The sequence below is a fragment of the Colossoma macropomum genome, unplaced genomic scaffold, assembly GCF_904425465.1.
Source record: "Colossoma macropomum unplaced genomic scaffold, Colossoma_macropomum, whole genome shotgun sequence".
Taxonomy (NCBI): Eukaryota; Metazoa; Chordata; class Actinopteri; order Characiformes; family Serrasalmidae; genus Colossoma; species Colossoma macropomum.
Window position 1 is genome coordinate 2,897,428 of NW_023494798.1, and position 144,179 is coordinate 3,041,606.

The 144,179-nt window shown below is 40.2% G+C and overlaps 2 protein-coding genes across 2 annotated transcripts; both read right to left on the reverse strand.

Moving 5' to 3' along the window:
- Window positions 1-7,694: 7,694 nt before the first annotated feature.
- Window positions 7,695-98,163, reverse strand: LOC118818109 (AT-rich interactive domain-containing protein 3B-like). The gene is made up of 9 exons (XM_036585244.1): window positions 97,778-98,163; window positions 94,715-95,341; window positions 54,701-54,775; window positions 53,196-53,268; window positions 21,633-21,816; window positions 17,838-18,112; window positions 15,267-15,536; window positions 14,882-14,971; window positions 7,695-13,576 (listed from the first exon to the last, which is right to left on the reverse strand). Exons 1-9 carry the CDS (start codon window positions 97,814-97,816, stop codon window positions 13,404-13,406), a joined length of 1,806 nt encoding a protein of 601 aa, XP_036441137.1. The 5' UTR covers window positions 97,817-98,163; the 3' UTR covers window positions 7,695-13,403.
- An 11,923-nt stretch (window positions 98,164-110,086) lies between these two features.
- fam219b (family with sequence similarity 219 member B) lies at window positions 110,087-116,809 on the reverse strand. The gene is made up of 6 exons (XM_036585492.1): window positions 116,605-116,809; window positions 115,210-115,324; window positions 114,887-114,980; window positions 114,123-114,197; window positions 112,894-112,942; window positions 110,087-111,521 (listed from the first exon to the last, which is right to left on the reverse strand). Exons 1-6 carry the CDS (start codon window positions 116,701-116,703, stop codon window positions 111,372-111,374), a joined length of 582 nt encoding a protein of 193 aa, XP_036441385.1. The 5' UTR covers window positions 116,704-116,809; the 3' UTR covers window positions 110,087-111,371.
- Between the last annotated feature and the right edge of the window lie 27,370 nt (window positions 116,810-144,179).

A 144,179-nucleotide genomic window follows, 5' to 3' on the forward strand; every position in this document is an offset into this window, starting at 1 on the left:
TGTGTAACACCAGTGAGGATCAGTAACACCAGTGACCCTCTAGGGAGAGATAAAAAAGTGGACGTTTCTGTAGAATGACCCAACTCTGTTATGTTCATTATTTAAAGTCAACTATATTTCAATATAATTATAAAACACCCGTAATAACTCCATTTCTAAGATGTCGTAATTCATTTTTGGGTGAATATTCTCCCTTACATATCTGCATAATTCAGTGGTCGAAATATAAACCAAGTCATTCAGAGTGGTTTGATGTGAAATCACTATGTCACCATGACTACAACACAAATATGGCCATTTTATTTACTATCAAAACCAGCAGTGAACCCACACGAGTCTTCTGAGCTTCTATGTTTAATGCTGCTGGTAAAATAGTAAAAGGTTTTCTTTAGCGACTGTTTAGCCATTAAACAGCCTGCAACACATTCACTGGCAGCCACCATAGCAAAAACATTAGGCCAAAAGTGAATTCTTTTTTCTCCAGAAAAACCCCTTCAGTTGGCCAACATCCCAAAATACCCTCAAGAACATCCGTAGGAAGCAGACACATCAGAGTCAAAGTCAACAGTCAAGAGACGATTTAATCAGAGGGTTTAACACACAGTGTAAAACATCATTAAGCCTCAAAAACAGAAAGACTAGATGAGTTGATGCCAAAGAACATCTTAAAAAGCCTCTACAGTTCTGGAAAAACATTCTTGTGGAGGGGCGCTTTAGCCAGCTTGTGGGCCCTGGGGCTACGGGTGGTCAGGCTGCCCTATAGGTCTAGTTACACACAGTGTCCAAAAACGTCCAAGCCACAGTCAGTCATGGTTGGGAATTCGCACTGAAAAGGCAGTTCATTCTCAAACCAAGCTGAAGTTGAATTGTGCCACAGTTGAGAGACAGGAATGGTTGCTGTGCAGCTTTTGGAAGGGAGATTGGCAGAGATCAGTGTGATCAGTCTGAGTGACTCAGGCATGGAGGGAGGATAAAAAACAACTCTAGCTTAGCTAATCTACAGGAATGATAGGAAGAGACAAGAATGGCGAATGGAAGGAACCCAAGCATCCCACCTCATCTGTGAAGCACGCTGGAGATTTACTTTAGGAGATTATTTTTGTTGAGATAGAGGAGTAGGATGAAGGAAATCGTGCTGATGTCTCAGTAGCTGGCTAAATTTCCTGTTCTACCTTAAACGGTGTAGCAGTTACATTGTGGCGCCTCAGACATCAGATCTGCTGCTTCATTTAAGGTGGAACTTGGAAATTCAAGCAAGAAGCTGGAGAATATCTGACTTCAGCTTCATATCACTGAAGATTTAGGGGTGGGCGATAATAGATAATTGTCGTTTCTCCCCTCTTTGAATGGATATCATGCCCTAAATTAGCCAAAGGACAGCAGCGAGGTTACTGAACTTTTCCCTCCTCTCCTTCTAAAAATAAGTGTGAAAAAGGCCATATTCATTATTTAACTTCAACTCCAATATGCTGTGGGTGACAGCTAAAATAACCCAGCACAAAGGCCATGTGTGGAGCTCCATCACTCCAGAGATGCTGCTGTCCACACTTGGCATCGGACATGGTGGCCGCATGTGCAGATGCTTCACATCATCCCATTCTATTGTCAGTGCTTTTCTCTGGAGATTATATAAGCTGCGTAAACAAATTACCACCTGCATTCACTAATTAAAAGGGGCGTCTGGGTACTTTTGGACATGCAGCATATAAGCTGTTTACACAGTAAGTCGCACTGTGTCCCAAACCACATCGACCTCAGTGAAGACCTGGATGCAGGCTGAGAGACGTTTTGATGTATTTACAGAAATGATTTGGGTGACTATTGACTTCTAGCGTTCGTTAGCAACTTTAGCACAGTGTCTCCAGTTTTGAACATGAAGGGATATAAATTTGTGATCAATATAGAATATTTTTCTTAAGAACATATTTCTCACATCTAGGAATGACAGTTCTTTGGCTTTTATGTCTCTGTAAGGCTTGTTACGCTCCTTGAGAAGGACGCCGTGACATGAGATGTCCATCTCCAATCTATCCTACCGGACAGGGCGGCGGCCTGTGGTTCAGGAGTTAGAACTGGGAAAAGGTCAGCACTCAGGAACCCTCAAGGCCGTCAGCCAGAGAGTGACTCTTGCTCACATTGTTGGGATGTACACGATGGACTCATTGTTGACCGAATCTCTTTAATGACACTGTGTTGAGTCAATGCTTATCCAAATCTGCATCAGGACAGTTTTGATTGGTAATGATAAATCAGTAAGTTTATATCTAGACTGTCTAATTTACTTATAACTAGCTGAAGCTATAATTGCTTTAACCAATTCTGTTAGATAGGAAGACACCTGCAGGCGCTGTTACCAGAGCCGGTTTATGAGGAGCCTGGCCACTTCCTATTTCCCACGTTATATCAAAAACAGGACTGCTAAACAGCAGAGGGCGCCCGCGAGCAAGTCCTCAATGAACGGGAGTAAATGGAGCTCAACGGCTAAAAACGAACAGTTAAAATAGTTTCTAATCACTTAAACAGAACTTTCTTTTAATTTTAGACAGTAGAAGGATGCATTTCACTAAAACAACAAAGAAATCTTAGCTATATTTTTCCTTTTTTCTACAGTAAACGGGTTTTGGGCAGCAGAAAGCGGGTATTACTGCTACTGAATCTCGAGTTTAAAAGCTCTTAAAAATATAACAGCAGTGTTAAAATGTTTTAAGCTGTTCTGTGTTCAGGAGGTGATTGTAGTCTTTGACATTAAAAATGTTTAATCATTTATAAACTATGATTTTGCTCAATTGCTCCATAGTAACCCATTCATTCTGGACTCGCTCAAGAGCGCCCTCTAGCGTTTGAGAAACCAGGAAGACATTGCAGAGTGGAACTTCACTCTACAAGCTCTCTGCTCTTCCCCCCACATCTCTCTCTCTCTCTCTCTCTCTCCTCTCTCTGAGCTTTTGCCTTAGTTAGAGATTTTGCGATTTAGTGACATCTAGTGGTGAAGATGCAGATTGCAACCAGCTGAACCTACGGTGGCCGGTATGTTTTCCGCCGTCGTCTCTCCCAGTTTCGTTTTGCTTCTTCCTGTTTTCGTTTCTGTGATGATGAGGATTCGCTCTTCCTCGCCTTTTCCTGTGCTAAATAATAGCGCGTTCAACGTAATTCAGCGCTAAAACGTGAAAGGCGCCCTCTAGAGCCTCTGTTGGAGGAGGAGCCACCAGAACCGGTTAAGGAGGAGCCTGGCTGCTTCTTATTTCCCCCCGTTTAATCAGAAACCAGAGAACTTGTAGAGGAGAACTATCACTCTGTAATGTCTTCCTGGTTTCTCAAACACTAGAGTCCAAAATGAGTGGGATAAGATGGAGCATTTGAGCTTTTAAACTCGAGCTATAGGAGTTTAAAACAGCGCCTCATGTACGTTCATGACTTCAGTGAGCGCGAACAGCCAATAAGCTGCTCCACTCGCCAACCAATCAGCACTCAGTAGCAGTAATGGCAGCCTTCTGCTGCCCAAAACCCGTTTTCTATAATAAATAATAAATAATTGTTTTTTTTAGTGAAATACATCCTTCTACCTTCTAAAATTAAAGGAAAGTTCTGAGCGAGTGATTAGAACTATTTTAAATTTTCGTTTTTAGCTGTTTAGCTCCCTTCACCCTGTTTCATTGAGGACTCGGCCCCGGATGCTCTCTGGTGTTTTGCAGTCATGTTTTTGAAATAACGGGGGAAATAGGAAGTAGCCAGACTCCTCATAAACGGGCTATGGTGGCGCCACTGTACATGTCTGGACATGTATGTGTGTTTTTCCTTGTAAAAACACTCAATAGAATTAGAGATTTCAAATATGTTATTATCAATATCAGCATATTAAATTATGCAATTAACTGCACTAATTTGTAGCCCAATTTTCCGGTGTTGTTGCGACAGAATCTGTGATTGTAGTGCTCTCATTAAAATACAGCTTAAATGTCTTTCAAAGCGAAACATTCAGCAGTCTGCGCTGGACAGACACGTGAAGGAGAACTACGGATGAATCAACCAGCAGCAAACCAACATAAGCAGCAGTGAAGTGGAGCTCCAGCTCCCCTGTTATGTTATTTGTCATCCCATTAGGGTTTCCTCCGCTCGCCAACCAATCAGCACTTAGTAACAGTAATGCTGCGTCCTGCTGCCCAAAACCTGTTTGCTGTAGAGAAAAGGAAACATACAGGTGAGATTTCTTTGCTTTTTTAGTGAAATACAAGCTTCTGTTTTCTAAAACTAAAGGAAAGTTTGTTTAAGTGATTAGAAACTATTTTAACTGTTCATTTTTAGCCATTGAGCTCCTGATAAACCGGCTCCGTTCTGGCCCCTAAACGGCTAAAAACAAAAAAGTTAAAATAGTTTCTAATCTCTCGCCCAGAACTTACCTTTAAATTGAGAAAGTTTAAGTTTGTACTTCACTAAAAAAGCACAGAAAACTCACCTGTATGCTTCCTTTTCTCTACTGAGTGCTGATTGGTTGGCATGCAGAGCAGCTCATTGGCTGTTTGCGCTCACTGACGTCATGAACGTACATGAGGCGCTGTTTTAAACTCCTATAACTCGAGTTTAAAAGCTCTTAAAAATATAACAGCAGTATTAAAATGTTTTATGCTGTCTGTGTTCAGGAAATGATTGTATTCTTTTATAATAAAAATGTTTAAGCATTTATAAACTATGATTTCATTCAAATGCTCCATATCAACCCATTCATTGTAGACACCCACAAGACATTACAGAGTGGTGGTTCTCCTCTCTACATGTTCGCTGGCCCAGTTTCACATCCCGGTCCGGACTGTACTTCCTAAGGACCTTCGGCCAGAGTTAGCGAGTTAGCACGTTTGTTTACAAATATTTTGAAGTTCACAAAAACTCAGGCACTTTCATATCTACCTATGCTTTTTAAGATTCCGCCCAGAGTTGTTGATTGACAGCTGTGATATATATGACTCATCCAATAACACTGTGGAAACTGCAACTGGAAAGCAAGGGAAGTGAAATCAGGGCGGGGATGCGAGACTGGGCACCTCACTGGTGTTTGGTTTGTCCGTTCTGGGCTACTGTAGAAACACAGCGGCATAACACGGCGCCCTCTGTTGGAAGAGAAGCCGCTCTCTCTGTAGATGTGAAGGGCACGAACACAATGATTCATAGTTACAGGTGATTATACAGTAATGACAACATGGTTTTAGATACAACACTCCCTTTCTGCTAATAGATCCTCCTAAATCTTACACACTGCACCTTTAAGCCTTCGCGTGTGAGGTTATGTTTTGTGAATGTGAACCTGGTGAGATTATTTTTCTCTATTTTAATCCATTCTTTTCCTTTTTATGTTCCTGTAATCTTGAAAAACATTCTATTAAATTCTATATTCTTCTTTTGAAATGAAGCATGTGGTGCTTTTGCATCACAGAAATGGAATAAATGAATCATGTATCTTAGCCACGCTGTGGTAAATTACCCAACAAAGGACCGAAGCAATATATGGACACCAAACATATCTCGACTGACTGACAACAACTGGGGAAAATTGTACATTCAAGAGCATTTAAGCTTTTTTAGTCACTGGACAATTCGATGTGTTGTTTCACTGATTTGTAAAGCAGCACTATGTAATATTTTTTGTAGCATTACTGAGTTACAGAGAAAAAAGAGCACACTAAAAGGTGTGTGTGCCGCTGCCAGTCGGCCTGCAAAGGCTGAAATTATTCATTTACTTATTGATTGTAAAGTCAGAGGTGTCGGGATGTATTTGGTAGCTTTTTCCGACCACGTCATACGTCTTTATGTATTAACGTCACACATACAGGCTCCAAAAGAAGGTCTGGCTCGATGTTTAGGTCTCAACTGCAAAATCAACATTATAATAATTCGCTCACATCCTTGGAAGACAGTTTGACTGAGCTCTCTTTGAATTCTCTTTCAATGCACTTGCTAAAGTCAGATTCATCCGCTTGTCCGAAGCACAACTGGTGTTACAAAATGTTCTTCTGCATGTTGCCTGCAATTACACATTTCCACCAGAGAGGTCTCCAAATCCCCAAATCCTACATACTGTTGCTTTAAAGCACATCGTGTCAGGCGCTAGTACTAACAGGCCAAAACAAAGGACTTCTGCAAGCTGCACACCTGATTCAGCTCATCAGCTAATTAGCAAGGCCTTCATGAACTGAATTCAGAGCGTTAGATGAGGGTAAACGCTGATCTCAGCCCGGAAGGTCCCCAGGTTGTCATTCCTGCACTAAAGGTAAGAAGAACATACTGTCAGCTGAAAGAACAGAGGAGAACAAATAAAACACACCACTCAGATTAAGATATAAAGTAAAACTTTATCATAACGTAGACGTGGAAAGCCCTGAGAACCACAGATTTAATATTACTGATGTGAACAAAACTGAATGAGAACTGAGTTTTGAAAAAAAAAGTGCTCCACTTTTAAATACAATCAGCACAAACCAGTTTTAACAAGCATTCACATGGGTTCCGTCCTAAATCTTGTTTTAATTAGAAGAGAAAAAAAAACCCTAACATCAGTAATATTGTTATTAATATATCAATAACAACATTATAATAATATAACAACAGTACAAAAATATGCACAAAGCCCACTGCTCAGTTTCCAAATGGAGCATTTGTACAACTTTAAGCAAAAAAAAAAATAAAAACCAAAAAGATAAATGAGGTATTCCAATAACCACTTGCATATGCAATCTATAATACACAGAATCTGAACAGAACGAGGAGGAGCGCCGAACCGTCCCGGAAACAGTCAAACTAGCACTTAGGAAGATTGTGTCTATCAGTGTTACGCACGTCCATTAGTTCAGCAATGCCCATGCAGAGGAGCTCATTCTCTCTCTATCTCTCTCGCCCGCTCTCTCTCTCTCTCACACACACAGGATTCCTGTATGAAAACTGTCTTGCGTTCTGGCGCCATCTGGAGGCCAGAGGTTACAGCTGAGAACACTTTGGTGATGATTTGTCAAAGACGCTTCTGTAGATGATGAAGTCCGACAGAACCGTTACTTCCATCATCGTCCGGTCATCTGATGTGCAAATGTGTGGACGCTTACAAACACAGAGGAAGATATTTCTAAAGCCAGGAATTCAAAAGTCCACAGAGCTGTTCAAAAGTTTGGAATGACTTCCTGTCATGTTGTCATATTAATGATTTTTATAGAACAATGTAGCACTGAATAAAAGCTTGAGACTTATTATTTACTGAAATTCCAGAAAGTTAAGTACAAATTTCATTTTTCAACAGAAAACAGTGAGTGTGTTTACATGCACTCAATAAGAAATCTGATAGAGAGCTGGATTTTAGCTCAGTAATCAGATTTCTCAGTGCGTGTGAACTCTTCTTTCGGATTTCTCAGTCTGAGCATGTGCGAAAACAGACAGCGGCGCCGGAAAAAAGCAAGCAGCGTTGTTGTTAAATGCAGCAAAACACTTTTGGAACGACACTGAAACCAAACACGAAATTAAGGATTTAAATATTCTTCATCTTCTAGATGTTTCATGTTCATATTTTCAGGTAAAGTGGTGCGATGTTTTTAAAAAAAAAGCCGTGGTATGAAGTTTGAGTTTTACACGTTTACGTCACGTCTTCTTCTGTGAGTCTATTGGCTGGCTGCAAAGCAGAAATCCGATTATTGTCTGACTCATGTAGTCCCAGAGTTTCCCCATTATCTGATTACCCAAGTTCATGTAAATGTGTACATCAGATTACTGCCTAAATCTGATTTTCTGCAGTAACCAGATTAAGTGTATGTAAACGCACTCATCGTTGCTGCTCTCGTCCCTCCTGAGTCCTCTATGCCTGTTAGTGACTGATAACAGGACGTGTTCTTTTAGGCCGCTATCCACTCATCATTATTTATCTATTTAATTAGATTTAAATTTGTATATTATCAGCTATGATTACATTATCTGTATGTTTATTATCTTTGAAGGTTACCATGGGGGGTGGGTTGTTTTAGTCCGAATCGGTCTCTGTAACGAATCAATGCATGTCTATAGATTTCATCATTCGCTGTCCAAAACTCAAATGATATAAAAAGAGAGGAAGAAAATTGGACAGCAGAAGCCTCAGCAACTACATAGAATTTTTTAAAGTATTTATTGTCTATTAATATTCATTTCTTGACCCAAAATTACTATAAATACCTGTTGTAACTGTATTATAACTTAGAAATCTCAAAGCGATACAGCTTTCTCAATGATTACGTAATCATCTACAGCTCTGTTCATCATCAAAAACATGATTCCAAACTTTGATCAGCAGTGATTAACCGTGTATCCTGTTCATTTCCCATTAAATGAAAAGAAATATGCCTGATACTGTATATCAGCGTTGTTGGAACAAAACTTTGCATTTCCAAAAAGTAACATTACAGCTGAGGGAAAGATGTTCTTACCTTGTTTACACAACAATATTTCATACTGAGACATTCTGCACAGTTTCTATTGGGCTGTTTATCTTGAAATTCTGTCACAATGTTAAGAGCAGCTGAAAAGAGACAAGCTTTGGTTCCGACACTGAACTCCGAGCAGAGATTAAGGCAGAGACTATATCCTTTTGTTATGTGAGGACAGTTTATACTTCATCGTGGGCCGGTCTGCTGTAAGGCAGTCTGTAAACCTAACTGAAAGTGTAGCAGCTTGTTTTAAAGGGAAAATGAAAAAAGCAGCTGGTTTCACGGACATGGATTAAGCCTAGTCGGATGTTTTAGCATCAGAAATCCTATTTAGTTCACACTGACCTAAAAGGTTACTTGCAGGTAAATAAACTGCAGCAAATCGACACAATGCTTGCTTACTCGCGGCAGGAACTGTGCTGATGTATTACACTGTAATCATGTGGAAATCTGACTCTACAGTAAACACTCTGGCCTCGTAATAACGCACATGCACACTTTTGGAATATCACTTTCAAGCCCAGCAGCTGGAGAAGCAAGGATTTAGATAAACTTACAAAGGAGGCCAAAAATTCAGGATGAAGAGAAGTTTGGCAAAACGCACTTCCTGAGCTTAGAGAGGGAACGACATGGCGGTTTGCCATGCTGAGGCATCCGTGCGGCAGCAGGTGGCATGTTTTGTGGCTACTGACTCAGCGCTTGGCTCTTCCCTTATAAACCACAGTGTAATCTGGAGTGGATGAATGAAATTGTTTGAAAGACCATCTCATTTAATAATCGTAAAAAGATTAAATGACTGCCATTAACTCGTGTGTCCAGAGAGTTCATCTGTTTCATTCTAAAGCACTCAGTCGGCCTCGATCTGTAACCAAATTCATGGTAAAAGTTACTGATATATCTGGTCAAACTACTTTTTTTTGCAATCTATTACGTGAAAATAAGTTAAAGCGTCCACATCCTACATTTTTATGCATTATATTTTTTCCTTCAGGTATGGTTATAACATTTGTGTGGTTTTATGTACCCAAAACGGTCATAATTCATGTTTCCAACCTCTCTAAATCCCTTAGAATTAATCAGACTGTTTTTGCTCAAGTGCCTTTAAGACTTATACAAATGAGCTCTGTTCTGATTGGCTGCTCTCATCAATAGGTGCACATTTGCACATCACAGAAACAATGAATTCTTTGAACAATGTTTACATACTACTTCAAACAAGGAAAATGTCTTGTTATTATTTGGCCCTTATGGGAATAAATTTAATTATGACAATTTTCTCACAAACCTTGAGGTCAATTTCTATTTATTTGCTGAGTTTAACATACTGGAAGAAAAAAAACAAAAAACTAAATCCAAAATGTGCCATGACTTTTGCACAGGCTTTCTTCTTTGCCAATATATCAAACACAGCAAATAAACAGCATCAGAAGTGTGTTCTCACACTTTCGTAGAGGACGTGGTAACTTATTTTCACGTCGACAAAAGACATCAATTGACCGGGGGTGCCAAAACTTTTGCACACGGCGGTTCTACCGATGATAATGTGTGTACACATCAACTGAGGAGGAGGCCGGTGTGATCTAGTAAATGTCCTTTCAGTATCTAATCATCATTTTAATTTAAGCAGGCTTTTAAAATGCTTTAAAAGGATTTAGATCTGAATTTGGGGAAAACCTGGATCATCCGGATTTACTAAAACTAGCCCAGTCTTTCGTCAGTAGCTGGTCATAAAGGGAAAAAAGGCCATTGCAGACCATCGAGTAACAGCCACCTACTGTTCAAACCTTCAGTCTTGCGCAGTGTAGAGTCTTCCCTGCTCAAATACTTCACGTTCCTAATGATCAAGCTCTTCTGAAGCTTTACTGCACAGACTTCCAGCAGGGAAAACCACTGGACTGTACAGACGTCCAGCTCCGAGTCATAAACCTTTGGTAAATATTGTATGACTTGGCATCTTTCACGGTGGGGGGGGGGTGGGGGGGGGGTCAGAGGAACAGGCAGAAAAGGCTGAGCTGTTCTTTGGTAATCTAGCTGTAAGTCACAGTATGAAGAGGTCAGAGACACACCTGATTGTACAAATGCAGAACATTACATGGTCGCTAGGGTGACCCACGAAGGGTGACCCACGAAGGGCGATCAAAGAGACAGGCAGAGATAAACAGGGAGAGAAAAAGAGAGAGAGAGAATTCGTGTCATATCAGTCCGGAAATCTGCCAGGAGATTGTGATCCAGCAGTCCGGAATGGTGCTAAAGTTCCAGATACTCCAATCTAGCAATCCGGAATCATGCCATCTCATATCTGGATCGGAATATCAGGAACAAAAGCATAATTACGGTATGCGGGACAGGAATGCTGCTGTGCAACATTCCATAATTATGCTTCCATACCTGATATTCCGATCCAGCAATCCAGAATCATGCTAAAGTTCTGAATATTCCCATCCATCAATCTGAAATGGAGCTTATGTTCCAGATATTCCTGTCCAGCATTCTGTAATTATGCTTCCGATCCTGATATTCCGATGCAGCAATCCGGAAAGATGCTTACGTCCAGGATAATCCGATCCAACTATCCAGAACGGTGCCTGCATTCCAGATATTCCGATCCAGCAATCCAGAATGATGCTTACATTCCAGACCGTCCAATCGAGCAATCCGGACTTTTAAGTCCCGGAACAGCCCGCTTGAGTCCCATTGGCATGGCAGCATGAGGTATGTAGTGTAGTTCTCCATCGCAGAGCATAAGGTATTCTTTGGAAAACAGTCTCATCCATGTTCTGTGCATATTTCCGTATAACTGTTTTGTTGAAAGACGTCACAATACTTCCTGAGAAAGCTGCCTTCCCACCACGGGAGGCAGAGGTTACTGTGGTTTGAAAAAGTGTTTGTTACAGCATCTCAAATCCTGAGAAGACTTTCCCTTCCCTGATGTGGTATAACAACAGTTCGACTGTGAGGTAGAGACTCGAGGGCTCCCTGCAAAACTCGAACAACAGAATTACAACGTGTCCCCTGTCGTCTGAATAGCTTGAGACCAATCCATGCTCTCTGGAAGTGATGTCCATTAGATTTCTATGATTGCTATCGGAGTTGCTGAGGTTCCAGAGCCACCTTTGAATTGTTGGTGCAGGTTCTGGTGAGTTAAGGCCTTTACACACCGAGCGTAAATTATTTGTGTGTTTTTTTGTACGTCAATAAATTTATCTGAACACCTTTGTAACTGATATGTTTCACGCCAAATGCAATTTTTCGCACGGCAACCAATTTTTTTTTGCACTCTGGACTTCTACTGACACACTTGACCAGCTGACAGATCAGTGCTGTCCAGCAACTACAACTTTCTAGCATCTTCACCTCAAACTGACTTACGGATATCAGAGCGATATGCGAGAACACTTATAGCTCCTGAATGAGGAAGCAAAACTCCCAATTTCCTTTTGCGTTTCCAAATTGGAAAATATCCCATCCCATTCCCAAAATATCCCAATTGTTTTGTGTGGAGCAAAGGATGTCTTCTTGCACTTGAAGACATCCTGCCCATCCGTTTTGGTTTTGTTTCCTGGCATGAATGACGGAGTAAAATTCCTCAAAATATCACCACGTCAGGTGCGTACGGTTTTGATGCGGAAAAAATTGGAATTTTGCGCATTTTTGTGTCGTTTATTTGCATCACGCTCGATGTGTAAGAGCCATTAGTCTGGGTTGTACACAGTGGAAATGCCTTAGTGAGGAAACAGCTTGACTACAAATGGAAAACTGTGTGAACTGATTATGTCCTGATTTAGGAAGTTGGGGCTATGCTTGGGTTGGGTTTGAACGGCCTTATCTAGCTCAATTATTTGCCAATAACTAAATAACATACTAGACTGAATGAATTCTTGTTTTCTGGAATTTTCCATAGCTTCCAAAAAATAACCCAAACCAAAACAAAACAACTACTGCCCCAATCCCAAGGCCACACAGCATTTGCTGACTGAAAAAGGGCTGTACCTGGAGCAGCCGTCTTCCCAAAATGGGAATCGTACAGTACTGAGCTGGGTATAAACCGGGTCTTTAGAGTGGGAGAGGCAATAAACAGTCTGTTGGTCAGAAATACTGAGTTTGCTCCTGAAAAGACGACACAAAAGTATCGGAACTGCTACGACCTTCAAAGCTGCCATTGGTTTGGTTAGTGAGAGGGATGTATGTGAGGTATTTGCAGGTTATGGTGATGTCCAAGCCATTCAGAGCGAACGGACAAGGCAATGAGGTCACTGAGGTCAAGAACTTTGAAAGCTTTTCACGAACGTCCGGTTGCATTGAATTCAAGCTCACGATTTGGCTCCGTTTGCAGTTGGGACATCTCGGTGATCAGAACGTCCTTTCCTTCTCTCTGACCTCTCATCCAAATGAGCATCGTCACGGCAACGAGAGAAAAGTGAATGCATAGCAACAAAAGCGTGTGAGGCCCCTTTCTGGGAAGATCACCTCTTTTCCTGATTCTGACAAATTCAAATACATTATAAAAAATAAAATTCATCCAGCTAAAGTATTTACTAACAAACTCCTGAGGTAAAGATATTCTTGTAATATTCAATCACAGCGGATTGCTTGATTTGAGGTATGTCATAAGCGGAAAAACTCAAGAGGGAAAAAAAAAATATTCAAAAACAAAAAAAAAAACACCCCAAAAATCAGAAGACAACAAATAGCAACACTTTTCTTTTTCTAAATAAAAATCTTCAAGTTCTGTTATGAGCGCCTGTCAGTTGATTTTGGCTGAACGTCGTGATTGTGTTTAGCGTTTAGAGTATTCGGTCTGTGTCTATGTACGCGTATGGTAAATATATCTGAACATATGTAGACAGCCAAGACCGACAGGAGGAAAATGAGGTACTGGTTGTGCAACAGTTTGATTTTCAAAACATCCATGACTGCTTTGTTCTGGCCTGGAGCAGGCTGGAGCCTGGGCAGCGGGTGAAGGCTGTGTCCAGGCTATGGAGAGCCGCTGGCGGAGGGCTCCGCTGAGCTGGGGCCCTTAGAGGAAGAGGAAGAGGAGGGGCTGTGACTGGGAAAGCTGAAGACCGCGCTGGGTGCCACGGGAGGCACACTCACTGCAGCGGATGCACTCACTGGAGTTGTTGCTGACTTTTGAGCAAAGAGCGTTCCTGAAAAAGAGAAATGAGTGGAAAAAGATCAGTAAAACTACACTATACACTGTCAGAAATAAAGACTCTGTGCAGTACAAATAAGTAAATACATACAAAAAACATAAACATAAAGAAATATCGACATTTCAAGGACACTTTAACCAGGCTTTTATATTTGACATTCAATGAGACACACTTTTAAAACCTTTAGTCTCCATAATGTCAATACTTGAAAGCGGCAGTGCTGTTGTAAATGAATGGCTAGACTTCACCCCAATCCCATTTTACCCCTTGCCCCTACTAAATAGCCCTTACCCCTCTGTTTTGTGCATTCACGTCTAGGGGTAGGTGTCCCAACTTTTGTTGAGATAGAGAAGTAGGGTGAAGTGTTAGGGCTACATGGCCCTCCAAACAGAGGTTTTTCAGAGGTGAGATGGCTGCACAAGCGACCAAAGAAACCCACAAATGTGAGTATTTTCATTGTTAAAAATTACAGTAACCACTGTATTATTTTAGTTATGTAAGTAATGTCATTTTAATGTATTCTGGTCCTTTTCTTCAGAACAAGTATAAAATCGCTAATAGCATGCTGATGTCTCGGTAGCTAGGTAGCTAAATTTCCCATTCCACCTTAAATAGTCCAGCAGTTCTGACGCCTTAAGCGCCAGAATGTAACTGCTGCACCATTTAAGGTGAAACAGGGAAAATTCGAACGAGAAGTTGGCGAATCGCTGACTTCAGCTTCATTTCACTGAAGAATCAGAGGTGGGCGATAATAAATATTATTGCATCTCATTTTTTGAAGGCATATGATGCCCTAAATGTAACCAAAGCCCAGCAGCGATGTTGGTGAACTTTTCCCTCCTCTGTTATCATGGCAGACTGGCAGGGTCGCCTACAGAGCAGCGCTAGTAGCCTGTTAATTAAGATTTCAACCACTACCCCTAGTAACTAGTAGGGGTAAACATAAGAAATTGGACTGGGCCTTCATCTGAATTTAGGCCAGGGGTCTCAAACTACCAGCCAGGCAGTTTCACACAACCCCTTTCATATATTTATCACTCACTTTTGATACATTTTAGTATCATGATATGTGAATAGTGTCAGTACTGACCAACTGACCAACACTGCATAGTGCAGTATGACAAACACTCAATCAAAATAATTTTATTTTAGGTTTTGTTGGCATGTTTTAAATGTGTGCATTGTATCTGTGTCAACATATTGTGATATGTATTGTGTATCATTTAAACATCTTTAAATATCATGGAATGATATCTTTGCCATATCGCTGACCCCTACTGGGAGGCATGTGATGCGTACCTGAGTAGAGGACACCATTGACCTCCACAGATACGCTGATGCTGGCAGCTCCAGAGGAGGAGATGCTCATGGCCAGGTCGTGCTTGTCTTCTGTAAAAGTGCAAAAACAAAGGAGTCACAAACAGAGCCTTGAAGGGTCGACACGAAGTCGAATTCATTCATTCACTTTGTCTCATCATCTCAATGTTCTAAACGGTTCTCCAGATTTATTCCCACCCTAATCAGAGCCCTACCTACAGACCCAAACTCTCCACACTACTGTTCCAGGTTCTCCATTAAGATGGTACTGGCCCGCTGACCACCACCAACTGCTCTAAACAGCACTGACCATGATTCCTAACACTACATGGTTAAGAAACCACCTCCTGTTGTAGCTGGTACTGACCCCTCGGTGGCATGCCCAGTCTCAGGTTCATGGGCATCTGTGAAGCCATGGCCAGCAGGTTGTGTTGGAAGGCCTGCTGCATCAGCCTCTGCTGCTCCTCAGCCAGGCGGGCCATCTTCCTCTCTGGACCCTCGGCACCGCCGCCTGTCTCCAGCTTCTCCCGCAACTGCTCCAGAGTGGCTGCCCGGGCCAAACCGGCCACCTGCTGCGGCCCCAGAGCCAGCGCCAAGGAGGGGGCCCGTGCTGCCAGCAGAGACGGGGAGGCATCTTCTGAAAGCAAGGAAATTCATCACTGCTTTTTGAGTGCAAGTATGTCTTCACTCTTACCCCAAACACAGTCAATCAGCCAGGATGTTTGGTGTCTGCATCTTTAGTTTTATGCTGGAGCTGCAAGGCTAATGCAGCTAACATTCTCACACAGTATGCTCAGTAATATCAAATAGACCTGCGTATATTTTTTAGACACTGTATGACAAACTATCGTCCATAAGCTTCGACAAAAGGACAGACAAAATACAGGATGTCCGCTGTTTTTGGCTTTTTAGCTATTGATATTTAGGTACAGTAACATTGTACACTATATGGCCAAATGTATGTGGATACCCCTCCTGATTAATTTCAGGTGTTCCAGCCACAACCACTGCTAACAGGTGTGTGAAATCAAGCACATAGCCTTGCAGTCTCTACAGACATTAACTGACAGTAGAGTGGGCTGTCCTGAAGAGATCCTGACTTTAAATGGGATTCTGTCATAGGATGCCACCTTTGCAACAATTCAGCTTGTGAAATTTCTGCCTTGCTAGATCTGCCCTAGACAACTGTAAGTGCTGATACTGTGAAATGGAAGCATCTCGGAGCAACAACAGCTTAGCGGAGAAATGACGAAGAGGTAGGCCACGCAAATTCAGAGCAGGACAGCCAATTACTGAAGCACGAAGTACGTAAAAATCCCTATCCTCTGTTGCATCACTCACTAGAGACTTCCAAACTGTCTAAGGCAGCAACATCAGCATAATGTTCTGTTCCTGAAATGGGCTTCAATGGCTGAGCAGCTGCACACAAGCCTAACATCAGTATGTGCAATGCCAAGCGTCGACTGGAGCGATGTAAAACACCACAACTGGACTTTAGAGCAGTGGAAACATGTTCTCTCGAGTGATAAATCACACTTCACTGTCTGGCTGTTTGATTGACAAATCTGGGTTTGGCAGATGACATCAGTAAAGTTTGGTGGAGGAGGGATAATGGGCAGGGTTTACCCCCGGAGTGAAGTCCCTCCAGTTAAGGGTGATGTTGATGTTACAACATACAAAAACATTTTAGACGATTATACGCTTCCAACTTTGGGGCAGCAGTCTGGGGAAGAGCCTTTCCTGTTTCAGCATGACTGAGCCCCACAAAGCAGGCTCATTAAAGACATGGTTGGATGAGTTTGGTGTGGAGGAACTCCAGTGGCCAGGACAGAGCCCTGACCTCAACCCCACTGAACACCTCTGGGATGAATTAGAATATTGACTGCAAAGCCAGGCCTTCTTGTCCAACATCAGTGTCTGATCTCACAACTGCTCTTTTGACTAAAACACACAAATTCCCACAGACACACTCCAAAACAATAGTAAGCAATAATAGTAGTAGTAGTAGTAGTAGTAATACTACTACTACTACTAATAATAATAATGTGTTCATTTAAAGCATTAAGAACTCAACCACTACAGTATGCTTTCTCTTCATATATTGACTATGTGTTCAAAGATATTATCCATCTATCTTATCCATAATGACACTCATTCGCGCCCTGGTTGGCTGAGCGCTAAGTTAGTGAAATGTTTTGGAGATTTCTACACACTAGTAAGTATAATACAAATAGCATAGTATACTATCAAACCATTAACCACATCAGATGTTCCAGAGAGGAACCAGAAAAGAAAATTCTGAAACCCCTAACAAACATTTCTTGACTCGTATAAGACTGTAGTTTCCAAAAAGTGCAGAAGGGGGCGCTGTTCACCAATATATAAATCACAACCTGCTGTGTTCATTTCACACAGTAAACTGAATACACTGCATACACAGTGATGTGGGACTGTTATTTATTATTAACTTATTCTCACTTATCTCTTATTCTAAAGGAGACCATGCAATATTGGCCTTTATACAACTACAGTGTGTAAATGCGATGCTAATGCTAACTTTTTGGGAATGTGTTGTTGGCATCAAATTCAAAATGGTCATATTTTTTCAAAAAACAATACAATTTCTCAGTTGCAACATTTGATTTGTTGTCTTTGTACTATTTTCAATGAAATATAGTGTTTAAATGATTTGCACATCATTGCATTTTGTTTTTATGCACATTTTGCACAGCGTCCCAACTTTTTGGAAATGGGGTTGTATATGAGACCGTAAAATACGTGAAACACTGAATAAAACATCTGAAATACCTTTAGTGTGGGGTTTATATTATTTAAGTGTACACTGGGTAAATTATTGTTGAGTTTGTAAAAATGTTACCACAAATGATTTCAGACTTTTGCAAGACATCCGTTTGTATTAAATGTGTGTCCCACTCACCGAGCCCCTTCTTGATGGATGGTCCCGGGGAGCCCTGCAGGCCGTTCAGCGCCCCCGCGGCTCCAGGCCCGGCGCCCAGCGCTGCCAGGTGCATCTTGGGAGGTGATAGGATGTGTGATGCGGTGCTGGGGGAGGGGCTAAAGCGGAACAGGCCGCTGCTGCTGTAGCTGGGTCGGCGGCCCTCGCGCCGGTTGCTGTCGATGGCGGCCTGCAGCTCGTTGGGCGAACTCAGCCCTTTCCGAGCGCATTCGTACGGGTACAGATACTTCATATACCTGAAACAGACACGCGGGAGTCACCTTCAACCACACGATCCAGTAAAGCTTTATTACCCATTATAGACAATGATTCAGTCGTTTGATTCACTGATCTTGATGATTCACTGTCTTAATGGACCCGTTATCAGGGAAAACTGTAAAAATGATTTGTAAATGATTTGGTAAATAAATTTTTTAGATTTTTTAAATTAATCTACGCTCCATTTTATCAGCTCCACTGACCATATAGATGCACTTTGTAGTTCTACAGTTACAGACTGTAGTCCATCTGTTTCTCTGCATACTCTGTCACCCTGTCCTTCAGTGGTCAGGACCCCCATGGACCCTCACAGAGCAGGTACTATTTGGGTGGTGGGTCATTCTCAGCACTGCAGTAACACTGACGTGGTGGTGGTGTGTTAGTGTGTGTTGCACTGGTATGAGTAGATCAGACACAGCAGTGCTGCTGGAGTTTTTAAACACTGTGTCCACTCACTGTCCACTCTACTAGACACTCCTACCTTGTCGGTCCACCTTGTAGATGTAAAGTCAGAGACGATAGCTCATCTGCTGCTGCACAGTTTGTGTTGGTCATCCTCTAGTCCTTCATCAGTGCCCACAGGACGCTGCCCACAGGACGCTGTTGGCTGGATATTTTTGGTTGGTGGACTATTCTCAGTCCAGCAGTGACACTGAGGTGTTTAAAAACTCCAGCAGCACTGCTGTGTCTGATCCACTCAGACCAGCGCAACACACACTAACACACCACCACCACGTCAGTGTTACTGCAGTGCTGAGAATGACCCACCACTCAAGTAATAAATGCTCTGTGGGGGTCCTGACCACTAAAGAATAGGGTAACAGAGTATGCAGAGAAACAGACGGACTACAGTCTGTATCTGTATCAGGTTCAGACAGAGGTTTGAGTTTAAATCTTTACTGAAGGACTCAATATTCAAACTCTAACACCCAAGGTAAAGAATACGCTACATGAATGTTTGTTACAGCCTTCAAATATCTGTGTCTAAGGCAGAGTTGCTACTAAATGTATACACCACTGTTGGCCTGGTTACTTATGTAAATATCTGACCTCACACTCATTAAATTAAGCTTATTTAAAGAAAGATTCAATGCAACTCATCAGGATTTCATTTCATTTATTTGATTATAATAATTTAAAACATTCCAAAATTGCTTATTGTGCACCTTCTGATTTTTCATAAGTCACTGGATCCTTTTCATTTGCCAGCTATTGATTTGAATGATTCAGTATTCAGTTATTAAAGCTATTCGCTGTAAAACTAAACTCCCTTCATGATCTTTTATCGCTTTCAGTAATGTTGGCATATTTTTTGGAACATTTTTTATTACAAAATAAAAAATTAATAGCATGAATCATAACTGACAATCTTTTAGTATTTTCCTAATATCGGAGTCATCAGGGAACTCATCTGTGGTTTCTTACAGCAGGGAAAGCTCGATTTTGATGCTCTTCTAAATGGAAGTCATGAACTGCAGCTTTCTGCACGGGGCTAAATTGGTAGTATTGATTAAGATATGATTAATATATGATCAGCTGTACAGCCTTACAGAATACCTGAGTAAGCTAAAAACAAAGAGACTAACCAGAACTCCAATCTGTGCTTTATGATCACAGCAGTTTTTTACGTCTCATAAATCACACGCCATCTCGAGCATGTAACGGAGGACACTGTCAATCAATACTGAGCTTTCAGCATATCAGGGGAGCACAACTTAATGACAGAACAGAGAAGAAGTAATACAAAACATGAGAGAGAGAGAGAGAGAGAGAGAGAGAGAGAAGGAGAGAGAGAGGGAGGGAGGGACGGAGGGAGGGAGGAAGGGAGGGAGGGAGAGAGAGAGAGAGAGAGAGAGAGAGAGAGAGAGAGAGGGGGAGAGAGAGAGAGAGAGAGAGAGAGAGAGAGAGAGAGGGAAAGAGAGAGAGACAGAGAGAGGGACAGAGAGAGGGAGAGAGAGAGAGAGACAGAGAGAGGGAGAGAGAGGGAGAGAGGGAGGGAGAGAGAGAGAGGGAGAGAGGGAGAGAGAGAGAGAGAGAGAGAGAGAGAGAGAGAGAGAGGGAGGGAGGGAGGAGAGAGAGAGGGAGAGAGAGAGGGAGGGAGGGAGGGAGGGAGGGAGAGAGAGAGAGAGAGAGAGAGAGAGAGAGAGAGACAGAGAGAGGGAGAGAGAGAGACAGAGAGAGGGAGAGAGAGGGAGGGAGGGAGAGAGAGAGAGAGAGAGAGAGGGAGGGAGGGAGAGAGAGGGAGAGAGAGAGCTCCCATATACTACAGTTGTGGTGAACTTTGACCGAAATTTCATCAATAAATCCATATGATCAATAAGCTTCTCTAGTGGGAGCAGAATTTGATGTGAAGGGAGAGGAAGAGAGTGAGACATAAGGTGAGAGGAAAATTGAAACATTTATGGAAAACAAGACAAAAAAATATTTCTAATATTTACATTTGGTAACACTTTATAATTAAAAAATGTTTAATAAACCATTAATTGACCATTAATACCTGTGAACAAATCATTGGTACATTTACATTTGAACAATATATATACCTTCAGTATATATATATATATATATATATATATATATATATATATATATATATATATATACACACACACACACACACACACAAATAATAATACTAATTATTTACTAATTACTAATTATTTGTTTACAGCTATTTATGGTCAGTTAATGTTTTATTAAACTTAATTATTATTATTATTAGTAGTAGTATTTATTTTCTTTATTTATACTTGGTTATTATTATTTTAATTATTATTATAATAAGATGTTGCCTTATAAAGTGTTACTTTCTTACACAAACAGCATTCAAATATTCCACTGACCAAATACTTTACATGCTATGAAGGAAAATGAAAACACGCTGAGTTTAACATTTGTTTATTGACTTCAGTGTGAGAGGTGATCTGTTTATGGCAGCTTGGTTGATCTAGTGATTTGTGTTTATGTTCTAGTTGCACCCTGTTTTAAAGGGGAATTCCACCAATTGTTTAAATTTCTGAATAAATAAGTCAATTAGATGTAAACAAAGTCATTTAGAGTGGTTGAATGTTCATAGTGGTGGTGACAGGAACCAGACGTCTGAAGAGTTTAATGCCTCTGAAAGCTCCTTCACAGCAAGTTATTAGACAAAACGGTTATGGACGCACTGCCTGATGCCTCAGATGTTTGTATGTACATTTTGAGAGGAGGGTTTGGCCTAAAACACAAGTTTTTAAAATTGATTCACAGTGCATTCAGGACATCCAAAGAACCCCCCCACCCTCATACTAACACTGCACGGATATTCCATTTAAAGCCCTACACAGACATTCGGCTGAACATGAGCTGCTTGTGTACTAAACATCCATAATTATAATACACATTATTATTATTATTGTTGTTGTTGTTGTTGTTGTTGTTGTTATTACACATGCCTTATTTAATCCCTTTTTCAGTTTGTGTAAACGAGCTGATATGGGTGTGTATTTGTCTGCGTACTGTGTGCGGAGGGTGAAGGCTGCGCTGGTTATGGAGGTGGGGAGATTGAGGCCCTTGGTGATTTCTCTCCAGATCTTCTTGTTGATGACTTCCACCAGACCCCCCTTCTCCGTCACCAGCTTATACAGCATGTACAGATCCAGCACCTGCTTGGCCATGATGGGGATTCTGTTTACTGGAGTTCCTGCAAACACATCGGCACATCACGCATTAATGTCTCATCGCACATCAACACACTCAACACTCTGAAGGAACTCTGTTTTAGGAATGTGTGGATTTTCAGAAACAGCATCAACTGAACTGCAGTTTCAAGCTTTTAGGAAGTTAAGAACATATTTATTTCAAAGAATTCAGCAATGATCCAATAATCACCACTGCAAACGCTTAGGTACATTACGTTCTGTTGATTTTCGAAGTGAAAATAAGTTAACCATGAGATATATGAGATCTGTTAAAACTGAAAATAGGCTACAGTATGGTGAGTGTACGCTGCTGTGAGTTGCCCCGTAAAGCCTGAAGTAATGATTTAAAACTCAAGATGTGTCTGTTCGGGAGTTTTTTCACACCGCGCCATACGCCTTTACTGATTAGCGTTGCACATATAGTCTCATATAGAAGGTCCAGCTCGATGTTTAGGTCTCAAATGCAAAAACAGCTTCACACTGATGAAGATATGATACTATATGACATGATAATTCAGTCGCATCCTCTATAGACACGTCCCTTACCAAGTTCTGACCGAGTCCTCTATGAATACTGTTTACAAGCGCTCATAATCATCATGTTCGTCACCTTGTGGACGGGGTCTGAAGCACAACCATGTTACGAAGTATTCTTCCACACACTTCGTGCAATTACACACTTTCACCAGAGAGGTCTCCAAATCCCCAAAACTTACACAGTGTAGTTTTTAGTGCATTTTATTGTATTCGTTTACTAAGTTTATTTATCTACACATTGGAAATCAATAAAATATGAAACATAAATTATAAAATCAGTCATCTTTTTTCCTTTTCCCCCCTGTTTTTCGATAAAAGATCATCGAAAACAGAATCAGTCTCATGTATTAATGAGTGAAACAGTCTCAGACCGTAAATTTTTGCAAAATCAATCCATTGAAGTGCTTAGTCAACATATTTCAGCTTATTTGTATTTATTTCCATGCACTAATAAAATAGCACCTACATTATTTAATTATTTTGTTAACTGACATATTGTATGCATACAAAAATATCTCTCAGAAACACCCACAAATTCAATTAACCTCTTATTGACCAGGGTATATTTTGGTTTTTCCACCTGAATTTACATGACCGATTTGTAAGACAAATTATTCAGTAACTGCATGAAATAAATGTAAATTTTTATTTTATTTATTAATTTTTTTAAAAGCTCCCCTCAAATTAACAGAACGTGTTTTATGATCACACATATCGCTATATGCTTACAATTTACTGCTGAAAACTGAAAATCTTAGATGCTCTTTGTAATTATTTTATAAAAATAATTTTCACAGAGCAGATCACTGAAGAGACGCCATCTGTTTATAGTTTATAGCCCAGATTTGTGGAAAAATGGGTCGACTTTCAGTAGAAAAAAAAAATTGTGAGTTCAGTTTTTATTATAAGGATTTAAAATTATATCACCCATCTATTTGACTGGAAAGAAGACAGTTACAGCTCTCATACGACCCCCACCTTTAGAATGTAGCTTATGAAATATTAAAGTTATGAAGAATATGCCGAAGTGCGTTTTGGAACCAGCGGTGGTCTCAACAAGTTCCTACAAGCGAGCTTCGAGACCAGAGTTAGGACTAGGGCCCGACCGATATATCAACTAGCTAATGTTGGTCATTTTGATAACAGAGCAACAACTGTCAACTTTTTTGGTCTCAGGAATTCACATCTCCCGATAATGGGACGAAACCTTAGACAGCCGGAACCCAATAAGAGCCGAATCTTCTTTAGTTATAAACCAGTAACACAAGCTGAACCTGTGAATCTGAATAAACCCACATAAAGTGTATCCAAACCTAACGCTGATCCAAAATCTAACCTAACCAAACCTTCAGGTGGGAACAGAAAGCAGAATAACAGAGAAATACGAGCGGCTCTGCCCCCCAGTGCTGCAACATCTGTGTGTTTAAAAAGTGTGACCATTCAGAACTGACAGTAATATCAGTCGATAAACTACTAAAACTTTTGAGCATAAAATTAAAATGTTAAATATACAGTAAAAATAAAGCTAATATTATCAAAATACTAGCTACTTGAATTGCTAGTAGCAGCAAAACTTTCCTATCACTCGGGCTTCAGTAAGGACGTCTACAAGCTACAAAAGGCACAGGTGGGCCAAGAGCAGAAAACATTAGCCCACTTTAGCCAAACAGGCTTGACCTGGAAAACAGGCCTTTCGCAAACACAAAAGCACCAGCAGCCAAGAGACTTTTGATAACGATGCATTAATCTTGTCAACAGCTTATGGAGGGGTTAGGGGTTGGGCCAGGGTGGAGGTTCTGTGGGCGCGGAGCCAAAGGTGCCGTCTGCTTACACCATATATACTCACCAGTGAACCAATAGGATTTGCATTCAAGCACTTAATAAAGCACAAGATATATACATAAGATTCTCAAATATAACCATTAATAACGCTGTGTGTGAAAACGTGACACAAAAAAAAGTTCAGAATTGACCCTTAAACTTTTTTACCAGCCGTGGTGGTAGAACTCTCCCCCACTCCTCATCAAGCTAGCTAGTAAACTGAAGACAAAACATTAAGGTGTTCTACAAATGTAAATCACAATTAATTACAATTGATTACTTATATTTTTAGCTGTCATACTACCGGTTGAATAATATATTCGTAATACATATGACAATATATTCATAATATTGTATTTCAAAGTATCATGATGTTGCATTTTTACCATTTGCATATGGCAAAAACGCAACATTACAATACTTTTATGATACACAATATGTATCGTAGTTTTCCTGAGGTTTGATAAAGTTGGAACCGAAATAAACAGAACCAGATGTGCCACATTTAAAAATATTATGAAAATCTATGATTACAGTCATTTTTGTTCAATGTTTCACAAACTCTGCTGCACTAAATGCAGTTAAACAGGATTAAATAGGTCAAATATGTGATGAAACATGCAGTTGTTCAGTGTTTCAGTACTGATGACATCACAATATTAAATAATGCTAAATAAGAAAAAAATATTAGATAAGTTACTAAATAATAACTGTGAATAAGTCATACATCACATCGACACATCAGCATGACCTTAATGAAGACCTGGATGCGGTTTGAACGGGTAGCGAGAAGGGCTGAGAATGTATCTACTGAAGAGATTTGGGTGACTACTGACTTCTAGTGCTAGCAAGCTTAGCCTCTTAGCTCCTGCACTTCATAGCTACATTTAGAAACTAAAACCTGGGGTACATAAAAAATAGATTTTTGATTTTCACTGAAAAATCAAGACCTTTCAGTGTTCCTGTGAGTTGATAATAGCATTAGCCTTAGCCATGATAACTAGCCTCTCAGGTCTTGACTATATTTGCCCCATTATGAACTTTAACAGACAATTAAGTCCAAATATTTAATGTTAGAGTCATACTAAATAAAAAAAAATCAGGAATATATCCGTCGTAAAGTTACACCATGACTGTAACATCAGTAAATACATATGTACAGCTAAGCGCTTCAGTTGCTATGTGCTAGCTAGGCTAGTCTTGCTAACTATCACAGTAGCCACAGCACAGCATCCAAATCAGACTATTTATTTATGTATTAGTTTATTTATTAAAGATTTATTTAATAGAGAGATACAAGAACATAGAAACTTGCTGATGACATTCATAGCGCTACGCTAATTTTACCTCAGGAGGGCGTTCCGTAAAAGATTCCCTCAGTGGGTTAGAAAATTTGAAAATATTAAAGGAAATTTAGACTGGATTAGGGGAAAAGTGTGACACCCCCACCTTGGCCCCACGGACCCCCGGATTACACGAGGATTGAGCAGGTTCACTAATCTGCAGACCGCAGGGGGGCACAGCGAGGCCGCTATAATGAGCATTATTTGAAGGATTGCTAATGCTAAATCCACACACTCCCCTCTCTGTGGCTTCAAGGCTCGTGGAGCGAGACTGTGTGGCAATGCTGAGACCGATCCCCCCCCTCAGACCAGCAGACACCAGAGCCATTAATGACTCTCAAACAGCAACGTGATCATCCAGGAAGATTAGCCTCGATCTGACGTCTTAACTTGGCCACATCTCTGGGCAGATTGGCTTTAATTAGACAAGGAGATGTGGCCACATGCTCGCATGTACGTACAGCGGAGTGAACACTCTCCGAGATAGAGGTCACCATTTTTACGAGTGACTGTGACAGTAAGTTTAAACTTTTAGGGTGTCCACAAACTTCATCCTCCTAAATCACCACTGTTACTAGAGACTTTAATAGACACCGCTGGCCCGTTCGATGTTCTGTACAGAGCTCAGAAATGGAGCAATACTTTAACAACTCCTGTTCTTGAGTCCCCAGTACAATGTCCCTAAACTAGCTTAAAGGGGAACTCCACCAATTTTTAAAAAACTCCACATAATTAAATGAGATGTAAATAAAGTCATTCAGAGTGGTTTGGTGTGAAATGCTCTGTTATAGAGAAACTTACAGAGTCAGAACTGTTCACAGTGGTGGTGATAGGAACCAGACGTCCACCTCTGAAAGCTCCCTCACAGAAAGTTATTATATGTTTAGAGATATGCTGCTTCCTGATCTCCGAGATTGTTTTATGATAGTTTTGTGATAAAGTTTTGGCTTAAAATGTATTTTAGTCCATTTTTTTTGATCCATTCATGGCAGAACGGTACATGCAGTCCCAAGAAAACTTAATTTTTTCAGATTTATGACTATTGTACCATTATCAACATCACACATAAAAACTTAGACACGTGTAGGTTCACTGGTGGTTTTGGATAGTAAATAAAATGGCTATATTTGTGTTGTACACATGGCAACCCCTGGTTCCTATCACCACCACTGTAAAGAAATGAGTCTCTACAATGAACCACTTCACATCAAACCACTCTGAATGACTCTGTTTAACGCCACCATATCGCATCAAATCCAATAACGATTTTTGTGAATCCCCACACAGAAAGTCACACATTGTCAAGAGAGTTATCAAACTGGCCATTTAAAAACACATAGGCGTGCTGACCGGCTAAACAGCTTCTCGTTTTTGTTCATCTAAGCAGCTTGGAGCACTGGTTCTGTATTTCGCTGCTGTCCAAAAACAACAAGAAAAAAGTCTATTTTTGTCAATTTCTATTTCTCTACATCATTTGAACATGACAGCTGTTTTTTTGTGAGAAAGTTCCATGATTAATGGACCAATAGAAATGCTCCAAAATGGCTTAGAATAAAATATATTCACATCAACTTTCATTAAAAGTAAAGAACATTTTTGTCCTTTCCTGTAAAGTTACCATTTTTGGGGTGTATGTTTTTCTTCATACGGTGGCAATAATTAAAAAACGCTAAAGAAAAAAAAAAAAATGACCATTTAATTTTCGGCCAAAAGAGTGAAACTGCTGAGAAGTCTTCAGTAATGCCGTGCTAGAAACACTCTACTTTAAGACATTTTCGCAGTATGACGAGGATCAAGATTGTGTGTTTTCTTGGGGTTTAAAAAGTTAAACTGTGAAACAGTTGGAAAAAAATACAGTAGAGACACATTTTAAACTGTGAATAGAATACTTACTCGTTTCGCACACCGTGCTGCACTAAATCCAATTAAACAACCCAATCCAATTATTCTGTCCAATCAATTAAGCTCTCTTTGTAATGAAATGTCCAAGTGGTCAGTGTTCTTTAGGTATTGACAATTTCCACAATATGCCCAGAAAAGTGAACTGTAAATGTTATTTATCACAGCAACAATAAGTACAGTTATATGCAAAAGTCTGGGCACCCCTGGACAAATGACATGCTTTTCTGTATTGTAATTGTTTCAGCTGTCATTTTTTACCATTTTTGGTAGCTGAAATTTATAAAACGGCCCGTTTATTTATTTATTTAACTGTTGTATAAAAGCAGCAGAACACTCGAGGTTGTGTGTTACTGCGACCCAATCACAGCCGTGATGTTATTCCGCGGTAACACACTCCCTCTCATGTTCTGCTGCTTAATTTGATATCGCTGCTGTCAGAACAAAACCTTGTATCTCCATGTTTGTCATTTTTCACTTTTTGACAAAATTTGAAAATGCCTGTCGTCCTTTACATTGTGTGTTCATTTTATGAAGCATGGACCAAAAGAAACGGCCCAAAATGACTTTAAAAAAAGTCTGGTTCCATTGACTTACATTAAAAGTAATGTATGTTTTTTCTTTTTCCTGTAAAGTTACGTTTTGGAGATACGAGGTTTTGCTTTGACAGCAGCGATTTGTTTGATTCGTTGTTCTAAAACGTGGAGAGAAATGCCATATTTAGAGGATGTGTTACTTATTTTCACTCAACGAAACGTAATTTGATGAGGGGAGTTCACAATTTTGCATACAGCTGTAATGACATACAGTCCACCCCTACACGGGCCTGTCAGATCTCTCTGTAGTAATGTCCTATTGACATTGGTCTAATCTCAACGTTTGATTAATGATCTATAAAAGGTTAGTATAATAATTAATTATCAGACTTTACGCAGCGAAACAAGAAGAAACCTTGTTCTACATCCGAAGGTTCCCGGAAACCAGTCAAAATTAACCATCATTACAGCCAGAATGACCACATACAACAGCCGTTCCAGTTCCAGCCAGTCTGTGTTTGTGTAGGTCTATAGACGTCTCTCTATACATTCCCCCCTTTATAAAGCCCTCTATAGACACTGCTGTCCAGCCTATTGTCTGAGGATCATATACAGCCACTGTCCCTCCCTTATGCCTGTACCAGTGACATCATATCACCAGAGCAATTTGGAGGGGTGGCGTGTGTCACTTCAACATCTGATCACTTCCAGAACACACTGTTCGCGAACGTGAGCCGAGTCCGGCACTTCTTTAATGCAGCTCTGCCCATCAAACCCACATCAAACAATTAGCACGGCCGTAGGGGTCAGAGGTCAGGCCCGGGGGTTATTGACGTGTGAATTAAAGTGCGGGTCAGCAGGAAGCTGTTTTCATACGCACACACATCCCACCCCACACACACACACATCCCACCACACACACACACACACACACACACACACACACACACACACACACAAAGACCAGCATGGACAAAGAACTCTGAGCACACGCCACACTGAGCGCTGTGGCCACCTTGAAGCAGGGCTGCCATGAAGCAGGGCTGCACGATACGGACATACAGCGATAAAACTGCTGGTTATTACAGTAAAAACTGCCAAATTACATAAACACCGGTCACTACTGTGCAAAACAGAACAATAGAATTATCACAGCTACTTAAATCTGAACTGCAAGCACATTTTATTTGTACTGAGAGGCTGAAGAAGGACACAGCGGGTGTGTCCGAATTCAGGGGCGGCATCCTTTGAAGGCCGCGTAGACCCTCGAAGGCTAAACCGAAGTGAGAGGGTCTGCTCTACGACGGATTTCCTGTTTGCGTCACAGCACCGCTGTGAAACGCCGCTCCCGTGAAGTCCATTTAAAGTTCTTTAAAGAAAATTAGATTTTAGTTTTTTATTTTTTCATTTATTACAGATGGAGATCGCCTCACAGTCTTATAAATCTCTCTGTCGGCTCTTTGCTCCCTAAAATAAAACGAAACGTTAGCGTACGTTTTGCTTCAGACCACATTGGCTTTTTTAACATTTGTATCGTTCGCTATTCGACTCAGTTTAAACCCAATACTGATATTTAAAAGAGAACTCTTCAGCCGCCGTTCGCTCCTCTGCTGACGCCGCCATGTTCTCGAATCCTCGCCGGTACGCAATGAACCTCAGGATATGTTGGCTGGTGAGGATCCACCCGTTGGATCCTTCGTTGCCATGAAAAAGAAGAATACATTTCTTGTCTGCATATAAAGGAGCCTTCGAAACGGGACAGCCTAGTTGTGCCGCAATCTGACTTCAAATGTAGCCTCTGATGGACGCAGCCCCCGAACTGGGACACAGCTAGTGTGTCACTGAGGTGAAGTTCTGCTCTTATGAAGCATCAAAAGCTACTTGACTGCTAAAGGCACCCCCTGTGGAGAATTTACAACCTGCAAAATGTGAACGAGTTCCATGAGATGCTTCAGTCTGAAAGCAGTCAGTGTTTGCAGTTGGACTATATCTATTTTCCTACAAATACAAATAAATATATATTTAATTCCACCAAAATATCTGTATAATTCCATCAATGAGGTGTAAAAGTCATTCAGAGCAGTTTGAAGTAAAATCATTAAGTGTAGAGAAACGTAACCACTGGGTTTTCTTTAAAGTAGTGGTGATAGGAACCAGAGGTCATCATGTTTACAACACAAATATAGCCTTTTTATTTATGATGCAAACTGACCAGCGAACCTACACGTCTCTGCTGAGTTATATGTGATGTTGATGGAAAAACTGTTTTAAATCTGAAGTTTTCTTTGGGGATTTCGAGACTATTTTGCCTTGCAGTGCCCTGCACACCTCTCCACCCTGAATATATTTAAAAAAAATATGTTTTAAACCAAAACCTAATATCGAAACTCTCTCAGACATCAGGCAGCGTATTAATAACCATTTTGTGTAATAACTTTCTGTGAGGGAGCTTTGAGAGCCATTAAACTCCTCAGGTCTCGGCTTCCTATCACCACTGCTCAATACCAATTACTTCACTGTGGCGCTGTAGATGTGATGGTTTGATCATTTCTGTCATTGCAGCGATGTTTTTATCATGGAAACATATTTCTAAATAATGCAAAGAATACAATTTATTGTGCTGCCCTATATAATCTGCATGATAGAAGTGGATAATATGGCAAAAATATAATATCACAATATTTGCTTTTTCTGCTGGAACACAGTGCACTAGAGGTGCACGACTGGAACCAGCCAGAAACAGAATCAGCCCATTTTCACATCTAATGGCGCTTAAATTGTGTATCATCAACTGAGAAACTAGAAGTCGGTGTCTCTGTTGTAAATCCAAATGGGTGAGAGAATCACTGCATACTGACGAGTACAGTAGAGGTCAAATATTTAGTCATCACACTGAGCAGAGAAACCTGTGGACGTTTCCCGGGGCTGCAATAGTCCACTAATCTCAGTACTGAGCAGGACCTGCTAACGTCCACTATAAACACAGCAACTGTGAAGGTTTGAGAAAACCCTGGAATGAATCTGCCCACTGTGGTTCTGACTGAGGCACTGCAGCTAAAGGCTAATGGGCCAGTGTTGGCTAATGGGCCTCCAGCTCCGCTCTGAGGCTCATTCTGATTGGACGCAGGCTCAGATGTCCCATCATGCCGTTCTGTAGCTTATCTCCCCCTCGGGACAGACCGATCAGGAGCGGAGAGATTAATGGCCGCAGGGGTCAAAGGTCGTGCTGGTGGGAAGCCCTGCGGCTGGGGCCCCCAGAGAGAGAGAGAGAGAGAGAGAGAGAGAGAGAGAGAGAGAGAGAGACCCGGAACAGGAGAGAGAGACAGAGCGAGACAGAAAGAGAGAGTGAGAAAAACAAAGAGAGAGACAGAGAGAGAGAGAGAGAGAGAGAGAGAGAGAGAGAGAGAGAGATAGGCTAACAGAGACCAAGAAATCGAGAACAGAAGAGAGAGAGAGTAGACAGAGAGCAAGACAGAGAGAGAAGAGAGAGGTAAAGCAATAGAAATGAGAGACAGTGAGAAAGAAACTGAGAACAGAACAGAGAGAGGAGACAGAAAGAGGGACAAAAAGAGTGAGAGAGAGAGGGAGAGATAGAGAAGACAGAAAGTGAGACAAAGAGAGGAGAGAGCAAGAAAGAAAGAGAGCATTAGAGAAAGAGAGAGAAACAAGAAAAAAAATGAGAGAGAAAGAAACTGAAAACAGAACAGCGGGAGGAGACAGACAGAGAGCAAGAAAGTGAGTGCTAGACAGAAAGAGAGAGAGAGAGAGAGAGAGAGAGAGAGAGAGAGAGAGAGTGAGAGAAAAGACAGAAAGTGAGACAGAGAGAGAGGAGAGGGAAAGAAAGAGAGCATGAGAGAGTAAGAGAGAGAGGGAAACCTAGAACAGAAGAGAGAGGAGACAGACAGAGAGCAAGAAAGAGAGAGAGAGAGAGAGAAAAAAAAAGAGAGCATGAGAGAAATAGAGAGAAACACAAGAAAAATGAGAGAGAGAGAGAGAGAGAGAGAGAGAGAGAGAGAAAGGGGGGAAATGGGGTGAAAAACTGCAACAGAGAGAGAGAAAGCAAAAGAAGAAGGAGAGAAAAGAAAAGAAGGAAGAGAGAAAAATGAGAGAAAAAGTTGGTTAAGAAGGAACAGAAGAGGAAGAGAGAGCAAGAAAGAAAAGAGATAGAAAAAAGAGACAGGGAGCGAGACATAGAGAGAGGTAGAAATGGGTGAAAGTGTGGTGTGTGTGTGTGTGTGTGTGTGTGTGTGTGTGTTGGGGGGCTTCACCGCCTTGTGTCTGCTCTACATGCCAAACGTTCACGCTGAACATTTATAGCCACACATTTGTTATAAACTGTGAGGCTTTAATAGCTTTTATAGTGACCATTCAGAGCAGAGCGGGGGCTCAGACGGGGCTGCAGACGGGAGCTGGACGTGAAGGATAATCTCACATGGGCACAAAACAATGACTAAGATGGAGAAGAGCAGTAAAATTAAAATAAGACTCCCACACACCGACTCCTGACCCAATTTTAGTGCTCAGCTGCTCACATGTGAAGCATCTATAATAAATCAGGGGGGCGTCGTCGACGCCAGCGTGGTAAATTAAATATCGCTGATTTCACATTACTGACATTCCTTAAATAATTAAAGGGCCGCGAGTGACCGCCTGGCGGCCGACGGGGTGACCTGGGGAATTAATGTTTCAGTGAACATGCATGACTGCCACTCCGGTGTGAGATTTCACCAGGCAATGCTGCCCTTCCTCACCAAAAAGACGAAACATGAACAGAAGGAAGACCAGCTGGGCGGAGGACACTAGGAGAGGTGGAGAGCATTAAAGGGCACATATCCCACAAATTTCACTGTAATTTTTTCCCCCTTGAGGTTTAATTATTTGTGTGATTCTATGTAATAAAGAAATACATAACTCATTTTTACATATTCATTTTCAAACCCCTTTTTATCTTGACCGATATATGTAAATGAGCTCTGTTCTCATTGGATGCCCTGTATTGTGCATCATTCAAAAAGCAGTCCGGGCTAAAACACTCCCTTATATACCACTGTAGACTGAAAAACCAACACATTTGCATATACCCAGATGCAAATGTCTTGGTTTTTGTGACATCACAAAAACAGTGAATTCAAAACAGGCAGTTTTATACATCGCTGCTATCGGGACAAAACCTCATATCTCCATTTTTGTCGTTTTTCAGCTTTTGACATAATTTGAAAATACCTGTTGCCCTTTACATTGTGTGTAAATTGTGTGTGGGCAATAATTACTTGGAAAAACGTCTGGTTCCATTGACTTACATTAGAAGTAAAGTATGTTTTTCTTCTCCTGTAAAGTTACCAGAGAGAGAGAGAGAGAGAGAGAGAGAGAGATACACACACACATAAACTAGACATAAACTAATATCAACTATGAAAGAGTAGGAATAAAAGTATATCTATTAAATATTTGTATATTTATTACAAGTCTATTTGAGATGACTCAACACCTTGACAGAGTCTGAGGCAGGTTTTGAGTCTGATTTAGACCTGCAGTTTGCACAATGCTAACGCTGTTAGTCTAAAACATTCCATTAGGTTAGCTACATTAGCCTCGTGGCTCCGGTGCAAAAATAAAAAAGCTAAAATCGGACACTGGTAAGTTCATGTTTTCTACACCTCCACCTGTGCTGGCTGAGAGGCGCCTGTCACTCCGGCGTTATCATCGTGGGAAAGCCACCTGACAAGAAATTCCCCTCCAGCACCTTTGATAAACTGAACGAGCCTCCTGCGCTCTCACGCTCTCTCTCTTCATTTAATACGCTCTTCACTCACAGGACCCTACTTACAGCCACAGTGTGCTTCAGTGCGTGAGTGCTGTTTTCTGCGCCAGCAAGAACCAATCACTGTACCGACTGAGAACAATACAGGGGTGGACAACTGGACTTTATCGTTATCCCACTGTATCTCTGCATACTTCAATCACTAAGATGCAAACAAAGTAATTCAGAGCAGGTTGGTGAGAAAAAAAAACACTGTTCTAGAGAAACTTACTAAGATTTCAACACTGATGGTGGTGATGGGAACCAGGGGTTGCCATGTCTACAACACAAATACAGCCATTTTATTTACTATTTAATTTTTACATGTTCCCTGCTAGAAAAACCAGCACAGACCAGCACGTCTGTGACTTTTATTTGTCGCCAAGTTATTCATTTAAGCTATGAAAGTAGAATTTTTCACCTCACACACGTTTCAGTCGGGTGTAGGGGTTTTCTTAGTGGGATTTCCCTTCAGTAAGGGCAGTAGGCTAAAGGCTCCCTGGGGGTCTGCACCTCAGGCTGCGCACTACTATTCTTATGGCCTTGATTACGTCAACCCTTTCAGAGCTACGTTCACGCTGGAGTGACCAGATATGATGCAATTTGAGAATCTGTGTACATTTTTGAACCAACCGTTGATTAGAACGACTGTGCAGTCATTCTAACAAAGCTTTCCCGACTGGCTTGTCTTCTTCCTCTGGACATCTTGAAACATTTTGCCCTCTCTAGGCTGAGGTTTGCAAAAAATCATATTTGACTTGATTTTGATCTTAACCCAAATGTAGTCAATCAGCCAAGCAGTCAGTCGTCAGTCTCGGCATCAGTTTTGGACATAGCACTGACACTTGTTTATAGACCCGGGCATACTGCACAACTATTAACATGTTATTGTTTACAGTGTTTAATCACGTGGTTCATTCACTGGAGGTGACATGCGCCACTGCATTGTCATCTGAATAATACTTATGCGATTTTATTTATTTATTTTTGTGCTGCACGTTATATTTTAGGATTGTTTTAGTATATTTAATTATTTATCTTTACTTCTTCTACTTTATGCATCTGTATAATAGTGTGGAACAAAATTTGTGCTCTTGTTTTGCTCTTTACTGTACTTTGTGCTGCTGTAATAGACAACTTTCTCTCTGGGATTAATAAAGTGATCTATCTCTCTATCTATCCATCTCTCTATCTACATTTCCTCTACCTGCATTTCCTTCTATCCACCTATGTATCTTCGTACCTACAGTGGATATAAAAAGTCTACGCAACTCTGTTAGAATGCCAGGTATTTGTCATGCAAAAAAAAGACCAAGATGAATCATTTCAGATTTATTTCCACTTTCAATATGACCCATAATCTGTACAATTCCACTGAAAACAAACTGAAATCGTTTTAGAGGGGGAAATAAAAATAACAAAGCTAAAATAATGTGGTTGCACAAGTGTGAACACCCTCTTATAATTGGGGATGTGGTTGTGGTTTAAACTCCTGTTAAATAGTAGTCAGTACACAGCTGCCATCATTTAAAGTGATTCTGATTAACTCCATATAAAACTGTTCTAGTAGGATTTTCCTGACATTTTCTTAGTTGCATTTTACAGCAAAGAGCTTTCAACACATCAAAGGGATCTGACAGAAGTACAAAAACATTTCCATGGCATTAGATATACCATGAAACACAGTGAAGACGGTCATCAAGAAGTGGATTAAATTTGGCACAACAGTGCCCAAGAACCGGACAGCCTTGAAAAATTGATGAAAAGACAAGAAGAAAATTGGTCCGGGAGGCTGCCAAGAGGCCTTCAGCAACATTAAAGGAGCTGCAGGAGTGCATGTGACAACAATCTCCTGTATTCTTCGTATGTCTGGGCTGTGGGGTCGGGTGGCAAGACGGAAGCCTTTTCTAACAAGGAAAAACATCCAAGCCCGGCTATGTTTTGCTAAAACCTACATCAAATCTGCCAACAGTATGTGGGAAAACATCTCATGGTCTGATGAGACCAAGGCTCAACTTTTTGGCCATAATTTCTAAAGGTATGTTTGGCGCAAAGCCAACACTGCGCATCACCAAAAGAACACCATATCCACAGTGAAGCATGGTGGAGGCAGCATTATGCTTTGGGGCTGTTGGAACTGGGGCTTTAGTCAAGGTGGAGGGAATTATGAACAGTCAATTTTGGCACAAAACCTTCAGGCCTCTGCTAAAAAGCTGAAGATGAAGAGGAACTTCACCTTTCAGCACGACACTGACCCAAAGCATACCTCCAAACCAACAACAGAATGGCTTCGCCAGAAGAAGATCAAAGTTTTGGAATGGCCCAGACCTGAATCCCAATCCCAAATCTGACAGATTTGTTGCGCTTTTGCAAGGAAGAGTGGGCAAAGACTGCCAAGTCAAGATGTGCCATGCTGATAAACTCCTACCCAAAAAGACTGAATGCTGTCATAAAGTCAAAGGGTACTTCAACAAAGTATTAGTTTAAGATTGTGCATATTTATACAACCACATTATTTTAGTTCTTTATTTTTATTTTTACACCCTAAAATATTTCAGCTTGTTTTTCAATAGAATTGTACAGATTATGGGTCACAGTGAAGGTGGAAATTAATCTGAAATGATTCATCTTGGTCTGAATTTTTACATGACAGAAAACTAGCTTTTTAACGAGGACCTGTAGACTTTCTATATCCACTGTATGTATCTATCGACCCATATGTCCATCTACCTATCTATAGCCAATAAGCATGCTTATTTGAAAATTTTCACTGTTGATTAGCTCTTCATATTACCTTCTGTCTACATGTTAACGCTGCCGCTTCTTAAATAATCTGCAATTCGTTGTGGTCATTTCACACTAACATCTGCTTTAAACTACACCCACTTTCAGTTTGCAGTTTAAAAGAACATATTAAAAAGACAGTATTGCGTGAATCAGTATCAAAGTCATGTGTCTCTCCACCATGACTAAGTTTTAGGCCAAAATCGTCTTTAAAACTATTGATAAAACGTATGACTTATGGTACAATATGCTTTTCTGAGCATGCAGTGGATATCGTCAGTTCTTGAAGAACACTTTTCATTACAAAGTGAGTCTAATTAGCCTAAGTAATTGGATTTAATACAGTGCAGTTTGGATAATACTGAATAAAAATCTTTGTAGTTATAATTTATTACTATTATTATTGTTGTTATTATTATTATTATTCAAATATTTTATAAGCGGCACTACAGGTTCTATTTTTTCTCTTCTTTAATTTATTAAATCTTAAAACTTAACAACTTAAAAAAAAATTTCAAGTATCGTGAAAATGTTCTGAAGTATCGTGATGCTATATTTCTTCCATATTGTCCACCCCTGAGGGAGTTTTCAATGGCATTAAACTCTTCAGACGTCTGGTTCCTATTACCACCACTGTGATCATTCTCTAGAATGGAGCATTTCATATCAAAGCACTCTGAATTACTATCTGTACATTTTAACCAGTTAATTATGCAGAACTTTTTTTTAAAAAATCAGTGCAATTTTCCCCTTTAAGTGAAGTCAAATATACTAAATTAAATGCTTTCGAACTCTGTATGACCTACTGTTGTCTATAAATATGGACAAAAGCTTGTGACACAGCTAAAAACAGTGATATTCACAGATAGCAGTACGGCTATTTAACTAAACACGTCTCTGCTTGGACTGTGTTTGAGGTCAGGAGGGAAATTTTGTAAATTAGCTGTTTTTCCACCAAACTACTGCTTCAAATGTGATGAAAGAAGCGAAAGAAGGAGGATCAAAAGCCGGAGGAGGGCTGGGAGAAAACTGACTCTCGTCGTGGGTCAAAAAGATGGGTCTTTTGCAAGGAAGAGTGGGCAAAGACTGCCAAGTCAAGATGCGCCATGCTAATAAACTCCTACCCAAAAAGACTGAATGCTGTCATAAAGTCAAAAGGTACTTCAACAAAGTATTAGTTTAAGATATTTGATGCATATTTATGCATATTTATACAACCACATTATTTTAGTTCTTTGAGTCACATTGAAGGTGGAAATGAATCTTAAATGATTCATCTTGGTCAAGCCTGGCATTTTAACAGGGGTGTGTAGACTTTTTATATCTACAGTATCTATTTATCTACGTATCATGTATGCGTATATATATATATATATATATATATATATACACACACACACACACACACACACACACACACACACATATATATTTATATATATATATATATATATATATAAAACCAGTGCAATTTTCCCCTTTAAGTGAAGTCAAATATACTAGATTAAATGCTTTCTAACTCTGTATGACCTACTGTTGTCTATAAATATGGACAAAAGCATGTGACACAGCTAAAAACAGTGATATCCACAGATAGCAGTACGGCTATTTAACCAAACACGTCTCTGCTTGGACTGCGTTTGAGGTCAGGAGGGAAATTTTGTAAATTAGCTGTTTTTCCACCAAACTACTGCTTCAAATATGATGAAAGGAGCGAAAGAAGGAGGATCAAAAGCCGGAGGAGGGCTGGGAGAAACCTGACTCTCGTCGTGGGTCAAAAAGATGGGTCACCTGGACGGAGGAAGGGATGAGAGGAGGGGAAGATAAGTGGGGGAAGCAAGGAGGAATGAAAAGAGTGGATGGTGTGAAAAGTGAGAAGGCCACTTTGACTGTAACCGGAGTGCGTAAGCTCCCAGAGGACGGCTGGTCAAAGCTGATCGCAATCTAATCAACACCTCATCGAAACGAGAGCAGAGCGGGGGACTGCCTAATTCCCTGACACAGCATTCCGGATTAGGACGTTGAGGGGGCTGGAGGGGGCTGGCAGGGGCTGTGGGGGTGGAGGGGGGGCTGATGCTCAACGTTTCTGTGACTAAAATATAGCTACAAAAAAATCTTTCAATTGGACATCATGTGATATTATCCAAGACAGCATCTTCAAAATTTCCAAAATTTCAAATGTCTTGGCTGATCGACGACATTTGGAACAATGCGAAAGTTTATCATTTGTTTTTTGGCCAAACTACTACTTAAAACCTTACAAGGCAGTTATTTCAAGCACTAAAAAATACATTTTTTTTGTTATTATTTCATATTATTTCTCAGTCGTAGCTCATTGAAACTCAATTGACGAAAAGTTGTAGCTGCACATTTAGTCTTGTTTTGCGAAAATAAAATAAAAATCATGATTAGACGATAAAGCAGACTACATAAAGTAAAAATGAAGTGAATTTTCCCATTTTTTACATAAAAACCGCACTGTAAAATGGTAATACACATATTAATCCACTAGACTGCAGACTGTTTTGGTGGGAAAGCACTTTAACTACCTCGCCTAAGTGGCTAATGTTGGCCCAGTAAAGGTAACATTAAGCCACACATTACAGAGCAAAGCGTCTCATGAAAGAGACAAACATTTCAGTGATGTTAAAGAGAAATTCCACTGATTTTTCTAAATTTCTGCATAGTTCAATCATTGAGATGTCAACAGTCATTCAGAGTGGTTTGAAGTGAAATGATTCACTGTAGAGAAACTTACTGACTCATTTCTTTACAGTGGTGGTGATGGGAACCAGGGGTAGACATTTGTAGACATTGTATTTACTATCCAAAACCACCAGCGAACCTGTCTGAGTTTTTATATGTAAATAAGCTTTGTTCAGGGACTAATTTGCCTGATAACTCTGCATGTATCCCTCCACCATGAATACTATTCACACCAAAAGACGTCTGCTTTCTTTTAGCAACACCGCGAAACCACAAGATTCTGTAGAACAGAGCATATTACATCAAACCACTCCGAACGATTACATCTTAAACAAATAATTATGTGGAAATTTTCGAAAAATTGGTGGAATTCCCCTTTAAATGCAATACAGTAAACTGAATCCCATACAGCCAGATAAAAATAGTGCACAAGGTGTTAAATCTGTTTTAGATATTAGCTATTAAGATATGCCCCATTAAGATTCAAAATGTGAACGTGGGTTAAAATCAAGAAAACAGAACAGCTGAAAGCTAAAACAGTCACTAAATGAGAAAAGAAGAGTTTATAAAATCAAGTATTTTCATTTTAAGTCATTTATTTTATCTGTTTGGAGGAAAAAAGGCTTTCGCTTACCGACTCAGGAATGATTTCAGCTGGGAAATCATAAGAGAAATATAACAGAAATGCAAACAAAAACTTCAATATTTGGGAAAATTTGGGTGGACTTTCAAATTTAGGGTTTTCTGCATTTGCATATATTTAAATGTGTTTCTCACTGGAAGAGAAACAATCTTTAAAATCAGTCGATTAATCAAAATAAAACAAGCTCGTAGATGAACTGATTACAGAAAGTCCTAGTTTTATGTCAAACCGAGTCCGGTGTGAAAGCAGGTAATTGCCACTGCTGTAGATGCAACCTAATCCTGTCCTCTGTCACTATGACTACTGACCGCAGGATGACGTCGGAAAAGGCTATTTAGAGGTTAAACACAAGGCCTGGAGTGCCCTCTCTCTCTCCCTCTCTTATTGACCCTCTCCTTGGAAATCTCCTTCCCCCCATCTCTTCCTCACTCTTATAACAACTAACAGCCGTAATCAATGCGCCGGCAGATTGGCAGATAAAGCCGTGAGCTGAAGACTGGCTGATCAATACTGAGGGGATCAGCTGCTGGGCTTGTGTTCAGGAAGAGTTCGCTGAAGGCAGAACATCTTTATCCTCAGGCATTTCTGGGTCACTTCTGCTTCTAAAGGAATGTTTTATTAAAATCAGATTTACAGTTTTCCCACCTTAACCCAAAAGTAGTTGATGAGCCAAGACGTGTTTGGTGTCTGAAGTTCGCTGCTTTAGCTTTTCACTGGTGCGGCGAGGCTGATGTAGATAACAAGTAACAAAAGCTGGCCTAGCAATTAGTACAGAGCTACTGCAAGCCTGAAACACTGGACACTAAAAGGGGATTTCCACCAAATTTTAAAAATTGCTGTATAAATCAACCACTGGATGTAAAAACAGTCATTTTGAGTGGTTTGATGTGAAATGCTCCTTTCTGGAGAAAATTACCAACTAAGATTTCCTTACAGTGGAACCAGACGTTGTGACATTTCAACACTAATAAAGGCATTTTATTTATTTTATTAACTATGCAAAAAACCACCAGTGAACCTACAGTTTTTATATGTACTGTTAACTGTAAAACTGTGCTAAATTTTGGGAAAAAAGCCCTGAATTGTCTTAAAAAATACATTATTTTAGGCCAAAACTCACAGACAGTTATTATACAAAACACCCACGAATACACAGCCCGATGTCTGAGACATGGTTTAGACTTTTTTATTGTTATATTCTTTTTAATACAGTCGTGGTGGAAAGGTATATTTAGACGCTGTGAAGCAAAATACTTATTTTAAGTTTATTAAGATTTACCGCTATTGTACCGTCATCGACATTCCATATAAACACTCAGAAGACTCGTGTAGGTTCACTGGTGGTTTTGGATAGTAAATAAAATGTCTATATTAGTGTTGTAGTCATGGAGACCTCTGGTTCCTATCACTTACAGTCAACCATTTCACATCAAACCTGAATCTTAGCTGAATGTGCTTCGCGAGACTGTTTAGACTTTTAGGAAAAGACCAGACATGCATGAAATAAGCAGTCAAAGAAATCAGGTTTGACCGCTTGTCTAAACACGGCCTGTTGGTGACCATTGTGATGGTGTCACTGCAGCGTCAGTGGAGTGGAATGTCTCCTCTGGGCCTGAACAGTTCTGGTCATCTGTAAACTGTTTAGGTAAGACGTGGGCCTCCGGGTCAGAGGGAGAGACGGAGGAAAGGAAAGCAGGGAAGGAGGGGAAAGGACCATCCCCCAATCCAGAGGAAGAGAGAGTTTATTGGTACTGAAGTCAACATTATATATATATATATATATATATATATATATATATATATATATATATATATATATATACATACATACATACATACATACACACACTCACAATTTACAGGAATAGCAGGAGGTGTGAGAAATGACTAACTGTGAGAATCAGATAGAGAGAGAGAGAGGGGGGAAGAGACAAAAAGGAGAGAACGAGAGAAAACAAACTACATGAAAGACAATTGAGAGAGCAGAGAGACAGAAAGGAAAAGAGGGAGAAAAAGAGTGTAAGATAGAGAGAAAGACAACAGAAGAGAGTGATAAAGAAGTGGGGGGGAGGGGGAGAGGGAGAGGGAGAGAGAGAGAGAGAGAGGGGGGAAAGGAAGAGGGAGAGAGAAGGGGGAAGAGAGAAAAAGGAGAGAACACGCAAAAAGAAAGCGAGTTAAAGATAACTGAGAGAGCAGAAAACGAAGCAGAGAGAAAGAAAAGAGCCAACAGAAAACACGGATAAAGCAAGTGAGAAAAAGACAGAAAGAGAATAAGGACGAAAGACAAAGAACGAAAGATAAAAAAGGAGCGAGAGGAAAGAGAAAGAAGTGAGCGAGAGGAAATGTAGAAAAAGAAAAGAAGAAAGAGTAAAAGAAACTGAGAAACAATTAAAAAAAAGAAAGCGAAAGAAAAGAAAGAAAAAAGAGCAGAAATAACAGATGACAAGAGAGAGAGAGAAAGGTAGAGAGAGAGAAAGAGAGAACAAGAAAGCAGTGAGAGAGAGGGAGAGAGAGAGATGGGAAAGGGAGAGAACGAGCGAAAAGAACGCGAGTGAAAGACAATTGAGAAGAAAAAGAGGCAGAAAGAAAGAAAGGAAAAGAGGGAGAAAAGGAGTGAAAGAGGGAGAAAAAGAGTGAGAGAAAGACAGAACAGAGATTAAGCAAGTGGGAGAGAGACAGAAAGAGAATAAGCATGAAAGACAAGGAATGAAATGAAAAAGGAGGGAAAGGAAGAGAGTGAGAGGAAATGGAGAGAAAAAGAAAAGAAAAAGAGCTAAAGATATCTGAGAAACAACCGAAAAAGAGAAAGAAAGAAAGAAAAGAGAAAACAAGAGTGGAAATATGGAAATAATTCAGATAACAGAAGAGAGAGAGTGTGAGAAAGCATGAGAGAGTGAGAGTCAGAGTGAGAGAGAGAGTGTGTGCATGTGAGAGAGTGTGAGAGAGAGAGAGAAAGTATGAGAGAGAGAGAGAGAGAGAGAGAGAGAGAGAGAGAGAGAGAGAGAGAGAGAGAGACAGAGTATGAGACAGAGTGAGAGAGAGAGAGTGAAAGTATGAGAGAGGGTGAGTGAGAGAGAGAGAGAGAGAGTCAGAGAGAGAGTCAGAGTCAGAGAGAGAGGAGAGTGTTTTTATGGTATCTTGTTCACAGAATGTCACAATTTTTACACACTCGTCCTTTAAGCCAGCTGGCCTTTACGTTCTGTGACCCTGTAATGAAGAGTGGACCAACAGAAATGACTGACCTGCGATTTTAAAGGTTACATTAAAAGAGGTTAATTTTTTTCTCCTCTAATTCTTTATTTAGACTATTTTTCATATCTTTATCTGCACTGTCTAAACCTGAGCACAGAAAAATCCATTCAGGCAGATTTACAGTCTGAACACACGTCCTCTATAAATAACTACAGTCGGACCTGCACATTAATATCACAGTGTACTATAAACAGGCTGCAGTCAGCCCACCCTGTCCTAACCTGTGGTGGGCGTGGCCTTCCCACGGCAGATCACAACTCTGAACTAAACCACAAACCTCATCTTTAACCATGAACAAGCCTTAACAGCAGCTTTTTATATAGAGACAAGCTTAACAGTGCTGATTAAAAAGCAGCCAGGAAAGGAGATACGCCCGGCTGTCTGCTGGATGTCTGGAGTCTCCGCCCTTCTCACAGCGCACAGGGCACGTCTCTTCTGACTTTTCTTCTTTATTCATGGGCAGATAAAAACTTTAGAATGTTTTTTTTATAATATAAAATCAGATTGATGCAGATAAATGTTAAAAATGACTACGAGGTTTCAAACTAGTAAGACGCCGAACAAAACAAAGAAATGTTAGATGATACTATAATGACAGAAGAAGCTTCAGAGCATCCAGTTACAATTCATTTAATCGTCCCCTTGGAATTAAGTTAACCAGATGTTTTTATTCTTATTCTATGACAACTTCTTAACATTGTGTGAGGTCTAATTTTTAAGCTGTGCACATTTTTGGGCTTTTTATCTAGAAAACAAAAAGGTTCGGTCTCCAGACTCAAACTCTAACTTAGTTCTATAAGGTTCTATCTGTGAGCCAATCAGCACTTTGAATACACACAAGAGGACGAATCAGGCTCTGCTTCTTCGTCATGTTGCTGCTCAGTGACAGCGGGAAAAGTTCAACAAGAAACATGAAAACATGTTGCTGAAACTCCGACTGTCTTCTTGCAGCTCTTTAAAAAGTCTTATTGTCTTAAATTTATAAATATGAAGCCTTAAAGATAATTAAATAGTGCATTAATTACTACATATACCTTAATTTCATTCATTCATGCATCTTTTTTTTTCTTTCTCCCCACATTTTGGCTCATTAGAGTCACATTTCTGAGCATGTTTTGCTATCTGGAACCCAAAATCTTTGAAGTTCAATATCTCAAAACTGCTCAGAACGCAGACAGAACCTTATAATTCCAAAGGAATGTAATGTCTAGAACAGCTCATATTTCAAAAATAATATGTTGATATGTTGTTGAAACTACAAACAGATCACTACAGTATGTTATTTATCATTATAAAACAGATGAAGGAAGCACTGATATGGGAATTGTGGGCCACAATTTTAATTGTTAATTTTAATTTTACTACCAAATGTAACTTTTATTACATTTTCGACTTGAGTCTATATTGCTTTGCTATTATGAGTGGCTACCACACCTGATGAGGAACTATGGCTAGCTGTGTAGCATCACCCACACCGTAAACAACGTTTACTAAACGTCTGGACGTATGTGATCGTGTCCCACAGCTGGTTATTGAAAGCAGGTTAAACATGCACAGTGTTTTTAACTGCTCACTTGGTTAGACGAGCGCTGACGGGCCCCGTGCTCACCATACGAAGACTGCTAGGAGGAATAGGTAGCCTACTGGCATTTTCACAATAAGCAAAGGAAGCTATTTGGAATGTATCGGACACAACTACCAGTCATATATAATAAACGCATAATATGTGTGTGTTGTGAAGCAAAATAGTTCCTAAAGAAAACTTATCCCTGTTTTATCATCATGAATATAACATAACAACACATTAGACTCGTGTTGGTTCACTGGTGGTTTTGGATAGTAAATAAAACGTCCATATTTGTGTTGTAGTCATGGCGACCCCTGGTTCCCATCACCACCACTGTAAAGAAATCAGATTCTCTAAGGTTCTCTGAAATGAACCAATTCACATCAAACCAAACCAAAAAGGAAAATACCTTCTGATATCTTTCCAATATTGAAATCTACACTGTATGAGTTATTACTGTAGATAAAAACAATCATAATACATGATTCCAAACTTTTAAACAGCACCATCATCTGATTACTATTTCAGGTCCTCTCCACTCGTCTTTCTGACTGACTGACTGATCCCTCCCTTCTCGGGGAAATGAAAGACTGCTGTCTTGTTTTCCGCCCATTTCTCTCCCTCCACTCGTCTATCCCTGTCTGTCGCTCTCTCTGCAGCCTCCTCTCTGCTCTCTGAGCCTCTCTGGGCTGGAGCTGGTCAGCAGCGGCAGAGGGAGCGTGTTGTGTGTTTTACAGGGTCATTAATCATTGTGAGGGACAGGGGGCCCCTTAATCCAACCCCTTCCCTCTGAAAAAAACACCCCCATCACCGGCCCACAGCACACTTCAAATACAAACACTGCCCTGTGTCAGCCTCACTGAGATTTCAATTCTTTACTGAGAGCACTGAGTGCTCACAATCATAGACCAGCACTCGACGCGACACATTCACACTATTCACTACACAGCGCTCACTTAAAGTAACTCCAAACCTTATTCACCGTGTTAGCTCATCATATCATAATTTAAAGACAGACAAACTCTTGTTTTTGCATATAATTCATCAAACATAATGTCTGTAAACATCTGGTTTCTGATGTGACATAATAATGACCAAATATAGCCGCAAACGGCAATGAGAGGGTCCAAGCACACATAAGAAGACGAAGATATTGGGCACTTTGAGCCAAATACATTCAAATGGGGAGACTCTCAATGGCTGACTCCACGGACAGTGTAACCATCCTACATAGAGCCTTCAGACATATATATGCAATGTGTGCTCTTCTTAGACTCCTACATATCAGTTTTGTTTCACTAGTCGCATTAAGGTCAGAAAACTCAGTGCTCAGAGTAGAAATGTTAACCTAGTAATTGCATTACTTATCAAAAGCTTAGCCAAGAACGGATCTTTAATCGCAAAAAGGATGCAAACATTCATCCAGAGGGCACATCGTGTTATCAGTTAAACTGAAATACAGAAATTAACCAGGTGTTTATTTGCTTATACAAGCTAGAGCTTCAAAACATGACCCACTGGACACCTGGCATCCAGCAACAGCACGTTTATTCTTGTTCACATCCGCTATGATGTTAGCTGCGAAATCATGCTGGAAATGGGAAGGCTGGGTTGGTGAGTGTCGTTAGTTTGTTCTACAATTACAGACTGTAGTCCATCGGATTTTCTGCATAATTTGTTACCCTGTTCTTCAGCGGTCAGGACCCCCACAGGCAGGTATTATTTGGGTGGTGGGTCATTTGCAGCACTGCAGTGACACTGACGTGGTGGTGGTGCGTTAAAGTGTGTTGCGCTGGTCTGAGTGGATCAGACACAGCAGTGCTGCTGGAGTTTTTAAACACTGTGTCCATTTTGTTGGTCCACCTTGTAGATGTAAAGTCAGAGACGATAGCTCATCTGCTGCTGCACAGTTTGTGTTGGTCATCCTCTAGTCCTTCATCAGTGGTCACAAGACACTGCCCACAAGACGCTGCCCACAGGACACTGTTGGCTAGATATGTCTGGTTCTCAGTCCAGCAGCGACACTGAGGTGTTTAAAAACTCCAGCAGTCTGATCTATTCAGACCAGCACAACACACACTAACACAACACCACCACGTCAGTGTCACTGAGAATGATCCACCACCCAAATAACACCGGCTCTGTGGGGGTCCTGTGGGGTCCTGACCACTGAAGAACAGGGTAAAAGGGGGCTAACAAAGTATGCAGAGAAACAGATGGACTACAGTCTGTAACTGTAGAACTACGAAGTGCTCCTATATGGTCAGTGGAGCTGATAAAATGGACAATAAGTGTAGAAACAAGGAGGTGTACCTAATAAAGTGCTCAGTGACTGTGTATGTGAAATAGCAAGGAAAATGCAGGTTTGTTTACTTGGCCTCTTTTAAAGGAACTATTTATACAGTAATACAGCAAAAATCCAGCATTTCTACAAATCTACAAGCTAGTCTACCTGAAAATGACACACATGTGAAGACCTGCCTGAATGCAGCTATTGTGTCAGCGTGAGCGTCTCAGTATGAGAGCCTGTTTCGGAGAGTGTGAGTGTTGTAATGTATACACTGCTCCCCTGGAGTCCATTCATGGTGTAATTGGTGCCAACAGAGCAAATAGGCTTTGCATGGCAGTGAAGGACTTCCTGTGGGGCCCCTGCTGGGAAAGCCCAGTGGCCACAGAGATGGAGTAACCGGACCTCAACTGACCAATCAGACACCACAGAGGCCAAGAGATTTTTTCATAACACTCTCACCTGAACCCTGCTGCATAACACTGACATAACCATGCCGTAAACAAAGCAGATCAGTCAAAGATTATGGCATCTGACCATAACAGATAATGGTAACACAACACTTGTGCGTACATGCACTCAATAATCCGATCATAATCGAACTGCAGTTATCTGATTATTCAAATGGTCATGTAAAACAGCACACTCCGATTTCTTAGATCAGAGTAAGGTCGAGAAATCCGATTAAGAAATCTGATAAATAGAGCTGGATTTTAGCTCAGTGATCAGATTTCTCTGTGCATGTAAACTCTTACTCTGATTTCTTTCGGATTTCTCAGTCTGTGCATGTGCGAAAACAGATGGCGGTACTGGAAATAAGCGAGCAGTGTTAACGCAAGACGCAGAAAAACAATTTTGGAGCGACGCTGAAACCAAATACATGCCTGACGAAATGAAGAACTTAAAAATTCTTCATCTTTTAGATGAGGTATGTTCATATTTTCAGATGAAGTGGCGCAATGGTTTTAAAAAAAGGTACTTTACTTTATGTTTACATCACGTCTTCTTCTGTGAGTTTATTGGCCGACTGCAAAGCAGAAATCTGATTACTGCCTGACTCACGTGGACCTAGAGTTTTCCAAGGTAAGGCCGAGAGGTGGCGAGTTCGATCCCCAGCGATGCCACAGCATCGTGTAAAAGTTACAGGATTAACGTTTTACTTGTTAACTATATCAGTTTTGTGCAAGACTGTAGAAGTAAACGTCAGATCTGACTATACTTGACAGATTAACTTTATTTGAGGTAAAATCTTTGTAAATTTAGTCATTTTACAAACGCAGCAGCTTGACATTACGAATCTCTCTTTCTCTCTCTCTTTCTCTCTCATCTATCCAAAAAGAAAACATCCGTCACTCACTGCACACTCCCTGCACCTGCCTCTTATAACTCAATGCACCAAAACCACAAACAGTGCCACTTGTTTTTGTCGTTTTTAAAAAACACTTGTCTATTCTCTTTCACCCCAACCCCACCCCCCCCATCCTGTCAGTCTCTTTTTTCTCTCACTCCCACACGCACATCACTCCATCCCCTCCCTATTTCCTCTGATCCTAAACAGGAGTCTCCCACCCTGGCCTCGGCCATCAGAGACACAAGAGGAACATTCATCAACTCAACTGGACAGCACTGACACACACACGCAGAGAGAGAGAGAGAGAGAGAGAGAGAGAGAGAGAGAGAGAGAGAGAGAGAGAGCGAGAGAGAAGAAAAAGGGAAAGAGAGAGAAGATAGAAAAGATAGAAGAGAGAGAAGATAGAAAAGATAGAAGAGAGAGAGAACAGTGAGGGTAAGAGAAAAGGGAGAGGGAGAGAGAGACAAAAAGAGAGAAAGAAAAAGAGAGAGACAGAAGAGAGACAGGAGAGAGAGAGCGAGAGACAAAAAGAGAGAGAGATGAATGAGAGAGAAAGAGTGAGAGAAAAAAAAGCAAGAGGGAGAAAAAGAGAGAGAGACAGAAGAAAGAGGGTGAGAGAGAAATAATCGGGGGGGGGTAAAAGAGAAAAAAGAGAGAGAGACAGAAGAGAGAGCAAGAGAGAGAACGCAGAGTGAAAGCACTGTAGTGACTGCAGTCTGCTGAGAGTTACTCCTGCAGTGTCTGATTCAGATCCACTGCGTTCTGCACTACAGTATGTGTGGCTTTCTGTAGGCCGTCTGCACACGGGGCCCCACATACGGCCCCTCGGGGACTGTTAAAGACAGCTGCTAAAATTCCACAGCCATGAACACACACACACACACACACACACACACACACACACACACACACACACACACACACACTTCCTTGCGTTTATGCACTCAGGGCGGAAGTGAGATTCTCTAACAACTTTCCTTCCTTTGGTCGAGTTTCCGAAAATATTGAGAGAGGCAGGACATTCCCAGACACGGTGGGGCATTCCTCCATTACGGACTACGGCACACACAGAGTGCGGGAAACAGGAGAGAGAGAGACAGAGAGAGACACACACAGACAGACAGACAGACAGACAGTAGAATAGAGAAGAGAGACAGCAGATAATGGGAGTGAGATAAGAAAAAAGAGACAAGAAAAAGAGAGACAGACAGACGGAAAAGAGAGAGAGAGAAGAGAGAAAGAGAGAGAACAGAGAGGGTGAGAGAGAAAAGAGATAGAGAAGAGGTAGAGACAAAAGAGGAAGAGAGAGAGCAAGATGAGAAAGAGAAAAGAGAAGAGAGAGAGAAAGTCAAAAAGAGAGATAGACAGAGAGAAAAGAGAGAGAGAGAAAAGAGAGAGGCTGAGAAAGGCAAAAAGAGAAACCGAGAGAAAAGAGAGAGAGAAAGAGAAAAGTGAGAGAGCAAAAAGAGAAACAGACAGGAGAGAGAGAGAGAGAGAGAGAGAGAGAGAGAGAGAGAGAGAGAGTGAAGGAAGAGTATACAGTGATATACTAGGCTAATGATAATAACAGGCTAAATAAATGGTGCTCATTAAAACTGCTCAGCTAACCTAAGCAGGTTTTATCCTGCACCTCTCAAAACTGACCCTACTGCCTCCCATCGGTCCGCAAACCTATCTACAATCTCCCTCCCTCCCTCCCAAAACAAGCTCACTCATCTCTCTCTCCGACAGACCCAGGAACACTGGATGGACGACTAAGTGCCTGAGCCAAACAAGCTCTACTTAACAAGCCATTAGAGGAAGAGACTCAGATAGCCAACACCTCCGTCCATTACAGGGTCCGAATGAAGGACAGCGCGCTGACCTTAACGTTGCCATTACTGTGTAGCTCATCACCTCATTCAGAGCCGGTAATCACTGCAAAATATTCCACATCGTATTGTGCTTCTTAATGCTAATGACGTATTAGCTTTAGGGCTGGGCAATATGACCATATTTATCATTATCGTGATAAATTACATCACAATGTGCTTTTCTAGTCATATCATGGACACCATCAGTACTTAAAACCACTAACCAACGACACGTTTGATTGAAAAGAGGGAATAATTCGGCCTGGTTAACTGAATTTAACAGTATGTTACAGTTTGTTTTTTGTTTCTACTCATCAGTTGTCAGTAAAAATAAATGACATATTGTGTATCGTGGAAACTTCTTGAAGCATCGTGATATTACATTTTTTGCCATATCGCACCACCTCTGATTATCTTTACAGGAATAGCCTGATAAAAACATTTAAATCACGTAAGGCTAAGGTAGATAACAAGTAGTGGAGCTTAAGCACTGTGTGTGAAATGGTGAATACAATGAACTAGATTCGTAGTTTTTGATCCTATTTTTTTTGAGCTGCATTTTAAATGTATGAAAGGTGCTATATAAATAAAGATTATTATTATTAGATGTCAGAATAAATGAATATTGTGGCCCATTGTGTATCGTAAGAACTTTCTGAAGAATCGTGATATCACATTTTGCCATATCACCCACCTCTACTGTTTGCCTATAAACAGAGAGAAAAGTACAAACAAAATTCAGCATTCAACACTGTGACTGAACTTTTGTCCATTTCAACAGATGGGTCATTCTACAGAATTGTCCACTTTTCTATCTATCCAGAGGAGTCACTGGTGTTACTGATCGTCACTGGTGTTACTGATCGTCACTGGGGTTACACATAAGAAAGGTAACACCAGAGACGTTTTTAATGAAAAATGCATTTAGAAAACGGCTGCTACAGAGCATCAAACCACATGTTGTCAATCATGGAACCTCCACTAAAATATGGAATTTCATCCATTTGTATTCTATTTTTTCACAATGACCTCAGAATAAAGTCGGTCACACCAGTGACTTCAACTGAAAGCTTCATATGAAATCATGAGCTAAATGAGAAAATTTCTGATAACTGAAAACACACAGCGAGACGAGCTGTCTGTGCATTAAGAAAATTACAGTCAAACCAGCGCTTCAGGTTTTGGTTCAGACCTGCACGATGAATCACTGAGGCTAAAAGCGCTCTACAGAAACAGGGCGCACACACACACACACCCTTCTTCTCCACCTATTCTGGCAGGCAATGTGTTAAACAGATGTCTGCAGGGCAGTGGGAGTTTTCTCTTCTCAGATGTAAAGAGCAGTTAGCGATTCGACAGAAGACGGCCAACGATAAACACACACTAATCAGTTTCCCGGCAGTCAGTTAATTCGCTCTGACTAACCTCATCATGACAGAGTCTGAAGTCAGAGTAAATGAGGGCTGAATGAATCTGTACTCCCTTAGAAGGTCCACTACGTAGAGCATTAGCTAACACAATTTAGGAAACGGTTCTGAAATCTGATTGGCTGAGCCGTCTTCAAAGCAACAGGGGTGCACTGCGGTCCTGGAGGGCTGGCATCCAGCACAGTTTGGTGATTTGCCTGCTCAAACACTTAATTCAACTCACCTGTTAATTGCAAGCTTTAGTGGGTGCGTTGCTGGACACCGGCCCTCCAGGACCGGAGTTGTGCACCCCTGACATACGACACCACACACATTCACACATCAGTCGAATACTGTATGAACGCGTCAACTTGTGCTGTCACGATTACTTAATCAAAATAGATTTCTTGATTACAAAATGAATTTATATTTGCTAAACTATTTCAAATAAATCAGTTTAACATTTGAATGATAAACATGGTATCTGTGTGTCATAATACAGCTGTACTAGGCAGGCTGCTGATTCTCCACAAGGGGGAGCTATTAACTTTTTCAACTGCTTTTGTGAGCATCACTGAAAGAGAGGAAAACCACACCAGCAGGATCTCATCAACGCACACATTGCTGTAGTTACAAATTGCATGTATATTATGTAAACCTAAATATTTGCAGTGAGAAACATTGTAACAGGCTCCTCCAATAATATTCAGATAGGCTTTACTGAAGGATTCACTCTAAAACATAAAAAGTAAAAGTCTGTTACAAGCTCTGAATGTTCATGTTTAAGCAGATCTGGCCTAATTCGTGTTAAACTCTGTGTAGGAAGTGAAAAAAAAACAAAAAACAAAAAAAAAAAAACAACAACATATCACTGGATTAATCATTGCTAGACTACTCATTTAATCATGTCATCGACAGGGACAGGCCTAACACTGGTCTATTTTAAACATACATTTATAAAGCGATAAGCCAATAGCACTGTGCCAAACAACACCCCTTAGTCATGATATATTACTATAAAGCAAGGCCTTTTGTGGTTTATTGCTTTGTTAGCCCCTATAAACTACACTACAGGCACTATTATGCACTATAAAATGAACCAGGCATAGTCGGGTGTATTTGACTGGTAGTGCTGCATTTAACCCTTAAAAGTTAGCCACTGCTGACCATAATAAAAACATGTTGTAATTTCATATTAATTACCTCTCAGTAGTGCCTCATTGAAGTTCTATGGAAAGTGTCGATTCTAAACTCGCAATCCATGCAATATTTGTGTTTGTCAGTAGAAGAGAAGATATTATGATGTATTTTGTGCAAGTTTGTGTAAGATGAAAAATTTGAGCTGTTAAATCTTCAAACAGAGACAAAAAGAAAAAGCGAGAGCTGCCAACAGTACAGAATAATGACATAATAATAACAGTGTATGCACATGTTGTGATGTGTTAAAGTCTCTGCAGGACCTTCATCCCCTGGAGGTTATAGGTTCTGACCCAACTCAAATCCAAGTAAACATCAACTGCCAAGTGTATAATCAACTCTACAGACAGTGGAGAACTGACCACAGCACATCCAGCCAGTCTGAGGGAAACGTCTTACCTCTCTTCTGCATGAAAGTAAAGAGATCGTCCAGGAACTCTTTTCTGTTGGGGTCATTGTCCAGCTCATACAACTGCAGGGGTGAGAGAGAAAGGACACAGTTTGGCATATCAGCATCACCACAGTGCAACCACTCAAAGATAAACTAACAAACACTGATAGGTGGTTTTGAAAACAGCAGACAGGAAGATGTTTACACAGGGAGGATTCACTCACGTGGGCCAGATTCATAAAACTGGGCGGGAACAGCACCATGCCAGGCAAAACGTGGGAGATGGTAAATAAGAGCTATTAATAAAGTCACCATGGTGGTGATTTGCATGCCGGTGTCTTTTTAGCGCTATGGTATTTTTATCAGTGTCCCAGGCAAGAGCCAATCAAAATCCACATGTAAATGAGGTCTTATGATGTGTTTAAAAAAGTCCTGACTGACAGTGCTCAACTTGTATACACTAAACAGATGGATTTGGCTCAGACAAAAAAAAAAATCTTCAATAAAACTTTTTTTATGTGCCTAACAAAATAAACCCCATCCCCTCCCACCCACTTTACTCTGGTACTGAGGTCAGCAACTCAAATGTTAAGAAGAGCCATTTTGTCCTTTCAACAAAAATCAAGCCACCCTCAGAGCCACAACATTATATGTCCATTTTACCATCTTGGCTGTAAATCTGTCTCAGTATGTGCTGATGTTCTAGTATTGTCTATAAATATACATAAATAAACAAAAACACAGACTAACGTTTCTCCGCTTTAAGCTTTAGTTCAGTTATTGCTGCTTTTCTCGCATCTCCAGCAGGAAACTTTTCCTCAAAAGTGGAACAGTTTCTTGTACAACATCTCTCAATGTTCAGTTTTTTACGAGGCTGAAGTCGCTTCTCATTCGCCAGCTTCTTGTTTGAATTTTCCTGTTCCACCTTAAATCTCAGCCTGAGGCGACAGAACTGCTACACTATTTAAGGTAGAACAGAAGAATTTGAATAAGAAGCTGACTTCAGCCTTGCAACTTTTTAGTGTTTGACAGTTTCTTGTTGCAGATTAAATGTAACAGGAAACCAGCTGGAGTGATTATAAATACTAAGTCCATTCATCCCAAAATTATCAATGTTTGTCTTAAATCTCTCTCTTTGTCTTTTCATTGGCTACTAGCTATTTTCTGTGTTTCAGGGTTAAAGGGTGAATTAGCAGTTCTACATTAACTCCAGCTTTTAAGAGCATTTATTGTTAAACTGTGTTGAACGATCAGCAGAGCTTTATTTTACTGTAAAGGAGGATTATTTTATTTTTACCTACAAATCTAATTCTGCTGTGGAGCCACAACAGGGCAGTTACAGTTGCCGATCCCTTCTCTGGTAGGACGCACCCATCTGCCTAGTTTTAATCACTGACGATAAATGAGAGATCCTGAGGGTCTGTATTGGTGATACAGATTCTGTTTCAAATTTAATTTTTTGATATCAGGAGATCCATTATTTTTATATGCATGTTTGATACGGTCAGCTCACCTTGGCAAAATCTCTGGATGCCTCTCCTCTTCCTCTGCTGCTGTCCGACTCCTCCCCCCACGCACCAACTCCATTCTGCAGAGAAAAGAGTAATGACTGTCAGACCATCCTCACCATCCTCACCATAACCATCCTCACCATCATCATCATCATCATCATCATCATCAATACACACAGCATAAACAATTAGGATGAAACTTAATCCCACCTACCGAACCCGTGAAACCTTTTTTACTATTAATAGTCATTACGAAACTAATATATAAGGTGTATTTACATATCAGTTTCATGATGAATATTAATGAGATTTAATGCATAATTCATAATAGTTACTGAACAAGAAGTCTTGAGATTGATAACCATCCCAACACACCAGAATATTTTCCCAATCAGACCTAGATAATAATCGCCATGGCTTCCAAAACCCAAACCAACAGGTTTTCCACTGGAAACTCATTTTATTTAAACTCCTCATTTTCGTTTCTTTTATTCAATTTCATTTCATGATCATGCATGTCTACCATTTTGATGAACTCTTGGGGGTTGAGACCCCATTTTTGCCATGTTGTTATTGTCATCTTTCTTGAATTAAACAATAAAATAACAAAAAAAAAGATTAATAGCAGAATAATAAACCAGAAACAGGAGGAGTTCAACTCAAATAAGGAATGCAAAGCATCATCATCATCATCATCATCATCATCATCATCTATAAGTAAGCGCACAAGTAAACACCCTCAGTTGAGCCGCACTCTCACAGGTGTCTCTTCACAGGAAACGGTAAATAAAGTCGTCCAACCGCTTAACCTTCCCCCCCTCTGACCCCCATCTGTACTCCACCCCCATCCCCTGACAACCTACACAAACGCTCACCTCCCCCACTGGACTCCAGCTGCACCCCCCACCCCTTTACTCCCCCCAACCTATCTCCACTCGAAGGAGATGCAACAGGGCCCAAGTTCATGGACTGTGTGCTCTGACAAATTTTGTGAGGGGGTGGTGGGGGGGAGGTAAAGGGCTCGTGGGGTGGCCGCTGACCGCACAGGAGGCAAGGTGAAAGAAAATAAGGGCCACAAAATGTTCCGGAGAGGAATTTCTGCCCCACAAAGAACCAATAAAGCCCTGAGAACAAAACCAGGCGTGAAGAAGCCAGAGAGGAACATCTGACGCCAAAGGCCGACCCAGAAAAAGAGCAGAGGGTGAAAGATTGCTTTACTGAAACATGCATGCAGGAGCACTCTTTGGACCTGGGCTAGACATTTAGATAACATGTTTTAAAGAACAGCTACAGCACTATGATGTGATAATAGCATAGATAGAAAATACCTGTAATTGTGATATGCTCTGCAACAGATCAAAAACATATTGGTCAATATATTTGAGGCCAGCAATAATAATAATAATAATAATAATAATAATAGTAATAATAATAATAAGTACTGCCATTTTTTTAAAACATTTGAGCACCTCAGCTGCCTTTTACATGAAAACATCATGACGGACCAACAGAAATGCTCCAAAAATGCTTAGAATAAACTCTTTACATTAAATTACAACCCCATTTCCAAAAAAGGGTTAGTTGTGCAAATCATTTAAACCCTATATTTTATTGAAAATGCTTCAAAGACAACAAATCAAATGTTGAAACTGATCAATTTTACTGTTTATTAAAAGATATTTGGCCATTTTGAAAAGTCAGTATTCATGATGGTATACAGGTGCCTTAGTGCACACGGCATGGGTGACGTTCACATCTGTGAAGGCACCATTAATGCTGAATGATATATACATGCTTTAGCAACATATGCTGCCATCCAGACGACGTCTTTTTCAGGGAAGGCCTTGATTATTTCAGCAAGACAATGACAAACCACATTCTGCATATATTATAACAGCATGGCTCTGTATTAAAAGTCCTGGTGCTAAACTGGCCTGTCTGAAGTCCCAACCTGTCACCCACTGATAACATCTGGCGCATTATGAAATGAAAAATACAACAAAGGAGACCCTGAACTGTTAAGCAGCTGAAATCCTGTATCAAACAAGAATGGAAAACATTTCACTTTCTAAACTACAGCAGTGTCTCCTCAGTTCCCAAACACTTACAGAGTGTTGTTTAAGAAGAGGTGATGAAACACAGTGGTAAACAGGCCCCCGTCCAAACTTTTTTGGAAGGTGTTGTTGGCCTCAAATTCAAAATGGGCATATTTTTCAAAAATTTCTCAGTTTCAACATCTGATTTGTTGTCTTTATACTATTTTCAATGAAATACAGGGTTTAAATTATTTGCACATCGTTGAATTTTGTTTTAATTACATTTTGCACAGCGTCCCAACTTTTTGGGAAATGGGGTTGTACATTAAAGGTAAAGAATGTTTTTGCCCTGAAAAGTTAACATTTTGAGATTCTTCTTCTTTCTTTGGACGGTGACGTTAATTTGCATTTTCTGCATGAAATAAATACCTTAATTCATCAAAACAGCCAGTGAATCTCACCTGGAGCTGCGACTGAACAAGAACATTACAAAAAACATTGTAATTAGTTAGACGTCATTTGCAGCATTTACCAATATCAGCATTCACCAATACAACATTCGTCAATGTCAGCATTATCATAATAAAGATTAACAATCGATATGTTATGCAGCTCCACATTAAGCATAATATAAATGTAAAAAATGCCTTTATATTTAGGAGTAAACTTAAATCAATGCCAGGGATTTACGCATGGATGAAAACTCTGGTCACCTTTTAACCCTTTAAAACACCCAGAACCCACCGGTGGGCCCAAAGTGTTATTACACACCTTTATAACCTAAAAATAGCTCAGCTAGTTTGCATTGAAGTCCCTGTAGCTACTGAGCTAATGAGCCTTAGTATTTAATAAGCTTAAGATTTTAATTAAACACTTCAGTTCAGCTGAGTTGTGGTTTAGTTTGCGGTTATAGTAAGTTTTTAGATTTAACTAATGTTTATTTATAAAGGCCTTTGTGGGTGAGTCAGGGGTCCTAGAGCATGGAAAACAAGATACCACACATCCCTGCAACCAATGAAACAGGGCCACGTTTGCTCTGTCTTGGACGTGGCATCATCGAGACTCAAGCTAGCGACCACCTGAACTTGTAAAATTCAATGAAAAATGAAGAAAATGTCCATTTGAAAGTGAGAAGTCTTCACTGTTGCTCGCAGGACATTCCAGACCAGAATTTACATGACATTATCACACATTACTGCTACCAACCGTAGTAAATGACAGAACACTGCATTAAACAATACAATAACCACCTACTGACTTTAAATGGAATGTATGGGAACCTTTGAAACAAGCCAATAGCTCTTTAGCAACTCCGTCATTTTGAATGAAGCGATATGCGATAGATCACATTATAAGCTGAACTTTGGTAATAGGCAGAGATACATTCTCATATGAGGTAACTGAATGGTCTCCTTCAGATGGCAGACTTTTTTCCTGACAAGTCAATGCTCCAAAAGTAGACGTTTTGTGGTGTAGTAAGCTAATAATCACATAATATTTACAGGGTAGTGAAGTAAGCTGCTGCATTATGCCAGAATGGGCCTACAGACCTCCCAGTTTAGGGATCTCTATATTACCAACCGTGAGCTTTTGAAGATGCTGGATATTTAGCTGCTCTGCTGATGTATTTAACATTTCAATATATTGATCTGATCAATGTTTTAGCCTTATAACACACCCACTTGTAAATACGCCAATCAGCTGAATCAGGAAAAAACACCCACCACGTCTGTGCAGGGTATGGAGGTACTCAAGGACCACTAGTTCAGTATGAAGTGAATATTAAAACTACATATGTAGTTAATGTTTAATCAGAGTCTATGGCTTGATGTACCTCACATTCACAAGTTATACATCACCTATTAAACCTAAGCAAACAAGAGCACGCTGAGCAGGCCTGCACATGGTAAACAAAACGACCGCACGTATGGATTAACCCTATGCAACCTGAATCAATGCAGGCTAATTCAATTAAATCAGCACACTGCGATCAAAACGCATAGATTAGTCAACTTAAAATAACGCTTTTCTATACCTGTAAGTGATAGCTGTATTGTGCAAAGAAGAAACAATATATAAACAGGATCCAGAAACGCCGCCAACTTCTCTGGGCCCAAGCTCATTTAAGATGGACTGAGGCGAAGTGGAAAAGTGTCCTGTGGTCCAAAGAATCAAAATTTGAAATTCTTTTTGGAAATAATGGACACTGCATCCTCCAGACTAAAGACCTCCCAGCTTGTTATAAGCACACAGTTCAAAAGCCAGTATTCATGATGGTTTGGGGGAAGCATTAATGCACATGGCATTAGTGTCTTGCACATCTGTGAAGGCACCGTTAATGCTGAACGAAATATACAGGTTTCGGGCAACATATGCTCCCATCCAGATGACCCCTTTTCAGGAAAAGCCTTGCATATTTCTCCAAGACAATGCGAAACCACATACTGCATCCATCACAACAGCATGGCTTCGCAGAAGAAGAGTCCAGGTGCTGAACTGGCCTGTCTGCAGTCCAGACCTTTCACCAATAGAAAACATTTGGCGCGTCATGAAATGAAAATCCGTCAAAGGAGACCCAGGACTGATGAGCAGCTAGAATCCTACATCAGACAGGAATGGGACAACATTCCTCTCCCAAAACTACAGCAAACTCCTCAATTCCCAGACGTTTACAGACTGTTGTTAAAAGAAGAGGGGATGCTACACAATGGTAGACTCGGCCCTGTCCAAATTTTTTGCGTTGCTGCCATCAAGTTGTAAATGAGTTCATATTTTTCATGAAATGGTAAAATGTCTCACCTTCAACATCTGATGTGTTCTATGTTCTACTGCGAATAAAATGAGTCTGTGAGTTTTTATTTACATTTATTTACATTTTACACAGCGTCACATCTTTGTGGAATTAGGGTTGTAGTGTGGTATAGTGTCAGAAAACACAATAACGAGTAGATTAAAGAAACAACTAGACACGGTTTGAGGCAAATGTGCGATGACTGAAACATGCTAATGCTAATTGAGGGGGCAAGCTTCCATTACCTAAGTGCAAATGTAAAGAAGCAAACTTCCAACGTCAAACATGTCTTGGCTCATTGACTCATGATTTTAACCTAACTGCTCCTTTAATTAGGCCTCAACCAAGTGATAAGATACACAGTACTGTATGGAGAATAACAAACATGCATCTATTTCACCCACAAAACAGTCAGAGCCATAAAACACGCACAGCTCAGAGTCAGAGTGTCGACCGCAGAGGGATACAGAGGCACGCTGAGAAAAGCAGACGTGTTTGGCCTTGTTTGAGGAACTGTGGTCAGTGCAGGAATGTTAAAACTATGTTCTTTGTCTTGCGAAAGGACACGCCCTCAACTTTTCGCTGTCCACTACCCACCCCTTTATCTGTGTGTATGACAGACACCTGGTATTGTATCTATACATACAGAACAGCGCAAAGTCTTTAGCACCTAAGCAAAGTATTTTAAACTACTCATCTCAGCAGTAAGTGTTCCAGTACAAACTCCATGAAACATAAAATAACAATAAATGCAAACAGACAATAACGCAGTAAAAAGGTAGCTGATATGTGGTGAACTGGATGGAAAAACAACAAGGTTTTGCTCCAGATTTCTCCTGGACGTCTCAAGCCATTGCACGGATTTGTTGAACTCCATCACCAGCACATGTGATTTAACACAAAGTATTGATTAGCCAAACTACAAGCAATAACTGCAAGGAATACTCTGCCTCCATGAGGACAGGTTCGGAAATGGTAAACCAAAACACTGACAGACATAAAATAACTACTTCTTGCATTAATATATTCCATTTGTTATAATATCAATGTTTTTCTCTGCCTTTTGTGCAGATAAAGCTAAAGAGCTTTTAAAATCTAATTTTCTCACATGCTTCAAACATTTGCACTGTACTGTATTTACTCTAGACATAGACATGCACAAACACATGCACACATTTGTTTGGATACTTTGCCAGAACATGGTCATATATTTGTACCTATATGTCCAGTAAAAATAACATTAAAATAAACAGAAATAAGTAGTAATTTTTGTTATTTATTAAAGTTAGAAGAACACTGGTTTGATTCCTGACCTCTCACTGAACTCCAGCAATCACATGCTTAAGTTCCATCAGCAGCACTTGACTTAATTTAATGAAGGACTGATCAGATAGTACCTAATACCTATTACCATCAAATAGGTATTAGATGGTAACTGTAAATACTGGACTTCCTCGAGGAGAGCTTTGGAACTGGTTGAGCTAACACACACACACACACACACACACACACACACACACACACACACACACAATCACATTGCATTTTTGTATTTATTAATTTATTGCTCAGATAAATAGATATAAATCTCATTATATCAGCCTAAAGCTCTTGCTCATCTGTACATACTGTATATGTAATAACCTCAGTCTTAACCTCAGTGACCAAGAATAAATGGTTTTGCTCTTTCGGTTTAAAAAAAGAAACATGGAGCTTTTATAAAGGAAAAACAAAGGACAAAAGCAGACTCGAACACTCTCACACAGTATCTCTCTCTAACCTCAATCCTTTCTTTCTATCTTTGCTCTCCTACAGGATTATAGAGAAGCCCGTGGCCGCAGTAGGGGGGGATATCAGGTCGTAACAGGATGTGACTTGTTGGCCAGAGGCCCAATAAGTGGTCAAAGATCGGAGCTAATGTTCAGATTTGCTTTACTGAGTATCAGTGAGTCTGGAATGCTTCAGTCTGTGCTGCTCTCTCAAAGACCATTTCAACACAATATATATTATATAAATAAAACCTCATATCTCTCTATATATATAACCTTGTATATGTGTAAATTTCATGAGGAATGGACAAAAAGAAACGGCCCAAAATGACTTGTAAAGTATGTCCTCATCCTGTAAAGTTACCATATATATATATATATATATATATATATATATATATATATATATATATATATATATATATATATATCTGCTGTACCACTTAAGGTGGGACCGCAAATTCAAATAAGAAGCCAACTTCAGCTTAACCACATTTCTCAAGTCATTAGTGCCATGCTTCGTGCTACATTTGTGAAATGTTAGTCATTCATGCTTCAGCACTTCTTTTTGATGTTTAATGTGCTAATATGTATTTATTAGGCTCCAGAGAAGTTTTACCTGTGTTCTGTAAAGCCTGTCCATCAGCTGGTGTTTTATTTAAGCAACAGGACCCGAGAGGGAGTGTGTTATCGCGAAATAAATCACAGCTGTGATTTGGTCGCACGAGCCAAAGGCGATAACACACTCCTCGAGTGTTCTATCGCTTTTATACAACAGTTAAATAAATAAAGTAATAAATTAATAAACTGGGTCGTGAACGCGGCGTTTAATATGTTTTAATGTTAGAAATTCCTTCTGCCAAATTATAGTTCCTTAACAAGCAGCTTGTTGCTACGTCAGAGTAACGAACTCCGCCCACTCGCTGCACAGCCGGCAGTTCGTTCTCCAGCTCCTCACACTAAATTCCCAAACTGTCATCACCACTGAGCAGCTTTTTTGTTTTTTTTATTGCGGCAGTTTTATGGCTCAGTCCGATTTGGTCAGACTCTGAAGACCAGACCACACGTTTGGCGAATGGTGTTGGGTTCATTTCTGGCTGATTCCAGGTTGTTCAGCTGTTCTTCTGTCACAGCTGCCGACTGAAAAGCTGCTCAGTGGTGATGACAGTTTGGGAATTTAGTGTCGTCTCATCTTCAGAGTCGGACCAAATCGGCTGTCGGTCAAATGTGATCTTAAAAGTGTCCGTTTTCTGTTTGTGGCAAAGTAAGAAGTAAAAACATTGAGCATCTCCTACAGCTGTCAAAGTCGTTGCTTAGCAATGGCGTCTCAGCGGCGTGATACAGTGTTTGTGGAAAAACTGTGATGTTGTGTTAAAATAACAGCACGAGTTAGAACGCCGCTCAACCAATCAGCTTGCGTGGCCGAAACTAACTGTTGTGTAACGTTACCATATGAAACAGTGAGACGGTGAATGTAAGGATTTCAGTCTATGGTGTAACACGGCTATCGTACACGCAAAGACTGTTCATCAGCATTGTTTACATTTCAGTTCATCTGAAACAGACAAATCTCTTCACTTCAGAACACACAAACCTGAGTTTCCTCTCAAACCTGTGAGGCAACAAACAGACACACACGCTCAAATCTGATCATTCTGACCACATCTGTACTGAGCACTTTATAACCCCTGACTGGAGGCGCATTACAGAAAGTATGTATGTCAGGAGTTTCCCAGTAGCTGTCTGGTTGACCAGACACTGAGTGGAACGGAAAGCAATCAAAAAAAAACAAACTTTTTTGTACCATATAACATGTTCAAAAATGTATGGCACAAACTTGCTTCCGGTTCTACTTCTCTTTTTCACTTCTCCGAATAATCTATAGGACAAACCTGCCAGACCTGAAGAAACTCTGTCAAACCCGCAAGAGTAACGCAATCATGCGCAGCGGGAACTGCATTTATATGACATGAAAATGAAGATATCTGACCTTCAGCTCATGTGAACGGACAGATAAGGGAGTCTAAACTGCACACTGAATTATTGGGTCAGCGAGTCTCGGCGCCCTCATGGTTGCGAGTCCTTTATCAGACAGCTGTAGATAAGAGCGCCCAGATATACGTGTAGACTCACATGTCCCACTCTGAAGTTAGTGACCACTAACAACAAGACACATCTTGTGGAATTAAGACATTTGTTAGTTTTAGGTAGTTAGCTACCTGAGTAATCTACAGACAGTGGTGAGCTAGCCTCGGCTAGCAGCCTGTGGAATTAGACATCAGTTAGCTAGCTGGGATTGAGTTGAATTAACAGACATTAGTGAGCTAGCTTTAGTTAGCAGCCTGTGTTATCAGACATTGGTGAGCTAGCTTTAGTTAACAGCCTGGGTAATCAGACATTAGTGAGCTAGCTTTAGTTAGCAGCCTGTGTGATCAGACATTAGTGAGCTAGCTTTAGTTAACAGCCAGTGTAATCAGACATTAGTGAGCTAGCTAGCTAGGACTTGGTTAGCCAGCAACTTATGGAATTAATAGACCTTTGTTAGCTAGCGTTACTTAGCAGCCCGTGGAGTTTAGACGTGAGTGAGCTAGCCTCAGTTAGCTGGAACCCCGTGCAATTAGAAGTTAGTGCGCTAGCCTCAGTTAGCTGGGACCCTGTGGAATTAGACATTAGTGCGCTAGCCTCAGTTAGCTGGGACCCCGTGGAATTAGACATTAGTGAGCTAGCCTCAGTTAGCTGGGACCCCGTGGAATTAGACATTAGTGAGCTAGCCTCAGTTAGCTGGGACCCTGTGGAATTAGACATTAGTGCGCTAGCCTCAGTTAGCTGGGACCCTGTGGAATTAGACATTAGTGAGCTAGCCTCAGTTAGCTGGGACCCTGTGGAATTAGACATTAGTGCGCTAGCCTCAGTTAGCTGGGACCCTGTGGAATTAGACGTTAGTGAGCTAGCCTCAGTTAGCTGATACTAGTTGGCTAGCTTTATCAGCCTGTGTAATCAGACATTAGCGAGCTAGCTAGCTAGGACTTGGTTGGCCAGCAACCTACGGAATTAATAGACCTTTGTTAGCTAGCGTACTTAGCAGCCTGTGGAGTTTACAGACATTAGTGAGTTAGCCTCAGTTAGCTGGGACCCTGTGGAATTAGACATTAGTTAGCTAGCTAGGACTTAGTTAGCTTGCAGCCTTTAAAATTAATAGACATTTGTTAGCTATCTTTAGTTGACAGCCTGTGTAATCAGACATTAGTGAGCTAGCTAGCTAGGACTTGGTTGGCCAGCAACCTACGGAATTAATAGACCTTTGTTAGCTAGCGTTACTTAGCAGCCTGTGGAGTTTACAGACATTAGTGAGTTAGCCTCAGTTAGCTGGGACCCTGTGGAATTAGACATTAGTGCGCTGGCCTCAGTTAGCTGGAACCCTGAGGAATTAGACATTAGTGCGCTGGCCTCAGTTAGCTGGAACCCTGAGGAATTAGACATTAGTGCGCTAGCCTCAGTTAGCTGGGACCCTGTGGAATTAGACGTTAGTGAGCTAGCCTCAGTTAGCTGGGACCCTGTGGAATTAGAAGTTAGTGAGCTAGCCTCAGTTAGCTGGGACCCTGTGGAATTAGACGTTAGTGAGCTAGCCTCAGTTAGCTGATACTAGTTGGCTAGCTTTAGCAGCCTGTGGAATTAACAGACATTAGCTGTGGACAGCGCGTTTTTAGACATTTAAATTGTTCAACTTGATTGACAATCGCGACACTTGGTAATAGTTGGTAATCAGCTCAACTCTTCTGTGCATCCCTAACAAACACACCACACCAGCTGATCTACAAATAAATATACACAACTCTAAACACAAATCTAAAATTAGCAAACCCAGCCAAAACGCTTACATCGTGGTGACTTCAGACAAACACACACAAAAAAGGAATAAAATGAAAATAATGAAGCAGCAGATTTTTATCCCTTTAATGTGGCTGCGCAGGCTTTGAAACGTTGCTTTAAACACAGTAATAAACAGCGGGAACAGGCGGTTTAAATGATATAAAACTTTTAATATAAAAGTTGCTTTCCTGGGTGTATGTATGTGCGACTGGAAGGCCTCAGTGGAATAATGGCTCTGAGCCTGCAGCCCCGAGTCCTCCCTCTCCTCACTAATCTTTTCCCATAAAATTACTACCTGTCAAACAGTAGACGTTTGGGGGAACCGTCAGAAGCATGCGCGGGGTGTGGTAGAGTAATCGGCCCAGAGGTTATTTCTGGGCCAAGTGAATGTGGCCTAGCGCACAGCGTGCCTTCCGGTTCAAGCGGACTTCTGGAAGCCGGCCAGAATCTGTCAGACACACTGACCCGCCACTGAACGGCAGAAAACCACAAGAAAGCTTTTCACTGCCTGCTTCGTCTACGCCAAGTAAGAACTGCTGCTGCCTTGGGAACATTATATACACTGTAGCGTAACCTAGAACTACGATCTAGAGCTTTTTGAGCATCGTCAAAGAGGATTAGTTTGTTTTCTGCTTCTTCACGTGTGGTAAAGTACAGTAAACAACAGATATCATACAAAAACAAAAGCGTACAATAAAGTATGAGGGCACCAATGGGAACTGTGGGCTGATGCCATTTTTTCATGTACATATCTGCTGATGTTGATACTTGGTCATGGAAAGAGTTTGAACACCGTCAGTCAAACTATTTGTTCATTTTTCTAAGAAAACACATCCTCTACAGAGAATGTAAATACAGCACTTTTATGCATATTTTAGGACAAAATCTCAGTTTATTTGTTGAGTTTAACATATTTGGGAAAAACAATGTGCCATAATTTTCGCGCTGGCCACATTTTGTGTTTTATTTTTCCCAATATATTAAAAGTGTGTTCTCTGAGATTTTATTCTCAATTAGAAAATCAATAAATTATGTGATCTGACCAGGGGACCCAAACTTGTGCATGTGACTATAAACATTTGTAAAATATAGCACCTGGGACTACATCTACCTGGATCAGCATTACAGAAACAACTTTACCTACTTTACTTTTAATGTAAGTCAATGGAACCAGAATTTTTTCCAAGTCATTTTTGGTCATTTCTTTTGCTCTATTCTTCATGAAATTTACACACAATGTAAAGAACACCAGGCAAAAACTGAAAAACGACAAGAATGGAGATACAAGGTTTTCTTCCGACAGCAGCGATATGCCTAATGTACTTATTAAATATATCTGAAAATGTATAGAAATGGCCAAAAAATTGTTTAATATATATGCAGAAAAATGAGCCAAATCCCAAAATTCCTTATCTTGACAACAAACCACTGAACAAATTGTTAGTACTGGATAGCTTTTCCCTTTGGCTTCTTGCAGACAGCCTTCACAATATTGTTCCACTAAGCATTGATGGCTTCATACAGCTAAAAACACTCCCAAGCTAGTTTGTGTCTAATGTGAGTCCATATATTTTCTTTAGGGTTTAAATCTGGACTTATTTTTAGGCCAATTTTTTTGTAGTGTACTTTAAGTGTACAGTGGAATAAAACACTGCATTCGGAATGTATCTCACATACAAGAAAACACATGTATTTCTTTTCCATATGGGAAGACGGTACACACACTATCAAATTCGAATAATAATAAAATTTCATTTTTATTCGCAAACACCATTGTGGCATCAGCTCAAAGGACTCGATCTGACGGAATTTCTCTTCAATGAGCTTGGAGTGGGAAATAATTCAGCAAAACATAAGAGGAGACATTTTAAAGTGTACATACTGTGAGAGCCTAAGAAGGTTAAATGGTGAGTCAGACTGGAGCCTGATGTCCAGTCATGTTGAGGCCTCTGAGTCTAGGAAAGCAGATGCATGTAGCTTCTCGTCCTAACGCTTCAGGCCTCAGGTCCCAAAAGGACCACCATTCATCACTTTAACTAGAGAGATATCAACAAGAGAACGAGACAGACTGGAACACGCACGGAACGCAGCGAAATTGAGTGAGAAAATCAGGGGATTAGCTTGGCAGTAGCACTGACTCTATCTCTACACCATCTCTATTAGCTACAGAACAAACTCTGTGGGAAATTTTAACGGTAGATTAAATTCCCCAGTTTAAGGGGAATTCCACCAATTTTCCAAAATTTATGAATAAACAAAGTCATTCTGTGTGGTTTGGTGTGAAATGGTTCTTTGTAGAGACTCAGATTTCTTTACAGTGGTGGTGATAGGAACCAGACGTCACCATGTCTAGAGCACAACACCTTTCATGTACCCCTCCGCCATGAATGGATTAAAATACCTTTTAAGCCAAAAATGTGTCAGACATCAGGCAGCATACAGGTAAAAATTCACGTAATAACTTTCTGTGAGGGAGCTTTCAGAGGCATTAACTCTTCAGACGTCTGGTTCCTATCACCACCACTGTGAACAATTCTGATTTGGCAAGTTTCTCTAGAACGGAGCATTTCACACCAAACCACTCTGAACGACTTTGTTTACATCCCAACCATTTAAATATGTAGAATTTTTGAGTAACTGGTGGAGTATCCCTTCAAGTAGGAGTGCCACTTTTGTTCACTCACTTAAATAATGAAAAATATTGAGTGCAAGTAAATAAATTCTTTATTGATAAAATGCTCAGGTAATTATGGGATTATTTTTAGGTTAATATTCTCCTCACAGAAAAGTCTAATGCTGGAGGTTTCACTGAGTTTACCGGAGACCAATGCTAACCCGCTAAAATACCCTGAACGTTAGCTTAGTAGCTCATCCCAACCAACAGGCACTCAGATTAGCTCTATTAGCTGTGTAGGTTCGATATACAGCTGTTATGCTTTTTCAGGGCCAAATATGGAGAAAAAACACAATAGCTGTTCAGCCAAGATCAGTTAGCCATGAAGCTAACTGCTTCCTCAGGTTGGATGCTGAATCATATTTTCTCTGTAATGGATATTAAAATCATAGCAGCAACAAAGCTGAAAACCTTTAAATTTAGGGTGCAGAAATACAGCATTAAATCGTACTGAAGCACTGAATTGTTGTCATGATTAGCATGTTAGCTTGTGGCTTGTGCTTTAGCTTGGGGCCAATATATTAGCTTGAGAGCTTCACACTGAGGCACTAGAATGATACAGCACAGCTTTGTTTTAAATACTGTACTTTTACAAGGTTGAATAATCGAAATAAACTGAAAAATGTACACATATACTAAAAGGCAGCCACTCCTTGTTTATCATGTAAAGTAGTATGACTCAGTTATACAGAGAAAACCACCGTTACAGGGAAAATGTTCTCATATACTGTAAAGGAGAGCAGCAGTTCCACTTCTGACCAAAGAAAACAAAAAACACCATAAACTCTGCTGCACTGTGAGAAAACTCTCACATTGACGCTGGACTGAAGAGGAAACCACTCAAAAATGCCACAGTTTTGAATGTGATTCTCAAAGCAGTATCACAATATCTACAACTTCAACTGAACAGTTCTACTTTGCCTCATTTATGCTGCCGTATGATCACTTTGCGAAGGTTTTTGCCTAAAAAATGTTCTCATGTACTGCAACGAGAACAGAAATTCCCACTTCTGATAAAACGGGAAAAAAGGGGCGACTGAATCGACAGGCCAGCGAAGGGAGCCTCCGCAAACAAGTCTAACAAGCCGCAATAAACGCCACCCTGCCAAATAAACCAAGCGCATTTGTTCTGTTCAAATCCCTTTCACCAAGAGTCCACATTCCATACCACCTCCCCCAACTCGCTTACAGACAGGTTGTAACCCCAACCCCCTCCAAACTCCCACCTCCAGCCTGACGCCCTCACAGGCACCAGTACCGTTTGAGGGGAAAACTGCTTTTGCATAACTGGCATGTTTTGGCCCTTTACTCCAGCTGTGGAGGCCCAGGATGGTTCAAACTGAACCGGGTTCTCAAAGCATGTCGACGCTGCCAAACACTAGGAAAACTGTTACACTGGAAAATTACAATTAAATTCTTAAGCAACAAGAAAGCTTACAGATTAAAAAGCTCACAATAAGAATAAGGCTTCAGTGCAAAACAGTGCAGTTCAACATCCTTCAGTTTCCAAATGCTGTAAAAGTATTCGTAACAATTCTGAATATAAAAAGGTGTGGAAAGAATATCAGCTGACGTAAAACGTTTCGTCAAAAAAACAAGTTTTTATTCCTCGAGTACAGGTACTAATACAGCATTGACATTTTGTGTATGAGTCCCAGACTACTCCCAAATATGCATATCATAATTGGATTTCTGTAGTTATCTGATTATTCAAATGGTCATGTAAACAGCACACTCCAATTTCTTAGATCTGACAATGAGGCTGGATTTTAGCTCAATAATCAGATTTCTTGGGGCATGGGTACTCTTACTCTGATTTCTTTCGGATTTCTAAGTCTGTGCATGCGCGAAATCAGACAGCGGTACCTGGAAATGCTTGACGAAATGAAGGATTTAAATATTCATCTTCTAGATGATGTATGTTCATATTTTCAGTCAAAGTGGCGAGACGTTTTAAAAAACACACCCAAGGCATGAAGTTTAAGTTTTACATTGCGTTTACGTCACGTCTTCTTCTGTGAGTTTATTGGCTGGTTGCAAGGCAGAAATCTGATTACTGTCTGACTCATGTAGACCTAGAGTTGCCCCATTATCTGATTACATAAGTGCATGTAAACACATTGATTCAGATTATTATCAGATTATTAAGTGTATGTAAACGCACTCAATGATAAATTCTTCAAAGTGGCATGTTATACGGTTTAGGACAAAACCCTTCCATTATAAAAATACTGAATTTATTTCTAGAAATTATGTTATAGTAAATTGAGACAACTACCATCAAGTACTACAGCAGACTATACATCACGAAAAAAAAGAGCTACAGGAATTTTATATGGACTAGAAAGAGTTAGATATAGATGACAGATTATACAGCATGGTAGAAGTCATATTAGTTTCTTAATAGCTTTTGGAACTTGATCTGATTTAATATGCCACCATAACTTCCTTGGCAAAACGTCAAAAAAAAACAAAACAAAAAAAAACACTACACAAACTTACAGATCAGCAGATTTTTATTGCTATTTTAAAAAGGCAACAACACTACATGACTTTTGCTATTTCAATATTTAAAACTACACTAATGTCTCAAAATGGCCAGCAGATCAAATGGAGTAGAGTGGTACAATAACATTAACCGCATAGCCAGGGCCAAAACATGACCAGGGTTATGTAATCATCTTTAGCATGTACATACAAGTCAATGTCAAAACTCCTGCTTTAAAAGAAAACAGCCTTTACTGGCAAAGCACACCCTCACAGTCACAGTAATGAGGGTTACAAAACAGTAAAAGCTTCCATCACACAGTTATGAGGAGAACGCAAGACACCTCGTATTGATGGCCGAACTGCTTTAGCAACCTATTAGGCACTTGTTGTCCATTTTATCAGCTCTACTGACCTTATAGGAGCACTTTGTGGTTTTACAGATACAGACTGTAGTCCATCTGTTTCTCTGCATACTTTCACCTTGTTCTTTAATGTTCAGGACTCCCACAGGACCACCACAGAGCAGGTACTATTTGGGTGGTGAACCATTCAGTGCGTGGTGGTGGTGTGTTAGTGTGTGTTGCGCTGGTATGAGTGGATCAGATACAGCAGTGCTGCTGGAGTTTTTAAACACTGTGTCCACTCACTGTCCACTCTATTAGACACTCCTACCTCATTGGTCCACCCTGTAGATGTGAAGTCGAAGACAGCAGCTCATCTGTCGCTGCACAGTTTGTGTTAGTCAAGATGGTTCTACTATCTTGGCTGGATAAATTTTGCTGATCCACTCAGACCAGCACAACACACACTAACACACCACCACCACGTCAGTGTTGCTGCAGTGCTGAGAATGATCCACCACTTAAATAGTACTTGCTCTGTGAGGGTCCATAGGGGTCCTGACCACTGAAGAACAGGGTAAAAGGGGGCTAACAAAGTATCAGAGAAACAGATGGACTACAGTCTGTAACTGTAGAACTACAAAGTGCACCTATATAGTAAGTGGAGCTGATAAAATAGACAATGAGCGTAGAAACAAGGAGGTGGTCATAATGTTATGCCTGATCGGTGTTTATGTTTTGATTCATCTTTTTAAAAGCTTTCTTGTTTATCTTTTTCCAATTGAATAAGCCGGAAACTTTGGGTTGTGTGTATGATCCCGAGAACACCCACAGCGAAGCACGATGGTGGCAGCATCATGATATGAGGCTGCTTCTCTGCAAACAGTACTGGAGCACCACACGTCATAGAAAATATGAATGAAGCGAAACACCAGGAGATACTAGAGAAGACTTTAAATCTCTTCTAACATACACTGGAAGTGTATTACATAACAAAAACAAATGTGTCTGAATCCTTTTATTACTCCAGGGCCAAAGTACAACATGCCTCTCGGTGGTGAAGAGCGAGGAGGTGGGTGAAGGTTCATCTTGAATGTCTTAAAAGAGGGAAAAAAAGCAAAAGCTCCGCCCAAACAGCTCTGATCCCAACCTTCAGTGGGATCGAATGACACAGGAAGAAAGGAAGTAACTGGGTGAAGCTAAATTCCTCAGACAACACAAATACACTCCTCTTATTTAACACATCACTGTGTACGTTTCTCAGACTGAAGAGGAACTGGGTCACATCCCGCTGTGAGGAAATTGGGCAATAATAGGTCAACACTTAGGAATCGCTCCGTCCCAGTCGGGGGCTCAAACTACAATCATAGTAAACAAACCACAAAGCCAGCACATTGTTTAAATATTGACGTTCACGTTTATTCATTGAGCAGAAGCTCATATTACCAAATTATTATTATAGTACTCTTCCTGTCGTGCCACGGGCCACGTTTTCCTCCATTTCAGGTTGGTTTTGTACTTGTTCGTTGTTGTGGGTGCCGGTCAAACTGCATTTTTTTGTTGTTCAGGGAAAATAAGTTAACACATCCTTTACAGTTAACAAACCTAAACATGGCATTTTTTTTCTGTAAATTAGTTTCACAGTTTCTATTTATTAAGTTTAACATACAGGAAAAAAACAAAACAAAAAAAAAGCAAAGTTTGGTTTCTCAGTCTAATTCCATGTTCTGCTGATTTTTCACATGAAAATAAGTGAACAGAGGACAAACTTCTGCACATTTTAATGTACAATTACTGTTTATTTGCTGGATGTGAATGGTACATTTTAATCTAACATACTGAAAATGAAAAAAATAATAAAGTAAAATTAAAAAAAAGAAATAAAATGTGGCCTGTGCAAAAGTTATGGCACATTTTGATTTAACATATTAGGGGGGGTTAAAAAAAAAAAGAATAAGAAAAAGTTTGGCCTGTGCAAAAGTTATGGCATATTTTGATGTAACATTTGTAAAAAAAAACAAAACAAAAAAAACAAAAAAAAAACAAAAAAACATAAAATGTGGCCTGGGCAAAGGTTATAGCACTTTTTGACGTAAATTATTGGGGGGGGCGTTAAAAAATAAATAAACAAATAAAATGTGGCCTGTGCAAAAGTGTTGGCACTTTTTAAATTTTATGTTTTTTCCCCAGGATGTTAAACTCAGCAGAAACATAGAAATTATGCATTAACATCTGCAGAAAAATGCCACATTTAAGTGTGTTCTCTGTAGACGATTTGTTAACTTATTGTCACTTAGAAAATCCAAAACATTTAGTACAATCATGCATTTTATTCATTTTCATTACTAGTATTACTGTCTAATAACACTGACTCGCCTCTGAAAAGTGGTTTTGTCTTTTCACGACTGAACCTTTGGAACACTAGACAGATCTTGTCCGCACAGGTTGCCGTTTGCTAACAGAGCAGGGTCAGTGAACAGGGTCTCTGCCCGTCTTATGCAAGCTTTTTACGTTTTCCCTCATTTCTCCTCTTTATGAGTGCTGCTAATCCCTCCATTCCAGCGCCCGCTCTTAAATGATTAACTCAGTGCAGTGCCGAGGTTTGTCCAGTGTGTGTTTCATTGTCCTGTCCCCAGTGCGGCTTTCTATTATAACCAGATCCGCTAAAACAGGGCGGAGAGGGGGTGGTGTGGGGGTGTGGTTTACTGTTTAAGAGATTTGCTGACACCACAGCAGAAAGACGAAGTACACCACTGCTGCTGTTCTGAGGAAACTACCATGTAAGATTTGAAGTTCTATATAAGTAAATGGTTAAGATGTAAACAGAGTCACTCAGAGTGGTTTGGTGTGAAATGCTCCATTCTAGAGAAACCTGCATAGTCAGAATCGTTCACAGTGGTGGTGATAGGAACCAGACGTCTGAAGAGTTTAATGGCTCTAAAAGCCCCCTCACAGAAAAGTATTATACGTGAAATGGTTATAAATGCGTTACCTGATGCCTAAGACATTGTTTTATGATTGTTTTGGGACATAGTTTAGTCCTAAAGCATGTTTATGGCACTGTAAGGGAAAATAATCCCTAAAAAATATATATATTTTTCAGATTTACCACCATTTTATCATTATCAACATTACACACACATTACTAACCACTTTTCTTTGACCTAATTTCAAGTCAACTTGGCCTTTAACTACAAGTTACCCTTTTTTCAAGGGAAAGGCACTGAAAATGGGTTAAAACACATGGATTTCAGGGGGCTCCCATGTGGTGCGACCGTTTAAGTGTCAGGAGATCATCAGGAGATCACAAGTTCAATCCCTGGTGATGCTATAGCCATCCGTCGCCCGACCAAGAGTGGCCTCGCTCTCTCTGGGTGGGTAGGATGGCCCCTCCGTCTCCCCGTACTACTACCTTTAGTCCTAACTAGTGGGTGGAACTGGACACGTCTAAATTGGAAGGAAAACTTTCTAAAATCATTCAAAAGCTGAAAAGAGAAAATAGGGACCCCTAACAACCACCTGCGAGACGTGGTAGACCACCGAGACACTAATCATCAAGAGAGGAGAAAAATTTAGCTGCTTCTGATCTGAAAAATCCACAGTTGCTTCTGTCCATCTTTCACTGTGAGAAGACAACTGAGCGCTGTGGGTCTGAAAGGATGTGTGGCTGTCAAAAAAGCTGCTGCTGTTCTCAGAACAATGTACTGACCACTCACGTGTTTGGAATTACTCGGACTGTGAGAAGCAGAAATGCAACCAATTTAAGACTGAACTTTGGAGGTGTGGAAAAATATCCCTGCAGATTTCTTTGGTAGAACTGAAAGCAAGTCTTCTGAACTTGTCTCTGACTTTTGCACACTACTGTAAAAACCCAGAAGACACGTTTAGCTTCACTGGTGGTTTTGGATATTAAACAAACTGGCTACATTTGCATTGTAGACAACACAGCTCCTAGTTCCTACGTAGGAATTCCATTTGGATACATGTATACATTTGAATATACTCGTCATAAATGAATGTTGTCCAACCAAAAACATGTTTCTAAGTTGAAAAATAACACTACTAGGGCTTCACAGTGCTCCAGGAGGTAATAAATAAGGGTGGGGCTGGGTGTGGATGAAGCAGAAAGGCCTTCAGGGCAGCGCTGCAGTTTATGCCCCACGCTAAAAAAATCCAACAATGCATAGCAGCCCCTGATTTGTCAGTGAAATTTCTGTTCAGATCGTCAACATTCAAACATCCACCCACACACTAATGTACACACACAGACACACACACGCAAACACAGGTTAAACCAGCAATTCCTGCCTTTTGATTGTGACACAGTGCTGTGTGGGAGGAAATGTGGTCGATATCTATCATCCTCAGGCGCGCAGCAGATGCATGCAAGTCATTCACACCTCCCACAATTACACTCAACCTCTAGTCTAGTGCGAAACCTGAGGTGTTCTGTTGATAGAAACTGTGCGCTACTAACGGCCATTCATTAAAGCTAACCAGCGTATCTAGGCAAGTGGTCACTGATGGAAAAACAAGCTTTTTACTATAAACTGTGTGCTGCACTGAAAAGAACGGTGCTTTGAATGTACCTGATTCAAATGTCAGTTGGTTGCACATGAATAATCGTTCTTGACAAAAGACGTCGACTGACAGGCGGCAATTGTGTGTTCCTATTATTATTAGCACTCAAAAATAATTTGATTATTTTGATCGTCACAAGATTTTGTGCAAAATGGGCCAAACAACAAAAAACAGAGTTAACTGAAAAATAATAAGCCATGCAGAGCCTTCCAAAGCCTCTAAACTGCTTCACTGGAAAAAGGAGCTTTCCAAAACTTGAGATCAAACCATGTTTAAAACACGTTTAAAATGGGATTCCTAACAACCACCTGCAAGACCTGGTAGACCACCAAAACTGTCCCCTTTGGGTGTGTTTGAGTACGTAACCACACGCATTATGCAACAAAACACACTAAAATATTGCTTAAAGATCAGTGAAAATTAAATAGAAAACCGTATAAACACAAAAAATATTAATTTAATTCATGACGAAATGCTACTCAAACATTCCACGGTGCACTCAGATTTCCCGGTTGGTCTACCAGGCTTGAAACCTTTGCCTAATCACAAGTAAGAATGCTGTCGAGGATAAACAAACATACCATGTACTTCTATAAATCATATTTTTGTTGAGCAGAGTGACTGATATGACCATTTAAAACTGAGGATTTTGTAAATTGGCTGACTCATTGGTGATCAGGTGACCTTGTGTATTTAAAATCAGTCATTAAAATGATATATGGCATTATTTTGACAAAATTTTGATTATCCAGCCATTAAAGCACATAATACCGGTGACACATAGAAGTTATGAGCTGCCTGATAAACAAAATTATTAAAAAATTAATGAAATATGGTGAGCGAGTGTGACTCGCCTTCTCATGAGTTAAAATACTGTGTTAAAATATAATAAGGGTCCTGATAACACCAGTGACCATAATCTCTGACAAATTATTTTTAAATAAAACACATTTTTTAATTATAACGTTAATAAGACAAAAAAGTAAACATGAATCTGTTTTATACAAATTCCTAAGTTAAACCTCTCAAAAACATTGTTTTACATTAAAAGCGGTTGATAATTGGTTTTGTGACGAGCTGTTTTACAGATGCAGAGCGACTATGAAAAATCAGAGAATCATAAGGGAAAAGTGTTATTTAATCTCAGGTCAACTGTGTAAATGTAGATACCAACCTTTGGAGCTGTGCCTGATATTTTAAGCATCTTTTTAAGCCCTGCAGCCTCTCTGAAATGGTTTCACACTCCTAATGGAGAATGACCCATAAGTGTTTGTTCGTGCTGACTCATCAAAAAGGTACATTTTAACTAATTATTATTATTAAAATTTTTATTCGAGTAATCGTGGGATCCCCAGCGGGACGTCATCTCATATCGACATCACTGAGACTTTACAGTATGACGCCTCATTTCTGTAACCTTACCTAAAACGTGTGGGGCTCGGGCTCTGAGTCAGCAGACTTCAGGGAAAACACCAGGGAGCGTTTTTTTTTGTTTTTTTTTCTTGGAACAGGAGCTCTTGGCACTCAGACAGAATAGCTGGCAGTGCTACAAAGGCTTACATCATGTAGAGTCAGAGGGAACAGCCAGCGGTGAAATTAAACACTTCCACCTCTCTCTCTCTCGGCTCTGAGCCAAGCTGGCTCGCCCGGGCCTCCCACACACAGTGAGAGTGTTTTAGCACTTACAGAATCAGCCACTGGACTGGACATCTGCCAAACCAGTGCGCAACACACGGCTCGCAGCTCATCAGCCGCCGCAGGAGCGCAGCCTGCACTGAGAGAATAAAACCCTGCCTGACCTAGACAGAAAAGTACAGATATGATAATAATAATAAACAATAAATCTTTATTCATGCTGCACTTTTTAAATGACAACAAAGTGCTTTAGAGAGGAATATCAGTAAAACACTGGAAAGACAAAAACACTCCGATCTGAAGAAACAGCACAATTACAAACAGGACAAAATGAGCCACAGCACTTCTAGGCACGCTCACATCAACGAATATGATTTTAATCTGGATTTTAAACATCTAAAGAGCTGGTATTGCTAATATTCTCTAGAATTCTACTGCAGAGTTCAGGAGCTAAACAAGAAAGAGCGAGAAATAAAGAGAGAAAGATGATGAATAGATAGATGAAGACAGTGACAGTGAGAAAGAACAAAAGGAAGAAAAATGACAGAAATGATAAAAAGGAAAAAGGTAACAAACAGAGATATGTATTAAATAAGTCAATGAAAAATAAAATAGAAAGAAACGAAAAAGACTAGTTATATTCAATATCCTGTCTTAATTGTTTCAATTTTATTTATAATTATACCAACATAATTAATAAATAAATAAACACACACACACACACACACACACACACACACACACACATACATATATATATATATATATATATATATATATATATATATATATATATATATATATATATATATATGTATGTGTGTGTGTGTGTGTGTGTGTGTGTGTGTGTTTATTTATTTATTAATTATGTTGGTAGGGGGCAGAAAGGGAACAAAGTAAAAAAAAAAGACAAGACGGAAAGAAAGAAAGAAAGACGGACAGAAAAAAACAAAAGAACAACAGAAACATGAAAACAAACAATAAGAAGAAAGTCAGAAAGAAAGAAAGAAAGAAAGAAAGAAAGAAAGAAAGGAAGAAAGAAATGAAAAAGAAAAAAGAAAGAAAGAGACAGAAAAACAGAAAGAAAGACAGAAAAAGAAAGAAAAAGAAAGACGGACAGAAAGAAAGAAGGAAAAAGAAATAAAATACTATAAAGCAAAAGAATGAAAGATAAAAGATCAATAAAAAACAAATAAATAAAAAAATTAATAAAAACCATGAAAGAATCAGAAAGAAAGAAAGACAGGAAGAAAGAAAGAGGAGACAAACAGATTGAAAAAGACTGAAAGAAAGTGAGTGTAAAAACACAAAAAGAACGTAAGAAAAGCAGGTAAAGGAATAATGAAGGAAAGAAACAAGAAACAAGAAAAACAACAGAAAACAAAGCAATAGATGCTGCAGAGTGAAGCCAAACGAGTAAATCCACTGAAAACAGCCTCAGAAACACATTCGTTCCTAACAGAGAAGCAGTTTCAGTCTGTTAAACTCTCCACATGCAGACCCGGCGCTCAGGCAGGCCTGGGGGGAACAGCCCCCCCTCCATGTTTCATATTTAGACACAGATGTTGTGATAGGAGCTGAATAGGATCTGCTATCTGAGTAACAGCGAGTGACGCCGGTGAGGACGGACTGCGTGCACTGAAGGGATCACATTACTCGGTCATCAGTGCTCCCTCTTCCCTTAGAGACCGCAGGAGGAGGCTGTCCTCCAGGGCCGTCCCGTAAACGAGAGGGACAGCTTTAATGCACCGCCGGGATTAGAGCACAGCCCGAGACTCCCACTGCTGTTACGGTGGGAAACGCTCGGACGTGATGCAACCTAGGATGGCATTTAGATCCAGCACTTCAAAAGGTCTTTGAGAACTGAAAGCATCTAAAGGTCAGCAATGACAGTAAATACAGTAAACACACTGACCCAATCCACTAGGGGCTGAGGGGGCTACCATGTCTCAGGTGTGTTCTCATTTTTTATCCATGTCTATAGATAACAAGTGTGTCAGAAACCACATTAAGTAAGTCTGTTTGAAATGACTTGAAGGGGAAGTCCACCGATTTTTTTTTAACTTTTGGCATAACTGAATAGTTACAGATCCAAACAGACCTACCACAAATTTTACCATCATCAAGATTACTAATATAACTCATCACGACCCCTGGTTCCCATCATCACCACTGTAAAGACATCAGAGTCAGTAAGTAAGAATCTGGAGAGGTTTTCTTTAAAGGAGAACTTCACCAATTTTTCAAAAATTCTACATAATTAAATGGTTTAGATGTAAACAGTCATTCAGAGTGCTTTGATGTGAAGTGCTCTGTTCTAAGGAAACGTGCATAGAATTGTCCACAGTTTCTTCACACAGAATCAGAAATTTTATTGCCATGTTATTCAACACTTTAGCTGTCTCTCTCTCTCTCTCTCTCACACACAGTTAAAGGGCCTATATCATGGTAAATCGAATCAAAATGAAATTAAAGACTTTAAATTTAAATTATAGAAGTTCTAACAAGACACCATTCAGTCCCCACGGCCCAAACATGGAGTCTAAGCTGCAAAAATGGCCTGTTTCAAGATAAAGTTAGAAGAGGTGTTTCAGCCCTTACTGCGTTTTGAATGAGGTACAATACAGGACAACCAATCAGAGCAGAGCTCATTTACGTATATCAGTCTTACAGGCACAGTGACAAAAACAGCAGGTTTTGAATTTATTGTTGTTGTGATGTCACAAAAACCAACATGTTTATATATATCCACCTTTTCAGCCTACAACAGTTTGGCTCCGCCTATTCAAGATGAAGTTATAAGGGGTGTTTCAGCCCTTACTGCTTTTTGAATGAGGCACAACACAGGACAGCCAATCAGAGCAGAGCTCATTTACATGTATCAGTCTTAAAGGCACAGTAACAAAAAGCAGCCGGTTTAATCTTAAGGGATAAAGAGAGAATGGAAAATTAAGACATGCAGCGCACCATGTACACCTAGTACGCCTTTTCAGACACGTCCCTAAAGGGGAACTCCACCAATTCTCCAAAATTTCTACAGAATTAAATGGTTGCAACGTAAAAGTCATTCAGAGTGGTTTGGTGTGAAATGCTCTGATCTAGAGAAACAAACTGAGTCAGAATTGCTCACAGTGGTGACAGGAACAAAACGTCTGAAGAGTTTAACACCTCTGAAAGCTCCCTCACAGAATGTTATTACTTGAAATGATTTATGTTAATCCCCAAAGAAAACATCAAATATAAAAACCCGGAAGACTCGTGTAGGTTCACTGGTGGCTTTGGATAGTAAATAAAATGGCTATATTTGTGTTGTAGACATTGTACCCCCTGGTTTCTATCAGCACCACTGTAAAGAAATCAGAGTCTCTACAATACCAAACCACTCTGAATGACTCTGTCTACATCTCAGGAACTGAATCATTCAGAAATTTTGAGAAGAAGGTGGAATTCCCCTTCAACAAACTGACAAGCAGGTGACGATGTAGGCATATAGTCTGAGATGGTATTTGGTGGAATATAAGCTTCCAGTACTAGCAAACTGAAACACCAACCATGTCCTGGCACACGTAGTCCTCATCTTTGACCCTTTTCCCTCGGAGACACAACACAGACACTTTCTGACGTTCCTCAGTCGAAAAAGTCTCGGCTGACGAGCTGAGATAGTAAGATATGAGCGCTGTTTGGGGTTCATATGGTCATTAAACAAAAGCTTATTTTGACAACAAACACTTAACAGACAAAATGCCTCCCGCCCTTCAGGCCAATACGTTAATATTAGCCTGTCAATCAGAATGATGACTGTGTCTAAAGTGATTTTCCTATTCAAAGTGGACAGACTGGCTAAAACCTCCAGCCGTCAGACTGTCTCACACTGTACACTGGATTAATATAGCTGGTGGACTGGCTGCGACAGACTGAGCTGAATCATAATGGATAATAATGAGAGAATTTAACCCTCTACTGCACAATGTTGCCTCAGGGCAACAAACCCATTTTCCTCACATTACAATAACGTTACCTGTATTTGAAGACACTGACAAGATTAACAATAAAGGGAAGAGGTTGAGTAAATTAATAAAAAGCACATATTTGGTCAAACTGTCTCTTTGGGCACTTTTAAACCTCTTTTTAACATTTAATATCATTTTTTTTCCATTATGAGAATTTGCAGAAATATGTTTGTTGCCTAGAAGCAACATTGTGTGACAATGGAATGGATGTAGCCAGTTACATGGCTTTATATCATTCCTTCTCATAGTCGCACAATGTTGCCTCAAGGCAACATACCCCAAAAGAACCCTTGGACACATTTTTTTTTGTTTGTTTTTTGAACTTAAAAATCAGGTTCCTTTATGCAAGAAAAGTGAATTGAACCAAAAAAAATCTCTAACGTGGGCAGTAGAAGGTTGAGTCCATGAAATCTTACTGGACAGCTGAGACAGATATCTGGCGCATAAAATCCTGGATGTTGTACAATCTCTTAAAGTAAAAGGTGGCAACAGGGTTTTTTTGGGGTGATGCCACAGGAGAACCAATTTGGTCCCCTAACTGTTCAACAGATGGTTTAAGAGCCTTTTTAAAAGTTTAAAGAACCTCCATATAATGTCGGTTCTACACACTACGGCTACACTGAAAATTCAATCAAGTCAGATAAAATCTATAAATCAAATGATCAAATAAAAGCCACTTAAATAAGTTCTACCACTTTTATGTTTTTTTGTTGTTGTTTTGTGTTTATTTCCCACTTTTCTCCAATAATTTTTTGACCTCTAGTATTGAAAATGTCTTTTTTTAAATTTATTTCCTTTTGATTTTCTCCTCCCTTATGCAAACACATGATCTTATATGTAAACTTCTCAAAAATGTCTCCTGAAAAATTATAACTTATATGATTTCTGACTGTTTTGACTGGAAATTAATTAACTGTCTGGGGTCTCCGACTTTTACGCAGTACTGAATTTATTACAGAGAATAAATGACAGTATGCTGGCTAGCAAGCCATCCAAAACAGTAGGGAACACATTCAGACGGCACCGACACCGACACAGCTGTTCTTTTCATTTTTTAAGATGGTTGAACTCTTGAAGTTGCCAGATTGGGTAGCATCACCTGCATTAGCATTTTAACACAACTTGCTTTGAGTATAATTGATGTTTTTTTTCATTATCTTGTAGTATTTAAATTAGGTTTTCTTAATACAACAAAGCAAATCAATCATAATACTTATAAGCAGTTTCTTCACTGCTTATAACACTGTCCCCGTGGGCAGTCAACGCTTATTACTGTGTTATTACTGTGAGTCCAGGCTACAGTCTGACCACACATACGGCCACAGGCGCGCTGGTGTTAACAGATGTCCTTGCTGAGAAAGAGTTAACTCTTTAATTCAGGAATGTTTCCCCTGGGTGTGGCAGAGCAAAGCTGAGACAGGACGACACTTCCCCTCCCAACCCCCCCACCAAATTCACACCCCTCCCTTCCCCCTCCCCCTTGCCATCATCCTCCTACATTCAATACCTCTATTTCTGGCTTTCAGGAATCTCCAACACTTCACTGTTAGTCAGGGGGCAGGATCGTACAGGCATGCCTTTAACGCTGTCTGCACATACATACACATTCACACCCCAGGCTCCCCCTCCACCCCCCCAACACCCCCTCACCAATCCTTCACCTCACACATACAATAGCATTCAAAATTTTAGAATCAACGTGGAAAAGTAAAAAAGCTCGTCTAATATTGATTATAATATGACCAGCTAATATAGTAATTTGTGGGAATGTAAAAAAAAAAAAAGAAACAAAAAGACATTTCAGATTTGAGATGTACCAAGAACTGTAGACGGCTTCATAATGACTGAAAGAAATGCACATGATCATCAAGAATGATGCTATAACAAATTTAATATCTAGAATGACTCATTTTTGAAAACATGATCAAATCTCAGATAACTTACCAAAATATTACAGTACATACAGTCGTATGCAAATGTTTACCACCCCTAATGTAGCATTTTCTGCATATTACAGAGTCCAATATCTCTATATCTAACATAATATATACCATAAATTGTGCCCAGGCCACAATTTTACATTATATTTTTTCCAATATGTTAAATTCAGCAAATAAACAGTCATTTAGACAAGCAACGGAAAGCAGTTGGACCTAAACTTTGCGCCAAAACTTACAGTATATTTTCATGTAATAGCTTCTTGGTGTTCCCAAAAAACTTGAAATATTTAATGAAATGTATTACAACACCTTCTGGTGTGTAGCTTATGGTATTTCAACCTAAGTAGCCGTCATTAATCATCAGAGCTCACAGTGTTTTCACTGAGACTCTTTAATGAACGAGTCGACGAATCACCAAAGCTCAGATTTCTGCACAATTTCACAGGCAGCAAGAACGCAGCCATCAGAGGCCTCCAGCTAATGAAGCGAAGCCCGCGCTAATGACACGTTCACCTACAAATCTCTCACCGCAGTCACGACCACGCGCCATTAAAGGAGCACAGCACCGCACACAGCACCGCCGAACCGGCTGGGGACGTTCGGTACTGCACCAGCTCCGAAAGGTCAGCTTGGGAAAACAAGACACATCCTGAAGAACCGGTGGAAAATTCCCAGCACAAATGATCTGCAACACACTGACCAATGGGATTACACTCATGAGGAGTGACAAGATCTAAACACAAATAAATCAGATATAATAGCTTAATGGTCAGCTCACACCACCAACTGTAATGGCCGATATTAGCGGCTATTACTTTCTCTGCATAATTAATTTTGTGTACATAACATTTTCAAGCAATGTTTTAGTCAAAACATCACATTCCCCAAAATGTGCCCAAAGACAGTCAATAAATCAAGACTTGTTTGGTATTTACAGTAGGGACGAGCACAGCTATTTAAAGGGGAATTCCACCAATTTTTCAAAATTTCTGAGTAATTCAGTGAGATGTAAACAGTCATTGAGAGTAGTTTGATGAGAAATGGTTGATTGAAGAGACTCTGATTTCCTTACAGTGGTGGTGATAGGAACCAGGGGTCACCATGTCTAAAACACAAATAAAGCCATGTTATTTACTATACAAAACCACCAGTGAACCTGCACGTCTCTTCTGAGTGTTTATATGGAATATTGACCAGAGTAAAACAGTCTTTGGGGACAAAAAAAGTCTTTGGGGACTACTTTGCCTCACGACACCCTGCATGTATCCCTCTGGATTAAAATGAATGAATTATAATGCATTTTAAGCCAAAACCTTACTACAAAACTATGTAATATCTGGCAGCTTATATCTAACCACGTAATAACTCTCTGTGAGGGAGCTTTAAGAGGCATTAAACTCTTCAGACGTCTGGTTCCCATCACCACCACTGTGAACAATTCTGACTTTCTCTGGAACAGAGCATTTTACATCAAACCGCTCTGAATGACTTTGTTTATATCTCCACCATTTATGCAGAATATTTGGAAAATCGGTGGAGTTCCCCTTTAGGCACTCGGTTAACTGTTTAAGATGCCAGTATTAAAATATTGTAATCACTACTCAAGTATCTGTTAGGTTTAATTTCAGTGAAACAGCAATTTTATGTTCTAACAGGTAACTGTAAATGTGCTGTTTTATGCTATTTTACGAGTGCCTGAATGAGCACATTGTCAGGGACGTCTTTGGGCCAACCCCATTTCTTGTTTTTACCCCTACCCTTTGTTTTCGAGTGTCACCTTGGCCCTCGGAACTGAGTCACAACGGGTAGTGGTGGTGAAATGGAACAACCCTCAAATAAGAAGAACATCTCTTCAGGCTACCAGCGCTGCTCTGTAGGCGGCCCTGCCAGTCTGCAGTGACAGCAGAGGAGGGTAAAGTTCAGCTCCTCACTGCTGGGCTTTAGTTACATTCATGGAATCATATGCCTTCAAAGAGGGGAGACGTGAAAATGATTCATTATCGCCCACCCAAATTCTTTGGTGATACGAACCTGAAGTCATTTTTTTCCCCCAGCTTCTCTCTCGATTTACCTTAAATGGAGCAGCAGTTACATTCTGGCACTTCAGGCGTCAGCACTGCTGGACTATTTAAGGTGGAACAGGGAAATTTAGTTAGCTAGCTCCCGAGACGTTGGCATAGTACTAGCGATTTTTTATGCTTGTTATGAAGAAAACAGCCATAATACACAAACAACATTAAACTAAGATAATACGATAGTTATCGTAATTTTTTAATGGAGAAAATTCCACAGTTTGTGGGCTTCTTTGGTCTTTTGCTCAGCCTTCTTGCCGTTTTTTCTTTTTTCCTCATAACTCTCTGTTTGGAGTCTCTGAAAAACCCCAGTTTGAAGGGGTTTGCAGCCCTAATACTTCGCCCTACCCCTCTATCTCAACAATAATCAGAACACCCTACCCCTGGACGTGAACACGCAAACGGAGGGGGTGAATGGGATTGGGCCTTATTAAGGATGTCTGTGAGGACTAGGTTTTTTCACTAACTATGTCTAGAAACAGTAAAAGATGTTTTTCTGACAAAATAACATGTTGGCGCATCATCCACTGAGGAGAAAAGACCATGAGAACTCATCAGTAGGGATGAGCAATATAATGATATTTCATTTATCATCGTGATAAATTACGCCACAATATGCTTTTGTGAGCATATCGTCAATATTGTCGGTACTTAAAGAACACTGACCTGCATGTTTTATTACCAACAGCGCATAATTTACCCTGTTTAACTGGAATTAGTGCAGCGCAGTTTGTGAAACGTAAAAAACCAAAAATACTGTGTTCATAGTTTTTGATATAAACTTTTACATGTGACTCTTCTGGTCTGTTTTTGTGTGTTGCAACTTATTAAACCTCAGTAAATGAAATATTACTGTGATGCATATCGTGTATCATGGAAATACCATAATGCCCAACCCTACTAGCAGTGTCCAGTGTTTTATGGGATAGCACTGGTAGCTCATTAGCTCATCTGAAAGGGCAGCCTCTGCTCCTCGTCCAACACAAAAACGGCTTCTCTCAGCCATTTCTGAACAATAATCCAAAATCTGTACCACTGCAGCTCAAAACTACTGACAAAGTTCAATGCTGAATGCTGAATTAGCAGCAGGTGAGCAGGTCCTCTTGTGGGTTTCATGTTTTTTTATCAGCCATGCCCTCGCTTTTCATTCGCACAGAGGTCATGAGTGACAGGACCTCCAGTAGGCGTCCATACAGAACGCCTGACCGACTAACTGACTGACACCACTGGTGCAGAAATAATAGATCTGGTTTATGAAAGGGGGGGCATGAAGGACCCTGTCTGACTGGAAAAACAGCACACGGTGGGGCCTCTTCTCGACTCAAGAGAACGATAAAGCATTTCAGAGGCATCTGAAGTAGGTCAGAAGACACACCTGTGTAGCACTCAGACAGGAACAGCCTCTCTCTCAAAACCACAACCTGTGGCAGAGCAGGGCTGCACAATATAACGTTGGTTAATTGTTATCGCAATATCAGCCTGACACTGAAAACTGTACACTCCACTAAATGACTTTTTTGAGGTTCATATTTTCCTCACTATTTTAAATACAAGAGTCAGATTATATACATTTATACAATATATACATTTCTATATTATTAAAGTGCACCATTCACTCCCCAGTCCGTACAGTCCGTATATGGTAATCAATACGTTGTGTTTTTGTTATGTCACAAAAACCATTGTGTTTACACACATCCATCAGCTCTGCAGCTGTTTAGTTCTGCCCATTCACACTGAAGTTATAAGGAGTGTTTAAACCTGAACTGCTTTTTCAGTGAGGCACAATACTGGGCAGCCAATCAGAACAGAGTCCATTTGCATGCATCAGTCATAAAGTAACAATGTACAGAGTAACAAAAACAGCCTGTTTAATTCTAAAGGAATATATATATATTATATATATATATATTATATATATATATATTTTCAATTTTTCGACATCTCTTAATCTCTTATATTATCTTATAAGAAATAAATCAAACTCACCCAGCTTTGCCCATTCCTCAGTGTGTGTGTGTGTGTGTGTGTGTGTGTGTGTGTGTGTTTGGGGGGTGGGGGGGACTCCACAGACTTCCTCCCTGCCTCATCCATCATAGATGAGGGATAAATGAGGCCAATCGTCCTCTCTTACACAAGCCCCATCGATTGACCGGGCAGCTGCCGCCCCTCACGTTGCCGCGGTGATGGCTAAATTATGCAATAGCAGCACCCCCTCAACAAATAGGCCTGCATGTATCTTTGGGTGAAAAGGGGTCTTGGGCTGGATGATGTAATAAGGTTGATGCAGGTATGAAACCACAGCATGGTTGGGGGAGGGATTTGATGGCACATCTGATTATATAGAAACACACTAGCAGTGCGAAATGGTGCAAGATATGCAGAGTGGTTGGGGGATAAATGTAGGCACTTAAAGGGGAATTCCACAGATTTTTCAAAATTTCTGCATAATATAATGGTTGAGATGTGAACAGAGTCATTTAGGGTGATTTGATGTGAAATGGTTCCCTGCAGATGAACTCACAGATTCAGTGGTGGTGATGGGAACCAGGCGTCACAATGTCTACAACACAAATATAGACATTTTATCTCCGGTCCAAAAACAACATGCACATCTTCCACCGAGGAGAAAAGACCTCATGTAGAAGACGACGAGTCCTAAAACGTGACACCGTTTAGCTCTGTTAGCTCATCAGTTCATCCGAACAGGCAGCCTCAGTTACTCAACCAACACAAAAACCTACTGAGGATATTTTTGAACAATGAAGCACGTTCCTCTGTGCGCTGCTATAGTATTGTGCAACAACAGTGGGTGACCTAAAAATGATAAGCCTACAGCAATTTGTTATATTATGTTACATTATATTATGTTATTTTTACCCAGAGTTTTTTTTGCCGTCAATTTTCCTTTCCTGAGGTCAACCAGGTCAACACTCTTGGATACCTGAATGACATTTCTTATCACATACAAACCCCTGATAAAACATTGCACATGTTCTTTGTTGTAGCATGTTAACCATAACAAGCCAATGTTATATGGGTGACTTTATTCTCTTCTGCTTCAAAGCACAAAGTCATTTCATCTGCAATATAAAATGGCTGCATCCATAGAAGGAATGAAAGTGGACCACAGCCTTTTTTTGGAGAGAGTAATGAGGAAGCTACATTTTTAGCATTCTCCTCCAAGCACATAGAGGCACCTGGCAACACTGCAAGTAGCATAATATATGTAGCACGTGACCTTTAGTACAGTCATGCTATATAATATTTAACCAAAAATCAATGAAAAAGAAAAATAGATTCTAAAAAGTACAAGAAAACAAACAAAATCAAGCTTATTTTGGGGGAACAGGTCAACGTCTACAGTTTCACCCTGTCTATTCTAGCTCCACTTCTGAGGTGTGTGCACCAACATATGGTGCCCGTTCAGGTGTCCAGCACACTGTCCATGTTCTCTGTGATTAAAAGCCTATTAATCACTGTAGGATTAGCGAGGGGGGAGGGGAGCTATCGCTGGAGCTAGCGCCAGCGGGCCACGAAGCGGTCAGCCACAGAGGACCCCAGGGACACAGAGGGGGATTAGCAGGGTCAGCTGTACGTCCCTCTGCGCCTCAGGGCGAGAAATGCACCCCCCCCCCCTCACCCGAATCGCTGGGCCCTGCCGGGCGTTTGGAGGGGGGGCACACGCTCCCTTTATTCATCTTCCTTGTTTGACAATTATGTACCGGGCTGTTCAGGGCAGGGCCGAGGTCAGACGACATAAATCAACGCCACAAAAACATCATGTCCTTTCACATTATGGGACACTAGCAACACCATTAGAGTCGAGCTATATTTACCTCAAGCTAATCAATCATTTACAGTCAGCCTTAAAGGGAAATTCCACCGATTTTCCACCAAAATTTGTGCGTAATTCAGTGGCTGAGATGTAAACAGTCATTCAGAGTGTTTTGGGGTGGACTAGTTCATTGTACGGATACAGGTTTCTTCACAGTGGTGGTGATAAGAACCAGAGGTCATGCAAATAAAGCATCCAAAATGACCAGCAAACACGTGTCTTCTGAGTTTTTATACACAGCACTGAAGATGGTAAAATAGAGATAACCCGAAACAACGTGCTTTCACTGGGGACTATTTTGCATCGTATATGTACCCCTATTTCGGGGTCGGGACTATCAGGGGTCGGCAACATGCGGCTATTAGATTTGTAGGTAATAATAAAATAATCCTCCTTTACAGTAAAATAAAGCTCTGTTGATCATTCAACACAGTTAAACCAGTCCAGACAGATTACCTGTCACCATAGCAACACAGACAACAGTCTCGCCTAGCTAGTAGCTAAAAGACAAAGAAAAGAAAGATTTACGATGAACATCGATGATTCAGAGACGAATGGACTTACTTGCATTAATAACCTTTTGGCTGGTTTTCTGATATGTTTAATCTGCAATGAGAAACCCACAAACACTAAAAAGTCGCATGTTTGAACTGTCCAGTTCCACCTTAAATGGTGCAGCAGTTATGTTCTGGTGCCTCAGGCACCATTTAAGGTGGAATGGAAAAATCTGAACAAGGAGCTGGTGAATGAGAATCGACTTCAGCCTCGTAAAAAGACCAATGTTGAGGCACATTTTACAAGAAACTTTTCCACTTTTGAGAAAAAGTTTCCTGCCGGAGATGCGAGAAAAGCAGCTATAGCTGAGCTAAAGCTTAAAGCAGAGCAAAGTTAATCCGTGTTTTTGTTTATTTTATATTTTTTAGTCTATACTAGCACATCAGCACAAACTGAGCCATATTTACAGCCAGGATGGTAGAATGGACATAAATTGTTGTGGCTGCCAAGGTGGTTTGATTTTTTGTTGAAAGGATTAAATTCTTACCATTTGGGTTGCCAACCCCTGCCCTGTATGTACCTCTCAGCCAGGAATGGATTTAAAAATACATATTTTAGACCAGAGTCTGATCACAAAACTATGATAATGCCCCAAACATCAGGCAGCCAATTCATCTTTTCATGTGATAACATTCTGTGATGGAGCTTTTAGAGGCATTGAACTCTTCAGACGTCTGGTTCCTATCACCACCATAGTGAACAGTTCTGGCTAGTCTCTCTAGTTTGACATCCGACCTCTATGAATGATAATTGCTTTGTTTAAGAAATTAAAATGGATAAAACATTCAATATTTCTCCGATGACATGACAGAGTTTCAACGAAGCCAAATGACAGTGTAGCTAAAAAAACGATATATCACCTAGATGCAGACCTGGTTTTATGAGCTGTCCAGATGTTGGCATAAACACATCAAATGTAACTGTTCCAACCTACAACTCCCCACTGGGTGCAGAGCATCATTTAAAAGCATTCAAAAGAATATCATAGGCCAAAAATGCCCAAGAATGAGATTAAAACAGTGAATGAAGACCAATAACGAATAAAAGCTTCAGGCAAAGTGGCCCCAATACATTAGTATTAAATGTTAGCGATAGCATAATTTCCCATGCATTCCTTTAACAATCTTTAGTTTCATCATTTCAGATAGGAATCTGTGGCATCCGGAGGCCTAATGGAGCCCCCCATTTAAACAATACCGTATTAAAAAGAGAGAGAGAGAGAGAGAGAGAGAGAGAGAGTAAAAAAGAGAGAGAGAGAATAAAAAAAGAGAGAGAGACAGAGAGAGAGAGAGAGACAGAGAGAGAGAGAGAGAGAGACAAGCAGGCAGCAGCGCCGAGGATCATTAAACAGCGCTGTACAGCATAACGACACGCCAGCAAACAGAGAGAAAACAAAAAGCAGCCGGACCGTTTCTCATCATACAATAGAGCCTTCCAGGCCCCCCATTCAGCCCCCCCGCGCCCCTCCTCTGTGTGTCTCTCCCCTGATCAAAGCTCCAGAGTGACAGACAGAGCCTCATCACACCTTTCGTAACGCCTGACTCAGGTGGGTTTTATGGTGCCAGATAAAAGCCGACAGCTTCATCACGGTTACGTGTGCTTCAACTACGACCGCAGTGATTAGCTGATGAAGTCAATTAGACATTGATAACAAGATTATGGTATTTTAATCTTCATATGATACATATGACTGATTGCAGTACACTACAGGAAGCACAGGGGTGATGCTGCATCCATTGTTTTATTGCACCATAAAAGGAGGAGTCGTTTGTTGCACAGACTTAACTTTGACGACACCACTGTGACGGGACAAAGTGAACGGAAGCAGCAAAAGGCATCACTGTTCGAATGGTTGATCTGAATCAATAAGTCATTGATCAATTAAAGAAATAATCAGTAGTCGCAGCTAGCTAGTGTCCATATGTGTGTCACAAAATTTTAGCTGTCCAAGTCTAAGCTGCCAAATACTTAGGCCCAATCCCATTTCACCCCTTGCCCCACCACTCAGCCCTCTGTTTTGCATGTTCATGTCTAGGGGTAGGGTGTCCCAATGTTTATTAAGATAGAGGAGTATGGCGAAGTGTTAGGGATCTTCTTGCCAACGAAAAGGCCTTGAACTCAATTTATAGAAAATAAATCACATTTAAATCATAACTGTAACCCCTCCAATTAGATATATTTGCCAAACTGTTCTGACCTACGTAAAAAGTTGATTTTAAAAGCTAAAAATAATTGGGAAAATAATTTGGGTCGGCTCAAATGAAAATCATGTGTTTCTGTAATAACTGTGTTGGCCTTAACTGCAGCACTACTTGCTGCCTTCATCCAGATAAAGTACCTTTCCTCTGTAATAAGATCCCTGAAAGGCCATCCCAATCAGAATTGGCTGACGGGGGTCATTCATGATTGATTGCTAAGCTGTCAAGACGATCATATGAACGCTGGAGGTAGAATGTCTTTTGCGTTCATTTGATTGGCTGGTTATTATATGTCTTTCCATGCCCCGCTCCCTGTCCCCTGCCCCGAGACTGTCCTGTACCGGCCACTGCTCTTAAAATAGACATCAGCACAATCCTTCAATGCACAGCCCCTACGACACAACACCGCAATAAAGAGGTCCAATAGGGCTGCAGTGATTAGTTGAAGAAAGTCAATTAGTTGTCACTGGGATCATTTACGTTGAGGTCTGTAATAAGTTCTGTATAATGTTCACATTATTTTATATAACCCTTTATTAATGTTTATGACACATTCTATAAGGTGCTATCAATGTTCACATGACACATATGACTATAATGTTGACGTAGGTGACAGACTGCTATATACTACAGGAAATGTAGGCATGTTAGGGTGGAACTGAACTCAGCAGGAAGGAGGGCTGGTGAACGAATTCTGGAAGAAAAATAAACGGAGGAACTGCTTCTCAGTCAACGTGATGCTTCTTGGTGCTCACAGTTGCAAAAAACATACAAGTCAACTAATGTTAGCTAGCGGAGCTACACATTCCTTTCAAACCCACCTTACACCCACTCTCGCCTGCTTTCTGCTGTTCCCTGGCGAAGAAGAATAGCGAGTCCACAGGCCGGTGTGACCACGGCATTAGTTTCAGACTCAAGACTTCGTGTTGTGGATCATGTCCGGCTCAAAGTTATTGGATTGTATTTGGGTTCGGGCTAATATTTTAGGCCAGATTAAAGCTCTAAGTCAGAGGTCGGTAACTTGCTGCTCTGGAGGCACATGCAGCTCTTTTACTGCCCTGTTGTGGCTCCACAGAATTAGATTTGTAGGTAAAAATAAAATAATCCTCCTTTACAGTAAAATAAAGCTCTGCTGATCGTTCAACACAGTTTAACAATAAATGGTCTTAAACGCTGGAGTTAATGTAGAACTGCTGATTCACCCTTTAACCCTGAAGGCTGGCGCGCAGACTACTGGTCACCAAAGCAGCACAGACAACAGTCTCGCCTAGCGAGTAGCTAACGAAACGGCAAAGAGAGAGATTTAAGACGAACATTGATTATTTGGAGACGAATGGACTTATTTGTATTTATAATCACTCCAGCTGGTTTCCAGATACGTTTAAACTGTCAAACACAAAGTCGCAAAGCTGAAGTCAGCTTCTCATTCAAATTTTCCCCTTCCACCTTAAATGTTGCCTGCTGTACAATTTAAGGTGGAACGGGAAAAATCAACCAAGATGCTGGTAAATGAGAGGCTGACTTCAGCATCGAACGTTGGGGGGGGTTATTTTCCAAGAAACTGTTCTACTTTTGGAAAAGTTTCCTGCAGAGATGTGAGAAAAGCGTCTGTAGCTGAGCTAAAGCTTAAAGCAACGTAAGTCTGCATTTTTATTTATATTAAATTTGTTAGCCTATACTAACACATTAGCACATACTGAGACACAGTGATATCAGGGCTCCCAAGGTGGTTTGATTTTTGCTGAAAGGACAAACTGGCTCTTCTTAACATTCGGGTTGCCGACTCCTGTTCTAAGCATTAATGACCAGTCAAGGTTATTCTGAATTAAAAACAGAACTCCTAAGAAGGAATACAGGTAGAGCACAGCACTTAAACAGACACATACAGCCCTGCCGGATGTTTCTCCCAAATGTTAAAACTGACCCAAATGTCTTTTTACATGCTCTGGAGTCTGGCCAAGTCCTGCTGAGCTTCTGCCAGGAGCAAGGAAATGAAAGAGAGAGCACAAAGTGAAAGAATGACGTCTGAGCTCTGGACTCCTGCCAGGACACACTTCCAGGTTTTTTCCCCCTGGCTGACAGCAGAACAGCAATAGAAGAAGTTCAGCATGACTTAGACTTCCGCATGGTCTCTGAGATTAGGCCACAGGTAAGAGGTCTGAGGATAAAACAGTGTTGGAACCACTCAGGCAAGCGCAACTCTCCTCACTAAACTCTGAACGTCACTGTATTCTATCAAATACAAGTAATCGAGTAATCTAGCGATTATTTTGACGATTAATCGAGTATTCACACTAAATTTATGACAGCAAACATATAGAAATAATATAAACAAATAGAGACATATGTGCATTAGTGGGATCCTGCTGGTGTGGGTTTCCTCTCTTTCAATGATGTTCAGGAAATCCATTTAGGCTCCAGCAGTCCTACCTTGCAGCCAATGTTCAGACTGCTGAACACAGATTTATAACGATCCAATTTATCATTCAAAGCACACTTCACCAAGAATATATATTTTTAATCAAGGAATCAGTTCTGATAGACTATAATACACTACAAAAAGCATTGGGAGTGATATGCCTTGATAGTTTTATCGCACCACAAAAGACGAAATTGCTTGTTGCACAGCTAGAACTTGACAAAGGCATAATGGTTTGATTAGTTGATTAACTGAATAATAGCTAGTAGAATAATCGATTATAGAAATCATCAATAGTTGCAGTCCTATCCATAAAATACAATATCAACTGTTGCACAGACTGAACTTCAAGTGATGGCAGCACTTGGAGAGACTGGGGAGAAACTGCAGAAGGCATAATTCGATTAGTTGAATCACAGTCGACAGATTAATCGACTATATAAATAATCGTTAGCTGTAGGTCTGTAAGAAACCACTCATACACTGATGGCCCTTTGAACGACGGCAGACTGGTGGCGGTAAAATGAGAGGAATCGATTAGTCGATTAACTGAATAGTAGTTGACCGATTAATCGATTATAGACAGAGCTAGTTGCTCTAGTTAGTGGTCACATCAGCCTGTTTAATAGGAAACTGAAGAAGGCAAACTAGTTCAATTACTCAGTAATCACACAGCAGCCAAAAGAATTATCGATTTTTGGAAATAACCCATAGTTGCAGCCCCAGCTGTGAGTCACGTCAGCTTGTTTAACAACTCAGCGTTCAAGATTTGGGGAGGAATTCAGGGTTTTTCTTACCTGTTTGAAGTTGTCTTCATAGCTCCAGTCGGCCTGGCCATTAGGGGACGCAGCTGATGCTGGCTCCACAGGAGAGAGCCCATCTTCGGGCTCCTGTTTGACCCGGACAGGGGGTGATGGTTCTCTCTGGGTCCTGGGTGCTGGAGCTGGTGTCCCGGTGTAGCTCCCAAACGAATGGCCCTGCAACCTGGCAGCTCCTTGCTGCAGAGCCAACGTCTGCTTTCTCAAAAACTCCAAACCACTGACCGCACCATCCTCTTCCTCACTGGCTTCGTCCCCCTCCATCATCTCCTCATTATCATCATCATCAGCAGCATCATCGTTATCATCATCTTCGTCATCCGAGTCCTGGCCTCGCCCTTCCTTGGTGTCCAGTTCCGAGTCCGCTCTGGTGTGCCCCTGGGCCTTGGTGTCCAGACCCACCCCGGAGGCTCTGGCCGCGGCCAGAATGGCCTGCTGGGCGGCCACCTGTTGGGCGTACATGATGTGGGCCTCGCGGAGTCGCCGCTCCTTGCGCTCCATCTCCAGCCGCGCCTGCTGCTGCCTCTGCAGCTGCTCCATCACGGCCTCCAGCTTCACTCCCGCTATGCCCCCCTGAGGGTAACCACCGCCCCCCAAACTGCCCTCCTGAGAGACACAGGCAAAAAGGAAGCAACAAAGACGTCAATGACATGCCATAAAGGAACGACTCCAATTACATGCTACGAGCCTCTGACTGACCGATTTAGAATCTTATTTTCCCGCCTTCGTACTTCAAATACATTCACTGTGGACTACTGTGGTCTTATTACTAACCTCTGCAATGGACGATGATATTTAACTGGAACTAGTGATGCACATAATAATAATAGCTAGTAGAACAATCGATTATAGAAATCATCAATAGTTGCAGTCCTATCCATAAAATACAATATCAATTGTTGCACAGACTCAGCTTCAAGTGATGGCAGCACTTAGAGACTGGGGAGAAACTGCAGAAGGCATATTTCGATTAGTTGAATTACAGTCGACAGATTAATCGACTATATAAATAATCGTTAGCTGTAGGTCTGTAAGAAACCACTCATACACTGATGGACCTTTGAACGACGGCAGACTGGTGGTGGCAAAATGAGAGGAATCGATTAGTCGATTAACTGAATAGTAGTTGACCGATTAATCGATTATAGACAGAGCTAGTTGCTCTAGTTAGCAGTCACATCAGCCTGTTTAATAGGAAACTGAAGAAGGCAAACTAGTTCAATTACTCAGTAATCACACAGCAGCCAAAAGAATTATCGATTTTTGGAAATAACCCATAGTTGCAGCCCCAGCTGTTTTAACATCTGTATATATATATATATATATATATATATATATATATATATATATATATATATATAGCTGTTGTCGGAAGAAAACCTTGTATCTCCAAAATGGTAACTTTACAGGAGAAGGAAAAAACCTACTTTACTTTTAATGTAAGTCAATGGAACCAGAATTTTTTCCAAGTCAATTTGGGTCATTTCTTTTAGTCCATTCATCATGAAATTTGCACACAATTTGAAAATATCTATTGCCCTTTACGATGTATGTAAATTTTATGATCAATGGACCAAATTAAATGACCCAAAATCACTTGGTAAAAACTCTGGTTCCACTGACTTACACTTAAAGTATGTTTTTTCCTTCTCCTGTAAAGTTACCATTTTGGAGATACAAGGTTTCGTTCCGACAACAGCGTTCGGTGACTCTGGGCTAATCCACCAAAATATCAGCATTTTGCTCATTTTATTGCATTTGAATACTAATCCAGGCGGATCTAGTCCCAACATCTCCATTTTATCAATGTCTATGTATCGACATTATCCACATACGATTCCATCACCAAGACGTAAACAAAGTCATTCATGCTCCCTTCTAGAGAAACTGAAGAGTGAGAAATGTTCACAGTGGCGGTGATAGGAACCAGACGTCAAATTTAGAGTTCAATCCCTCTAAAAAGCTCCCTCACAGAAAGTGAAACAGTTACAAACACATCTAAACTTCGTTTTTAATATATCCATGGCGGAGGCATACAGACAGGATGTTATAGGGCAAAATAGTCCCCCAGTGCTTAATTTCAGCAAATGTATCACCATTTTACCATAAATATTACATATAAAATCTCAGAGGACTCGTGTAGGTTCACTGGGGGTTTTGGAGAGTAAATAAAATGGCTTTATTTGTGTCGTAGACCGCCCTGGTTCCTGTCACCACCACTGTATAGAAATCTGAATTCTACAGTGAGCTGTTTCACACTAAACCACTCTGAATGACTCAGTTCACATCTCAATGACTGAACTATGCAGAAAGTTTTAGTAAAAATTTTAAGACGCAAGTGTCTGAGTAGGGAAACCTCCAAACTGTGCTGGACTCAGGCTGCCCAGGACTAGAACTGGACATCCCTGCCAAGCACTGATTCAGACTGGACAGCTCTGTCCATCTGAAAGTCTCTGAATCCAATCAAGAGATCGTAATAAGACTCATTACATCAAAATCAAGACACACTGCATGTAACCAGTACAAGCCACAGTCGGAGTCTGAGACAGAGCCTAAAAATGGCTGTGTTTAGTCCGGGCTACTTTTCACGAGGCGCTGTGATCTCATCTGGCAGACCCCCGACACGCAGACGGGGGGTGCTATAAATTTCCACGACCCGCTTTGATCTCTACCCACACAGCACTTCAAACAAGCTTAAAAAACAAGGCGTATCTCGACGCAACCGGTCAGTATGGTGAACTGGCGCGGCACGGCGTACCACGGAGTCCGTACAACTTACTACGCAGTCACTCAAAGCGTGCGCGCGCGGAATATGCATTCCCTTACCCCAATAAAGATCAAAGTCTCGGTCCTAATCAGAGCAGCATGCCGAGCAAATACGCGCCGCGCGAGCGTAGTCAAGGTTCGATTAATGCACGACTAAAACGACTTTTTTTCTTTTTTGTGACTATAAACAAAAAAAGGCACGAGGCAGATCAATGACGCGCACGAGCCACCGGCGAGCTTTTACTACATGAAGTTTAGACGCCGCGCGCGACTCACCATTTGTGCCCTGCTGCTGCTGCTCGAGTTATCCACCATCCCTCCCTTCTTCCTCGCGCTCCTCTCTTCTGTTACTCCTGCTGCTCGTGCACGCGCTCAGCAATCGCTCCGCCAACAAACGCGAGAGAGAGAGCGAGAGAGAGAGAGCGAGCAAAGCGTGCAGTGAGCGCGCGTGCGTGCCAGCAAAGCTACTCCGTAGCGACAAAAATACAAATAAAAAGAAAAACAAAAAAAACACAGCGACGCTCGTGCACTCGAAGGTCGGCTCTCCGCTACGAACGGAGAGAGAGGGAGTGAGAGAGGTAGAGAAAGAGCGAGGGAGGACGGAAACGAGACGAGCGCGAGCGCGTAGCCTTCAGCTTACAACTCCCTGCGCTCGCTTTTCTTTTTTTTTCCCTTCCCCTTTGCAGTGCGCGTTCACACTCCTCCTCCTCCTCCACCACTCCTCCTCCTCCTCCTCCTCCACTCCTCCCCCCGTCTCGTGCCGAGGCGTCAGCAGGACCCGCCCCGCGGACAGCAACAAGTTCCGCAGCTCGAGCACGAACAGCGCTAAACAAACAAACAAACGGATGAATGAATAAAAAGTGGGCGGGGCTTCATGCTCAATGCAAAGCAGCAGAAGCAATTCAGTGTTATTTGAGCTTTAGATGCTTATCTGGGTAAACAGAGCAGTAGTTTAATCATATAATAATAATAATAATAATAATAATAATAATAAACCTCGTATCTCTAAAATGGTAACTTCACAGGAGAAGGAAAAAACATACTTTACTTTCAATGCAAGTCAATGGAACCAGACGTTTTCCCAAGTCATTTTGGGTCATTTCTTTTGGTCCAATCATCATATAATTTACACACAGTGTAAAGGGAAATAAGCATTTTCAAATTATGTCAAAAACTGAAAAATGACAAAAATGCACAGAGACGGCACAATGCCCAGCCCAGAGCTACTCCAACACCAAACACAGGGAGGGGGTAACTTTGGAAAACACAACATAAGTAGAGAGTAGACACTACTAAGCGCTAGTTACTACTAAGCCCTCCTCACACAAAATAAATACACTGATAAACACAGCTACTCCAACACATCAGCAACAACAGCAACAACGTCCACTGTAACTATGGTGCGGCGCCTCCCGAGAGCCACTTTGCATGGCTAAGCTCCCCGCAGTGGCACACAAACCATGGCGGACGCCGCACAGCCCCCTCTTCAAGGGTTGGCCTTCCTGGCGGCCCACACAGCCCAAACAAAGTCCCAGACAGCACAAGTGCCACAATCCTTGGCACAGTGGCTCCTCGGCGTACCCCACTCTGAGTGTGCTGTCTTCCTCTAACCCTGGTGGGCAGCCGAACACCAGCTCCATGGGCGTCCTCTCTGTTGGGGGCGTGCAACTGCTGCAGCGGTCCTTTCTTTGCCATGCACTGGTCATTGCAGCACACATCTTCACATCTATGCAGTAGCCCGGCCCGTAGAACCTCTGCCGCAACAGCTTCGGCCTCTTGCCCACACCGAAGTGCCCCACGCCAGCTGCCGCACACACCGCCCAGCACCGGCTCCTTCTCTCACAGTGGCACTTCAGGGGTTCAGTAGAGTTTAAAAGACCAGGGAAAAAAAAAAACTTAAAATATAAAATATGTCACACCTTTTGCACAAATCACATTTTATGTTTTATTATTTTTAAAATAATAATTACAGTGTGTTTTCTGTAGAGGATGAGTTCAATCATTTTCACTGAGAAAAGGCTGCAACTGGTTAATAATGAAAGAAGACAATAAAAAGAATTTAGAAAATAAAAAGAGTACAAGTGAAGAAAAAAGTGAAGAAAATAAAAGCCCTGAAAAGGAAGGAAAAACAATCATTTGATTTGACAAATTCTAAAAGATAAAAATAATAGCAATAAAAATAAATAATACAAAAGGAATCAGCAATAATGAAGTGAGTAAAACAAGAAACTGTAGATCAGCAAATAAAATATAACACTAAAATTTGTAGTTGATCATATATTTACATTAAAATCAATACATCAGAACATCTAGAGAAAAAATAAAACAAAGTTTTAATTTGCTTTTAAAAAACTATCCACAAACGTGAGATTAAAGACAAACTGAATTTAAGCCTTAATCGTCTCAGTAAAGCTTCTTGTGATTTAATGGGGAGTCATTTCTAACTGTGTAGCTCAAGCGTGCCCTCTAGTGGTGATTCTCGGTTAGTACAAAAACAACTGCATTTAGGCACCTTCGTCATGTCAGTGTTAACTCCCTCACAGAACCATGAACATTCAAAGAACCAATTACATGCTTAAATGGTTCTTTACAGGGTGAAGGTTCTTCAGATTGATGGAGAATGTATTGTATATGACTCTATATTTTTGAAAGTGGTTCTATATAGCACCAAAAAGGGTTCTACAATTGCTATGGTGCCAAGAAATCTTTTGATGCTACATAGAACTACAACACATTCTCCATCAATCTTAAGAACCATTTCACCAGGCAAAGGACTCTTTAAGCATGCAAAAGGCTCTTTGAGTGTTCATGGTTCTATATAGAACCATTGTCTTTGCTAAAGAACCCTTGAAGAACCATCTTTTTTTAAAGAGTGTTGTTTATTTTAACGGGCCCCTATAATTGGAAAGCGTTTGTTGTAAGATGTAAACATTGTTTAGGAACGATGAAAAAACGCGGAGTCGAAGAGTCGATTCAAAGCATTTCGACTCTTAGAATCATTGGCCAAGAGTCGACTCCGACTCCTACACCTGTTGGAGTTGAAGAATCGATTCTTTTGGAATCGACTCTTCATCACTACACACAGGCTCTCTGTCTCTCTCGCCCTATACTGTCTGTATGAGCTACAAAAGAATCAGACTTGCTCAAAACGAACCCTTTGACAACGCAATAGAACAAAGTACTTTTAAAGAACATTGGAAATAAATAACAGTAGTGAAAACTGGACTGAGTGCGCTAAATGCATGAACTTTTACTCTCCACTCGCCCCGAGTGTTTCACCTATAGATATACATACCTAGATGCCGCGTTGCCTGTTCTTCTCTCAGCGAGGCGATACGTCTGCGCGTCCGCCATGTTGGAGCGGTCAAGATCCGCTTGTGAACAGATTCACTTGTATTGAGAGACGATGAGTCTCAGGGTTAAATCGGCCACAACTTCCTTAACACTCAACTGATTTTCACCAAATTTGTTTGGTTATAATCCCCAGACATACAGTAATCTAGGCTGCACGAACTGCTCTTGGTGGCTTTTATTTCTTTATTCACTGATCGTGCTAATTAGCCGTCCAGACCAGCAGAAAAGTATTCAGTCTGCACCTGACGTTAAAAACCGAGTCACAAAAAACACAATATCATCAGGATACACCCCCCGTTCCCCCTTAAATGGTGCAGCAGTCGCTTTCTGGTGCCTGAGGCTGCACCATTTAAGGTGGAACGGGAAAATTTGAACAAGAAGCTGGCGAATAAGAAGCTAACATCAGCTTCGTGTAAGAAGATGCTAACGCTAATCTATTATGAATATCTACATTGATTAAGGAATGCTATAACTAACTGAGTTACAAAGCATCAACCATCACTGTAAATAAATAACTACTACATCAAGTTAAGACCCCTTGAATAGACTATTAAATGAAATAAGCTTAAAATAAAACCAACCACACGGCCATATCTACATAAACATCACACAAACATGAGTGTGGATCGCTGCGTTTCCTCTGTTATATAATCCTATCCCACTTTCTCAGAGCAACATTCCTGAAATAGTGTAATTTTGGACAGGATCTTTCTTAATCTGCCACTCTGTAATGATACTGAATGCAGTCCAGCAGCAATGTTGACCGCACTAAAATGGCGGCGCCGTTGACGTGCCTGACTGGACCCAACGCGGCATCTAGGTATGCATATCTGTCGCTGTGCCGGTGCCCTGCCGAGCTGTGCTACCTTTTCGAAATGTTCTGCTGTCGTGCTTATTTACAGGTATATCCGTAAATAAAACCTCTAGGTGGGATATTTTGATAGGCTAAAACTCCTTATCAAAAATATTACCCATGTTAAAACTACGAGGCTGAATTTAGCTTCTTTTTTCACAGCTTCTTGTTTGAATGTTCCCGTTCCACCTTAAATGGTGCAGCAGCTGAGACTAGCTATTACAAACACTAAAACAAGACAAAATACTGACCTGTTAGTTTTGTGAAACAGAAAAAATGAGTTAATGTTACTCTGTTAAGCGGAAATAGAGGAACCTCCTCATATCATGCCTCTCAACCCCCCATGAAGCTGAAGTCAGCTTCTTTTTCGCCGGCTGCTTGTTCGAATTTCCCCGTTCCACCTTAAATGGCGCAGTAACTCAGAACGTGACTGCTGCACCACTTAAGGTTGAACGGGAAAAGGCGAACAAAAATCTGGCGAATGTCCTCAGAAAAATGCTACCAGCATTAAAATAATAATTCATATTTCAGCTCTTTAATGACCTCGTAATTCAGAGGATCCAGTGGTGTTAGAGAGAAGAATGTTCACAGGACAAAACGTATCAAGACGTATCGGGTTCTGAACATTTTTATTTAACACAGGGGGCGCTAGAGGCGATTTTTCGGAAACCCTATTCATTCTGCCCATAGAGAAATGGAGCTCAGACCCGGAGATCCTAATATGGGCATAAGAGCATGGCGCCTGGGTCTGAAAGGATGTGTAGCTGACAAGAAGCCTTACTGAGAAAAGGAGACGGACACATCAAACAAAGAAGCTGAACAATGGACTGACCACCCCAGAGTCCAGACCAACATCGCTGAATGTGTTTGGAATCATGAGAAGCAGAAAACGCAACCAAGTTCTAAGACTGAAGCACTAAATCAATTAACTTTGACTTGACTTTAGTACAGTCATAGAAACTTGTGTCCCACCAATTAGCACCGCACAAACTGCACACCTAAACCGCTCACTTGCTTCAGACTGTGTTTAGTAGCCTCTAATAGACGTGATTATGTGGTCTCTGACACTGTATGACGTTCTGTTATCTCTGGTAAACAAGGCTGTGTCAGGTTGGTTAGAGCAGGGAACTCAGTTTAAACCATGAGCCCAGAGCAGTATTAGGCCATGATTTCAAAAGAAAAGGTGATGATTATATGTCTGATCTTCAGGCGGCATCTTCTTTAGGGATGATTCGTATGACATCATTCCAAGAAGAGCCTCAGGCAGCTCAGCATTAAGCTTCACAGACACAGATTAGGCCTAAACCTAGGCTTGTCAGGATTATCAGTGATGAATCAGCACTGGCATTGCAATTCAGCCCAAGGCTGGACTTGCTGGAAGGTATTTTGCATCGTTCTACCAAATTAAACCCAAGGCTTTAATTGAGATAGTAATAAATGAAGTTTATGCAAAATCATCGTTTATAGGGTACTTTCTGTTGGGAGGTGTCTGCATCAAACCCTAACCCCTAAATTTACTCTCCTGAAAATATTTTTGAAGTACTTTTTTAATAGCTTTTAAAGTGGAGTTGAAATTGTTGATATATTGTGAGTGTAATTTTTAAGTTAAAAATAAAAGATTAACTGCTGTTTTCATGTCAGTACCGAAACACAGTTTTAGTCTGTAGGCGGAGCCTTATTTTAGCCACGCCCCTGCATTTTATAGCAGGAAGTGAGACTGCATCCCTGTCCCTCATGACCACTGGCCTGCGTCCAGAAACCTTGAAATTTGCTGCTTTTTTCCTTCCAATCCTCCTCCTCTCGCGACACCATCTTACCGGCTGTCCGAATACCGGATACGAGAGAAGCCACTTCAAACAGCTGCCGACGTGGCTTCAAGTGGAGGATGTCACGGCAAAAATAGGCAGCTTCCCTCAAAATGAAGCTCAAAACATCAGGATTGGCAGAAAAAGGCACAACTTCTTTTATTAAAATCAAGGCTTTCCAGCAAACATTAACTGGTTAATCTGAGTTGGCCCAGGCAACAACAGACCAACACACAAAAACCCATCATTTTTATACTCTTTTCTGGGCAAGAAGGGGGGGGCGGTCATCACATGACTCCTTGCCCTTCCCTGGGGGGACAGATGCAAAAGTTTCTGGACGCAGCCATGGTGAGCAGTTAGATTCCATTGTTTTTTTTTACGTAAATGTGTCCCAAAGTCTGAAACTGTAATTATTGTCATACTGAAACACGTTTTCAGCACTTAAGTAAACTTTTTTCTGTTCCAATGAAACATATTATGATTTTATGTGTGTACAGTGTTCAGAGCTGGGTTTGCTAGTCATGTATTGGCTAGCGTTCTGCTCAAAATGAGCTAAAACCCTGATAGCAAGAGGACAGTGGACCACCAGCTTTGTCATAAGCAGGCCTACAGTGGTCCACTGTCCTCCACTGTCCCTGGCGTTTCGCTCAGCTTTTCTGGGCAGCCCACCAGTGGTTAAGCAGAGTAACAGCCAACATTCCACAGGACGTAAACATAATGCAAAACTCCAACTTCATGCTGTGGCTACATCACGCCACTTTACCCAAAAATATGAACATACATCATCTAGAAGACGAGAAGCATGTATTCAGCGTCACTCCAAAAGTGTTTTGCTGCGTCTCGCGGTAACACTGCTCACTTATTTCCGCTACCGCCGTCTGTTTTCGCACATGTGCAGACTGAGAAATCCAAAAGAAATCAGAGTCAGAGTTCACGTGCACTAAGAAATCTGATTACTGAGCTAGATCCAGCTCTTTTTTTGGATTTCTTAATCAGATTTCTCTCAGATTTTCTCTTCTCTTACGTTAACATGATCAATTGAATAATCAGATAACTGTGGAAATCCGATTATGATTATTGAGTGATTAGGATTATTGAGTGCATGTAAACGCACATGCTGTGTTATGCTTTGCAAATAAGTTTAGTGAATCATTTTAATCTAAGATCTCAGAAAAAAGGTACTAAACTATCACTGGGTCAGTTCCCCTCTTGTCACTGGGGTGGAGCCCTCAAGGCTCCATCTCAGTACCTTTAGTCAGGGAACATAACTGAACCATAATCCACTGAAATGATATGTTCTAAGCTGTACTGACTCCACACACCCCGTCTCGTCTCCAGGACTTTATTTTACTGTTCTGTTTAAAACATTCGGTTATGAAAAGGTACAAATACGAACTTTTCACCTGGAAAAACTTATTTAAGGATCACAATCAGACCTTAAAACCACTGTTGGAGCTTTGAGAGAACATTGCACAGAACCTTTATTTCTAACAGTGTAACGCTGACTCATCAGCAACAACACTTTCTATAAAATCATTTTATATCAGGCCTAGTCATTTTTTTCTCTCTCCGTTGTTTGTAATATTTGTCTTAGTTTATTGTCTAAAATAAAAGTCTATGTGCTTTTAAAATCTGTTTAAGATTAAAAATGGGATAGAACTCGTATGCAGGACAGTAATCTGGGTGTTTTGGTAGTGAAACATGGAATGTTCAGTCATTTATTTTAATAAAATGAACATAATTAAGGTACAGAAAAGTAAAGGATTTGAAAATCTAGAACAACTCAGACTTTAATCTTGAATATTTATTGCTGTTTTGCTATAATAAAAAGCCAGATATTATACAGGTTGGTGTTCCTTTAATATTGCAAAACAACAGAGTTAAATACAAATAATAGTGTTTTTCCACAACAAGAACACATTTTCAAGTTATTGCATTTAAACTGAGTAACGGTTAGTAATCGCCACATTAACTGTGAAGAAGTGATTGTCCAGTTAGTTGCATAGTACAGGAGGAACAGTCTGCCGAGTACTCAGAGTGCAACATATGTACAAGTTCACCACTCAAACTAACACACACACGCGCACACACACACACACACACACACACACACACACACACACACACACACACACACACCTCACAGAAAAAAAACACATCAGTAACTTTCTCATACCCAAACTTCCCTTGTCTGTTTACATCCCTATAAACATGCTGTAGTTAATAAAATTCATGAAAAGTGTCCAAACAGCTCAAATCACAAAACACCTTAATACATATTCCATACATACATAATAGAACTAGAAAAAATTCCATTCTTTTATTTTTTGCCCTCATATATTGATTTCTGGAGTTGTAGAGTAAATTAAACATGGAATCTGATGAATCTTCCACAATGTCTGTATAATTAAATCAATGTAAACAAAGTCATTCAGAGTGGTTTGGTGTGAAACGTTCCGTTAACTAAACTTAGTCAAAATGTTTACAGTGGTGGTGATGGGAACCAGACGTCTGAATGCCTCCAAAAGCTCCCTCACAGAAAGTTATTACATGAAGCGGTGATGAATCTACTGCCTGATGCCTCAGTGCTGAGGTATTGAGTGTGTTTACATGCACTTAATAATCTGATAACTGCAGAAAATCAGATTTTGTCAGTAATCTGATCGTGTTTACACGCACTTCAGTGATGAGATATTGGGGAAACTCCGGGTCTACATGAGTCAGACAGTAATCAGATTTCTGCTTTGCAACCAGCCAATAAACTCACAGAAGGCGACGTGACGTAAATATAATGTAAAACAAACTTCATGGCGAGGCTTTTAAAACTTCGCACCACTTTACCTGAAAATTTAAACATGCATCGCCTAGAAGATGAAGAATATTTAAATCCTTCATTTCATCAAGCATATATTTGGTTTCAGACTCACTCCAAAAGTGTTCGAAAAAACACTGCTCACTTATTTCCGCTACCGCCGTCTGTTTTCGCACATGTGCAGACTGAGAAATCGGAAAGAAATCAGAGTAAGAGCTCACATGCGCTGAGAAATCTGATCACTGATCTCTCTTCATCAGATTTCTTAATCAAATTTCTAGACCTTTCTCTGATCTAAGAAATTGGAGTATGCTGTTTACAGATTTTGGCCTAAAACATCCATTCACAGTGGAAACGTACATGCAAGGTTCACTAGTGGTTTTGAATAGTAAATAAAATGTCTATATTTGTGTTGTAGACATTGCGACCCCTGGCTCCCATCAACACCACTGTAAAGAAATAATCTGTAAGTTTCTCTACATTAAACTACTTCACATCAAATCACTCTGAATGACTGTTTACATCTCAACTGAATTATGCAGAAAGTGCTGGAATTCCCCTTTAAGAGATAAATGAGCAGCTCCTCAGCTATTATTTTTCTAAAAATATAACTTTCCATTTGAAGCAGCATGTTAAATGGGTACAACATTAACTTAAAAGTCCTGGGGGCTGAAACTGTATTGACCAAAACAGGGAGAAAAGCAAAAATACATAAAAATCGTTTGATAAAGAAATAATTTAAATAAAAAAGTTCAGTAACACATGAAGCAACAGAACCACATAACAATCAAAAAAAAAAAAGACTGGGCTTCCTATAGCGGATATAAAATACTGCACTTCAAATCGCAGGCAGCTGTACTCTGTCAACAGTCAAAGGCAGAATGTGTTGAAGTGATGGTTTTGGACAAAAACTGAGTTTAAACAATTCTCATCAGCCAAGACGTGTTTGGTGTCTGAAGTTTGCTACTTCAGTTCTGCAACAGAGCTAAACGGCTAATCTAGCCACCAAGTAACAGACCAATGGGTGTCGTTTCTGACACTGTATGACCTACGGTTATCCATAAACATGGCCAAACGCATATTATGTTGCTAAAAACATTAAAATGCCAACTACATGTAGCTCCAGTGCTAAACTATGAAGCAAACTTTGGACACCAGCCGTCTTGGCGGATCGACATCATCTGGAATGCAGGAGGAAAACTGCATAAACTCAGCGCAGAAGGCAGGCCAGTTCGTAACACAGTTATAAAGTTATGACAGCTTTCAAATAACACAAACACTAAAATATACATGAGAGCTACAAGACAAGGGCAAACCTGCTCACCACATCCCGCACTCGCACTCAGCTTCCTACATCACGTCTGTAGCAGACAATGTAAAAGAAAAAACTGATTAAATCAAAGTGCAGCTTGCAAAGCGGAAAGTCACAAACGTAAAGCTCAGCATTTAATATAAACGTGCACAGGAGAGAACATCCCTATATAATATAAACTGAGACACAACTGCCTTCATAGAATTGAAGGGGAAATGAGACAAACATGTCGGATCAGCAGGGCCTGGCAGGGCTGGGTACCGAAATTCAGCTCTAATGGTAGCTTGAATAACTTCAGATAGTAACGAGTACTGAAATATCGCGTTCTGCTCCGGCCCTTTGCGGGTAAGACTGGACAGTCCTGCAATAAGCAATCTAGACTGCAAATTACAAGCTGTATGTTGGTGCTTTTTCAATTCTGTGAGGTGCTCCTTTGATTACTCCATTGCAGTATATGACTTCAAACAATGATTTTGTATTTATAAGAAGATATCAAGAAAAAGTATCACTCAGGAACCAGTATCAAAGTCAATTATCTGTATAACGATACCCAGCCCTACTGCCACCAGATACACAATGCGATATACAGCTGTATGCATAAGTTTGAACAACCCTGGTCAAATTACGTTATATTGAAAATGAGTTAACACATCCTTTTCAAGAAGCACACTTCATTTTTAGCTTATTTTAACAGACAATTTCTGTTTATTTGCTGAGTTTAACATATTGGGGAAAGAAAAAAAATGATATATAAGAAAACGTAATATGTATGTATATATATCACTGGTGTCGGAAGAAAACCTCATATCTCCAAAATGGTAACGTTACAGGAGAAGGAAAAAACCTACTTTACTTTTAACGTAAGTCAATGGAACCAGAATTTTTTCCAGGTCATTTTGGGCCGTTTCTTTCGGTCCATTCATCATGAAATTTACACACACTGTAAAGAGCAACAGGGATTTTCAAATTATGTCAAAAACAGAGATACAAGGTTTTCTTCTGACAGCAGAAAATAGAAATTGTGCCATCACTTTTGCACAGGCCACTCTTTATATTTCAGATTTTGTTTTTTGAAATTCAGCAAACAAACAGCAACAAAACATGTCATTTGACCAGGGCAACCACATTTCTGCCTACAGCTGTATTAGCTATTGTGTGTATTGTGTGTACAGGTCACTGTGACCCCCATCACTTTCCGCTCCATAGCTTCACTCCTTCAACACAGTGTAGTGTCCCGCTTGTTTCGAACTTAGCAGCTAATCAGGCTTAATCATGGGGAGGAATCTAAACTGCTAAACTGTTGTGGCATCCAGGGTTTCAGCCTGAGAACTTTGTTTTAAAACAGGGGTCATCAGTTCTGGTCCGGTAAAGCCAGAGTCCAGCTCACTTTTGGTGATTTTCCTGCTCTAACACAGGTGATTCAATTCAGCAGTTAGTTACCAGGTTTAGTTAGTGTGTTTGAGCAGGAAATCACTAAACTGCGCTGGACTTTAACCCCTTAAGGACCAGGAGCTGATAACCTCTGCTTTGATATATTGATGAATCCCACTCAGTATAGAGGCACATTAAGGGGCTATTCTACTTGAAGGCCACTGTCTGCAGGTTTTCTGTTCCAACTTTGAACAACCTCATTAATTAGGGTTCATTATTTCTTAAAGGGACACCACCTTCTAATGATGTATCTTGAAGGTGGGAGGAGTTTTTGAGAAACTAGATGTGCTTTGGGGCATTTTTTGGTAGTAGACTGTGAAATGTGTTTTCTAGCTTCTTGGTAGCACTGTTAGGCATCTGGTTTGTTATTTCAAACATGTAAAAGGCTGTGATGGTGTGTCTATGTGTCCTGTACAGCTCCCAAAACCCAGCTGTAGTTTTGTAAAAAGCTTACATCAAAAAGATACATCATCAGAAGGGGCCCTATCTGGTCAGACTGTCCTTTTAAAGAAAAAAAAACTAGTAAAATTAGGTGTTGCTGTTCAGGTTCTCCATAAAATGCAGCCCCTAAAGCATGGGTGGTCAATTCAGGTCCTGGAGGTGCCAGATTTCAGAACTGTGTGCAAAGCCACATCCCATACTACATTATATCAGCCCTGTGCAAAAGCCAAAGATCATCATTCATTTGTTCAATTTCACCATCAAAAGAAGCAATAAAACAAGACTTTCCAAAACTGGAGTTCTAAAATTATTAAAGATAAGGAGCAAACCGGACTCCTAACAACCACCTGGAAGACCTGGTAGGCCACCAAAACTGCCCCCATCAGATAAACAGCACTTAAAGCTTTCATCTCTGAGAGAGAGGAGAAAATCAAGCTGCTTCAGATCTGAAAACATCCACAGGTGTTTCTGTCCATCCTTCCACTGTGAGAAGACGACTCAGCGCTGTGGGTCTGAAAGGATGTGTAGCTGTCAAGAAGAACCTCACTGAAAAGAGGAGACGGACACATCAAACATGTAACCAACATCTAAGACTGAATGTCGGAGGTTTGGAAAAATATCCCTACAAATTTCTTTGGAAACTGAAAGTGAGTCTCCTGAAAAGAATGAAAGGGGGAGCAAACATAATACTAACTACACTACATATTATATATATGGTTGTTGAGGCTTCGATGTAATAGTTTATGCTATTTTCCTGATATTGAAAAATTAATTACTTTTACTTCAAAGCTTTTTTTGAAAATGGAAATTTGGAAATTAAATGAATGGTGGACTTTGACTTTTGCAGTGTACTGTGCATTCTGACGTACGGCAGGGCAGCAGTTTGGTGACTTCTCTGCTAAAATGCACCCACTGAACCTGGTAAGTAACTGTTGAATCATGTGTTTCAGAGAACGAAAACTTACCAAACAGTGCTGGATTAAGGCCTTCCAGGATCTAAAATCATGACCCCTGGCCTGGTGTTACCAGTCCCAGTGCTGCTTCTCTCTCATCCAACACGCGATTCAATTGATTCAACACCTATTGATCAAATGTGCTGTTTCCGGAGTGTGTAACACTGGGATTGGGACCAGTAGATACAGAGAATAGACTACTAGGTTCCATTAAAATAAACATTCTCAAAGTTATAAATGTAGCCTAGAAATTCCTAAACTGACCACAGCTACCCCAGTCTGTTCATTAAGAAAGTGGTCAATGTAGTTGGACATTTGGTGTTCTGCTCAATCTACTTAGATGGTTTATGTTGCAGCAGCATTACTAGTTTCTCCTGAAGATTAGGTGGGCTAGAATTATGAATTAGCCCGAACAGGACAAGACCTCTATCTGTCTGCTTAGGCATGAGCTAAAGGTTAGTATGATGACAGTTTGCCTAGAGGGTGTTTCCCAATAGCACAGCAGGGTTAAGTTCATCTTAAATGGCAGAGAAGGGAAATAAATCATACCATTTTGCGATAATCTCTGCAGCACTTTTAGGAAACCTCCCTTAAAGTAACACCAGAAGCACCGTGCAGGTTTGGAGAGCCTTAACTCGGCAAAAGTGCTATGCTATTTGTGGGATCAGCGTAACAGGCTGCCACACGGACAACTCCATCCAGCTGTAATCTGTTGGGAGAACAGTATGAAATGTAGCAGCACCGTCATTACTGAAGCTCTAGAACCTCACAGGAGCTTGACGGAACTTTGGGCTGTTCTAAAGTCCTGAGCTCCAGTTGCCTCAGGAACGGTTCCATCTGCTGGAAGGCAGCTTCTGCGGGTCCAGCGTGGTGGCTGAAGGGTTTAAGGTTGTAGGATAAGGGTGGTTCTCACTGCATTGAGCAGGATGGGCTGTATGAGCAGCAGCAGATGGAGGAGCCCATGGCTTTTGGTGGAATGAGGTCCAGGTCCTCGTCGTCGGGGATTTCGTCCAGCCTGTAGCCGTCCTTCAGCAGCTGCTGGCTTAATTCCGGGTGCACCTGGAGGAGAGGAGAGGAAGAGAGAAGATGTGACATCACAACACTGAGAAACACATGCTACACTGAAATATTGGCTGGGTGTAGGGCTGGGCGATAAAACGATAACCATAATTATCGCGATTTAACTTTTCCTCGATAGAGCGATACGACATGTTCGATATAATACACCATTCTCACACTTCCACGTTCAGCGAAAGCCTTGGAGGCGTTTTCTACTGCAAGGAAGGCGACACTACTCTGCTGTCGCCAGGAGAGGGCGCACTTCCGAGTTTTTCTACATGATTAGAGAGGGAGCAACGGCTGAAACGCGGAGTTATACATTCCCTGTTTGAGTGGAGTGACAGGCGATCTGTTCTCCTGTGACCGAGTGTGAGTGACGAGGTCAGTGGTGTAACTGTACTGTCCTACGGTGAACTCACCTCTTTCCGTGCATCCTAACAACTTTAGCGGTGTTAAATCACGTCTGCAGCGCCGTGTTACAGCGCCAAACCGTCATATTTTAGTATTAGTGCATTCTCGAGCAACGAAAGTGAAAGAAAGAAGTGGGTTCATGTAAATTACAGCTCCGATTTAAACGAAAGTAAACTGAGGAAGCTGTGAGGCAGTGAAGAGCGGGAGAGCTTTATCTTTCCAGGCTAGCTGTTTTTAGCAGCTGGCTAACTTGAAGTAGCGCTCTGTCACTCCAAAACACGGAGAACTGATGAAACTGTAGATCAAACACGACACAAAAAAGCTCCGCTTTCAGTTTAAACGTACCTAAAAAGAGGACTCTGTTTGTCTGGTGTTGATATTTTGCGGTTCACCCCTCAAACTACTACAACTGAATATCCAGTCGTCGCTAGCTGGTGTCTGAATACTGTGATGTCATTTGTAGCGGGGTAGCCGAGCGCTCGGCACCAGCTAAAAATAATCTGTTTTCTTTCTTAAATTATGACTATTACAAAATAGCCGTGCTTTTCCAGCTGGTAAAAACAGCTCAGCAGACACTCTCCCACTCTCCCATGACAGATCTGTGAAATGTTCCACTGTTTGGCGAGTGTTTCTCGTGTGCCGACATGGTTTTAAAACAGCAATTAACCACCCAGGAGCAAAAATCAGCCTTCAAACTTGAAAGAAATAATGATTTGACATTTATCGCGGTATGTATCAATATCGAACAATATGAATTTTGTTTATCGTGATAACATTCTTGGCCATATCGCCCAGCTCTAGCTGGGTGTATATTAAATGACTTTTAAACTCTTGACAGATTTCTAAAAGTGTGAGTGCATCACATACTATCACTTTACAATGATGAACAATCATCATTTGAATTAATAATATATTAATTCATATTAATAATATTACTCTCCTCTTCCTCAGACTGTCTCACCTCTGCAGAGGAATATCCAGAAGAACACTGGGACTCCAGCTCTACGTCACTGAAGGAGAAACAAGCAATGAAGAGACAAGTAACAGTCTGACACCAATATAAAACATTAGTCCCAGTAACTTCCTCTAACAACAATCAAGTCTATGATGCAGAGTGATCTTTTTTGTAGCAGCAGCAACAACCGGGAACAGGAAGCTATCGGCTTTCATTATGAAATACAGGTTTACTCAAAGCCATGAAACTACCGAAAAACTCGTGACAATCACACTTTCAACAGAGAAGTTCTCACATGGTAAAGTTCTCACAGCACTGTATACACATTCTGACTGGCCATTTAATTAATAGTACACCTACCTTGTTTCTACACTCACTGTCCATTTTATCAGCTCCACTGACCATACAGGAGCACTTTGTAGTTCTACAATTACAGAACGTAGTCCATCTGTTTCTCTGATACTTTGTTCTTCAATGGTGAGGACCTCCACAGAGCAGGTACTATTCGGGTGGTGGATCATTCTCAGCACTGCAGTGACACTGATGTGGTGGTGGTGTGCTAGTTTGTGTTGTGCTGGTACAAGTGGATCACAGTCCACTCTATTCCATACATCTACCTTGTTGGTCCACCTTGAGGATGTAAAGTCAGACACAGTAGTTCATCTGTTGCTGCACAGTTTGTGTTGGTCATTCTCTAGTCCATCAGTGGTGACCAGACGCTGCCCACAGGACGCTGTTGGCTGGACATTTTTGGTTGGTGGACTATTCTCAGTCCAGCAGCGACACTGAGGTGTTTAAAAATTCCAGCATCACTTCTGTGTCTGATCCACTCAGACCAGCACAACACACACTAACACACCACCACCACCACCACATCAGTGTTACTGCAGAGCTGAGAATGATCCACTACTCAAATAGTACCTGCTCTGTGAGGGTCCATGGGGGTCCTGACCACTGAAGAACAGGGTAAAAGGGGCTAACAAAGTATGCAGAGAAACAGATGGACTACAGTCTGTGACTGTAGAACTACAAAGTGCACCTATATAGTAAGTGGAGCTGATAAAATGGACAAAGCGTGCAGATACAAGATACGTAGATATAATAAAGTGGCTGGTCGACGTACCCTCAATAATAAGAAGTTAAATCAGTTCCAAATCTAAGTACATCAGTTCAGCCTCTGCTATTTTACAGTGTGAGGTAATTAAAGCACCACAAAGTAGGATTTATTTGTTTACCTGTCCGAGTCCAAAGATATTAGCGTGTCTTCTGCATTCTGGCTAAGTGCTGCATATCCCTTATTGAACTTCACACTAAAAAAAAAACAACAAATCCCCTTTAAAAGAACATTACAGAAAAAGCCTGCTGCTTAATTACAATGGAAAACTTCCAAATCTTCTCATCTTTCATTGCAGCTGTCTTTCATTACATCTGTGGAATGAGGAAATAAAGTCATACACACCCAGAAAATGCTTCACCACTCTGTCTAATCATTACTAAACTGTGCTTTTATGTGTGTTTGTTAAAGAACCAACCCATCTTTACTCATTTGTCTATTGCGTATATGAAAAAAAGTGTTTTAAAACCTTTGGCAGCAATTCACTGCTTGGGTGTGAGATGAGCTTTAAAGAAAAACAGGGTAAATTTTAAATCAGCTGTTTTAAAATCCAGCCCAGGTGTAATGATGTGAAATGCTCCATTATTGAGAAAGTTCACAATGGTGGTCATAGGAACCAGACGTCCAAAATGCCTCCAAAAGCTTCCTCACAAGAGGTTATTATATGAAATAGTTACAAATATACCCCTGGTTCCCATCACCACCACTGTAAAGAAATCAGAGTCAGTAAGTTTCTCCACAATGAACCATTTCACACCAAACCACTCAGAACAACTTTGTTTACATCTCAATGATTGAATTATGCAGAGAATTGAAAAAAAAAAACGAAACATGGAACTCCCTTTTAAATACTATCAAAAGGACACTGAACAGCAGTTCACTCACTTTTTAGCCCCATGCCTGGGCTGCTGCATGACCGGCCCACCGGACGAAAAGCCTTTCTTCTTCAGCACTCTTCTGGCCATCTCTCTGTGTTTCTCTACACAGAATTGGGCACAGAAAGGGACATAAAATAAACCAAAGGAAAACCAATATATTTATGAATTGACAATACCTTTAAGCTCTGCACAAGTTAGAAATCTCCAATATAGGAAAGAGCAAGGAGACATTCAGTCCTGAAATCGTCTGTCAGCACTGCTCTCTCTCATGACACAAGATAATTTTCTGTCATTTGTGCTATTTCTAGGCTACAATGTGGCTCTACTCACGTAATTTAGTATGTATTGCAGGAACTTTGGACATAATATAGGGTCCTCTCTTCTCCACTGGTCTGTTCCCTCCATCCAGAACCGGTTTGGGTCTGCTGTTGCTGCTGCCCGGCTTCTAGAGATAAAAATGATTTATCATCATTTAACATTAAAGTTAATCCACAAAGAAACAGTGCTGCTAGCTCCTGTCTGGAAGGCTGGCAAGTTAAAGGGGAACTCCACCTATTTTTCAAAAAACCTACATAATTAAAAGGTTGAGATGTAAACAAAGTCACTCAGATTGGTTTGGTGTGAAATGCTCTGTGATAGGAACCAGACATCCACCTCTAAATGCTCCCTCATAGAAAGTCATTAAATGAAATGGTTAGATTTATGCTGCCGGATGTCCGACACATTGCTGAATGACAGTTTTATGATCAAGTTTTGTCTTAAAATGAATTTTAATTCATTTATTTTGACCCATTCATGTAGGATGGATACATGCATGCCATTGTAAGGCAAAAATAACTTTAGAAAAACTTATTTTTTAAGATTTATGCATATTTTACCATCATCAGCATTACATATAAAAACTCAAAATGCACGTGTAGGTTCACTGGCAGTTTTGGACACTAAAAAAGGGGTATATTTGTGTTGTAGGCATGGTGACACCTGGTTCCCATCACCACCACTGTAAAGACATCTGAATCTCTACAATGAACCATTTCCCCACCAAACCGCTCTCAATGACCGTTTATATCTCAAGGACTTATTCAGAAATTCTGAAAAATTGGTGGAACTCCCCTTTAAGCAGCTACCAGCTTCTTGCAGGGAATACGTACCAAGCTAGTAAACCTAGCTAGCTAACCTAACCACAAAGACAACTGAAAAAGCTCCTTTTTTAAGCTACATTTATCCAAAGTAATGCTGACAGCTACAAAATAAAGGCAGAAATGTACTTGAAGGCTTTATGATTTAGAGCAAAACCGCCCATTTTGACAATATTTCACTCTTTGGAAATTCCGCTAGCAAGCTAACGGTAGCTAACTAACATTAGCCTCGTCAGCGGCAGATGAAAACATTAACGTTACAGTTAAAATCCGGACCGCATCGCTGTCAAAATAACTTATAACTATCCAAAACAAGCTCGATTTAAATCTAGGAGTGATGTAAAATGTAAGAGGAGAGGCTGTTTTTTTTAATGAAGCTGAAAACGGCTTCATATTCGCCACCTTCTTGTTCGAGCTCGAATTTTCCCGTTCCACCTTAAATGGTGCAGCAGTTCCATTCTGTCGCCTCAGGCGACAGAATGGAACTGCTGCACCATTTAAGGTGGAACGGGAAACATTCAAACAAGAAGCTGGCTAATAGGAAACCAGCAGCCTCTGGTTTATTATCTAACTTAGTGAAACTGACCGTTGCGGCCGGAGACTCTGCCAGCAGACCGTCCTTCTCCTGTTCCTCCATGATGTCGTTCATGCTGGAGCCAATTAAACCAGAGAAGTCATGGCTCATAAAGCGGCGCCGATAAAACCCATGTTTACACAGCACTGCTGGTGTCAGCAACCTGAAGAGGAAAACAGGAGATGTCTCAACAGGGCTAATGTTTGGGGTAAGGGGTTGGGAGGGCTGGGGACTTCTTTTTTCCAAAATAAAAGTACCCTCTGAGTAACTCCCTGATCTGCCACAAAACAAAGACTGTATATAGGCTTCATGATTCAGGGGCCTTCTGAGACAGAAAAGGGGCCCCTTTTTAAATTAGTGATGCTGTCTATGCTGCAGAATATTTTGGAAAGTTAAATCTAGGTGTTAGACCTAATATTTCTCATTTTGCTGCCGGAATATTGTAATATTATTTAACTTATTTCTAGCCATTTAAATTGAATTAAGTGAAATGATCTCACTATACTGGCAGACCATTGAGAACTATGCTAGAAACATGCAAACTTGACAGGTAATCTGATACAGAGTTTACACACACACACACACTGGGCAAACGCAGGAAAGCTGTGGACAGGTCACCAGCCCATCACAGGGCAGACAGACATTCACACACATGCCTAGGGCCGATTTAGCATTCCCAATTTGCCTGGCTGCATGTCTTTAGACTGTGAGAGGAAACCCATGTAAACTCCGCACAGAAAGGACCCTGGTCACCCGGCTAGGGAACTGAACCCAGATCCTTCTTGTTGTGAGGTGACAGCGCTACCCACTGCACCAGTTATCTACACTGACAGTAGCTCGCTATATCGCTGTTGTCTCATATCTCCATTTTTGTGTTTTTTAAAGTTTTTGACATAATTTGAAAATGCCTGTTGTCCTATATATTGTGTGTTAATTTCATGATGAATGGACCAAAAGAAACGGCCCAAAATTACTTGGAAAAAACTATGATACAAGGTTTTCTTCCAACAACAGCAATATATATCCATCCATCCATCATCTAAACCGCTTATCCTTCTGGGTCGCGGTAGGGTGCTGGAGCCTATCCCAGCTGTCACTGGGCGGAAGGCAGGATACACCCTGGACAGGTCGCCAGTGAGATATATATATATTATATATATATATATATATATATATATATATATATATATATGTATATATATATATGTGTGTGCAGCTCTCAGTTCAGAGTCTTTATCACACACAGATTATCATTTAAGTGCCTCCATCATACCAGTCTGTCTACGCTGATGTGTCATCACATATCAACACAACCATTACAACCATGACGTGGGGTGAGGTTGCATGAAAATTAATCTTAAATAATCGCTACATTAAACCACTAAATTGCAAATAATAGCAATTTTTAAAATGTACATACATTTCAGAATAAGTAAGCAGAATAAGAATTTAACATCAACACATAGAGTATATTTATTTTGTATTTTCATTGGGGAGGTAGGTGGCTGCCTACCTTGGTCTAGTGCAAAGACCACCCATAGCAGCAACCCTAGTATATTTTGACCCATTTTAAAAATTACTGAAATGTTTTACATTGTTATTTTTTAATAATTTCTAAAATATTTATATTGTGTCTCATGTTACACTATGGGCACAGATACAATATCAGCTGCTTATGCTTCTTTTCTTTCAACCTTTTTTTAGTACTGTGCTGCATGATGAACATTACAAAATTAAAAGATCATACACAACTAAAAAATTCCTAAACCATACATGCCTTAATTCCAATTTATTTTTGACCATCTTTTTATTTATTTATTTTTTAAATCTGAAGATCGCATTGTTTAGACTAAACTTGCTCATGAAGCATACTAACACTGTACGTTATTATGGTGTTGAAGTACTGTACTTTACTTCATTGACACGTTTTATTGGCAAAACTTGCAGTATGAACAACATCAGTTGCTTTTTGGAGCTGCACTATGTAAGTGTTTTCTTTGAAAGAAGTAGCATTACTGAGTCATAAGAAAAAAGAAATGTTAAAACGTGGTGCTATGATGAGCTATGGTCGACCTGTAAAGCCTGAAATAATAATAATAATAATAAAAAATAATTTACAAGTCAGAGGTGTCGGGACGGAGTTTGTAGGAGTTTTTCGAACCACGTAATACGTCTTTACATATTAACGTCAAACACGCACAGCTCAAAAAGAAGGTCCATCTTGATGTTTAGGTCTCGAATGCAAAATCAATGCTATATTGATGAAGACAAGATGGCAATAGTAGATCATTTGCTCACATCCTCAGAAGAAACGTCCTACACTAAGTTTTGACTGAGGCCTAGTCCACCTGGACGTGGGTAATTTTTAAACCTAGCTTTTTCTATGAGCTTTGGCCTTTTGTCCACACACAAACTGCGTTCTAGGTCACTTTGGTCCTTTTGCAAAACTCCTTCTAGGGTGAAGACATTCAGAAACATCAAATTCATCCACTCGTGGGGGTCTGAAGCACAACTGACGGTACAAAATGTTCCTTTGCATGTTGTGTGCAATTACACATTTCCACCAGAGAGGTCTCCAAATCTCCAAATGTTACTTAGTGCAGCTTTAACCCCTTAAAGTCTCAGGCCTATTACATACCAAGGCTTATTATTCAGTAACTACAGGGACCTCAATGCAAGCGATATACTGAGGTTATAGAAGTGTATAAGAAAACTTTGGGCCTGTCATTGGTATCAGTTGACCATTCAAATAAAATGAATCACATAAAGTGCTGTATAGAAGTATGCAGTGCCTTGCTATTCAGCACAATGAGTTGTGCATAATTACCATATGATGTTTTGGTACAGGTGTAGTAGCTGCATTCAAATACAGCACAAGTAAACTATCCTACCTCTCCTTATTTACATCTAAATCAGTTTAAATTCAGAAGACACCTTGTCCCCTTGGAATTATGAGGTTCTGTCTGTGTTCTGAGCAGTTTTGAGATATTGAGCTTCAATGAATTTGGGTTCCACATAACAGAACTGAGAACTGATATGTGGAACACGTCTCTTTCCTACATGAAAATGACAGACACCCTAATTGTATTCTAAATGTACGAAATAAAAATCCTATCATTTTTGTAAATTAGTTTATTGGAGCAGGTCAAATGCAGACAGAATCTTCTAATCTTAAGAACTCGCTTTCTGAAAACACATGAAAAGAAGCTGTGATTTTCAAGGAATACAAACAGTTTACATGTAATTTGTTTTAAAACAAGAAATTAGTGTTGGATCAGAGTGACTACATTATCAGAAAGTTCAATTTAACGGTTTATATGATATTTATTTTTATTATTTGTTTATTTTTTGTAACATTTATTTTCTCATTTTAGGATAAAATTTCTTTTCTTTTCCTTGTTCTTATTCAAAGAAGCATTGCAGATTAAGTATAAAGGTCAGTCCTAAATATTTTGTCCAGTGCAGAGGTCAGTATTAGGTAGAAATCATTAGTTTAAGTTTCCTTTAGGTTAGACAGCAACCAGCTACTGTAATGAAACTGTCCCAGCCAGTAAGCGTAGCAGGTCAGTATAAAGGCAGAATGGGGTTTTGTTTTATGTCAGAAATGTGACTCTAATGAGCCAAAATGTATTATTTTGAGCAAAAGAAGAAAAAGAAAAGATGAATGAATTAATTAAATTAATGTTTATTTTGTACAACACCATTTCCAAAAAAGTTTAGATGCTGTGCAAAATGTAAACAAAAATAGAATGCAATGATGTGCAAATCATGTAAACCAGGTTTAAAGGAAAATATTACAAAGACAACATATCAAATGTTGAAACTGAGAATTTTTATTGTTTTTTGAAAAATATATACTCATTTTGAATTTGATGCCAACAAAACATTCCATACAAGTTGGGACGGGGGCATGTTTATCACTGTGTTTCATCACATCTTCTTTTAACAACATTCTGTTGTTAAAAGAAGATGTGCGTTTGGAATGTTTTCGCATTCTTGTCTGATATAAGATTTCAGCTGCTTAACAGTTTGGGGGCAATGCTGTTGTAATACATGCAGAAAGTGGTTTGATATTGTCTTGCTGAAATAAGCAAGGCCTTCCCTGAAAAAGGCACCATCTGGATGGCAGCATATCGTTCAGCATTAATGGTGCCTTCACAGATGTGAACATCACCCATACATTACAGATGCAGGGCGATTATGAAACAGGATAAAAAGAGTAAAAACAGAGAATCATAAGGTAAAAGTGTTATTTAATATTAGGTCAACTGTGTAAACGTACATACCGACTTTTGGAGCTGTACCTGATATTATAAGCATCTTTTTAAGCCCTGCAACCTCTGGAACATGGTTCTCCCCCCAAATAGAGAATGACCCAAATGTCTATGTGGACAGTCTGAATGTAGTTTAAAAAAAATAAAAAATAAAAAGAAATACATGGGTGCATTTACAGAGAATGACCACAAGGTGGAACCAGTGCAAACCAATTGCCCTGAGCAGCAGTGTTTATAAGTCTTATCAGATTAGCAAAGCAATTTGATTACTGATCGTTATTGTATTAAACCAATCAAGCCCTCTCAGTCTATTCCACAGCTTCAGTAAGTGGACGGTTCTCTGTAAACACACAAACTAACCGTAGCCTCTCATCTTGTCCACCACGCAGTCAGTCACTCTCTGCTGTGGCGATGAATCAGTGATGCTTTACTGAGTCAGTGAGCTTATGCACTATTTGTCCAGAAGTTTGTGTTCTTCTGAAATGAAGGGTATTAATGGGGTGTTTGGCCTCTTTCGCTGCGGTAACATCCTCTACTTTTCTGGGGAGGCTTCACACTAGTTGTTGAACATTGCTGTGAGGATTTGATTGACCATTAGTGATTCTGGATGGTCAGTTCTGGACCACAAACTCATCCCAAAAGTATTGGATGGAGTTCCATCACTCCAGAGAATGCAGCTGCACTGCTCCAGGCCAATGCTGGGGGGGCTTTATACCCCTCTAGCTGACACCCTACATTGGGCATGCTGAGCTTAGGCTCATATATTGAGCATAGGCTTATATATTGTAATATTTGATCATTGTTTATGATTAATAACATTAACAAACTATGAATGCAAAAAAAATATTATTTTACCATGAATAATTAGCAATAATGAAACGATAACTGATAATAAATAATATTTATTTATTTTTCTACAAAATATTGCATTATGACTAAAAAATGTATAACAGTAACAATACAATAAAAATTTAATTATAACATTGTGATATATATATATATATATATATATATATATATATATGTATATATATATATATATATATATATATATGATAATGTCCTAATATACTGTATTACTTCATTTAAATCATATAGTAGTATGTTGTGATATAATTAATAACATTAATAAACAAAATATTACAACAAAATATTATTTTAACAGAGACTAATAATAACTAATCATAATAACTTATTATGATTTATAAATAATTTTTTTCCCTTTTTCTACAAAATATTGCACTGTAACTGATATATGATACAATTAAAATATAATTACAATACTGTGGCATCACAAGAACAATCCATTTAAATTGCCATTTACTCCGCCCCCGACTGAATGGGCCGAGGAATAAACAGTACATTTTTTGTAAACAGCACAATGTTTACAAACAACTTCAAGCTGTTTTGTTTTCAGAAACAGAGGGAAATTCAGGTTTCCATGATATAGGTTGAACTTTTTGTGTGTGTAGATCATCATAAAAGTTGACAGCTCAAACATATTTTCAGAGATTATCAGACTTTTCATGAGCTTAAAATGCAAGACTTGTGATGGTGGTTGATTCTGTGGCTTATTACTGTGAAATAATGTATGATTAGCTCGAGGAGGCCTCATTGTTATTGATAATTTCTCATCACGCTGAGTGCTGAAGTCCTCACAGCCAGCAAGGTCGACGATATTTATTAAGATATTTTATATGTTTAAATGTTTATGAGTTGATCTGACCAGTTTGACTCTGAGCTGAACTGGAACACTTGTTGTTTTACTCATTAGAAGGGGGTCTATTGTGGGGTAAGCATATAGTGTAGCTCTTAATGTGATCCCACAAACATGTTTCCTCCTCATTGCTGCCCCTTTTTCTGTCTCTTTCTGTCGGTTGCTGAGCTCACAGTGGACAGAGGGAAATGTTCATTATGCAGGACGGTCACATTCACCCATTTCTTCAATGATTTGGCAAGCAGAGAGAGAGAGAGAGAGAGAGAGAGAGAGAGAGAGAGAGAGAGAGAGAGAGGAAGTGTGTCTCAGTTAGTGACCTTTACTGACCCCAGCACTCGTGCAGAATTTTCATTACACAGTCAAAAGAGACAGAAAGAGGGAGGAGGGGAGAGAGAGAGAGGGAGAGAGAGAGAGAGAGAGAGAGAGAGAGAGAGAGAGAGAGGGAGGGGGGTAGAAGAGAGAGATGAAGGGAGAGAAAAGTGGAAGCATGAGAATGTAAGGAAGAGAGAGAGAGAGACGAAATAGAAAATAGAGACAGGGAGAGAGAAGACAGAGGGGAGAGGGGGCGGGAAGAGAGGGAGAGAGAAAGAGAATGAGAAAGACGTGGGGAGGAAGAGAGAGAGAGGAGAGAAAGAAGGGGGAGATAGAAGAGAGAGGAAGGGAGAGGGAGAGAGAGAAAGAGAGAGAGGGGAATAGAAGAGAGAGATGGATAGAGAGAAAAAGGGAAGCATGAGAGTGAAAGTAAGAGAGAGGAAAAGAGAGAGAGAGGGGGGAGATAGAAAAGAGAGACAGGGAGAGAGAGAAAAAGAGAGAGAGAGAGCTTCAGAGAAAAGGAGAAAAGAGAGAGAGAGAAAAGGAGAAAAGAGAGAGAGAGAGAGCTTCAAAAAAAAGGAGAAAAGAGAGAGACAGAGCTTCAGAGAAAAGGAGAAAAGAGAGAGACAGAGCTTCAGAGAAAAGGAGAAAAGAGAGAGAGAGAGAGAGCTTCAGAGAAAAGGAGAAGAGAGAGAGAGAGAAAAGAGAGAGACAGAACTTCAGAGAAAAGGAGAAAAGAGAGAGAGAGAGAGCTTCAGAGAAAAGGAGAAGAGTGAGAGAGAGAAAAGAGAGAGACGGCTTCAGAGAAAAGAAGAAAAGAGGGAGAGAGCTTCAAAGAAAAGGAGAAAAGAGAGAGACAGAGCTTCAGAGAAAAGGAGAAAAGAGAGAGAGAGAAGGAGAAAGAGAGAGACAGAGCTTCAGAGAAAAGGAGAAAAGAGAGAGAGAGACGGAGAAAGAGAGAGAGAGAGCTTCAGAGAAAAGGAGAAAAGAGAGAGACAGAGCTTCAGAGAAAAGGAGAAAAGAGAGAGAGAGAAGGAGAAAGAGAGAGACAGAGCTTCAGAGAAAAGGAGAAAAGAGAGAGAGAGAAGGAGAAAGAGAGAGAGAGCTTCAGAGAAAAGAGAAAGAGAGCTTCAGAGAAAAGGAGAAAAGAGAGAGAGAGAAGGAGAAAGAGAGAGAGAGAGCTTCAGAGAAAAGGAGAAAAGAGAGAGAGAGAGAAGGAGAAAGAGAGAGAGAGCTTCAGAGAAAAGAGAGAGAGAGCTTCAGAGAAAAGGAGAAAAGAGAGAGAGAAGGAGAAAGAGAGAGAGAGAGAGAGAGCTTTATTATTACTGTTGTTAATGTAGCTATATTTAAAAATATTAATATAATTCAAAGCTTAAACACATTTTTAAATAATATTACAATATATTTGATTGTACTATTACATTAACATAATACGATAAAATAATATTTCATGATTTTATATAAAATTGTATTAAAACAATTCATTTACAGGAATACAATTAATGTTTATTATTATTAACTATTTAAAATATAATTATATTAATTATATTACACATTTTACCACTGCATTGATGTAATATAGCAATATAACATATTTGAACTATTACTAATAACATCAGTAAAATATTAAATTCATATAAAAAACACAATAAAAACATTATTATTATTATTATTATTATTATTATTATTATTACTAACAATGGTAAATATTGTATTATGTTTTATGTAAATGTATTACTACATTTACATAATAACATATTTCATACTTACTTCAGTTATTTCAATTGTACTAATAATACTTATTAATATATGATAATTTTACATTCCTATAATATAAAACAATAATGTTATTGCCTTTTATTAATATTTATAACATTTAGAAAATGTTAACAGAGTAATTGTATTATTATTAATATTATTAGTATTGTTATTATTATTAACAAGTACAAAATATTTCATGTTTCATATAAATGTATTATTATATTAATAAAAATAACATTTAATTCTTTTAGTTATTTAAATTATAATTATATTTAATAATGTACCTTGTCATTAGCTGGATTAAGGGGTTAAAGATGATGATGATGATATTTAATAATGTTATAATAGAGTATTTTACATTAATATAATATAATAACCACAAAGGTATTACCTTTTATTATTACTAATAACATTCAGAAAATATCAACAGAATGAATGTATTATTATTATTATTATTATGATCCCATAATAGGGAAATTATTTTTTAATAAGAATGTATCACTGTATAAATTATGATTAGTCTATCATGTGTAATAAACACAACCAACCACAGCAAACTGATCACATGACTGTTTAAAGCTGAGTATTGATTACTTTACATTAAGGTGAAAAATCTGTTCAGAACAAAATCAGATTAATCAGCTGAGGATCCTGTGAGTGAAACACTGAATGAGAGACGGAGCGTCTGATTAATCTGTCTGATTTGTAGTCAGAGGACTGTTACAGGTCGTGTTCTATAGGAACCCCAGCGCTATAGAGCAGATGATCCAGCGTTCAGCTCTCAGTCCTGTAAATCCAGACCCTCTGCCTGCTGCCCTCAGACCCCACCGGCGTCCAAATCACCCCCCTCAGTCAATAACAGTCTGTGACTCTGAGAGTCGGGTCTCACAGTGCTGACCACTCAGAACAGTCCACCCTTTACTGGCTTTACTAAGGGCGCTCGGTGTTCTGCCCTCTGAACACGCTCAGCAGTGTAATCTGCCACTCTCTCCCTCTCTCTCTCTCTGTTTCTCTGTTCCTCTCTCTCTCTCTTTATCTCTCTCTCTATCTTTCTCTCTCTCTGTCTCTCTCTCTTTATCTCTCTCTCTATCTCTCTCTCTCTGTCTCTCTCTCTCTCTTTCTCTTTCTCTGTTTCTTTGTTCCTCTCTCTCTTTTCATCTCTCTTTCTTAATTGCTGTCTCTCTCACACACTCTGTTCCTCTCTCTCTTTGCTTTTTATCTCTCTATCTTTATTTCTCTCTTCTTTTCTTGTTGTCCTTTTCAGTCTCTGTTTATTTCTGTCTCTGTTCTCTGATCTGTGATTTCACTGCTATTTCCTGTGTCACACACAAACACACACAAACACACACACAAACACACACAAACACACACACACACAAGCACACAAACACACACACAAACAACCACACAAACACACACACACACACAAGCACACAAACACACACACAAACAACCACACAAACACACACACACACAAGCACACAAACACACACACAAACATACACAAACACACACACAAACACACACAAACACACACACACACAAGCACACAAACACACACACAAACAACCACACAAACACACACACACACAAGCACACAAACACACACACAAACACACACACAAACAACCACACAAACACACACACACACAAGCACACAAACACACACACAAACACACACACAAACAAACACACAAACAAGCACACAAACACACACACACACAAGCACACAAACAAGCACACAAACACACACACACACAAGCACACAAACACACACACAAACACACACACACACACAAACACACACACAAACAACCACACAAACACACACACACACAAGCACACAAACACACACACAAACACACACACACACACAAACACACAAACACACACACAAACAACCACACAAACACACACACACACAAACACACAAACACACACACAAACAACCACACAAACACACACAAACAAGCACACAAACACACACACACACACACACACATACTTCAGTTAACTATTTATCTTGCGTGTGGAGTGTTGATGTGTGTGTATATGTGTGTGTATGAACGTGTGTAACTGTGTATGAACGTGTGTGTGTAATTGTGTGTGTATATTTTGGGGATCAGTGCTGTGTGTGTGTTGTGTGCGCGTGTGCGCGTGTGTGATACACCTTATTTGGTGTGGAAAGTGAAAGTGAAGTGCTCACCAGACCGTCACATGTGATCTCTTGTGTAACTGTGGAGTAAATGAGGGGATCAGATGGAGGGAGGAAAAACGAGTGCAGTGTGGCTCTTTAATCTGCTTACATTTATATCAAATTAATTCTAAAAAAAGACGTCTCTGGTGGACGCAGGTAAAGCTGCCTTAGCACTACATTCTCTCTCTCTCTCTCTCTCTCTCTCTCTCTCTCCACCCACTATAATGCTCCTGATCAGAAATAATACTCAGAAGTCTGATAAGTCCCGCCTCCTTTACTTATTGTTGCTACATTTGTCAGCTCAGTCTACCTGTCAGCACCTGTAACACTTATGCTAACAGACTAAAACGATCAGGTTCAGAAGGGAAAAAAGGAACAGAGAGGAGAAAATTCAGAAAATGAACTGGCTTTACAAGATGTTCATTAAGGTGACCAGATTTATGAAATGAAAACCGGGGACATTTCAAGTTCAGTGGTCAATAAATCATCAAAATATCCAAAGCTTTCATGGACACAGACAGGACCTTCGTTACCTGGCTGGGGTATCGAACCCAGACCCTTCGTGCTGTGAGGTAACAGTGCTGTCCAATGCTCCACCATGCCATCCAAAGTAACATCACATTTTCAATTTATTACAGTTTCCATTTCTTTCAGGAGGCTCTGCTTCTCATTTCTGTTTAAGGGTGTGTGAGATATCAAAAAACTAAGTGACCTGGCGGCCGTAATTCGGACACACCTGTTGTAAACATACTTCCCTCTTACAGAAGCACTGCCGTCGTCTCTAAAGCAAGATTTTCTCGTTTAAAGATTACAAAAAAACATCAAATGATGTATCTTGAAAGCTGAAGCAAATGTGGAAAGACGAACAGGTGCTGCAGGGTGGATACTTGGGGAGGGACACCTTAATTAATTAATTAATTAATTAATTCCCCCTTTTTATGGTAATTCTTCAACAGATTTACTCCTTTAATAAAAAAGACAACCAACTCAGGTTTTAGTGCACAGCTATTTTTGCTAGCTAGTATTAGAGTTAGAGCTCTAATGGATGTATGACATATTTATGTGATGCATGCTGGGTGTTGTAGTTACAGAACACTGACGGATGAAAACAGGACAACAATATAAAACTGTGAATTCTGTCAAACGGAAGAGAAAGAGATGCAATCGTGCATGAATTAATATTACCTAATATGACAAATAACATTTTAAATGCTACTTTTAGGCCTCTTTTAAAAATTTGAGCTCAACGAGAAAATAACAAAGCAATAATCTGTGTCTTACATCCCGCTAACTTACCTGTTCAATGAAATCTAAATTTAAGGCAGCCTGGTAGACTTAGGCCCAATCCCATTTCACCCCTCGCCCCCACCACTTAACCCTAACCCTCAGTTTTGCATGTTCACACCAAGGGGTACAGTGTCCCAATTTTTGTTAAGATAGAGGGGTAGAGTGAAGTGTTGGGGCTTCACGACCATCCAAACTGAGGTTTTTCAGAGACTCACTCCAAACAGAATGAGAATATGAGAAAAAAAAGAAAAACCAGCAAAATGGGAAACCAAACAAACCCACAAATGTGAGAATTTTCTCTAGAAAGATGTGTAATAACCATTCTATTATCTTAGTTTAATGTCATTTCAATGTATTATGGTCCTTTTCTTCATAACAAGCATAAAAAATTGCTAGTAGTTTGCTGATGTCTCAGTAGATAGATAGATAAATTTCCCGTTCCACCTTAAATAGTGCAGTTACATCCTGGTGCCTAAGGCATCAAAACTGCTGCACTGTTTAAGCTGGAACAGGAAAATTCAAACAAGAAGCTGGAGAATATCTGACTTCAGCTTCATATCACTGAAGAATTAGGGGTGGGTGATAATAAATAATTGCCCCCCTCTTTGAAGGCGTATGATTCCCTAAATGTAACTAAAGCCCAGCAGTGAGGAGCTGAACTTTACCCTCCTCTGCTGTCACTGCAGACTGGCAGGGTCGCCTACAGAGCAGCGCCGGTAGCTGTTAATGAAGTGATGCTCTTTTTATTTGAGGGTCCCATTTCAGAGGGAAGATTTCAACCACTACACCTTATGACTCAGTTCAACACTCAAAAACAAGGGGTAGGGCTAAAATAAGAAATGGGACTGAGCCTTAAGCATAGTTAGTAGTTAGTTTGGGACGTACGCTTGGTGAACTAGACCTTCACTTTAAGGCCAACACAGACCTCTGCTGAGAATGTTCCCAGATGACGTTGAACTTTCGTCTAAACTTTAGGAAACATGAGCTGGGACATGCAGCACCCTTTGCATGACCCCACTAGAGCTTTTAAAAGCCATTAAGAGCTATTTCTCTGTCTGATAAACTTCTGAAAGCGTTTAGGTGAAAATGTTAACTCTCATGTAAACAGGAAATGTGTTTTTTTTACCTTCTGAAAAAAATAACTTATGTAGCCTACATGCTGAAATCTGCGGGGTTGTTTACAAACCTCCAGTGCTGAGAAGGTCTGCGGGGTCTGGGTTATTTCCACAGTACTGGGTGGGTTTGAGTGTAGCTTTGCCTTTGGGTTAGTGACGGGGTCACACAGTAGCAACCCAGTGGGTCAGTTTCCCTGCCTCCCTGTGCTTGAGAAGTTGTGGGAGTTGTGGTTGAAAGTGAAAGTAAATGCCTTCAAATATGTATGTTTGACTGTTTACTATTAACCCTTAGATCCCTAGAATTTGGGGTTTTTTTTGGTATTTTGGGTCAATTACAATTACAATTGCAATTATGAAGTATTCACATCAGACAGTCACACATGCCATATGTTGTTATTGTCAGGAGACACTGGGCTACATAGAAATGGCATAGTTTGACATGTGAATGCTAACAGGAATTTGATATCTTTGATATCATTTTTGAACAAAAATTTACCCAGCGCCTGCAACATTTTGCATTTTTTTGCATATAGAGATCTTGAAAACAAGTTGCACCTCAGAAACCTTTTCAGATATTGTTAGTCTGGAGTGTCTGTGAGCTGAAAGTGCGATAATTTTGATGGTGTTGGTTATTATGAGTAAAAATAAACAACTAGCAAAAAAGGCGGACATTTTTATTGATTTTCTTTTCTCTTGGATTCAGACTGAGTGCTAAAACTCTGATACCCAGCAAGAGAGGCTTTATTTTTAATTACAAATTGAGTTGCATATTTAATATCAGATATTTTTAATACTCAAAATCAACATAAACTGAAAGCCCTTTGTTTATAATATGAAGGCTAAAGGCAGAGATGTAATATAACAGTAGCGAGTGGGTTTGGGTGATTTTGGAGCTGGATTGCTGGCTGATGGACGGTCACAAGTGGATGAAATCACTCTGGATGGTGAGGCAGAGTCTGATGAGTGATCTGATTGTGAATCATGCCACTGTTTTAACCCTTTGTTGGAATATGAAAACCAAAAAACTGAGCAATAATATCAGAATTACTCACTGATGCTGACGTCACACTACCTAGTTAGCGGCGGGTCTGCTGAATGTCCTGATATGTGTATCATGTCTATAGCTTAAAAGTTATGAAGTTATGAAGTTATGAAGACTAGAAGTGACCTAACGTTTTGCCCGCAAATTGCAGGCTCTGAGATAAGTAAAGATATGTATATATTTCAATATAACATCAGCAGCTGTATTTTTTGTGATTTGTGTCATTATGTCAGACTAGTCAGATTAGTTAACGTGATATGTGATATGATACGTGTAGCTGAGTATTAAGACATTTTAAAAGTGCATATTAACATTAGCTACGTAATAAAATGGTCATGTAGGCATATCCGTTTTTGAAAAGCTCGTCAGAGCAGACATAAGTGTGCCGACTCCGCGTATCTGTGTGGCTGGTTTGCAGGCAGAGCTGAGCTGAATGCGTGTTCGGACAGGCCTGCTGTTAGACTGGATCAGGCTGGAGTCTGCCTCTCAGACGCTGCCTCCAGTTCTCATGGCTGGAGGAGCAGCAGTGGCCAGTACAAACCAAACCCAGCCTGATGAGTAAACATGGTCTGGACATGTGTAGTGATGTGTATCAGCACCTGTGTCTGCACGCTTTAGTCTCTCAGCAAACAACTCTGATTCTATATTACACCCAAACTGGATCTGCCACAGTGTTCTGACCTAACAAACACTGACTGCACCAATAGAGGGCGCTATTATTATTATTATTATTATTATTATTATTATTACTATTATTATTGTTATTTTTATTATTATTATTATTATTATTATTATTATTACTTGTATAGCACCTTTCGTACATATGAATGTTAATAGAAAGTGCACTTCACTCTGAAAAAATGTTTTTCAAGGGTTCTTTGGTAAAAAAAAATGGTTCTACATAGAACCATGAACACTTAAAGAAACTTTTGCATGACTAAAGGGTTCTATAGCACCTTTCATACATAGGAATGCTCATTGAAAGTGCCCTTCACTCTAAAAAATGTTTTTCAAGGGTTCTTTAGTAAAGAAAATGGTTCTACATAGAACCATGACCTCTTAAAGAACGTTTTGCATGATTAAAGGGTTCTATAGCACCTTTCATACATAGGAATGCTCATTGAAAATGCACTACACTCTGAAAAAATATTTTTCAAGGGTTCTTTAGTAAAGAAAATGGTTCTACATAGAACCATGAACACTTAAAGAAACTTTTGCATGACTAAAGGGTTCTGTAGCACCTTTCGTACATAGGAATGCTCATTGAAAGTGCAGTACACTCTATAAAATATGTTTTTCAAGGGTTCTTTAGTAAAGAAAATGGTTCTACATAGAACCATGAACACTTAAAGAAACTTTTGCATGACTAAAGGGTTCTGTAGCACCTTTCATACATAGGAATGCTTACAAAAAGCACACTACACTCTTAAACATGATGGTTCTTAAAGAGTTCTTAAGTAAGGAAAATGGTTCAATATAGAACCATAAACACTTAAAGAACCCTTTGGATGATTAAAGCGTTCTTTGCATCCTGAAAGAGTGAGATTGATGGAGAATGTGTTGTGGATGGTTCTATATAGAACCTTTTTGAAATAAGTTTCATATAGCACCCAAAAGCATTCTTCTGTTGTTACACTGTCATGCTTGTAAAAATAGAAGAACTCTTTTGGGTGCTTTATAGAAACATTTTCAATAAGGTTCTATATAGAATCGTCTATAGCACATTTATACACATTATTCATCAATCCGAAGAATGCTTTCATGATGCAAAGAACCCTTTAATCATTCAAAGGGTTCTTTGAGTGTTCATAGTCCTATATAGAACCATTGTCTTTACTAAAGAACCCTTGAAGAACCATCTTTTTTAGGTGTGTAGGAGACAAAGCAAATGGTACAGTGAATCAATCAGATTTGAGCTTTTTTTGAGTTTTTTTAAAGACCCTGTCAAATGTTTCAGATCAAATGATAATCAAACTATAGATAATATTTCTTGTATAATTATACATCCAATAGATATCTGGATAATAGAAGATCATGAAAGTGAGTAGACAGGCGTAATGTGCCTATCTCAGCGCACATTGAGCAGGAGTCAGGAAACACACTGGACAGGTCAGGAGTTTTTTCACTCTCCTGTAAAACTACCACTACGACATTTTGGTCCAACATAACATATTTGCTTCTCTCCTAAATAACGTTAAATAATTCTCTACGCAGATGATTGACGCCACAAATATCATAAAGAAAAAAAAGTGACCAGAAGGGTCACATGTGTCAGTCACTGATGGGTCAGATATTAATATTTTCAGTATTTACTGTGTCTCTCTTTGCCTTTATCACAACTTCCATTCTTCTCAGGAGCCTCACTTTCAGTTTCTCAAGTAAATCTGCAGACATGGACTCTGGGGTGGTCAGTCCATTGTTCAGCTTCTTTGTTTGATGTGTCTGTCTCCTTTTCTCAGTGAGGTTCTTCTTGATCAACTACACATCCTTTCAGACCCACAGCGCTGAGTCGTCTTCTCACAGTGGAAGGATGGACAGAAACACCTGTGGATGTTTTCAGATCTGAAGCAGCTTGATTTTCTCCTCTCTCTCAGAGATGAAAGCTTTAAGTGCTGTTTATCTGATGGGGGCAGTTTTGGTGTCACCAGGTCTTCCAGGTGGTTGTTAGGAGCCCCATTTTATGTGTGGTTTTTAATCATTTTTGAACTCCAGTTTTGGAAACTCCTGTTTTCACTTATCAAATCACTAAATTATCTCAGACCTAATCACCTCAGAAATATCTCCTAGAATATCACCAACTAAGACTAGTTCTGTGACAATATTCTCCTATAAGCAGGTAATTAGGAAGTCATTTTGATGTTCTGCTGCTTTGAATACACAAGTTAAACATTCAATTCATTCATTCATTCATTCATTCATCACCTAACCTGCTTATTCTCCTTTGTTGTGGGGGGAGCTGGAGCCTATCCCAGCACTCATTAGACGAAAGGCAGGAAACACCCTGGACAGGTTGCCAGTCCATCACAGGGCACAAGTTAAACAACATATCTTCATTTCCTGGACTTTTCACCACTTTCCGACTCAATGGAGTGATTACAGAGAATAAAATCTACCCAAATTGTTCTTTTCCACATCTTCAGTCTTCAAGTTTATGTCAGAGAATTCTACACAGTCAATGTGCTACAAAATTACATGATTGCACACTTTGAACATCCCCATAAAGTGATATTATCATGTTTGCTGTATTTGATATTATCCTCACTGCTGTAACCCTGATGCAGCAAAGGTGTCTTTCCGGTCCACCTTATTCACCACATACTGGAATTAGTGTGGGTGGAAGCCAAAACAAAAACTGTGTATTTTTCCAAGTCCGTTTCCATGGTAATGCCCATGAACCCGTTCCACTTGCTTAAGTGAGTGTGAGTGTTTGGGTGTGCACTGAAGAGGGGTTTTCTCCAGCAGACCCCTCAGTTCACGGGTGAGTCACTGACACACTTGTAAAGCCGTAAGCTGAGCCGCAATCCATCACACTCATGTGCAGTCTTGTTACAGTGATAGTGACATTAACGATTTCGTTAACGTGACAGTTCAACAAATTCTATTTCACACAGTCCTCTCTCCCTTATCACCAAGGTAGCGGATCAGCCAAGACATGGTTAATAATAATAATAATAATAACAATAATAATACTAATAATAAGTTTCATTTTATACCGCCTCTCAAGCCCAGAGACACTTTACAACTCCAAATAAAAGCGAACAAATTGGCTTGTACGGTGTAAAGTCCCCGGCTCATGACCACTCAAATGTGGCAGTCATGGCACAGAGTCCCTGGCACATGGCCACTCAAACTCAGCTGTCATGGTGCAAAGTCCTCGACTTGTGGCCTAGTAAAATGCACAACTGTGGTAACAAGTTTCCTGGTTCGTGGGCTTGCGAAACTCTGCTACGTTAGTAAGAAGTGTCCCAGCTCGTCGCCTTGTTAAACTGTGCTACCCTGGTAAGAAGTGTCCCATTTATTGCCCAGTCAGAATTCACTATCATGGTGAGAACTGTCCCAGTTTGCGGTCTTGTTGAACTTCACTACCGTAGTGAGAACTGGCCTAACTTGCTGCCTTGTTAAACTTCACTATGAAGTAAGGGTAAGAAGTGTCCCGACTCATGGCTCAGTCAAACTCCGCCACCGCAATAAGAAGTATCCCAGCTTGTGGCCCAGTCAAACTTGACCACAGTGAGAAGTTTGCCACCATGGTAAGAAGAGTCCCAATTCGTTCAATCAATCAAACAGGGGTGAGAAATGTCCCAGCTCATGGCCCAGTCAAACTCTGCTACCATGGTAAGACGTGTCCTGGCTTGCAGCCTTGATAAACTTCACTTCCGTGGTAAGAAGTGTCCTGGCTTGTGGCCCAGTCAAACTCCACCGCTGCAGTAAGTAGTGTCAAACTTCACTACTGCGCTAAGAAGTGTCCCGGTTCATGGCCCAGTCGAACTCTGCCACCACAGTAAGAAGTGTCCCGGTTCATGGCCCAGTCAAACTCTGCCACCACGGTAAGAAGTATCCCAGCTTGTGGACCAGTCAAACTCCACTGTGGTGAAAAGTCTGCCACCACAGTAAGAGGTGTCCCAGTTTCTGGGCCAATCAAACCACAGCGGTAAGAAGTGTCCCTGTTCATGTCCCAGTCAAATTTCACCACCGTGGTGAGAAGTGTCCTGGCTTGCTGCCTTGTTAAACTCACCATGCCACCATGGTGAGAAATGTGCTAGCTTACAGCCAAGTCAATATCTCTTGGCTGGTTCTCTGTTGACCAGCCAAGTAACAAAACACAAACATAGAGATAGAGATAATATTAACACTAATAGTGTTAATGTTAGGTTCCTAGCTTCCTAACTAGCTTCTGACACATAGCAAACTCTTTAAAAGGTTATTTGTAATCTAATAACAGCTACCAACACAATATGCCGTTCTAGTTTACACTCTGTTGAACATCTTGCTGATGCCACAGTGCTTGGTGACTTTATCCTCATTGGACCAGTAAAGAATTCATAAAACTGTTGCTGGCTTCAGCTGCAAGAGTTACCAATAGTTAAAGTCTTTGACAAATTTTATCATCAGGCTCTGCTTTAACTCCCAGAGCTTTCTTATGAGGCAGTGCCTCTATTTATTTCCTTTTGAGTCTTGGTTCCTTTCAGTGGTTCTTTTTCCTTTGAGTCTTGGTTCCTCTCAGTGGCTCCGCATGCACTTCATGGGCTTTTTCTTTTAAATCTTGATTTCTTGCAGTGTTTTTTGCTTCCTCTCAGTGGCTCCTCGTGCTCTTTCAGAGTTTTTCCTGCTGGTGAAGCTCTTTAGGGGGCTGGACCCACATTTCTGGATGAACTGCTTTGGGACAGTATCTGTTAAAAAGTGCTATCTAAATAAAACTGAACTGAGGGTGGGGCTTATCCTTTTTGGGCCCGCACCACTACCTGTTCCAGTGTATCTGAATGGACCTGCTCCATAAGTAAAACTTATAAAAAGTTATAAAAAAAGATCCAACAAAGTTTCCACATTAAGCAGCCACCACAGTCTCTAATGACGAGCAGAATCAAGTTATAATGTTTTTGTCCAGGTTTGCAAGAGACTGAGGGGTTCGATCTGTCAGGCCACAGGGCGATGCATTAGGGCTCTTCCTGTCCGACTCAGCATTTCTTCGGTGTGGAATTATGGGTAGAGAGCTTTAATGCATGCGATTATCCCCAGTATCTTAATGCAGTCTTTTCCATTATCTGCTGGGCCTTGCTGATACAACTCATCCTCCCTTTGCTCCCAGTCCGCCTGCTCTCTGATAATGATCATCACACACGCTTTTTCCTGTAAAAGCATATCTCATCTGCTATATATATAGATATAAATAGCTACATAAAACATCCTCTTATAAATACCTTACTGGACTCATAAGATAAGAAGATCCATTTTTATGAATGATTAATGGTTATTCAATTTGATGTAGAGAAGGTGGAGAGCAAAACAGCGGCGTTTCGATTTTCTCGCAGCCATTCTCTAGAATGCCACAGAGTGCTGGAGACTTATTGCGTTAGCGCACCGACACTGCTGTTACTGACAAGCCAGCATAACTTAAAGCTAATCCATTCTGCTGGATACTCATCAGAACTCAGACAGCCATTTTACACATTAGAAACCCCTCTCTCTAGAGACTGTAGCTCCTCTGTTGATGCTGTTTATATTAGCCAAGAACTTTGTATCTCCAACAATGTCTTTCCTTCAGCTCATGTCATGCTAGATGCATCAAATAAGGATTCATGCAATAAATGAAAGTCCCACATAGTGGTAAAGTCTTGTCTGAATATGATTAGCTGACAATAACAATACTATTAAAAACTTAGCTAAATTGTCATTAATCCATTAATGTTATATTCATGTAAATTCACTTCAAATACTATTCTGATTCTGATTCCGACACTAACATTAGGGGTTTCATATTCATTATAGGGCTAATTTAGTTACGGCCTAAAAGGCTACTCACTATAGCTATTGGTAGCATTTACCGCTACACAGTCTGCTTTCCCAGATTTGCACCGTGCACATTTTGCGATGCTGCTCAATCTTTACTCCTTCTTTCCACAGCATTGTATTAGCTGATTAGCTTGGGAAGCCACATTTCATCAGATCTGATCTACTATTAGCAAATCCTGAGCGAGCTACACATCTGCCAGCTCTCATCTGGCTCTCATCTACAAGAGAAAGGGATCATGCTAGCTAGTCACTGCAGGCCCATGTGTGTTTTAGATCAGTAGGGGCGGGATCGGTTTCCATAGCAACAGTAAAAGAACGTGAACTGAACACAGCGCGCTCATGCTCACCTCTCCAAGCATCAGACTCTATTGGAGTTCAGTAAACATTAAATAATTCACGCTAACAGTAAAAGCAGTTGAGCTGCAGATTTCTCAGCTTAATTGAAGAACAAGGCTGTGAGACCCCACTAATGTTCACCAACGGTGGTGCACCGCAGATGGGGCTTGTGGGCACACAGGCCCTGCTAGTGGGCTGCTTTGCTAAAGGCTAAGCCAAGGTTATAGGCTATCATCACCCCAAGAGATCGGCAGTTACTTCAATATGTCTCTCTAATGTTCGCTCCTCAGTAACAGCCTGGACTAACATTAACTCAGGCTCTGAGTGACTCAGCCATTCAGGGGTAACATTAACATGTTTTACACTGTTTGTATGTGGTTAACTGGCTTATTTGCATCATACTGGTGGAACTAAGACCTGAGGAAGTGTATCACCTACTAAGGTTACCATTGCTAACCCACAGGGCCGATGTGCAAAATTCCATCCACTGTCAGAAATAGCTTGATTTGAGATTGAGACAGCAAAATACTATTACTGGGGAATAAGGCTGTTTTATCACTGCACAGCTACTGCTGTAAAATGCTTACACATGCACAGTACAGATCGAGTATTGCTGGCTGGTGCTGGTTTTAAAAAATGCATGCATGATGCAAATTGGGGCGCAGATCGAGTGGCAACAGCACCAACTCTAGAACTTTGACATCATGACTATAATGAGCATTAACCTTTTGTACACCTTATCGACCAGGCTGGCAACTGCAGTTATTCTTAATGTTTTATACTCATACAGTTTGCATCGGTGGAACACTTTAAGGTTTTCTTTATAGTTGACATCTTGATGAGAAATAAGAGAGAGTTCTATTTCCTTGCCTGTTCAGCATCAAGTGTCAGTGTGCTTTCATTACTTTTCTAAGTATGAAGTGTTTACATGTGTATCTCAGGCACTACACCACAATCCATAGACGTCTTTGTCATTACGTGTCCAGCTCCTGCCTTTACAGTCATAGCGGTTTGTTTATTGGTGCCTTCATGACTTATTCTCGTTGGCCAGTCACTGAGTTACCCAGCCAGTCATGCTGTATTAGATTTCTTGCCCCTGCCAGCCTCTTGTCAGCACCTCTGAGAACTCATGGCAGTGTTTGAGTCAGACTCAATAGGACCAAAACATTGTTTATGACCTTGAGGTTTGGCCGTTTTGCCTGTGACACAAACTTGTGCAGTCTGAGTGGAGCTGTGTGTAATTAAATCAGGTGTGTTCCCTGCTAATGTGCATTGTTGACACTGTATGGGGTGATGTTATGCATAAAAAGGGACAAAAGTACATTGCATAACTGGAAGCCATACTTTGTCCATTTAATCAATAATAGTGGGCCTCATTCACCAATCATTCTTGAGAAGAAATTTCGGTAACACTTTCTATGAATGTCACCTTTGTAAGCATCTATAAACACATTTATAACATGTTATGATGTATTCATAAGGCATTATAAACATGGTTATAAATATTTATAAAAAAGAGTTACACTGAATTACACTTTATAGCCATGTTTAGTATACATTATGAATTGTCAATATAATGCATTATAAATAGTGTTAATAACATGTTATAATGTCAGTGCCAAAGAAGTCAGTCCCAGCTTGGAGAGCGTAAAGTAAAGACAAATACCAACGGTGGTGTACATTACCTTTCCCACACTGGGTAAAACACTGATGGCAGCTCTAGTTTAAACTCTGTCATTTGAAGCCTGTAATGAGCTTTACTGTGAATGTTTTAGTGTTTCAGTAAATCCTTCAGTAAATACTTCAACTTGAAGCCTCACTCTGAACACTGGAGGAGGCTTTAGTACAGTACGCTTCACTTTACTTAGAGCGGACAAATACGACTTATGAGCTCTTATAATTTGTTATGATCAGTACTTATAATGTATTATGTTAAATATTCATAATGCATAATAAACATGGCTATAATGTATAATGCATTTTTATAAATATTTATAGCTATGTTTATAATGTCTTATGCATGCATTATAACATGTTATGAATGCGTTTATAGATGCTTGCAAAGGCGACATTCATAGAAAGTGTTACCGAAATTTCTTTTTAAAACCTACTTATGCAGTTTTTTTGACTTTCACCGATGTTTTCTTATTTGAGTTTTGTTTTTCGGTAAGAACAGAATCTACGCACACTCGAGCACAAAGGTGTGAAGAATTTCTCGGTTTAAGAACACGTCATGAATCTATCATAGACTTTTTCTCAGGACTTTCCTCAAGAACACAGTTAAGAAAAACTCAGGAAGATGTTGGTGAACGAGGCTCAGAGTCTTTTACTGTTGCTTCCTGCAAGACTGAGTCGAGTCTTAAATCTTTAGTGGAAAATTTCAGTCTGCAGGATTTGCAGGAATTGCATTGTACAAATGTAAACCTACTGAAAAGGTCAGGTTCAACATGGCTTCAAATGACAAGTCTTTAAATATATATCACAAGGTGCTAGTTCACTATTAGTACCTAGAATTAATAAAGTTACATCAGGGGGGAGAGCCTTCTCATACAAAGCCCCCCAGCTTTAGAATAATCTCCCAGTCAGTGTTCGGGACTCAGACACAGCCTCAGTCTTTAAGTCTAAGCTAAAAACGTACTTGTTTAGTGGAGCCTTTGGTAATTAGTTTTCCCTGTCAGGTAAAGGTGCAGGTCTGGGGGTTCATGGTCATAGAGTACTATGGTAAACTGGGAGTGTTGGTGCTGTCGTCCTGCTGCTCTCATGCACTACGACATCTCAGGGAGCCTCATGTCTCTGTTACCTCCTGGTTTCTCCCTTTTAGTTAGGCTGTAATATTCAGACCTGCCGGAGTCTCTGCTGCTCTGTTACACTGTAATCTGTGATCAGTCACTCTGTACAGAACTGACTCTCTGTATGTTTTCCTTTCTTTGCCGAGTTGAACAGCTGCATCCTGTGCGTCTGACGCTGCTGCTTCTTCTGCCTTGATCGTGTGCCACTCCCCGCCAGCCTTCTGGCCGTTTCAGCCTTCTGGACTGTTTTGACCACCATTGAGCTTCACGCTGTACAACGCTGTGCAAACCTCACCCTCACAAACTGACCCTCCTGCTGCTGCTGCATAAACTCAAACTGTCTAATTAACCGTTGCTCCACCTGTTTTTCCCCCGTTTTGTATTATAATATTTTATACGACTGGTGTTTGCTATCCAGTGTCAACCAGAGGAGGATGGGTTCCCCTTTTGAGTCTTGGTTCCTCTCCGTGTTTCTTCCTCTTGCTCTTAGGGAGCTTTTCCTTGCCACTGTCGCCATTGGCTACGTTCATGGGAGCTCGGACCCGGATTTTTCTGTAATGCTGCTTTGTGACATCACCTGTTGTAAAAAGTGCTATATAAATAAACTTTGACTTGACTTGACTTTTATTATAGAAAAACTGATGCAGTGTTTAAAGGAAAGGGCTAAAACAACTTGAACTGGTTGGTTAGCCAGTAGCTTGTATGGTAAGCATGCTAGCTAGCTAGCAGAGCACCGGCTAAGGTTTTAGCGAGTTTTAAAGTAATGTGATTAGTAACATACTAAGGCCAGGTCCTCTTACTCAATGCAAGTACATGAACGCAAAAGACAACGGTTGGGAGGAAGCAAACTAGTACAGACCAGCACACATTCCATGCTGATTTAAGCTGGTTTATGCTATTCTGGTGCTGGTTTGGTGCTAGTTTAGCCAGTCACCCAGTATGGTCATGCTGGTTGACCAGCATACCAGCATCAAAACACAGCATTTGCTAGTTTTGCTGGAGATCAGCATGTCAACGTCCATTGCTGCTGACCAGCAAACCAGTGTCCAAAACACAACATAAGTTGGTTTTGCTGGTTTTTCTACCTATATGGAAAAAAGTATTCCAAATGTATTTATCAAATATATTTTTGCAATGTATGAAAATAGCCAAAAAATATATTTGGTAAATATGTTTTTAAATGGCATTTATTTGTATTTGTTATTATATTTTTTCAATTGTATATAGTTTTAACAGCGTTTACAGATATTACTACATGGTACTGACCTCTGTGTTTTGCACTGTATTTTACATTAACCATGTACATATTTTCTAAGACACTGCTCACACAAAATGTATTGCAAGTAAACAAGAGATTAAATCATCATTTCCACAGTAAATCAACACCTACAACACCTTGCTTTTGCCATGTTAAAGGTTCAGTGGCTAATATTTAAAATTGAGATACTGAAATATAAATTCATTTAGGTATTTCAGACAGTAAAGTGCATTGGACAGTATTTTGACTATTTTCATACACTTTCAAATGTATTTGATAAATACATCTACATTCGTTTATTTTTGTATGGTGTAATGTTTCCCGATACATTTTAAAATAAATGTATTTTCAAATATATTTGGTTATATTTGACATGTATTTCAAATACACAAAAATATATGTCCATATATTTTTTTCTATTAGGGGAAGCAGCATGGTGGTACGAGTCAGTTTGGTCAGGCTTTAGCGTCCCTCGCTCAAAATGTAGCTCATGCCTGTGTTGCATTACCTGTACTGAAAGTGACACATGCAACAAATGCAATGACGCAGGAAACCATGTCTGCGTAGCATAAAGCATCTGCGTTTGTGGATGTGCGTGAAGCGTGTTTCTAGCCTAAACCCTCAGATTTCAGCAAGATTAGCTGACAACTTTAGCTAAATTAGGCATTGCACTAGCTAGCATACCTGCTGTCCAAACTACATGCTAGTCAGCCATTTCAAGTCGCTTTGCCTCCTTTAAACATTGCATTTGCTGTATGTAGTGCTTTGCTCTGGCCATCAGACTGAAGGTTTTTCTATCATGAATTGTTTGTTTCTTTCAGGTTGTGTCGAACCTGACCACGCTTAAGTTTGGAAGCTGAAAAATGTTTTATTTATTTACTTAATTACACTAACAGGCTACTTGTAGTCAAGCTGATTGGCTACTTTTGGGGAAAATTGTGTAAATTTGATCCCCCCCTCCCCAAACTATGACTTTAACAACAGCTTGGAGCTGCACCAGGCCTTGTGGGAAAGATTGGGGATCGCTGCTCCAGCTAATAAGTAAAATCAGCACCTGTAAGGGACTGCAGCCCTCAGCTAGCAGTGACTCATTACCCCAAGCCGCTTCACAGCAGTCAATCCGAGATATTAGATATGAGCTCAGGGAATTTAGCCAAGGGACTGTAAAAGATATGAACGGATGTTTTCCGATTATGTTGATAAATTAGTTTGTTTTTGCTTTGTTTGGCTTTGTCAGTAATCCCAGCCCAATCTACGTGCATGTGGGCTGGCTGCAGGCCACAAAGAGCTGGAAGCATTTCGTCGAGGGATGGTATCGGTTTATATGGCTTGGGGCCAGTTGTTTACTATCGGGACTCTCACTCCTGCATTTCCTTGAGCTCACACTCGCGCATTTCGGGCTGTTGTGTATTATGACTGTGGTCGTCATGAATCTGGCCTAAGTATATATTCCAGTGCTGCACCGAAAGCACTTACCACTGCTTTGTGGGCAACAAAACTACTTTTCATGTAGTTTCATTTTCTCGCACACGCATAACTTCATCACATGCTTCAGACGTGTGATGCACACATACTGTGCTGTGAAAAAGTGTTTCCCTCCCTCCTGATTTTCCCTGTTATTGCACATTTGTCACTGTGGATGCTTTCAGATCTTTATATAAAATATAATGTTAGACATTTTCAAACACAAAACATTTTTTAAAATCATATTTAATTTATTGCAGGAGCAGAGTTATCAAACGTGCATATCACTAGTGTGAAAAACGAATTGCCCCTTTAAATGAACACATTTAATTGATATTGAGATTCAGCTGAATGAACACGGTCAGGCTTGAATCAACCTGTCCTGATGAACATAAGTCTTTCTAGTTTCAGCTGCAGTGTTGCCAGTTTGAAATGCTATATTAACACATATACATCTGCGAACATCTGCAAGTTACAGGAGTACTATACACATTAAATCATTTTAGTGGATCTTATTATTTAATTGGAATTATTTGCAGTTTCTGAACCTGGCCTTTCTCAGATGATGATTAGGGGCCTAAAAATTACAGGAAAAGATTTTGATTATTTGTACCAGTGACAATAAACACAACCAACATTACTATGTAGCATTAACATTTCACTGATCTGTTCCCAGAAGTTTATTACTGATGTCATTTTTTTTTTAATACTTAGTATTATGGTAGTGGCTTGACTGTTTTTTGGCACTTGTAGTTTTTTTCATGTATTTTGTCTGGTTCTGAAGACTTTTTTTTGGCTGGAACTTTTTGGACTATAGAGGTAATCTGGCAGCCCTGCTCAGCAAAGGTCTGTTCATGGATGTTTTGCTGTCTCAGGATTCTGTTCTGTATCAGAGAAAACTTAAGGACAGCGTCTGTTTATCTGCCCGTGAGCTGAAGCTGAAACATAATCAGGTTCTGCAGTGAGACAATGATCCAAAACAGAAGTGCAAATCCACATCTGAAAGGGCTGAAAAGAACCCAAAATAATGTACTGGGGTGGCCTTGAATCCAGCAGAGATGCTGTGGCAGGGCCTCAAAGCATTTCCAGCTTGGAAACCCACCGGTGTAGTTGAATTAAAGCAGTCCTGCAAAGAAGAGTGGGCTCAGATTCCTCCACCACGATGTGAAAGTCTGATAGCAAATTACAGGATGTGTTGGTTGCAGTCAGGAGTTCTTAATTTTAAGGGGGCAATTCCTTTTTCACACGAGTGATTCACATGTTAGAGAACATGTTTTGTTTAAAGATCCAAAAGTATTCACAAGTATCCAATAAGAGAGAAGGGGCCAATACTTTTTCACAGTGCTGCATTCACACACGCAGGGTAACGAGTGTCCTCAATAGGCTGTGGGAATTGCCTTTGGCTTTTTAAAGGTAACAATGGCGGGGGGCTGAAAAATGGCTTGTAACTTTATTCTTGGTATAAAAACCGCAGTCCCAGTGGCTCCATTAACACAACAGGCCTCAAAGATCCCAGCAGTCTCAC

Excerpts from the sequence above, each read along its gene's own strand:
- LOC118818109 (XM_036585244.1), bottom strand. The coding sequence starts at position 97,816 with ATGGTGGATAACTCGAGCAGCAGCAGCAGGGCACAAATG. Across the intron at positions 14,972-15,266 it reads ACTGGGCATGCCACCGAGGG|AAGACAAGCACGACCTGGCC; the intron begins GTCAGTACCAGC and ends GCACTTTTACAG. Across the intron at positions 13,577-14,881 it reads CAATGGTGTCCTCTACTCAG|GAACGCTCTTTGCTCAAAAG; the intron begins GTACGCATCACA and ends TCTCTTTTTCAG.
- fam219b (XM_036585492.1), bottom strand. The coding sequence starts at position 116,703 with ATGAGCCATGACTTCTCTGGTTTAATTGGCTCCAGCATGAACGACATC. Across the intron at positions 114,981-115,209 it reads TGCAATACATACTAAATTAC|AGAAACACAGAGAGATGGCC; the intron begins GTGAGTAGAGCC and ends AATTCTGTGTAG. Across the intron at positions 114,198-114,886 it reads CCCAGGCATGGGGCTAAAAA|TGTGAAGTTCAATAAGGGAT; the intron begins GTGAGTGAACTG and ends TTTTTTTTTTAG.